This window comes from Lithobates pipiens, unplaced genomic scaffold (genome assembly GCF_037356315.1).
Source record: "Lithobates pipiens isolate NorthernLeopardFrog02 unplaced genomic scaffold, aLitPip1_a1.2 Scaffold_19, whole genome shotgun sequence".
Classification (NCBI taxonomy): Eukaryota; Metazoa; Chordata; class Amphibia; order Anura; family Ranidae; genus Lithobates; species Lithobates pipiens.
The window spans coordinates 399,606,641-399,750,819 of NW_027507764.1; positions in this window are offsets into that span (position 1 = coordinate 399,606,641).

The following is a 144,179-nucleotide window of genomic DNA, read 5'->3' on the forward strand; positions in this document are numbered from 1 at the left end:
ACAGCTGCACCACCAAGTTAAGAACGTGAGCCAAACAAGGCACATGGGTCAGTTGTCCCTGTCGGAGGGCGGATAGGAGGTTGGTGCCATTGTCGCAAACCACCATTCCAGGCTTAAGGTGGCATGGCATCAACCACCTCTCAGCCTGCCCCTGCAGAGCTGACAGAATATCTGCCCCAGTGTGGCTCCTGTCCCCCAGGCACACCAGTACAAGCACCGCATGGCATTTTTTTGCCTGCATACTTGTGTAGCCCCTTGAACGCCTACGGATAACTGCTGGTTCCAAGAACAAAGCACAGGAAGAGGCCATGCAGGAAGAAGAAGAGGAGGGGTGGAGGAAAGAGGTGTGTCAGAATCACCAATAGCAGCATTTTGGAGGCATGGTGGTATCGGAACAACTTCCAACACTACTGCACCTTGTCCTGCATCCTTCCCAGCTGCCAACAGAGTCACCCAATGCGCCGTGAAAGATAGGTAACGTCCCTGTCTATGCCTGTGTTGTTTTTCTTTTTTCCCTTTGTTGCTGTTATCTGTGTGATGTGAGGTTCTTTTAGTTTGAAGAAATAAAAGGCACTTTTTACTTTTCATCTGATCCAGAGTTCGGCTGTCCAGAGTTTGTTCATTCTTTATCCCTGTCTATGCCTGCTGGACCATGAGTCAGTGGTAATATGCACCTTACTGCTGCCGGCCCTGTCCAGCGAGGCCAAGAAAAAGTGGCGTTTGGGAACCTGCCACTGAGGAACCGCACAATCCACAAACTCACGGAAGAGGGCATAGTCTACCAACTGAAAAGGCAGCAGTTGAAGTGCTAGCAATTTAGCCAAGCAAGCATTCAACCGCTGGGCATGTGGATGGCTGGGAGTGAATGTCTTTCGCCGGTGCAGCAGCTGGGGCAGGGAAATTTGCCTGGTACAATCGAACGTTGATATACCGATAGCAAACTGCCCACAAGTACTTGGCTGTGACACACCTACAGTGGTGTGAAAAAGTGTTTGCCCCCTTCCTCATTTCCTGTTCCTTTGCATGTTTGTCACACTTAAGTGTTTCGGAACATCAAACCAATTTAAACAATAGTCAAGGACAACACAAGTAAACACAAAATGCAATTTGTAAATGAAGGTGTTTATTATTAAAGGTGAAAAAAAATCCAAACCATCATGGCCCTGTGTGAAAAAGTGATTGCCCCCTAAACCTAATAACAGGTTGGGCCACCCTTAGCAGCAACAACTGCAACCAAGCGTTTGTGATAACGTGCAATGAGGCTTTTACAGCGTCCTGGAGAAATTTTGGCCCACTCATCTTTGCAGAATTGTCCTAATTCAGTTACATTAGAGGGTTTTCGAGCATGAACGGCCTTTTTAAGGTCATACCACAACATCTCAATAGGATTCAGGTCAGGACTTTGGCTAGGCCACTCCAAAGTCTTCATTTTGTTTTTCTTCAGCCATTCGGTGGTGGACTTGCTGGTGTGTTTAGGATCATTGTCCTGCTGCAGAACCCAAGTTCCTTTCAGCTTGAGTACACGAACAGATGGTCGGACATTCTCCTTCAGGATCTCTTGGTAGACAGCAGAATTCATAGTTCCTTTTATCACGGCAAGTCTTCCAGGTCCTGAAGCAGCAAAACAGCCCCAGACCATCACACTACCACCACCATATTTTACTGTTGGTATAATGTTCTTTTTATGAAATGCAGTGTTCCTTCTACACCAGATATACTTGGACACACACCTTCCAAAGAGTTCCACTTTTGTCTCATCGGTCCACAGAATGTTGTCCCAAAAGTCTTGGGGATCATCAAGATGTGTTGTGGAGAAATTGAGACGAGCTTTGATGTTCTTTTTGCTCAGCAGTGGTTTTCTCCTTGGAACTCTGCCATGCAGGCCATTTTTGCCCAGTCTTTTCCTGATGGTGGAGGCATGAACGCTGACCTTAACTGAGGCAAGTGAGGCCTGCAGTTCCTTGGACGTTGTTGTGGGGTCTTTTGTGACCTCTTGGATGAGTCGTCGCTGCGCTCTTGGGGTAATTTTGGGCGGCCGGCCACTCCTGGGAAGGTTCACCACTGTTCCATGTCTTCGCCATTTGTGGATAATGGCTCTCACTGTGGTTCGCTGGATTTCCAAAGCTTTGGAAATGGCTTTATAACCCTTTCCAGACTGATAGATCTCAATTACTTTCTTTCTCAATTGTTCCTGAATTTCTTTGGGTCTCGGCATGATGTGTAGCTTTTAAGGATCTTCTGGTGGACCTTACTGTGTCAAGCAGCTCCTATTTAAGTGATGCCTTGATTGTGAACAGGTGTGGCAATAATCAGGCCTGGGTGTGGCTAGAGAAATTGAACTCAGGTGTGGACAACCACAGTTATAGTATGTTTTAACAAGGGGGGCAATCACTTTTTCACACAGGGCCATGATGGTTTGGATTTTTTTTCACCTTTAATAATAAACACCTTCATTTACAAATTGCATTTTGTGTTTACTTGTGTTGTCCTTGACTATTGTTTAAATTGGTTTGATGTTCTGAAACACTTAAGTGTGACAAACATGCAAAGGAACAGGAAATGAGGAAGGGGGCAAACACTTTTTCACACCACTGTAATTCTACACATTCATTCCTCTCAGTGCAGGTTTCAGAGAGGACTGAAGGTATAGTGGGGTTGGAGATCCCAGCTGGTGAGGAGCAAGGAGAGGTCCGCTTTGTTCTTTGGTGTGGGTCTTTTAGGTACGCTTACCAACGAACTGCATGGCAGGTCGACATATGTCTGGTCAAGCATGTGGTGCCCAAGCGGCTAATGTTTTGGCCATGCAAGATACGCTTGAGACATATGTTGCAAATAGCAGTGGTGTGATCTGATGCACTCATCTCAAAAAAAGGCCCTGCACATGCGGAGCTCTGCAGTGTGATGCAGTCGGAGTGCTGCCCTTAAGCTGGCCCCTGTAGGGCATACTGCCTCATTGGAGATGTGCCTCCTCCTCCTCTTTCTTATGAGGCACCCATGTGCAGTCAGTGACCTCATCATCCCCTCCCTCCTCATCACTGGAGCAAACCTGGCAGTATGCTGCAGCTGGGGGAACATGACTGCCAGATTGCTGTCCTTCTTGGGCATCCCCTCTCTCTGGGCTCACATTTACTGCCTTTCTTGAGTTGGGTCTTCAAAATGCTGGGCATCCACCTGGAGCCTGTACCCAACACTGTGCTCAAACAGTTCGGGGGACTCCTCAGGAGGACATGGTGGGACTAGGGAAGGAGTGACTGATGCCATTGAGCCGAGGGAAGAGGCCACGTTGGCAGCTGCTTTGCCAGACATAGTACCCTGAGCCTGGGTAAGAGAGGATGAGGAGGATGAGGACGGCTTGGTCATCCACTCTACCAAGTCTTTGGCATGTTGCAGCTCAACACGGCCAGCTGCCGAAAAAAGGACAAGCGTGTCCCATGGTCACGTGCCAATGAGGATGCACAGTGTCCATGACCAGCACTGTTGCCTCTAGACACAGAGCCTGCTTGCCCTCTTTTATTGGCTCATGACTGTCTGCCTCTCCTTGTTGGCCTTCCAGACATACTAATGGCCTGCAGGGAGATGTAGCTGCACAAAGCTGGGACGTATATACTGATTATACTGCAGCTAGCAGAATCAACTGCCTGCCTGTAGTATTATTAGTATGAGAACACCAGCAATTGGGGTAGCTTTATGTGCACACTGTGCAGAGTACACAGTACACCAACTGTAATTACTGCAGCTGCCTGCCTGTGGTATAGGATCAGAAGAACACCAGCAATTGGTGTAGCTTTAAGAGCACACTGTGCAGAGTACACAGTACACCAACTGTAATTACTGCAGCTGCCTGGGGTATAGGATCAGCATAACACCAGTAATTGGGGTAGCTTTAAGTGCACACTGTGCAGAGTACACAGTACACCAACTGTAATTACTGCAGCTGCCTGCCTGTGGTATAGGATCAGAATAACACCAGCAATTGGGGTAGCTTTAGGTGCACACTGTGCAGAGTACACAGTACACCAACTGTAATTACTGCAGCTGCCTGCCTGTGGTATAGGATCAGAATAACACCAGCAATTGGGGTAGCTTTAGGTGCACACCGTGCAGATGACACAATACACCACTGTAATTACTACAGCTGCCTGTGGATAGGATCAGCAGAACACCAGCAATTGGGGTAGCTTTAGGTGCACACTGTGCAGATGACACAATACACCAACCGTAATTACTACAGCTGCCTGCGGATAGGATCAGCAGAACACCAGCAATTGGGTTAGCTTTAAGTGCATACTGTGCAAAGGACACAGTACACAGGAACAAATCTAGCTAAACTGAATACAGTGTATATATATATATATATATATATATATATAACACCTAGGATGCATATATATGCACAATACACTGACTGCAGCTAACTGACTAACCTCCTGCCTGCTCTATCTAACTCAAATGAAATGACACTGTCTATCTCTCTCTCTCTCTATCACCAAGCCGGAACACACTACACAAGGGCGACTTCCAGGCGGCCTTATATAGTGTGGGGCATGTACTAAACCCCTTGAGCCCTAATTGGCGGAAGCCACCCTGACTTTGGCCAATTACGGCTTGCTAGACAGACGGCGCAGTGATTGGCCAAGCATGCGGGTCATAGTGCATGCTTGGCCAATCATCAGCCAGCAATGCACTGTGATGCCGCAGTGAATTATGGGCCATGACGCGCCACTCAAATTTGGTGCAAACGGCCCATAATGTTTGGAATGCTCTGAACGGGGGAGAACAGACGATGTTGGAGTCGAACATGGGTTCGACTCAAACACGAAGCTCATCCCTACTGAACACTAATGTGCCTGATTACCACAGCCTGCTGGCTCCTGGGTGACACCTGCTGGTGGTTACTGGAGCTTCAGCAAACAGCCCAGAACAGGATAATGCCATCCGGAAGGTGAACTCAGTGCTAACAAAGTGTGTTTGAATCTTTTTATTGTTGACTGGCTTACTATGTCTCCTGAAAGTGTATCCCAAGCATTAACTACTGTTTTAGTAAAATAATACTTTCTAAGATTCATTTTGAACTTTTTTTCCCCTGCTAGTTTAGGGTTACGTCTCTGTGTTTTTGATTGTTGGCTTCATATGGAAAATTCTGCCCTTCTGAACCTTTTTCACATCCTTAATGTATTAAAAGGTTTCAATCGTGTCTCCTCTTTCCATTCTTTCCTCTAGACTAGGGATTGAGTCCTGCAGGAACGCATGGGAACGTCGTTCCTGTACTTTTTCTACAGCAGGAATGACGTTCCCTTTGCACTGTGGCTGCAGAGGGCCGACCCTGCCCTCCCTCCTCCTCTTGAGTAAAACATGATGCCCCTGTCAGTTGCGGAGTGTAGCCCGTGTAGTACTGCAGCAAGGTTTAATAGATCATTGGGCACTCCCCAAGCTCATGCTGTTCACCGCTAGATTGTTGGGCTCGGGCTGACTGACATGGTTCTACATCACCAGGCAGCATTAAACACAGCAGGATCTCTGCCTGTAGTCCCGGCCACCCTGTCAGGCAGCACTGAGCACACTGGGAGCGGTGCCCATAGTCCAGCCCACTACTCTCTAGTGGTGAACGGGACTACGGGTGCCACTCCCACTGTGTTCAATGCTGCCTGGTGGTATAGAACCGCGTCTGGCAGTGAACAGCATGAGCTTGGCAAATGCCTAATGATCTATTAACCATTTCTGCAGTACTACACATGCTACACTGCCACTGAGAAGGACAGCATGTGTTTAGATTTTTTCAAATTCCCATTGGCTTGCAGCGCTTCCCACCTTGGGCTTGGGGGAGGCTGCAATGATGGGCACAGCGAGGATGCATTGATGGGCACAGTAAGGCTGAAATGATGGGCCCAGTGAGGCTGCATTGATGGGCACAGTAAGGATGCATTGATGGGCACAGTAAGGCCGCAATGATGGGCACAGGTGAGGCTGCAATGATGGGCACAGGTGAGGCTGCAATAATGGGCACAGGTGAGGCTGTGTTTATGGGCACAGGTGAGACTGCATTGATGGGCACAGTAAGGCTGCATTGATGGGCACAGTGAGGCTGCAATGATGGGCACAGTGAGGCTGCATTGATGGACACAGTGAGGCTGCATTGATGGGCACAGGTGAGGCTGTATGTACATGAATGAGCAAATGGGTCAACCACAGTTCACTAGTCAATATAATCACTAAGTTACAGAAGATTAGAATGGAGTTCTCTAGGGTTGAATGGATATAAACCTGGTAACCTACAAATCAACAATAAACAATGACATAGGTAAACAGTAATAGCAACTGGAATCAATATTGCAATACATTTCTTGCAACCAGTATGCTATGCTGCTTGGAGTACACTCTGTTAACAGAAAATTGCTATGCTGAGACTCAGACCTTCCTACAGAGGTACCTCTTACTTTGTTGGACAAGAAAACTTCTTATAATGCAGCTATCTGCGTTGACATCCTTTACACTAAGTCTTCAGCTGGGGCCCAGTCTTTCTGGTGGTGCACATATGTCATGTACCTGTAAAGTCTGCATGCAGTTGGTAAGGCTGCTGGATATGTGGCCAGTCCCTAAGTGCTCAGTCGCTATGAGCAGCAATAGATCAGTAACGCCACTGCCTCTCGCAAGTCCCTGTTACATAGCAGCAGTGGTCTCTCTGGTCAGGTGCCCCCTCACTTCTGGTTTACCTGGGGAAACTCCAGTCCTCAGCACAGCAAAGAATGTATCCTGACAGTGGCTCAGTCTCTTGGCACACATGTCACATCCCTGTACTATCCAATTTCTTGCACAGTAAAGGATTTCCAGTAGCTCAATCTCTCTCTGTCTTCTGATCCTCTGGTGTAGAAACTGAACAGCAGCAGCAGGCCAGCACATTATCTGATCCCTGCACATAAGACCAGCTCAAAGTCCAGAAAAATACTGTTTCTCTCTTCCTATATTCCTATATCAAAGTGTCTCCTGGTTCCTCTATTGGCAGTCCCTTTAGCCTCCATTGCACAGAGCCTGCACAGACTACAATTCCCAGTGTCCTTTGGGGCTGCAGGCACAAGTCCTCACTCCCTTAGGCTGCCATGTGGGGGGGGGGGGGTAAGTGGGGGGTTTCACACAGCCCACAGAGCAGTCACTCTGTACACACAGAGCCCAGCAGCAGGGTTTAGGAAGAGAGTGGACATGGAAGTGCACAGCCGGCTTCTCCAGGAAGAAAGCCAGCAGCCAGCTACTGGTTTAAGAAATTGTCAATACAGAGTGCACAAAAACAGTTCAAAATCACAACCCCACATTCCAGAGATGAGGCATTTTTCATCCTGAAATACAATTTAGAGTGTATTATGTCATAGACCATTCCTTAGAAAGCAAGAAACCTTTTTCTCCTGGTGCTGTCTATTACACCAAGCAGTATGTGCCAGAGAATAAAAACCAGAGGCATAATATTGTCAATCCCTGCCTTGTTTGGCTCACCAGTCTTGTCACCTTTTAGAACAGTGACAGGATGTTGCATGTGTCCCAATTGGTGAAACAACCTAAGTCCACAAAGTCTGTCATCATTCCATACTATCAAAGATACTGGTTGTTGGCCTGCTGCTGCTTGGAGTTCAGTGTTTCTAAATGTAAAATAATGCACCTAGGGAAAATTAATCTCTTGAAAGAGTACAACATTGGGGGTACAGTGTTAGCCAGCACTACATAGGAAAAAGATTTGTGGGTACTTATTTTAAATGATTGCAAAATGAGCAGTGTGACCAGGCAGTGGGACAAGTGAATGGAATTCTAGGATGCAGCACTAGAGGAATCACCAGCAGGAGAAAGGAGGTCCTGATTCCCCTATATAGATCTTTAGTAAGACCTCATTTAGAATACTGTGTCCAGTTTTGGAGACCTCAAGTACACAAAGATATTGATAAAATAGAACGAGTCAAGAGACGGGTAACAAAAATGGTGAAAGGTTTGGGGGATAAAACATATTAACAGCGACTCCAGGAACCTAATATGTACAGTCTGGAGGTAAGAAGGGAAAGGGGAGACACAAATTAAACCTGTAAATACATCAAGGGGGTGAAAAGGTTCAGGAAGGTAGTTTTTTTCAATATGAAACTAAAATCATGAACATGACCTCAAACTAACTGGAGGAAAGTTCAAAACTAATTTTAGAAAGTATTATTTTACTGAAAGGATAGTTGATGTTCGTGCAGTGGTACGCCCATGAGGGCTGCTAATAGACTCTGTACCCTACTGATTACCTTGACTCTGCAGATCCTCAATTACCTCTGACACTCTGGGTTCAGTCATCTTACCAACTGTATTAATAAGGAGAGACTCACACAGTATCTATGAAACAGTTTGTTTGTTTACTGTATTAATGAGAACACAGAAACAAGTATATCTCAATACTGTAAGATAATAAAAAAGGCATACTTACAAATACTTTATCTATACTTATGAAAAAGGTGACATAGTGATCTGAAGTTCCTTCAACTGTAAATGAACACAGATATTGACTCAATCACAGACACATATGTGAACAGGTCAGCAGGAGGGTAGAGAGCTGGCACTGTTTCTTCTATGTCAGGCTCCTCCCTTCTGTCTCCTCAACCCATAGGCCATTAAAACTTGCACAATATAAAGAAACCAATATGCAGATTATTATATTCAAAATGGTTGGCTCCCTTTAAATAAAGTCAGATGAAATTAAAGCAGATGAGGAAAAAGGATAACAAAAGGTAAAAGGGTATTCCTTGAAATCCAGATGTCTTCAGCTAGCCTTGTTGTATTGTAATTAACCACTTCAATACAGGGTACTTTCGCCCCCTTCCTTCCCAGCCCAATTTTCAGCTTTCATCGCTCTAGCGCCTTCAGTGACAATTGCGCGGTCATGCTACACTGTATCCAAATGACATTTTTATCATTTTGTTCACACAAATAGAGCTTTATTTTGGTGGTATTTATTCACGACTCAGTTTTTTATTTTTTGCGATATAAGCGCAAAAAAGCGGAAATTTGGAAAAAAAACAATATTTTCTTTTTTCTATTTTAAAAGAACTCCAATAAAATCAAATGTTGTCATAAATTTAAGCCAAAATGTATTCTGCTACATGTTTTTGGTAAAAAAAATTCAGTTAAGTGTATAATAATTGGTTTGTGTGATCACGGACATATGTACGCAAATGATCATGTACATATGTGTGCAGGTGATCACGTATATACATGTGCAGATAATCATTGGAACATGTGATTTTAGTGGGACATATGTGGGGGACATGTTTTTATTATTAGGGACATGTGTTTTTATTATTTAGGGACATGTATGTTTTGGGGACATGTATGTTTTGGGGACATATGTGGGGACTGTGTTTATACTGGGTGGTGTGTTGTGTATTACACTAGACTGGTGATCAGTGAGTAAAAAGCTGTAAAAAACAGCTCATACTCACTGATCATCAGCCGGCTGCAGCGATCTGCTCTCCTCTCCTCAGCGATGACTTCTGTGTGAGGAGAGGAGGAGCTGATTGCCTAGCAACCGGCTGTTTGTTTACATCACATGACGGCCGTGATTGGACATGGCCGTCATGTGATCAGGAGGGCCAATCAGAGAGCCCTCCTGCCGATCTGAGATGCGCCGTGTCCAGGTGACACAGGCGCTTTGGGATCGCGCCGATGCGCGGGCACGCGCGCGCGCGATCCCGCTCCTTCTGATGGACGTTCCTGAACGTCCTATCAGAAGTAGACGGCTCCCACCCGGCCGTATATGTGCATTGGCCGGGTGGGAAGTGGTTAAGGTAATCCTTGTTAATAGGATATAGGAAATCTGGCAGAACTTTAAGTTATGCTTGTTACATTGTAACTTCCTCTCATATAATCCTAATGGTGTTATCCAGTGCAGCTACAAGAATCAATAATGTGAAAAAGGCATAGATGTCTGCTTTCAGTGTTCGTTATAGCATAGGAACTGACTTCCAGTGCAACTACAAGTACCACCAAGCTGAACTGTGTGAATGATGTCTGAAAGCAGTGTCTTATAATAACAAGATGGGCTATACCCGCTCACTGCAGTGGAACTCAGAAGCAGCTGGCAACGATATAGGTGATGAAGAAAATTCTATCAGGTACTCTCTCTGTATCCTGGCTCTGGGAAATGGCGCCCGCTACACCACGCTGCAGCCTACTTCGATCTGAAGTGCAGGCATCTCTGGATGACCTGGAACACCCTGCGGTCTGCTGCAGGGAAGAAGCCATGCTGTCCACAGAGGTCCCTCTAAGTATAGATGAACAGCTCCCCGCTGTGTAGGCTGAAAAATCAACAGCAGCTCAATGTCATACAGACCTCCTCTAGCAAAGTCAAATGGCATCCCAAGAGAAAAATCTAGGCCACTCCAGCCCTTTTATATCCTTTTCCAGCAGAGTCTGTTCTGTCCACTCAACATTCTGTTAATTGTAGTTCAGATCAGTCCTGCTGGCAAGGAAACTTCACCATTCTGAACTACACATCTCATGATGCTTAGCTCAGAATTTTGTCACAAGAAAAGAAAATGACACATAGAGTCCAGCAAACACCAGAGGGAGTCAAACCCCCATTAATAACACAAAAATGTCTCTGATTGCAGGCATAATAGCCAGCGTCTGGCTACATTTGAAATAAACTACAGGCAGTCCTCGAGTTACAAACACCCAACCTACAAATGACTTGTACTTACAAACAGAGGGAGACAGCAGGAAGTGGGAGGATTTCTACCCCTAGGAAGGAAAATTCACTCCTGTAAAAGTTATCATGCAAAGAATGTGTCACCACTGAAGCTTTATCATCAATCCTTGTTTTCACAACAACCCAACATTTTTAAAATCCAATTGTCACAGGGACAGAAAGCAAGGTGAAATCTTCTGAACAGGGGCACAGACATCAAAACAAACACTACAGGGGTGTTAACAATTTCTTATGCTATCCAAAAAATTTAAAAATATTTTTTTTGGCTGGAGTTACACTTAAAAAATGTACCTGTTCCAATTTACATACAAATCCAACTTAAAGTGATTGTAAAGTCTTGTGTTTTCCCCCATAAAAATAACAAACATGTTATACTTACCTGCTCTGTGCAGTGGATATGTACAGAGATCCTTCTCTTGTTGGGTCCCTCGTCCATGATCCTGGCCTCTCAGTCCTGTTCAATGCCCCCACAACAACCAGTTTGCTATGGGGCACCCAAGCCGAGTCACAGCTCCCTGTGTCCATTCAGACACGGAGCCCCGGCCCATCTCCACCCCACCCCACTAGCTGACTTTGATTGAGAGCAGCGACAGCCAATGGGGCCACTTCTGTAACTCAGCCAATTAGGAGGGAGAGTCTTGGATGGCTGAGACACTCGCTGGACAGAGGTGGGGCTCAGGTAAGTATTAGGGGGCTGACGGGGGCTGCAGCACACAGAAGGCTTTTTATCTTAAAGCATAGAATGCATTAAGATAAAAAAAATCTTCTGCCTTTACAACCCCTTTAAGAACAAACCTACAGACCCTATCATGTTTGTAATTCAGAGAGGGATTGCCTGTACCAGCAGAGGTAGTGAGTCAGTCAACAGTAAATGACTTCAAACATTCTTGCGACAAACATAGATCTATAGTCAGACCATAAAGTTAACAAAAAAAGGGGCAGACTTGATGGATTATGTGGTAATTTTCTGCCATCGTTTTTCTATGTTAACTTTCTGTTGCAATGCTATTGATTTTGCTTGTTTTATAAAGTGATCTTTTGCAGTTTGCTTTTTTCCTGCTGTACTACTGCACTTTGTGCCATAATGTTCACTTAGACTCTATAAATCTTCATAATATTCTTGTCTCAATTTCAGATCTCTTTTGTTAGACTGCATGCTGACCCTGTCAGGTATGACTAGTTAAGGTCAGATTTCAAAAGATTCTAGAGAGCAGCTTGTAGTTTACTGAATGTGATTTAAACACCATGTTCTGAGCCCCAGATTATTTATAACTATTTAATAGGGAAGCTTGGCTCTTGTTCATGGAACAAGGTGACAAACTCATAACTTTATAACAGGCAAAAGCTAAACATACATCATTCTTCACCTGCAAATATTTTTCTGAATGTTATATATTTTAAACAACTATGACTTCCAGGGTCAGATTACTATACTGGTAAGTGAAAAAGTAAAGGAATGGTGTCCAGTGAAGTATAAAATACTGTATACTAAATTTATACTATGAGCTGATTTGAGTAAAAAAGGGCACTATTGTTAAAAAAAAAAAAAAAAAAAAAGAAGATAATTACCGCACATATTTTAGGATGAAACCCCCAACCCTCAGCTTAGACTCGAGTGCAGCCTTCCATTGTAACAAAGCCCTGCCTCCTCCTCTTCCATGATAGGCAGAACACTGATATAATGCTGGGATCAGTGTTCCGTCTATCATGGACGAGGAGGAGGCGGGGCTTTGTTACAATGGACGGCTGCCGAACAGACTGCATGACAGAGCGGGAGACACACGCTATTTTAGTTATCACAGGTACAGCTGCGGATGGGCACAGTGAGGCTGCAAATGGGCACAGTGAGGCTGAAGATGGGCACATTGAGGCTTCAGATGGGCACTGATGATACAGGTGGGCACAGTGAGGCTGCAAATGGGCACAGTAAGGCTGCAGATGGGCACAGTGAGGCTGCGGATGGGCATTGTTTACCCAGTAGCTGCTGCATTTCCCACCCTAGGCTTATACTTGAGTCAATTTGTTTTCCCAGTTTTTTGTGGTAAAATTAGGTGCCTCGGCTTATATTCGGGCCATCCTATATGCGCGTATATACGGTATATAACAACAACAAAAAGTCCTTAAAGACTCAAGCAGCGCATAAATGTAAATGATCACTTTTGCATAATAAATGATCCTATTGGTCACATTAAACCAAAGTCCGAGTACAATGTGACTGAATAGTATTAAAATAAATCCAAATGTTATACTTCAGGGAAAAATCTGGCACCAAAAGATGACACCTCCACAACACCGCAGCAAGAAAGGGGGGAGTGTGTATAGAGACCTCCTTGTGTCAAAGCCTCTTACCAGAAAATTACTTTTATCCTTGCATATCAATCTCCCTGCACTGCGCAACAATCCACTCCTCCTTTAATGGTATAAGATTACTCCAAACCAAAATAAGGTCAAGAAAAAACAGGAAGAGATGGACATAGTGTAATCCCGTTTAAAAAAGTCAGCTTTAATATTCACTTCTCATTAAAAAATTCCCTTCAGGATGTACACTTACAATGTTAAAATAATGTAACATCAATAATTGTTCACAAGTTGGTGTCCTGCCCACAGAGCTAATGGCATCTCCTACTGCTTCCTAAGTGTCTGCAGCAGAGGTCCCGGCTGTAAGCTCTATGTTAGCTGGTGTCACTATGACCGTATGGCTCCAAGCTAGCGCGTTTCGTCACACATGACATCATCTGAGGGTGGATCCTCACTCATTCATATATACCTGATCGTAGCCCATAGTCATTAACTGCTTAGTTGCGTATTGCAATACATATACAAGCGGCATTAAACATAGAACTAGAAGTTAACTGCTTTATTAGCGATTATTAATATCATTTCACCCTAAGATTTTTGAACGGGTAGGCGTATGTAGTATCCTTACGCATTTTCCAGTATTCTTTAGTTTTTATGATCATTTGCATCATCTTTAATGTTTTTTTGTTTTGTTTTTTGGTATTTTAGTACAATATGGTGTATATTATTCTATTCTATTTTTTAGTAGATTCTATTCATTCCAAGGTTCTTAATCCTTTTAATTTTTAAGAACAAAAAGGACATTTTCTAATTCTGAGAATTTTTTAGTCTACATGTGCATATGGCACTACTGACTGTATGGTACTTATATTATTATAACCTTATACCTGTGAGAAATCATTGATGTTACATTATTTTAACATTGTAAGTGTACACCCTCAAGGGGATTTTTTAATGTGAAGTGAATATTAAAGCTGACTTTTTTAAACGGGGTTACACTATGTCCATCTCTTCCTGTTTTTCTTGACCTTATTTTGGTTTGGAGTGATCTTATACCATTAAAGGAGGAGTGGATTGTTGACCAGTGCAGGGAGATTGATATGCAAGGATAAAAGTCATTTTCTGGTAAGAGGCTTTGACACAAGGGGGTCTCTATACACACTCCCCCCTTTCTTGCTGCAGTGTTGTGTACGTGTGGAGGTGTCATCTTTTGGTGCCAGCTTTTTCCCTGAAGTATAACATTTGGACTTATTTTAATATTATTCAGTCACATTGTACATGGACTTTGGTTTAATGTGACCAATAGGATCATTGATTATGCAAAAGTGACCATTTACATTTGTGTGCTGCTTTAAGGACTTTTTGTTGTTGTTATATTTCATGCAGAATTGTGGTTCATTTTAGGCAGCTGCCGAGACCATTATTTTGTAATTAGATTTGTTTTTGTATTCAATTGAGTTTTTATATGTGAATGGTATTGTTATATACAAGCATACATATCTATGCTAATATTTTCTTGTTGCTAACCCATGAGCGCTTGTGTGTTGGGAATTAGGCCTACTCTTTGACACTTTTTTCTATATACGGTATATGTTTCTGTAAACCTTGTATATTCCAAAGGTGTAGATGCTTGTAAGGAACCTGCATTGGACATCAGTTTCTACCAATCTGACCTAGGCCCCACCCCTCTTCCTATCCAGAACAAATACTTACATACCTGTCTTTTGGAGATATTCAGCCTTCTTGTATCACTTATGCCACGTACACACGTAGCCAACTATCTGGCGGACTTAGTCTGACGGACTTCCTGCCGGACTGTCCGCCGGACTTTCCGAACGTGCTACTTACCCACACACGGCACTTTTTCAGCAGACTAATGCGGCGTACTAAGTCCGCCCAACCATCCGCCGTACTTTTGAAATGAACGGACTCGCCCACACACGCGGAGGAAAGTCCGCTCATTTTGAGCGTGTCTCGAGGTAGCCGGGACCAGCGAAGGAGGCGTCGCTGGTCCCGTCACCTGGTATGGACTTAAAGGGGAATCCCTACACCGAAAAATCGTTGTGGGGTCCCCCCCTAGGTCCACATCAGACCCTTGTCCGAGCACGCTTCCTGGCCGGCCAGAAAAGGGGGTGGGGATGAGTGAGCGTCCCCCCTCCTGAGCCGTACCAGCCCGCGTGCCCTCAACATGGGGGGTGCATTGGGGAAGGGGGGGCCGCGCGGCCCCCCCACCCCAAAGCACCTTGTCCCCATGTTTATGCGGACAAGGGCCTCTTCCCGACAACCCTGGCCGTTGGTTGTCGGGGTCTGCAGGCGGGGGGCTTATCAGAAGGCGGGAGCCCCCTTTAATAAGGGGACCCCCGGATACCGGCCCCCCACCCTATGTGAATGAGTATGGGATACAATGTACAACACACAAGGGTTAAAATAGTTTATTGCACAGCTCCGGGGGTCTTCTCTCCGTCTTCGGGGGTCTTCTCACCGGACTCCTCCGCTATCTTCTGCTAGCTCTTTTACTAGCGGAGGAGCCCAGCTTTCTTCTTCGCTGCCGCCACCCTCTTCTTCCGACTTCGGGGGTCTTGTCCCCCTCTTCGGGGGTCTTGTCCCCCTCTTTGGTTCTTCTTGCCGGGCCACCGCGCCTTCTTCTAGCTCTTTTACAGGCGGTGGCCCGGTCTTCTGTCGCCGCTGTCGCCGTCTTCTGTTCTTCTGTTCTTCTCTTCAGATGTTGCCTCGTCGCATCCTCCGCTCACAATGGCAGGGACGCGGCGCGCGGCGACTTATAGAGGGACATCACCGGATGATGTCCTCGCCTATTATGATGTCACAGTCCCAGAGGATGCCCCGGACGTTTCCACCGGATTGTTTGATCGTGTGTACGCGGCATTACTCTCCTGGTTTAAGGCCTTCTTTCCTACATATTCTCAGTCTGAGGTCTGTTACATACAATAACGAATGTCTGGATAAAGGGTGCCTTTCAATGATTTGCTGCAGAACCTTTGCATAGCAATACAACAGTCCATAACCTGACTATATGAACATATGAATTTACAGCACAGAACACAATTCCTTTATTACACAATCCCTGAACAGTAGCTTTTACAGTGCAGAGCACTTGACTGTAGCCAACATGAACCCAATAAGTCCAGCCATCTCTCTCCTTACTCTTCCATGAGTCCCCCAGCAGTGGATCCTCACTAGGGATGAGCCCCCAGTTCGAGCTGAACGTAAGTTTGACTCGAACATCGGTTGTTCGTTTGTTCTAAAACAAACTGAACATATGGGGCGTTTGCGGGAAATTCAAGTGCCATGGAATACCCCATAATGCTCTGCGAGATCGCACTGCATTGCTGTATGATGATTGGCCAAAGCATGCACCTGACCTGCATGACTTGGCCAATCACAGTGTGCTCTGCTGAGAGAGGCAAGCCACAATTGACCAAAGGCAGGGTACCTTTGGCCAATCATGAAAAAGGGGGACTAAGTCCACGCCCCACACTATATATATATATATATATATATATATATATATATATATATATATATATATATATATATATATATATATATATATATATATATATATATATATATATATATATATATTTATATATTTAAAAAATCTGCATTTAGCATAGACTTTATATTCAGTGTTTAGTCTATATTCAGTTAGTTCAGGCAGTGTATTAATAAATACCTCTTAGCAAAAGTATACCGGCATATGACACACCCCTTGCCAAGCCCATTTAAAGAAGAATTGTACAACATAACTTTGGTTAAACCCACAATTGTTTTTTTTTACCACTACTTTTCCTTTATGTTGGCTTTTGGAATTTACAAATGCAGCAATTTAGAAATCAGATGAAAGGTATAGTGCTGGAAAACACTTTTTGATAGATAAAAAGTGCTTTTTATATACATCTGTATAGATCAGAGCAAAATGAGGGACAAATGAGGAGAAAAGAGGGACAGAGGAACATTGCTCAAAATCAGGGACAGTCCTTCAAAATCAGGGACAGTCTACTCTATATATATATATATATATATATATATATATATAATGTGTGTATATATATATATATATATATATATATATATATATATATATATATATATATATATATATACAGTCTAGGTATATACAGTATCTCACAAACGTGAGTTCACCCCTTACATTTTTGTAAATATTTTATTATATCTTTTCGTGTGACAACACTGAAGAAAATACACTTTGCTACAATTTGAAGTAGTGAGTGTACAGCTTGTATAACAGTGTGAATTTGCTGTCCCCTCAAAATAACACACAGCCATCAATGTATAAACCGCTGGCAAGAAAAAAGTGAGTACCCCCTAAGTGAAAATTTCCAAATTGGGCCCAAAGTGTCAGTATTTTGTGTGGCCACCATTATTTTCTAGCACTGCCTTAACCCTCTTGGGCATGGAGTACACTAGAGCTTCACAGGTTACCACTGGAGTCCTCTTCCACTCCTCCATGATGACATTATGGAGCTGGTGTTTGTTAGAGACCTTGCGCTCCTCCACCTTCTGTTTGAGGATGCACTACAGGTGCTCAAAAGGGTTTAAGTCTGGAGACATGCTTGGCAAGCCCATCACCTTTACCCACAGCTTCTTTAGCAAGGCAGTGGTCATCTTGGAGGTGTGTTTGGGATCATTATTATGTTGGATTACTGCCCTGCGGCCCATTCTCCACAGAGAAGGTATCATGCTCTGCTTCAGTATGTCACAGTACATGTTGGCATTCATGGTTTCCTCAATGAACTGTAGCTCCCCAGTGCCGGCAGCACTCATACAGCCCCAAACCACGACACTCTCACCACCATACTTGACTGTAGGCAAGACACACCTCACCTGGTTTCCGCTACACAGGCTTGACACCATCTGAACCAAATAAGTGTATCTTGGTCTCATCAGACCACAGGACATGGTTCCAGTAATCCATATCTTTAGTTTGCTTGTCTTCAGCAAACTGTTTGTGGGCTTTCTTGTGCATCATCTTTAGAAGAGGCTTCCTTTTGGGACGAAAGCCCTGCAGACCAATTTGGTGCAGTTTGCAGGATATGGTCTGGGCACTGACAGGCTGACCCCACCCCTACATAATGCTGGTTGGGGGTGTCCTGTTCCCATACCCAAACCCTTTGGCCTCACCCACAGCATCTAATAAAACATCTCACAGTGACATTACCAGGGGATGAACAGTAAATTCTACACCTGCCAAAGGCTGGTGCAATGGGCTAACCACTGACTTCTTACAATTCTCAAGAATTCCAGTGCTTAACAATATATACACAGGAGCTTGACCCTTTGCCCTCCCTTCAAGAATTCTCTCTCCTTGCCAATAGAGAAAGAATTAAAAAAGAAAAAATGTCAACAGAAAAAGAATGTCAGCAAACCCAGGACTACCGGTCTACATTCTGGCTGTATAGCAAGCACAAAAGAAACTAGGAACAATCCATTTTAAAATGTATTTTAGCCTTTACAGCCAAATTAGGATAACACCTACTTTACATGTATAGCATGTTCCCATTCACATATCCAGATTGAAATAAAAAATAATAAAAATAAATAAATTGCTGCTTACCATTTTTATTTGCTGAAAAAGCCTGTAACAATCCTACTTAGCTTTCCCCTTCTAAAGTAATGTCAAGGACAGGGTTAGGAGCTATGTTCACCATTATTAACTCTGTCTGTACTGTTCTAGAAAATCTTAATTATTGGTTGTAAATTAGACATGTGCACTGTCTATCCTAATATAAAGATATCGAGACATAGGGGGTTATTTACTAAAGACAAATCCACTTTGCACTGGAAGTGCACTTGAAAGTGCAATGAATGTGAACTTGGAAGTGCAGTCGCTGTAAATCTGAGGTGTAGATCTGAAATGAGGGGAAGCACTGCTGATTTTATCATCCAATCATGTGCAAGCTAAAATGCTGTTTTCTACTATCCTTGCATGTCCCCCTCGTATCTAAATAAACAGCACTTCCAGTGTGCACTGCAAGTGCATTTTCAAGTGCACTTGTAGTGCAAAGTGGATTTGCCTTTAGTAAATAAACCTCTTTGTCTCTAGAGTGTTTCTTGCAAGTTATAATACAAGCTGCCTATACAGAATAATGTATGGTACTTCTCTAAAGAAACTATTGGAAAAAGTAATACATTTCCTTATTTTTAGGTATACTATGGAAATGGAAACACGTAACAAACATACAGGGATTTTTTTTCCTACATCTAGCCAAAATGGTTTTATTGGCTAGAGTAGGGTGGGCTAAAACACTATAAATTTTTTTTTTCTGTGTCACACTAGGGAGATTTGGAGTCATCTCTGGTCCCAGAGACACATCAGGTGTCTTTTCAAATCCTCCTGACACTTGTCACTGGACCGTTTGTCCCCACTGAGTTATTAACTTTTATCTCTTGCTCTCTAAAATGTTTACATTTCCCATTTGTTCCTATCTGTCTGTCCGATAATATGCACATGTTCTGCAGTCCTCCAAAGAGAACTAGAAAAGCTAACAACATTGTTAGAGATTTCAAATCAGTGCACAGAAAACTACAAGGACAGGATCAACAGGTAATTGTCTGTACTTGCAGGCTATTTACTTATTCTGAAAAAAAGAAAACTGATGCAGACACCACATCCAAGCACTGGTCAGTTTCAATATATTAAATTGTCTTCTTAGGTCTAGATATACTTTAAGTTAGGTAATAATATTGCAAATTATTGCTTTCATGTCCAAACTCCTCCTATTTCCTGTCTTGTTGACCACACAGGAAGTGAGTCAACAGATCCCCATTGGGGACATATCAATAAAAAAACAGAGAAAGTTCTACACCTCTCTCATTCTACCAAAGGGTTTTTATAGTTTTGTGCCTCTGTTTCTAAGAGATTTCCTGACACATTGAGAGGATTTACTAAAACTGGAGGGTGAAAAATCGGGTGCAGTTCTGCATAGAAATCAGCTCCTAACTTCAGCTTGTTCTGTTATGCTTTGGAATTAGAACATGGAAGCTGACTGGTTTCTATGCATACCTGCACCAGATTTTGCACCCTCTGGTTTTAGTAAATTACCCCCTTTTTGTTTAGAAAACCCCATAGGAAGTAAGGCAAAATCTCCCACGGAGATTATAATCCTAAACCACATACTGGTTACTGGTTATGAACTCACCTAGAAAACATAGTGACTGTATATGACAGTCAGAAAACTTCAGCATACAGTCTTACATTAGATTTACTTTAAGTTTTACATCCTAAAAACATCCTAAAAAAAAGTAACTTAGGAAATGTTCTATTTTCAAGAAATTTTAAGTATATCTCATACAGAAGAAAGGCAGAAACTTCCATTCCAATGCAAAGTTAGAACAGCAAGGTCTATCTAGTAGTTTAATAAAGGTAAAGGAATTAAAATTTGTTCTGACTGCTCTACAAGCAATCTCCAAGGAACAAGCCACTAAATCAAAAACAGCAAGGATAGCATCCTTCAAAGTGGAACATATCTTGCTCGGAAAAAAGGAATGAAGACAGAGAGATTGCAAAAGACTCTGTCCTGACAACTGCCACAGCATCAATAAGTCAGGATTTAGAATACAAAGGCAAAAAAATCTGATGTTAACTCCGCAAGAGGCAGGTGTACAAGAGTACAAAACTGAAATTGTATATTAACCCCTCCTGGGGAATCATCAGTTACCTAGACTTTACAGGTACTAAGTAAAATAGTAAAAGTAGTAAAATAACTGGTTTTCTTTCTTTTGAATATTTGCTCCTTTAAATTTCATTAGCAGTACGATTTTCTCCTAGTGTCAGAGCTCCCTTAAATAAACCTGAGTTCTATATAGTTAAAACATTTCAGTTTTTCAGTGGGAAAGAAAGCAAAGTGCAGTCATCCACAGCATTAACACAAAATTAAACTAGGTGTTAGAACCTGTTGCAGACATTAGTTGTATCCTGGAAGATGCTGTAAAGAGGCTGGGTGACAGCTGATGATTACTGACCTTCCTGCTACAATAAATTGGAGTTTATTTAACCACTTGCCAACCACAATATATATATATACTTATACAATAGATATACAGTATATTTTATTATATCCTTTCATGTGACAATACTGAAGAAATTACACTATAATATAAAGTAGTGAGTGAACAGCTTGTATAATTATAAATTCGCTGTACCCTCAAAATAACTCAACAGACAGCCATTAATGTCTAAACTGCTGGCAACAAAAGTGAGTACACCCCTAAGTGAAAATGTCCAAATTGGGCCCAATTATCCATTTTTCTTACCAGGTGTCATGTGACTCATAACTGTTACAACGCCTACAATCAAGCATGGTGGTGGGAGTGTCATGGTCTGGGGCTGCATGAGTGCTGCCAGCACTGGGGAGCTACAGCTCATTGAGGGAACCATGAATGCCAACATGTACTGAGACATAGCGAAGCAGAGCACGATCCCCTCCCTTTGGATACTGGGCCGCAGGGCAGTATTCCAACATGATAACAACCCCAAACACACCTCCAACATGACCACTGCCTTGCTAAAGAAGCTGAGGGTAAAGGTGATGGATTGGCCAAGCATATCTCCAGATTGAAACCCTATTGAGCATCTGTGGGGCATCCTCAAAAGAAAGGTGGAGAAGAGCAAGGTCTCTAACATCCACCAGCTCCGTGATGTTGTCATGGAGGAGTGGAAGAGGACTCCAGTGGCAACCTATGAAGCTCTGGTGAACTCCATGCCCAAGAGGGTTAAGGCAGTGTTGGAAAATAATGGTGGCCACACAAAATATTGACTTTGGGCCCAATTTGGACATTCTCACTTAGGGGTGTACTCACTTTTGTTGCCAGTGGTTTAGACAATAATGGCTGTGTGTTGAGTTATTTTGAGGGGACATTTTTACACTGTTATATAAGCTGTACACTCACTGCTTTACATTGTAACAAAGTGTAATTTTTTCAGTGTTGTCAGATGTCACAAAGTGTAATTTTTTCAGTGTTGTCAGATGAAAATATATAATAAAATATTTACACAAATGTGATATGTATATATATATATTTTTTTGATCTTTTGTAGGCAAGGGTAAGTGACCTTATAGAGGTGGAGATCTACCTGAACAACATTGGAGAAGTCAAAGATCATGGGGCACAGTGTCACCATTGGATGGTTTTCCATATCAGATCAGTTTTGCATTCTCATATAAATCTACAGGAATTAAAATCTTGCTTAAAGCAGGCCAAATGCAGGTCAGAAGGAGGTCAACAGCAAGTAAATGTGAATTTGGAGTGCTTTCAGTACTATCTCAAACTGATGCCCTCAACATAAGCCCAACGCTTGTCAACACAGGCCCTTACAGTAGAGGGCCACCCTAATAATAAAAATAGCATTAATATTCTTGCCGTTCAAAAAGTTTTTTATTAACATAGGAAACATACAGCGTATAGGAAACAGAATTTTGCTTGTACACAATGGGAAAAATAATAACAAAATGTACTCTAGACCATGTCAGGTTACAATAAAGTGGACGAATTAGCAATGTGAAATGGATCAGCTTGAAACCTAACTTGTATTAGGCCTAGACACTAGAACGTATGGACAGATGTGTGTAGTATACATTGAGGCTAGGACACTATCACATAGAAAAGTGCAGAATATCTAGTTCTGTGTATACTAAAAGCTGCAGAACATTCAAACCATAACTAGTGTTACCCAGAGTCACCACTAGGGTGAGCGTATATAGCGATTGGGTACATTTAGAGGGCAGGAGTTAAAGTACAAGGCAAGAAAAGTAGGAGAAGAAAGGGAAAGGGGGGGAAAACAGGGAAGAAAAAGATAAGAAAAAGAGGGAAAGAAAGGGAGGGGGATAGGGGAGGAAAAGGGAGATGAGAAAGTGGAGAGACAAGAGTTGTGGTCGGTCGGCTCCCATTAAACATCCGAAGGCCAGCAGTCAACTGTTGACCGAGGGATGTTTGTTGCTATGGTTCTAATAAATGGTGATCAAAGTGTGGAGGTAGGTAATGGTCAACCCATGGTTGCCAGATTTTAGAATGTCGGGGGACAGTGTCTCGAACAGTCGCTTAGATTTTTCTGTGTATCATTGCCTGCGTTACCCTATTCTTGACTTCGGTCAGGCGTAGGGTGGAAGTTTTCCAGGCTTTAGCTATTGTTTGTTTGGCCGCCGTGGTGATCTGCAGAGCGAGACGCATCTGCGCTTTGGTGTACAAATTTGGGTAATAATTGAGGAGGGCCAAAGCCGGGTCAGGGTCTAATGTTTTGTTGATCAGAGTGGATAAAATCAGAAAGAGTTCAGTCCAGAAGCGTTGAACCACTGGGCAGGTCCACCAAATATGCAAGTGCGTACCCCTCTCGTCACAGCCACGGAAACAGTTTGAGGAGTAAGAGGGTAAAAATTTAGCAATTCTATCTGGCACTAAGTACCAACGCATGAGGACTTTGTAGCTCGCTTCCAGGGCCACAATATTTTGCGAGGAGAGTTTAGTGTGTAGCCAAATATCAGACCAGTCGTGTCCATCCAAATTTAGATTCAGGTCTCTAGACCAACACTGCACATATGTCGGAAAGTGTCGAAGGCTGGGAGGTAAGGTGTGCATAGATATGGGATATGCTGCCCGGGGCGTGCGGGTCAGAGTTGCATATTTTTTTCAAATACTGTGTACGTATCCATTCCCCTGGTCAAGCCTACAGTCTGCTGCACAAAATGTGAGATTTGGAGATAACGGAAATATTCATTATTTGGTAATTGTGTTTGGGCTTGCAGGGAAGAGAACGGCTTGATTGTACCACCAGCTACCAGGTCACATATTCGGGTTAAGTCTGCATGTTTCCATGCTCGGAATGAGGAAGGAGAAGTATAGGCAGGATAGAACTTAGGGTGACCTATGTAGGATAGTAAGGGGGAGTGTGGGGAAATCAAGTGAAATGATTTACAAAGCTTATCCCAAAGTTTGACAGAGTTAGAGGTCAAGGGATTGGAGATGGGGCCTCGGGCTGCAGAGGGGAGCCAAAGAAGGTTGGTTAGGGGTATAGGGTGGAGATCCACCGCCTCTAGACTCGCCCATATGGGAGCCTCAGCTTTGGCATGATAGAGTGTCATTTGGGCAAGCTGGGCCGCGTGGTAGTAATGTTGGAAATTGGGTACACCTAGACCACCGGCCCTGTGGTGACGAAGTAAGGTGGATCTAGAAATTCTGGGTTTAACGGGACCCCATATATAATTAAAGACCCGGCCTTGTATTATACGGTGGAAATAAGAGGGCACTGGAATGGGAATGACTCTGTATAGATAAAGAAGCTTAGGGAGCAGGGACATTTTGATGACGGCAATGCGCCCCATCCAAGAGATGCAAAGGGGATGCCAATCTTGTAGTAAGGACGAAAGGTGCTTCAGCATTGGGAGATAATTCGCTCGGAACAAATCTGCAGGATCACTGGTAAGTTTTATGCCTAAGTAAGGGATAGAGGAACTAGACCAGTGATGGCGAACCTTGGCACCCCAGATGTTATGGAACTACATTTCCCATGATGCTCAACCACACCGTAGAGTGCATGAGCATCATGGGAAATGTAGTTCCAAAACATCTGGGGTGCCAAGGTTCGCCATCACTGAACTAGACCATTGGAATGGGAAATTAGTCCGAAGAAGTGCCATGATGTCATCTGGCAGTGACACATTAAGGGCTTTGGATTTTGCCTGATTGACTTCTAGGCCAGAAATTTTAGAGAATTTGTCAAGGAGATTGATTAGATTAGGGATGGTAATGTGTGGGGAGGTAATGAACAGTAAAGCGTCGTCGGCAAATAAGCATAATTTATGAGCAGTAGAGGCAACCTCCAGTCCCCTGATGTCCGGGTGTGCTCTAATCAGCGCAGCCAGGGGTTCTATTGCTAAGGCGAAGAGTTGCGGCGACAGGGGACACCCCTGCCGCGTCCCTCTTCGTATTGGGAAACTTTGAGAACTAAACCCAGAGTATTTCACTGACACCGCATTAATATTCTTAAATAAAAACAATTGAAAAAAAATTGAAAAAAAAAGAAATTGTTTAACTTATCAGAAACCCCTGTTGCTAGGCAGTCTTCCTAATCTGCCTCTTCCTATTCTGCGGTGCTTCCTCCTCTTTGGTGAGCGTCCTCGTTGCTTTTTAGGACATGTGTGTGTCCCAGAACACAACGGGCGCATTCACAAAGTGCCACGTGACTCGTGCATGCGCAGTAGGAAACAAGCAGTGAAGCCGGAAGGCCCCACTGCCCGTTTCCCTTAGTGAGGTTGGCGGCACCAGGACACGATACGAGGGACGTGTCGGCCTCTGGGGGGCCAACATCGCGGGCGCTCTGGATAGGTAAGTGTCCTTATTAAATTCAGCAGCTACAGTGTTTGTAGCTGCTGACTTTTAAAAATATTTTTTTTTCAGGCTGGAACACTCCTTTAAGCTGATCCCAAAATCACTCTACTCCAAAACAACATTTAACAATAGCTAGTTGCAGTAAGCTACAGTAACTGGTTAATGCTGCTCAATAAACTGTGATCATTTCATTTATTTTCAAGAGCTAAAACAAGTTAGCTTCATTATTTTCTATCAGTAATCATGTTTAGTGGTTTTCTTGAAAAATAAAGCAGTTGTGCTTAACAATCTCATATAAACCAATACAGTAGTTAAGCCAGTAGAATCCAGCTGCTAAACTGAGAAAATAATTGGAAATGGTGATGAAACACATAATGCTTTTAGAGCGTGTTTTAACTAATAACTAATTGGAAAGAGACTAAATAAACATTAAATGCTAACACAATAAAGCAGCTTTATCGTAGAGGGTTCCATTGCTCCCCTTTGCAAATGTATAGTCAAAGTGTGCAGATAACCAATGAGTTTATTTAAAAGATTGACAACAGTGCAAGGAATTATGAAGTGAAATTCTGCATATAAATTATGGAACAAACTGCATATAAATTATTGAACAAACTCCATAATTCCATTCAAAGAAATACATATTTAAAAGTATAACTAAAAGACAAAACTTTTTTTAAAGTTTTGGATAGAGTGGAGATGTATTAGAACACCTGTCAGTTTTTATTGCTGTCTGTGTCCCCATTAGGGCGATTCACAATCTCTATTTGTCCTGTTTACCATTATCATTGAAAGTGAAAGACAGCCCTTCATGGACCCAAACGTGATGATACCATCATTTTATGTAAGTAATCAGAAGCAAGAATTGGTGGAATACGCCTCTGATTATGCAAAAGGCACCTATGAGACTAGAAGAACACAGTCTACCTAGGCAATGTCACAAGTAAGGAAGTGCTTTGTTGCTTCTAAATGGAAAATGCTTGCATAGATATTTATTTTAACTGATTACTTTATCACATTAAACTTTGTTAATGAATCTCTGTTAGCCCAACCTCAAATTTCCAGCACGGAGACACTTAAAAAGATTTAAATCCTCTTACATTTTCCTAAACTGAATGAATCTTACAGAGATTAACTAAAGTAAGTAGAGTATGGATTCAAAGAGATTCCCATACTTTAGTCCTCACATTGTCAATTATAACTACTTTATAATTCAGTAGGAAATATCTTAAAGTTAAACAACTGCATGGGGGGGTTGTGAGAGCACATACTCCATGTCAGGTTGTTTAAAAATGCTCCTAAAATAACTATCTTAAATGTTTAACCACTTCAATACCAGGCACTTAAACACCTTCCTGCCCAGACCAATTTTTAGCTTTCAGCGCTGTCGCACTTTGAATGACAATTGCTCGGTCATGCTATGCTTTAACCAAATGAATTAATTTTTCCCCACAAATAGAGCTTTCTTTTGGTGGTATTTGATCACCTCTATGGTTTTTATTTTTTGCTAAACAAATAAAAAAATACCGAAAATTTTGAAAAAAAAAATTTTTTTTTTGTTTCAGTTTCAAAACTTTGTAAATAAGTAAGTTTTCTCCTTCACTGATGGGCACTGATTGGGCTACACTGATGGGCACTGATAAGGTGGCACTGATGGGCACCAATGAGGTGGCACCAATGAAGTGGCACTGATGAGGTGGCATTGATGGACACTGATATGTGGCACTGATAGGCGGCACTCATGGGAACTGATAAGCGGCACTGCTGGGTGACACGGATGGGCACTGATAGGTTGCACAAATTGGCACTGATAGCTGGCACGGATTGGCATGGATGGGTATGGATAGGCGGTACAGATGGGCATGGATAGGTGGCACAGATGGGCATGGATAGGCGGCACAGATGGGCATGGATGGGCACTGATAGGTGGCATGGGTGGGCACTAATAGGCGGCACAGGTGGGCACTGATAGGCGACACAGGTGGGCACTGATAGGCGGCATTGTATTATATTATACTGTACTAATGGATACCAATCAGTGCCAAACAATAATGTGGGCACTGATTGGCATCCATTATGGGCACTTATTGGCATCCATTGTGGGCACTGACTGGCATCCGTGGTGGTCTAGGGAGGATTACCTTGTGCTGGGCATCCCTGGTGGTCTGGTGGCATCCCTGGTGGTCCAGTGTGGACATCCTCGGGGGGGTTGCACTGATAATCGATCAGCACAGACCCCCCTGTCAGGAGCAGCCGATCGGCTCTCATCTACTCGCATCTGACAGACGCGAGTGAGGAAAAGCCGATCACCAGCTTTTCCTATTTACACTGTGATCAGCCGTGATTGGACACGGCTGATCACGTGGTAAAGAGTCTCCTTTACCGAGATCGTAGTTGTCAGACTGACACCCCGCAACAACGATCGCCGCGATGCGCGCCCCCAGGGGTGTGCAGCGGCTCAAAATCCTGATCACGTCATATGACGTCCGGTCAGGATTTTGAAACCACTATGCCGCCGTGTATCTGCTATAGGGCGGGCGGCAAGTGGTTAAATAAAATTTCTATATCAATGTGTTTATTGTGTTAACCGAGTATCAGGGCTTTTTTTCAGCTGGAACTTGGTGGAACTCAGTTCCACCACCTCTAGCTCAGTCCCTCTGCTCACCACTATCACTTGCAATCACAGAAGTCCAGCTTCTATGTTAACAAGTGACAGCTTGTCTCCCAACGACTCCCACAGATCTGATCTCCTGTGTGGCTCCCACTGAGTGCAGGATGGGGACAAAGGAGATGCAGATGTTCGGGGTGCAGTACAGATCCTGACCCTCCCACTGGATGATCTCCCTGCAAGTGAGAGAGGCAGAGCCACCTACAATGTGCAGGGAGGTACTAGAGCAGGCTGGGTGTTTCAGCCTAATACAGAAACACAAGTATGATATGTGGAAGATGGTGAAGCTTTTAAGCAGGAAGGGTGAAGATAGGGGCAGTGTAGGTGAGGGGTTGCATGCAGAGGCCGGAGCTAAAGAGGGGTGAGATATGGATGTGGGATGCAGAGGTAAGCAGCTGTGGAAGAAGGCTGAACTCTGCACTCTGTGTACAGCGCACCCCTGAAGTCTGCACATTTAGCGCACCTCTGTATGTAACACTGCACCCCTGGTATTAATTGCCCCTCTAAGACCCTTCCACTGTTTGACGTAAAATGTATCCACACTCACTATTTGATGCAGTTTGGAGGGTGTTTGTGTGGGGAAGGGGAGGGGGGAGTTGGAGGTCATGGTTGAGTTCCTGCACCTCTTTTCTGAGAAAAAAAGCCCTGCTGAGTATACATTACATGGTGTATACATTACATGTATATGACAGTATGTCCCAGTGCTTTAACATATGAGTATTTTGCTGTTTGCAAAAAACAAAAAAAACAAAAAAGGACAGGTGAGTGCATTGCCAGTCATGAAATTCTTCAAATAAGCCATAACATATAATACAGTAGGCTCCATGGTGTGTCCAGGAAAGTTGTAAGCAGGTCCCTGAGGCAAACAGCCCTAAGCCCTTGTACACACAGTCGGAGATTCCGATGGAGTGTGACCTATCGGACCGCTTTGTCGGATAATCCGACTGTGTGTGGTCTCCATCGGGCTGTTTTAATCGGAGTATCCGACGGATCAAGTTTTCCAACTTGTCCGTAAAATTTTCCGACAAAATGCTCCGATCGGACATACTCTGATCATGTGTAGCCTACTCCGACAGACAAAGTGCCACGCATGCTCAGATCAAATTCCTAGACCAAAGCTATTGGCTACTAGCCTGAACGTAGTCCCATCGTAACGAAATAACGTCATCACGTTATGTACAATCGGATTTTCCAACAACTTTGTCTGACCGTGTATATGCAACAGTTTTGGACAAAATCCATCGGACAAAATCCGTCGGACAAAGTCCAACGGATTTGGTTGTCAGAATGTCCAACCGTGTGTACAAGGGCTTACAGGGCAAAGTGTACAGATGACCTTACAATGGGGTTCCACAGTAATGAGTGGAAGCATTTATCCACAACATGGTAGTGTCGAACTCCCGGTCATGGAAAAAATGTTAGGAGAAAAAGAATCAACATAGCAATTTCAGTCTGAGAAATATGTGCCGAGGTACTCTGATTGCCTGAGTGCTGGTGTTTGGAGCAGGTTTTCCTTTCCCATAGTGGGATTAGGCAGAGGGAGCATTGAACACCTAATTGGGAGCCAGTTGCGTCAGGATGCAGAAGCTGTACATGGTTATGTAGGTCATGAGCTTCTTCCAGGGAATTACAGGAATGTGACTAGTTGGTATTCACAACCAGAAGGGGAATCTCCACTTGTATTTGATGCCCTTATTGTGAAGTATAGTAAGGAACAGTTTAGGGCATTATGTTTTTGAAAGGTTTGTGATGCCAGATAAGCATCTATCTGATATATGTAAGACTGAAAAGTCAAATCTCTCTTATTCCAGCCTGCATGATGGATTCCTTTGTTTGTTAAAAAGTTTCACAATGATGTTATAGGGTGGCCCCTCAGAATTTTTTACACCAAGGGCTCTTTGTATCTTTACCATTCTAGCTTGTCAATTGGAATACCGGGTGGTAGCTCCTGAATAAGAGCTGTGACAGTGGATGTGAATTCCTCCACGTGCACAGGGATGCCACGGATCCTGAAATTGCTCCGTCTATTGCAGCTCTTTATAGCCTCAGTTTTGTTCAGGGGTTCTGTAGGTCTGCTTTCATTATATCAAGTTCATGTTCATGTTAATCGAACACTGTAACTGTGCCATCCATTTTTTACTTTATTAATGTAGGTCTCCAGCTCCCTAATCTCCCTGGAGAGTGTATTTGTGAGTTGTTCTGCTCTGGTTACCAAAAGTTCTCTTAATAAAAGGAGTTAAACCTTTTTCAGTAATGTTGCATCTTCAACAGCATCATCAGATGGGTTACTTACCTGTGTTCATGGCTGCTGTGCTGATGCTGGAGAAGGAGGTGGCATGGTGGTCGATGAGCTCCTATGAGGAATCCTCTGCTGCCTCTCTTAGTGCTGTTGCCATCTTGGAGTTGGAGCATGTGACAGGGGTTGCGCTGGGCGAGGTGTCTGTGTAGAGCTAGGAAGATGTTTGGCGTGATAATGCGAGCTTCTTGTACACCTGGAAGGCTTATGCCGCGTACACACGATCGGAATTCTGGCCAGAACAAGACCGATGAGAGCATTTCATCGGAAAATGCGACCATGTGTATGCTCCATCGGAATTTAGCTGTCTGAATTTCCACCAGCCAAATATTGATAGTATGTTCTCAATTTTCCTGATGGAAAAACTTCCTATCGGTAATTCCAATCGTGTGTATGCAATTCCGACACGCCAAAAATCACGCATTCTCAGACTGAACTACGAGACAGCAGCTATTGGCTACTGGCTATTGAACTTCCTTTTTCTAGTCATGTCGTACGTGTTGTTGTACGTCACCGTGTTATAAATGATCGGAATTTGATGTGACTGTGTGTAGGCAAGACAGCTTGAGCCGATCTCCATCGGAATTCCATTAGAAACCATCAGAGCTTTTTCCGACGAGAATTCCGATCGTGTGTATGCGGCATTAGAGCAAGATCAATGTGTAGTCATCTTCTTTGGCTGCTTGTAAACTCCCTAGTTTAAATACAATTTCAAATAAAGTTTATTGTCTCAAAGAAAAAAAAAACAGATAATGTGATTTTTCTACATTTTATTAGTGTTTACTGTTTGTTTTTTTTAACTATTCCTTTTGTGCATTGCTTCCTTCTTAACCCACGGTAATTTGAGTTTTCAGATTTTGTTACTAGGGTTAGAATCATCTGAAATATTAATATCTTTCTGTTTAGTCCCAAGTTAGCGAAGCTTGTTAATCTTCCGAGTGTTCAAAATATCTACACTTTAAACTGTTTAAAACAAGACTGGTGGCTGTGAAAGTTTCTGAAATCATACCTCTGACTTTCTTTTATTACAACATTTTGCACATGACATTACAAAATCGCTAGTTCAGTAAAGTTTCTTGAACTTGCACCGCATTTTCTCTTTCTACTTTAGTCTCCTATGTGATATTTTAAGATAACAGAGGCATGAAAAATAAACCATATCTGTATCTTTATTCTTTTTACTTCACTGTTTTCTTTCATTTTTTTCTTAAAAGCATATGTAGTTTTTTTTAAACTGTGACTTCTTACCACTTTTTTTATTTTGTAGACACGAGCTGAGGAAAAATGTTTTAGGTATCAACATTTAGACCAGTCAGATACTAAAAAAAAAAAAATTGGAGCAGCGACACAAGTGGAAATAATGAATAATGAAGCTGGATATGTTTAGAATTATATACGGTAGGTACTATATTTATCAATGAGCAAATAATTAGCTTGTCATTCATTCCCCACTTACTTGTTTGATGGAACCATCATATTTTTGGAAAGTGCACTGCACACCTGGATTTCCAATTATTTAAAGGAAATGCAGGTCTTGATATTATCTGCTACATTCATACATTGTAAATGTTACTAACACCATCTATTCAATTGAAGCCAGTGGCGTAGCGTGGGGGGGTGCGGAGGGGGCTGTGGCCCCTGGGCGAAACATTTAGGGGGCCGAAATTCTGTCTGCCTCCTCCTAAATTGACTTTGCTGTGTCCCCCATGCTCCGCCATGTTCAAACTCCGGGGCCCTGTGATTGAGCGTACAGGGTCATGTGCGGTGGCGGGGCTGGCCTACCCACGATCGCGGTACATCCTGGATTCCTGCCTCTGCACATGTTCAGTCTCTGGCACACTGTGATTGGGCGAATAGGGTCATGTGCGGAGGGGTGACTCCAGGAGCAAGGTTAACAGGCCAGCCCCGCCGCCGCACATGATCCCATACGCCCAATCACAGGGCGCCGGAGTTTGAACGTGGCGGAACGTGGGGGACACAAGAAATCGTGAGTGTGAGCCGCCGCTGTCTTCTCCTCCCCCTCTTCCTCCTCCTCCCCTCTGGAGCGATGGAGAACAAAGAAGAGAAGGTAAGGAGAATTGAGTACAGTATAGTGTAGTGGTCAGTATAGTGTAGTGGTCAGTGTAGTGTAGTGGCCAGTATAGTGGACAGTATAGTGTAGTGGACAGTATAGTGGCCAGTATAGTGGTCAGTGTAGTGTAGTGGACAGTATAGTGTAGTGGACAGTATAGTGGTCAGTGTAGTGTAGTGGTCAATATAGTGGACAGTATAGTATAGTGTAGTGGACAGTATAGTGTAGTGTAGGAGACAGTGTAGTGTAGAGGTCAGTATAGTGGACAGTATCGTAGACAGTATAGTGGTCAGTATAGTGGTCAGTGTAGTGTAGTGGACAGTACAATGGTCAGTGTAGTGTAGTGGACAGTATAGTGGTCAGTGTAGTATTGGGGACAGTATAGTGGACAGTATAATGTAGGGGTCAGTATAGTGGACAGTGTAGTGGTCAGTATAGTGGACAGTATAACGTAGGGGTCAGTATAGTGGACAGTATAATGTAGTGGTCAGTGTAGTGGTCAGTGTAGTGGACAGTATAGTGGATAGTAAAGTTTAGTGGACAGTATAGTGGTCAATGTAGTGTAGTGGACAGTATAGTGGATAGTGTAGTGTAGTGGTCAGTATAGTGGACAGTCAGTGTAATGTAGTGGACAGTATAGTGGTCAGTGTTGTATAGTGGTCAGTATAGTGGACAGTATAGTGCAGTGGACAGTATAGTGGTCCATGTAGTGTAGTGTAGTGGTCAGTATAGGAATCAGGTTGGTTAGTACTATTGTAGGAAGGGAAGGGACAGGACTCGGGGAGTGCTAAAAGTCCGCAAGTTAGGGGACTTGCCTAGCCACGCCCAGAGTGCTGACAACCCACGCTACGCCACTGATTGAAACATTTAATATTTTTATCCTGGTCTATCACAGTGGTGAAAATTTGATATTTCTAATGCCCAACAATTGAGAATTTACTTTATTTTTTATTTTATTTTTTTATTTTATTTTTTATTTTATTTATTTACTTTATACCGTATTTTTCCGTCTATAAGACGCCCCCATGTATAAGACGCCCCCCACTTTTGCAACCCAGAATTAAGAAATCCATATTTTAAACAGGTAAAACAGAACACAGTTTTATTTAGTAATTAACTTTTACATACCAGTATATTATGCATCATATCACTTTATTCAACCTCTGTTGCATCAATGTTCTCTTCTTCATCACTAGTTCCAGACAGAATTCTTCTTTTGCATCATTGCTGTCTTCTGAGTCAGTCAACTGTCTCTCTGCAGCTCTATTCCCATGCTCTTTTGCATAGCTAACTACACTGAGTTTAAATTTTGCAGAATAAGACAGTCTCTTACTTTTATTATTCTGTGACATCTTGGGCTCAAAACGCTCTGCTCTCTGCATCTGCGCAGTCTCCACCTCACCTCACCCAACGGGATCGTATCTGCGCACTCTCCACCTCCTCCTCTACCTCCAGCTGACGTCACTAACATATGGCTCGTGATTGGAGGAAGCCATTCACAAGCTATGACCATCTAGGCACCCGCACGGCTTTCTCCCAGGCTGACTGACCGTGTATAAGACGCTGCTCGAATTTCAGGCTAACAATTTAAGGATAAAGTAGCGTCTTATACACGGAAAAATACGGTAAGTCTTTATTTTTATATGCCAGCATTCATCACCTCTCAATTTTGCTGCTAAAAATTGTAGTTTCTGATGGATCTTACTGTACATTGAGCACAGGCATGAGTATGTGTTTAGATTCAACCTCAGTTAAAGTGTACAGGCATACCCCACTTTTAAGTCCACAATGGGGTTTGAAACCAATCAGCAGAAAATGCATGAAGGTAAAAAACGTAAAATGGTTGTAAAGGCAGAAGGTTTTTTATTGTAATGCATACTATGCATTAAGATAAAAAACCTTCTGTGTGCAGCTGCCCCCCTTGCCACCCTAATACTTATCTGAGCCCCTTCTCAATACAGCGATGTCCACGAGTGCCTCCGGGACGCTCCCTCCTGATTGGCTGAGACACAGCAGTGGCGCCATTGGCTGCTGTCAATTAAACTCAGTTAGCCAATGAGGAGAGAGGGGGCAAGAGGAAACTGTGGCTCCATGTCTGAATGGATACATGAAGCTGCAGCTCAGCTCGAGTGCCCCCATAGCAAGCTGCTTGCTGTTGGGTAACTCAATAGGAGGGAGGGACCAGAAGCTCCAGCCAGGGATGCAAGAAGAGGAGGATCTGAGCTGCCCTAAACAGAGCAGGCGAGTATAACATGTTTGTTATTTTATTAGAAAACAAAAACAAGGCGTTAAAGCCTTTTAATCTAATTTAAACCCAAAACCAAAAATGTCATATAATGCAGCTTACCAATCCCTAGATTGTTCGGCTGCCTTAGTTTTAGGCTTTTTTCAATTTTTTTGCTCAACTTGTGATCTGGCAAGTAACACACTTCCTGTTTAAACGTGGCTAAATTCCTCCACTCTGCAGAGAAACAACATAAACACCCTTAGCCCCTGTACACACGGTCGGAGATTTCCACAACCAAATCTGTCGGATTTTGTCCGTCGGATCTTGTCCGAAACTGTTGCATACACACGGTCGGACTAAGTTGTCGAAAAATCCGATCATTCAGAACGTGATGACGTAATTTCGTTACGATGGAACTACGTTCAGGCTAGTAGCCAATAGCTTTGATGTAGGAATTTGATCTGAGCATGCGTGGCACTTCCTCTGGGATTCGGTGAAATACTCCGCAGGTCTCCAACCTCCCCATCTCCCGCTCCTTCGTTTTCTACACTGCCCCCTATTCCCGCCAGGCTGTGATAACCCCGGTCAGTTAGCGTGGTGGACGGATCATGGTTTTGTAGATGTCCATTCCTTGCTCACCCCGACTAAAATTATCCCTTTTGCAGCCCTTCGGTCATCCCATGATATTCCCCTCAGGGAATTTTATACTTACCTCCAACTTAAGCACTTCCTTCACCAATTGATTGGGCCCCAATCTGCTCCCTACACACTGTCCCCTTTTGAGAGCCTTTGTAGATCTCGCCCCCACGCCTCAGGGTTGAGTTCCCTCATTTATGCAGCCATTTTATCATCTACGAAACCGCCGCTCCGACCCTATCACCTTCAATGGGAGGCTGATCTGGGCAAACAGCTTGACCCGGAGGACTGGCAGGCCATGACCAAGGCATTACCTAAATGCTCCAGAAATGTTCTCTTTCTGGAGAATGCGTACAAGGTATTCTATAGGTGGTATTACACCCCGGCGAGGCTGGCGACATTTATCCCGTCTTGCTCCCCCCTATGTTTTCGCGGATGCTCGCAGGAGGGCACAATGGCTCACATCTGGTGGACCTGCCCCAGGGTGACTAGATTATGGGTCAGAATATATGCTCTACTTCGTACACTCTTTCATGCGGATATTAGGAGAGAACCTTTTGAGGCCCTCCTATGGAAACCAATTGCAGAGCTCCTGCGTCCGGAACGTAAGCTAGCTGCACATCTCTTTACTGCAACCAAACTCACCATAGCAAGGGCCTGGAAGACTCCGGTTCTTAGCTATGAAGCAGTTAAGAACTGTATGAACGATATTATGGTGAACAAAAAACTGACGGCGATAGCATCAGATACCCATGCTAAATTTCTTCGGGTCTGGCAGCCTTTGGTGGCTTATACTCGCCCATCCAGATTTGATCCGGTACTCCTCTCCCTTTGATCGTTGGATGTCCCCCTCGCTCCAGGGACCCCCCCGCTCCCCCCTCTTCCCTCCCTTTTCTTCTCCCCCCCTTTTTACCCCATCTCTTTTCTTTTCCTCCCCCCTTTTCTCTCTTTCCTATATTTCTATCGCTATCTCTCTTCTCATTTGCTCTCTTTTTTTTTTTCTTTCCCACATCTGTCTCGCAGCGCACCCAGGCTGCCCACTGGCATTTCTGACCAGTAGCGGGTTTTTTTTTTTATTCCCCTTTTGAAAGCAGCCCAAACCCATCTGCTCGCTGTGTATGAGTTTTGTTTGCCTTTTTGCCCATTGTGTGGTTTTCCGACATTGGTACCCCATCGAATAAATGAACTCTGCCCGCCCCTGCGCCCCATTAGCTTTGCATTGTGGGGTGCGGCTGCGTGCTGAGGCCAGCCTTAGATGTTCCTATATGATTATTTTGGGCCGGACACGAGTCCAACATGGTTATGTCCATATGTAACTCTTCACAGATCTTTGTAATGTTCTTGGCAGATCTATGCTATTCTTGTATTGTCTCACTGATGTGAATTTTTTTCAATAAACCTTTTGTAAAAGAAAATACTTATAAGGGCACTCATAGGCCGCGTACACACGGGCGGACTGTTCGCCCAACTTTGTCCGCTGAACAGTGTTTGGGCGGACAGTCCGCTCGTGTGTGGGCTTTCAGCGGACAGTTTCAGCGGACAGTTTGACGAACAAGGTTTTTCGGAAATTCTGTAAAACTGTCCGCTGAAACCTTGTTTCAGCGAACAGTCCGCTCGTGTGTAGGCTTGTTCGTCAAACAAAGTTGCGCGCATGCTCAGAAAGGATTTTCACGCCGAAAGTTATAATGCAGTGTATAGGACGTCGTATTTTTCGTCCCGTCGTACGTGCCGTTCACGTCATCGCGCACGGTTTCAGCAAACTGTTCGTTCGTCGTGTGTGGCCATGTCCGTCCATGCTAATTTTGAGCGGACTGTTTGCCGAAACTGTTTGACGGACAAAGTTGGGCGAACAGTCCGCCCGTGTGTACGCGGCCATAGAAACAAAGACTGCTGTGTAAATGCTATTGACAGGCTGCATCATGTATGCCTTTTTTTTTTGGCCATAGTACTTATAAATATGCATCTAAAGACATTTTGAACCACTTCCTGTCTGCCCCATAGCAGTTTTACTGCTATACTGTATATATGGGATTCTGCACTTCTGTATGCAGCAGGCCGCTTCTGCTATGAATATTCACAGCAGAAGCCATCCTGCAGGTACCGGGCAATCAATGTCCTCTGGCACCCATTGATCATCAGTAATACACACAGAACAGGGATCTGCCTGTGTAAATGAGACAGTTCCCCATTCTGACGGGGGGAGGGATGGATTCCGTGTTCCTGAAAAACAAGGACTAGAATCCATTACCTCCCCTAGTTAAATTACCACATACGTACTGTAGCCAGTGTCTACTACATAAACACTGGCTAGGCACACTGTAAACCCTTTGCTCACCCTAGATATTTAACCCCTTCCTAGCCAGTGTCATTAGCACAGTGACAGTGTCAATTTTTAGCACTGATCACTGTATTAGTGTCACTGATTCCCACAAAGTGTCAAATGTGTCAGTTAGCATCCAATTGTTCTCCACAATATTGCAGTCCCACTATAATATGCTGATTGATGCCATTACTTGTATATTAAAAAAAAATCCATACATACTGTTTCTCAAAAAAGTAAGTACACCCCTCACATTTTTGTAAATATGTTATTTTATCTTTTCATGTGACACCACTGAAGAAATTCCATTTTGCTACAATGTAAAGTAGTGAGTGTACAGCTTGTATAACAGTGTAAATTTGAGAACGTGAGATGAAATCCAAAATATTACCATTGTAACCAGAACAGGAAAGCAGAGGACATTTTCCAATGGGTCCTCTCATATCCCATGGCAACTGTTTATTTTTAGAGATGCCCTCTAATTTTATTTTGAAGATAGCAAAAACAAAATATAATAACAGAGGTTTCAACTAGTTAAAGACTAGTAATCAATTACAACAGTAATCAATTACAACTTGACATGGATTCTAATTCTTTCCTACTCTATTCAAAACTAAAAATACATGTTCGACTTTGCATAGACACACTTTCATTTAAAGCTTGGACTAATGTTTGACTAACCATCAGCTGACCCCGCCCCCCTCTGACACAAGGGGAAACCCAGTGACGTGCGGGTGACCCCACCCCCTCTCATGTAACGGAAACCTGCGTTACATCAGTTAAGAAGTGTCAGGCTGCCGGGATTCCCGCAGTGTCTCCGGTGGAGACAGAGGATGGATGCACTGCGCTGGAGGAGAGATCACCCATTGCTGGATCAGATCACCCATCGCTGGACCCCGGAGAGATGATCAGCCATCGCTGGATAGCAACTGTGGATTACCATCGCTGGAATCTTTTTTTATTTTTTTTATTTTTAATAAAGGACTTCTGCAACGGTGTGTGTGTTTTTTAACATTTTTTTACACCTTCTTTGTGAAATGGTAGGGGTACTTTTGTACCCCCTTACCATTTCAAACAGGGGATGGCCGGGATCTGGGGGTCCCCTTGTTAAAGCAAGGATCAGAACCTTCAATGTTGAAGATGCAACTGTGTTGGGAGAAATAATAATTAGACATTTGGAAGAGATCTGGGGGGGGGGGGGGGACAAAAAAGGACAAGATAGAAGCCCCAGACCATTTTCCAGCTAAAGGACCAAGCCCCTTTTTGCGATTCGGCACTGCGTCACTTTAACTGACAATTGTGTGGTCGTGCGACATGGCTCTGAAACAAAATTGATGTCCCTTTTTTCCCACAAATAGAGCTTTCTTTTGGTGGTATTTGCTCACCCCTGCGGTTTTTATTTTTTGCGCTATAAACAAAAATAGAACAACAATTTTGAAAAAAACACATTATTTTTTACATTTTGCTATAATAAATACCCCAAAAAAATATATAAAAAAAACATATTTTTTCCTCAGTTTAGGCCGATACGTATTCTTCTACATATTTTTGGTAAAAAAATCGCAATAAGCGTTTATTGATTGGTTTGCGCAAAAGTTATAGCATCTACAAAATAGGGGATAGTTTTATGGCATTTTCATTAATAATTTTTTTTTACTAGTAATGGTGGTGATCAGCATTTTTTTATTGTGACTGCGACATTATGGCGGACACGTCGGACGATTTTGACACATTTTTGGGACCATTGGCATTAATACAGCAATCAGTGCAATTAAAAATGCACTGATTACTGTAAAAATTTCACTGGCAGTAAAGGGGTTAACCACTAGGGGGCAGTGTAGGGGGGAAGTGTGTGTGGTTTTTTTAACTGTAGGGGGCGTGACTTTGATGTCTGATGTCACTGATCGTCTTTCCCTATAACAGGGAACAGACGATCAGTGACAGCCTCAGTAGGAAGCACGAGGAGAGGTTTGTTTACACTTACCTCTCCTAGTTCTTCAGCTCTGTGAACCGATCGCTGGACACTGGCGGTGATCGGGTCCGCTGGTCCCGCGGCCACGGTCACGGAGCTCAGGACCGGGCGGCGCACTCACGACCCACGGCTGGGCACCTAAAGGGAACGTACAGGTACGTGATTGTGCCCAACCGTGCAATTCTGCCGACGTACATCGGCGTGAGGCGGTCCTTAAGCGGTTAATGGGCAAACAGAGGGAAAGGGGCAGCAAGAATTGAAAGTACTGTAGAGGATTTATGCTACTTCTTATGATCACTTTCACAACTATATTTACTATAAAGCTTTGAAAGACTACAGTTGCTTTCCAACAGAAAGCTCTAAAGAGTTATGAGAAAAAATTGACCATTTGCTTCATCCCAGAATGTACAATATATGATTCAAAAATACAAATTGTATTTCATACATTAACACTTATTGAAAAGCTAAAATCATCATGTAATTAAAAAAAAAGGAATAATGAGCACTCTTTAATTAATCACATTACAAGGAATACCATATTTAACGCTAATAAATTAATTCTATACAGATGGCAATGGTAATTAGTGCACTACATCATTCAAATAAGAATGACTTCAACTTTGAGTAAGCAATCTCCTGTTTATTGACAATATGCCTCTATATTAAGTGAGAGCCATGCAGTTCTTAATTCAGCTTGTCAATGTATTTTGTAAGGAAGGAAGCAGAAATATACTGTGTGTATATACAGTATATATACATACACACATTATATATATATATATATATATATATATATATATATATATATATACATTATATATTATATATATATATATATATATATATATATATATATATATATATATATATCAGTATCTCATAAAAGTGAGTACACCCCTCACATTTTTGTAACTATTTTATTCTATATATCAAAAAAGGGGAGCAACAGGGCGGGACTTTAAATGAGGCACACGGAAGCTAGAAAATCCAAATAGATAAAAAAAAAACTGATTTTAATCAATTCAAATGGTCATGTATTGCACCTATTATTACATATAATCATAAATTAATTCTATAGAATTTCATCAAAATGTACATTCCAACAAGGACTTGATAGTACATACATGGGAAACTTGACATTGAACATCCGGCGCTGGGGACATGACGTCGATGCGCAGTGGACCCCGCCAGCCCTACGTCAGAGCCGGGCGGAGGGGAAATCCAGTGCGCATCGCAACCCCGGGACGTAACACACAATCTATGTCTCATCCTACACATGGACCTGCCTGGGTTGCCATTCGTGCATTTTGGGTGTCGCTTTGGTCTTGCCCCCTCAACCCCGGATTGTGGCATCTTTGGCTGGCCTGATCACCGGTGTTCTGCACCATCATTGCGCAGGTATATATGCAAGTCTATGGATCAAGTGTGCATGTGGGTTTCTCCACATTGTATATTTGTCCACCCCTTTCCTTAGACATTTCCAAACATGGCTGTTCTCTCTATTTATAGGTTACCACCATGGTTTTTCTCCTGATGAGTGATAAAAAAGTCACGAAACGCGTAGAGCTGTCAACTTCCATGCTGTGTACACATCTCATAACAAAGAATGAACGTTCCATTTTGTTTTATCCCTATTTTTGTTATTATTTATTTTCAGGTGACACTTTAGAGTGCCACATATCTATAGATAACTGGTATTTATTCAATGTCAAGTTTCCCATGTATGTACTATCAAGTCCTTGTTGGAATGTACATTTTGATGAAATTCTATAGAATTAATTTATGATTATATGTAATAATAGGTGCAATACATGACCATTTGAATTTATTAAAATCTGTTTTTTTTTATCTATTTGGATTTTCTAGCTTCCGTGTGCCTCATTTAAAGTCCCGCCCTGTTGCTCCCCCTTTTTTGATATATTGAACCCGGGATGGAGGAGGGGTTTTGAACGGCTCCTACTTATACCTCATTTAAAGTCCCAAATACTGTTGCTCTCCATTTTTTAACTATGTAATTAGGGATGGAGGCACACGGACACATTAACAATCAATTATTTCTCTTTTTATTTTTTATTTCATTTTTATTTTTCCTTTTTTTTCATTATCCTCTAATATACCAATAATCTATTGGACATTATACTCCCTCTGTTTACTCTTGCTGCGTGCGCATCGGTGGTGTGGGACACTGTTTGTCTCATGGCTGTGCTGTTCTTTGTTACGTCCCGGGGTTGCGATGCGCACTGGATTTCCCCTCCGCCCGGCTCTGACGTAGGGCTGGCGGGGTCCACTGCGCATCGACGTCATGTCCCCAGCGCTGGATGTTCGGCGTCCTCGTGGCGTACTTATACCAGCTGCTTGGTTGTCCATCTCCGACGATCGGTGGACGGTTGATGCTCGCAGCTGCCAAGCCTGGCTTGCATTGTAGGCGGCTGTTGACGCTTCATTTGCCCTCCTTAGTATCGGTTACATGGCGTTGGGGGTAAGTCTATGGCGGCGCCCTCTGCATGGGTTCTCTTCCCTGAGCAGGTTCCCATACCTAGGTCCTTTCCATTCCCTTTCCTGCAGTCCTTTGCTACACTCCCCATCAACACTTACACAATGATTTTCTCACCTTCACTCACATTTTCTCATGCACTCATACATTTGCATTTTTTAATTTTATAACCAATCTTTCCTTTTGCAGTTTTTCTATATCACCTCTTGATTCCATTTTGTAATTTTTTATTACCCTAGTCTCTTCATTTCACATTTTCCATCATCCCTCTTTCCTCTAACCTTCTTTTGCACCTTGTACTTTTCACTTCCATTTTTATTCTATTTTATTTAGTTTTATTTTTCCCTTATTTCTTTTTTCCAATATCACTCATTTTCCTCACATTCCCCTGTCACATCTAGATCATTTTATTGTTTTATTTTCAGCTGTCCCTTCAGCATTCGTCACTCCACCTTCAACACACAATCTTTGTCTCATCCTACACATGGACCTGCCTGGGTTGCCATTCGTGCATTTTGGGTGTCGCTTTGACCTTGGCCCCTCAACCCCGGATTGTGGCATCTTTGGCTGGCCTGATCACTGGTGTTCTGCACCATCTTTGCGCAGGTATATATGCAAGTCTATGGATCAAGTGTGCATGTGGGTTTCTCCACATTGTATATTTGTCCACCCCTTTCCTTAGACATTTCCAAACATGGCTGTTCTCTCTATTTATAGGTTACCACCATGGTTTTGCTCCTGATGAGTGATAAAAAAGTCACAAAACGCGTAGAGCTGTCAACTTCCATGCTGTGTACACATCTCATAACAAAGAATGAACATTCCATTTTGTTTTATCCCTATTTTTGTTATTATTTATTTTCAGGTGACACTTTAGAGTGCCACATATCTATAGCTAACTGGTATTTATTCAATGTCAAGTTTCTCATGTATGTACTATCAAGTCCTTGTTGGAATGTACATTTTGATGAAATTCTATAGAATTAATTTATGATTATATGTAATAATAGGTGCAATACATGACCATTTGAATTTATTAAAATCAGTTTTTTTTTTTTTATCTATTTGGTTTTTCTAGCTTCCGTGTGCCTCATTTAAAGTCCCGCCCTGTTGCTCCCCCTTTTTTGATATATTGAACCCGGGATGGAGGAGGGGTTTTGAACGGCTCCTACTTATACCTCATTTAAAGTCCCAAATACTGTTGCTCTCCATTTTTTAACTATGTAATTAGGGATGGAGGCACACGGACACATTAACAATCAATTATTTCTCTTTTTATTTTTTATTTCATTTTTATTTTTCCTTTTTTTTCATTATCCTCTAATATACCAATAATCTATTGGACATTATACTCCCTCTGTTTACTCTTGCTGCGTGCGCATCGGTGGTGTGGGACACTGTTTGTCTCATGGCTGTGCTGTTCTTTGTTACGTCCCGGGGTTGCGATGCGCACTGGATTTCCCCTCCGCCCGGCTCTGACGTAGGGCTGGCGGGGTCCACTGCGCATCGACGTCATGTCCCCAGCGCTGGATGTTCGGCGTCCTCGAGGCGTACTTATACCAGCTGCTTGGTTGTCCATCTCCGACGATCGGTGGACGGTTGATGCTCGCAGCTGCCAAGCCTGGCTTGCATTGTAGGCGGCTGTTGACGCTTCATTTGCCCTCCTTAGTATCGGTTACATGGCGTTGGGGGTAAGTCTATGGCGGCGCCCTCTGCATGGGTTCTCTTCCCTGAGCAGGTTCCCATACCTAGGTCCTTTCCATTCCCTTTCCTGCAGTCCTTTGCTACACTCCCCATCAACACTTACACAATGATTTTCTCACCTTCACTCACATTTTCTCATGCACTCATACATTTGCATTTTTTAATTTTATAACCAATCTTTCCTTTTGCAGTTTTTCTATATCACCTCTTGATTCCATTTTGTAATTTTTTATTACCCTAGTCTCTTCATTTCACATTTTCCATCATCCCTCTTTCCTCTAACCTTCTTTTGCACCTTGTACTTTTCACTTCCATTTTTATTCTATTTTATTTAGTTTTATTTTTCCCTTATTTCTTTTTTCCAATATCACTCATTTTCCTCACATTCCCCTGTCACATCTAGATCATTTTATTGTTTTATTTTCAGCTGTCCCTTCAGCATTCGTCACTCCACCTTCAACACACAATCTTTGTCTCATCCTACACATGGACCTGCCTGGGTTGCCATTCGTGCATTTTGGGTGTCGCTTTGACCTTGGCCCCTCAACCCCGGATTGTGGCATCTTTGGCTGGCCTGATCACTGGTGTTCTGCACCATCTTTGCGCAGGTATATATGCAAGTCTATGGATCAAGTGTGCATGTGGGTTTCTCCACATTGTATATTTGTCCACCCCTTTCCTTAGACATTTCCAAACATGGCTGTTCTCTCTATTTATAGGTTACCACCATGGTTTTGCTCCTGATGAGTGATAAAAATGTCACAAAACGCGTAGAGCTGTCAACTTCCATGCTGTGTACACATCTCATAACAAAGAATGAACGTTCCATTTTGTTTTATCCCTATTTTTGTTATTATTTATTTTCAGGTGACACTTTAGAGTGCCACATATCTATAGCTAACTGGTATTTATTCAATGTCAAGTTTCTCATGTATGTACTATCAAGTCCTTGTTGGAATGTACATTTTGATGAAATTCTATAGAATTAATTTATGATTATATGTAATAATAGGTGCAATACATGACCATTTGAATTTATTAAAATCATTTTTTTTTTTTTATCTATTTGGTTTTTCTAGCTTCCGTGTGCCTCATTTAAAGTCCCGCCCTGTTGCTCCCCTTTTTTGATATATTGAACCCGGGATGGAGGAGGGGTTTTGAACGGCTCCTACTTATACCTCATTTAAAGTCCCAAATACTGTTGCTCTCCATTTTTTTATTTTATTCTATCTTTTCATGTGACAACATTGAAAAAATGACACTTCTCTACAATGTAAAGTAGTGAGTGTACATCTTTTATAACAGTGTAAATTTGCTGTCCCCTCAAAATAACTCAACACACAGTCATTAAAGTGTAAATTGTTGGCAACAAAAGTGAGTACACCCCTAAGTACAAATGTCCAAATTGGGTCCAATTAGCCATTTTCCCTCCCCAGGGTGTCATGTGACTCGTTAGTGTTACAAGGTCTCAAGTGTGAATCGGGAGCAATTTAAGTTTGGTTTTATCGCTCTAATTCTCTCATACTGGTCACTGTAAGTTTAACATGGCACCTCATGGCAAAGAACTCTCTGAGGATCTGAAAAAAATAGTCGTTGCTCTACATAAGGATGGCCTAGGCTATAAGAAGATAGCCAAAACCCTGAAACTGTGCTGCAGCACGGTGGCCAAAACCATAAAGCTGTTTACTGGACAGGCTCCACTCAGAATAGTCCTCGCCATGGTCGACCAAAGAAGTTGAGTGCATGTGCTCAGTGTCATATCCAGAAGTTGTCTTTGGGAAATGGACATATGAGTGCTGCCAGCATTTCTGCAGAGGTTGAAGGGGTGGGAGGTCAGCCTGTCATTGCTCAGACCCAACTCCGCACACTGCATCAAATTGGTCTGCATGGCTGTCATTCCAGTACGAAGATGATGCACTGATGCACTCAAAGGGACACATAAAAAGACCCCCCTATGTTCATTATGTTTTGCAATTTAAGACTCAACTTCTTTAAGTTTATAATTTCTGCTGATCAAGTAAATATATATTGTTGTTTAAGAAGTTAGCTTGTGTTGAAATAAAAACCATAAATAAGGAACTTACGTGTTGGTCATGAGTTTTAGTTTTAGGTGACATAATATAATGTGACATAATGAATTTGTTTAGATACAGAAATGTAAAGAGTTAATATATATGACTATGATTGGCTGAATGCATTTAAAAGGAAATTTTCCATTTGAACCCCTTATTGGTGGAAGATGGTTGGCGACACCCATCTTTCATTTCTACTTAACACTCTGTCTGAGCCATAATAAATCAGAACAGTATATAAAGCAACGTGTGTTGTGTCAATTATTTATATACGCTGTCCCCTATGCATAAGGTATTTGGGTATAAGAGCAACTGAATCGGATGATTATAAAGTAATTATTATTTGATAATTAGATAATAGTCAGAACTAGTGGTTGAAGGTGAAGGCCACCTTTCAGTGTCAGAATTGTAAATACTCTGGTAATTATATAATATTTTAATATAGATTAAATTTGATAGGGACTTAGATTAAAAGAGGAGAATTGTTTTTTTTTTTGAGTATTTTTTTTGAGGAGGGTGCAGGCTGCTTTGGTGACAGATTTGGATAATTCTTAAGTTTCACTTGGGTTGCCTACCCTTATAGGGCAAACATCTCAGGTCAGGTGCTTTGAAAATACTTGAAGCGTATGCATATACTTAGTATTACTTTACTGTTAGCATTGTAGAAACTTATGATTATTGGTTGTTAGAGATTACTTGCATACTGTTTTTTGTAGAGCAGTTCTATGATGTTCTGCCCAGGTTGGCTTTAAGCGTTTCGGGAACGTTGTGGAAAAGTGTACACGCCCATTGGTAGCTTTTGAAGCTTTTAGTAGGGTTTTTAGTCAGAAATAGGGCTAAAATTTAATATTTTCCTTGCTCACACCCAAATATCATGAGTAGGGATGAGCTTCGAGTTCGAGTCAAACTCATGTTCGACTCGAACATTGCCTGTTCATCTGTTTGGCGAACAGTGAACAATTTGGGGCGTTCGCGGCAAATTCGAAAAGGCGTGGAACACCCTGTACAAGTCTATGGGAGAAATCGAAAGTGCTAATTTTAAAGGATAATATGCAAGTTATTATCCTAAAAAGTGTTGCATCAGGGGGGGATGGGGTCACGAGATGGGTGGCCCCGTCCTCAGTTAAGAGACCTGTCAGGCTTCCGGGATTCCCACAGCGTCTCCGGTGGAGACAGGATGCGCTGCGCTGGACATCATCGTTGGACTCTGGACCTGGAGAGGAGAGATCATCCATCACTGGACCCCAAGAGGAGATCACCCATTGCAGCATACCGAGAGTGGATTACCACCACTGGAATCTTTTTTTTTTTATTTTATTTTTTTTAATAAAGGACCCAACAGTGTCTGTGTGTTTTTTATTTTTTTTTACACTTTCACAAGTCTATGGGAGAAATCGAAAGTGCTAATTTTAAAGGCTAATATGCAAGTTATGGTTCTAAAAAGTGTTTGGGGACCAGGGTCCTGCCCCAGGGGACATGTATCAATGCAAAAAAAAAAGTTTTAAAAACGGCCGTTTTTTCGGGAGCAGTGATTTTAATAATTCTTAAAGTGAAACAATAAAAGTGAAATATTCCTTTAAATTTCATACCTAGGTTTCGTTTCGCAGGTTTCCGTTACATCAGAAGGGGGCGGGGCACTTTACTTTTTTTTTTACTTTTTTATTGTTCATTTTACTTTATTTATTTTAGTTTGACATTTTTTCCCCAAAAATATTTTTTTTTATCACTTTTATTCCTATTACAAGGAATGTAAACATCCCTTGTAATAGGAATAGGCATCACAGGTCCTCTTTACAATGAGATATGGGGTCAATAAGAGCCCACATCTCACCTCTAGGCTGGGAAGCCTGAAATAAAAAAATAAATTAAAAAAATGGCAGGGTATTGCAGAGTATTGGCAGGGTATTGGGTATTGCAGAGTATTGGCAGGGTATTGACAGGGTATGGCAGAGTATTGGCAGGGTATTGGCAGGGTATTGCAGAGTATTGGCAGGGTATTGGGTATTGCAGAGTATTGGCAGGGTATTGCAGGGTATTGCAGAGTATTGGCAGGGTATTGCAGAGTATTGGTGTGTATTGGGTATTGCAGGGTATTGCAGAGTATTGGCAGGGTATTGGGTATTGCAGAGTATTGCAGAGTATTGGCAGGGTATTGCAGAGTATTGGCTGGTATTGCAGAGTATTGGCAGGGTATGGCAGAGTATTGCAGAGTATTGACAGGGTATTGCAGAGTATTGGCAGGGTATTGGGTATTGCAGAGTATTGGCAGGGTATTGCAGAGTATTGGCAGGGAATTGAGGGGTTACATTTCGGTGAGCAGCGATGTGGGCACTGCAGATGCAGCCCACGGCGCTGCTGACACCGATCTCTTCCCCCTCCACTGTACCGATCATTTGACGGAGCGATCACGTGGTAACTGGCCGCAATGAGCGGCCATTTACTGTGATCCGTGATGCGCCGGGTCCCGTGGACCCGGCGGTCATGGATGCTCTCGAGTGCGCGCCCCAGGGGGTGCACGAGAGTGGAATTCTGGGAGGCTGTTAATTAACGGCCTCTCAGAGTTAAACAACCGCCCTGTAGCCATTAATCGGTTGTTAAGTGGTTAAACTTTCTTCTATTTTCATCTGATGAGCCAGCCAGCAAGTCTGTTTTTTCAAAAGCACAAGCTCTCCAGCAGAATGTATCTATTTACATGGGTGAGACAAACCACTTAACACTGGCAGGGGTGAATAAACGGATCAGCTTTTATTTATTCATGCAAAACCTTTATCACAAAAGGAAACAAAACTGTATGCTCATAAGGTGTGATCTGGAGTTTGGCTTCAATGTGTTAGTGTATCTAAATCTAATACATTTAACAATACCCCTCCCCCTCCCAGACTGACAATGCTGCTGTCTGCTTTGCTTCCTGTTCTCATTCCTCCAGAGGTGTATCTCACTAATACCGGAGGTGTGTTACTGGCTAGACATGTGCATTCGTTTTCGTCCGAATGCATTTTCGTCCGAATTTCAGCTATTTTCGTTTTCGTTTTGACAAACGATAACGAAAGCACAAAATCCGAAAAACGAAAGATCCGACATAAATAAATGCTTTATTTTCGTTTTCATTGTTACAACAGTTCGATATAGAATAGGAGATTCGACATGACTCTGACAACAATCTGTGTCTATAGAACCTGTGTTCGAATGTGCCTAACCTTACCTCTATTAGTCCAAGATTATATAGAGAAAATATTCGACAGAGAAAAAAGATTTGACAGAGAGAAAAGATTCTGCAAGATACTGTCCTAAAAAGTGTTTGGGGACCCGGGTCCTGCCCCAGGGGACATGTATCAATGCAAAAAAAAGTTTTAAAAACGGCCGTTTTTTCGGGAGCAGTGATTTTAATAATGATTAAAGTGAAACAATAAAAGTGTAATATTCCTTTAAATTTCGTAGGGGGGGGGGGTTGTCTATAGTATGCCTGTGAAGGGGCGCATGTTTCCCGTGCTTAGAATTGTCCCTGCACAAAGTGTCATTTATGCAGGAAAAAAAGTCCTTTAAAATCACTCGCAGCTATAATGAATTGTCGGCTCCGTAATACAGAGAACACTCATTGAAAGTCATTGATAAAAAAATAAATAAATAAATAAAAAAAAAAAAAGCGTGGGGGTCCCCCAAATTCAATTACCAGGCCCTTCAGGTCTGGTATGGATATTAAGGGGAACCCTGCCTCAAATTTAAGAAAAAATTTGACGTGGGGTTCCCCCTAAATATCCATAACCAGACCCTTCAGGTCTGGTATGGATATTAAGGGGAACCCCGCGTCAAATTTAAAAAAAAATTGACGTGGGGTTCCCCCTAAAAATCCATACCAGACCCTTTATCCGAGCACGCAACCTGGCAGGCCGCAGGAAAAGAGGGGGGGACGAGAGAGCGGCCCCCCCTCCCTCCTGAACCGTACCAGGCCACATGCCCTCAACATTGGGAGGATGCTTTGGGGGTCTGTGACCCCTCAAAGCACCTTGTCCCCATGTTGATGAGGACAAGGGCCTCATCCCCACAACCCTGGCCGGTGGTTGTGGAGGTCTGCGGGCGGGGGGCTTATCAGAATCTGGAAGCCCCCTTTAACAAGGGGACCCCCAGATCCCGGCCCCCCCCCCTGTTTGAAATGGTAAGGGGGTACAAAAGTACCCCTACCATTTCACAAAGAAAGTGTAAAAAATGTTTAAATAAAACAAACACACTTTTGAAAAATTCCTTTATTAAAAATAAAAAAATAAAAAAAAAAGATTCCAGCGGCGGTAATCCACTCTTGCTATCCAGCGACGGACGGTCATATCTCCAGCGATGTCTAATGTCATCCAGCGCAGCTCAGCATCCTTCTTCTGTCTCCGTGTAGGAGACATTGCAGGCATTCCGGCGGCTGACGTTTGTTATATACGGAGGGCGGGGCCACCCGTCACCTGACCCCGCCCCCCTCTGACGCAAGGGGAAACCCGGGGTTCCCTGTGACGTAGGGGTGACCCGCACCCCTCTGATGTAACACAGGCAGGTTTCCGTTACATCAGAGGGGGGCGGGGTCACCTATACGTCACGGGGAACCCCGGGTTTCCCCTTGCGTCAGAGGGGGGCGGGGTCAGGTGACGGGTGGCCCCGCCCTCCGTATATAACAAACGTCAGCCGCCGGAATGCCTGCAATGTCTCCTACACGGAGACAGAAGAAGGATGCTGCGCTGCGCTGGATGACATTAGACATCGCTGGAGATATGACCGTCCGTCGCTGGATAGCAAGAGTGGATTACCGCCGCTGGAATCTTTTTTTTATTTTTTTATTTTTAATAAAGGAATTTTTCAAAAGTGTGTTTGTTTTATTTAAACATTTTTTACACTTTCTTTGTGAAATGGTAGGGGTACTTTTGTACCCCCTTACCATTTCAAACAGGGGGGGGGCCGGGATCTGGGGGTCCCCTTGTTAAAGGGGGCTTCCAGATTCTGATAAGCCCCCCGCCCGCAGACCTCCACAACCACCGGCCAGGGTTGTGGGGATGAGGCCCTTGTCCTCATCAACATGGGGACAAGGTGCTTTGAGGGGTCACAGACCCCCAAAGCATCCTCCCAATGTTGAGGGCATGTGGCCTGGTACGGTTCAGGAGGGAGGGGGGGGCCGCTCTCTCGTCCCCCCCTCTTTTCCTGCGGCCTGCCAGGTTGCGTGCTCGGATAAAGGGTCTGGTATGGATTTTTAGGGGGAACCCCACGTCAATTTTTTTTTAAATTTGACGCGGGGTTCCCCTTAATATCCATACCAGACCTGAAGGGTCTGGTTATGGATATTTAGGGGGAACCCCACGTCAAATTTTTTCTTAAATTTGAGGCAGGGTTCCCCTTAATATCCATACCAGACCTGAAGGGCCTGGTAATTGAATTTGGGGGACCCCCACGCTTTTTTTTTATTTATTTATTTATTTTTTTATCAATGACTTTCAATGAGTGTTCTCTGTATTACGGGAGCCGACAATTCATAATAGCTGCGAGTGATTTTAAAGGACTTTTTTTCCTGCATAAATGACACTTTGTGCAGGGACAATTCTAAGCACGGGAAACATGCGCCCCTTCACAGGCATACTATAGACAACCCCCCCCTACGAAATTTAAAGGAATATTACACTTTTATTGTTTCACTTTAATCATTATTAAAATCACTGCTCCCGAAAAAACGGCCGTTTTTAAAACTTTTTTTTGCATTGATACATGTCCCCTGGGGCAGGACCCAGGTCCCCAAACACTTTTTAGGATAATAACTTGCATATTATCCTTTAAAATTAGCACTTTCGATTTCTCCCATAGACTTGTACAGGGTGTTCCACGCCTTTTCGAATTTGCCGCGAACGCAGTAACTTGCAAATTAGCCTTTAAAATGAGCACTTTAGATTTTGAACGTTGGAGTCCCATAGACTTTAATAGGGTTCTAAAGTATGCTATATACTAGCTCCGTCGAATCTTCTTTATACATTCGACAGACACCATAAGCCTTCAAAGACAGATTCGACCGTGATTCATGTGGATTTTCGGACGAATGCAATTTTTGAACGAAAAACGAAATAAATAAAAACGAATTTCGGGAGTAACTAAATAAATTAAGTTTTCAGACGAAAACGAAATTCCGAAACGAAATATTTTACTCTGCACATGTCTATTACTGGCCAGATTACCAGGTGATAACAGGGGGGGAAAAAGCCAAAGAAAAGAAAACGGCAGTAGCCACCACATTCAATGTATATTAAACTGCAATATATTACACTTTTTGTTTTGAGTTTAATATTGCTTTAAGTTCATACTTTTTCAAATATGACCAATGCACTTTGTTCTGTTCAATAAGAAGAAAAAAAAAAAGTATATTTAAAAAAATAACAAATAGTTACATAGTTAGTAAGGTTGAATAAAGATACCAGTCCAACCTGAGTGGGTGTCTACAATTGTCCCTATCTCTGTATATTGCACACTCACATCAGTCCCTACCCCCAAGGAGCCCACAATCCAAGGTCCCCGTTCATATACTAAGGCCAATTTTGGACAGACGCCAATTAACCTACCTGCATGTCTTTGGAGTGTGGGAGGAAACCGGAGTACCCAGAGGAAACCCACGCAGGCACAGGGAGAAAATGCAAACTCCAGGCAGGTAGTGTCGTGGTTGGGATTTGAACCATCTTATTGCTAGGTGAGAGTGCTAACCACTACACCACTGTGCTTCCTCTACATGACCCATTGACACATTTTAATAAAAATAAAAATATGCTCTTTGTGGCTTCTATTTTTATTATATAAGAGGTTTACTTTATAGCAAAACATTAGAGAGTAGGGATGAGCTTCGAGTTCAAATCGAACTCATGTTCGACTCGAACATTGCCTGTTCGCCCATTTGCTGAACAGCAAACAATTTGGGCTGTTCATAGCAAATTCGAAAAACCGCAGAACACCCTGTAAAAGTCTATGGGAGAAATATAAAGTGGTCATTTTAAAGGCTTATATGCAAGTTATTGTCATAAAAAGTGTTTGGGGACCTGGGTCCTGCCCCAGGGGACATGTATCAATGCAATTTTTTTTTAAATGCCTGTTTTTGGGAGCAGTGATTTTAATAATGCTTAAAGTGAAACAATAAAAGTGAAATATTCCTTTAAATTTCATACCTAGGTTTCCTAGGTTTCGTTTTGCAGGTTTCCATTACATCAGAGGGGGGTGGGGTCACCTGCATGTCACTGTGGATGCCTGGGTTTCTCCTTGCGTCAGAGGGGGATGGGGTCACGAGACGGGTGGCCCCGTCCTCAGCTAAGAGACCTGTCAGGCTTCCGTGATTCCCGCAGCGTCTCCGGTGGAGACAGGATGTGCTGCGCTGGACATCATCGTTGGACTCTGGACCTGGAGAGGAGAGATCATCTATCGCTGGATCCCGAGAGGAGATAACCCATTGCAGGATACCGAGAGTGGATTACCACCGCTGGAATCTTTTTTAAATTTTTTTATTTTTATTAAAGGACTTATCCCAATGGTGTCTGTGTTCTTTGTGAAATGGTAGGGGTACAATGAACCTGTTACCATTTCAAACAGGATGGGGGCGGGATCTGGGGGTCCCCTTGTTAAAGGGAGCTTCCGGATTCCGATAAGCCCCCCCGCCCGCAGACCCCCACAACCACCAGGCAAGGGACCCCCAAAGCATCCTCCCCATGTTGAGGGCATGTGGCCTGATACAGTTCAGGAGGGGGGGGGGGCGCTCTCGTTTCCCCCTCTTTTCCTGCGGCCTTCCAGGTTGCATGCTCGGATAAAGGATCTGATATAGATTTTTGGGGGGGAACTCCACGCCATTTTTAAAAAAATGTGGTGTGGAGTTCCCCTTAATATCCATAACAGACCTGAAGCATCTGGTATGGATATTTGGGGGGAACCCCACGTAACTTTTTTTTACATTTGACACAGGGTTCCCCTTAATATCCATACCAGAGCTGAAGGGCCTGGTAATTATATTTGGGGGGACCCCAACACATTTTTATTTTTTTTATCAATGACTGTTCTCTGTATTACCGGGAGCTGACAATTCATTATAGTCGCGAGGGCTTTTAAATTACTTTTTTTCCATCAGAAATTACACTTTGTACAGGGACAGTTCTAAGCACAGGAAACAAGCGCTACTTTACAGGCATACTATACACATCCCCTAGGTACGAAATTTAAAGGAATATTTCATTTTTTTTGTTTCACTTTAACCATTATTAAAATCACTGCTCCCGAAAAAAAGGCAGTTTTTAAAACTTTTGTTTGATACATGTCCCCTGGGGCAGGACCTGGGTTCCCAAACACTTTTTATGACAATAATTTGCATATAAGCCTTTAAAATTAGCACTTTCGATTTTTCATGTTCGAGTCCCATAGACTTTAATGGTGTTCGGATACTCGAACAAATTTATTGCCTGTTCGCATGTTCTGATGCAAACCAAACTGGATGGTGTTTGGCTCATCCCTATTAGAGAGAGACAGTAGACAGAGATACCTTGTATCTCTCTCTCTCTTTGCAGAGATAAAAAAATAAAATAAAAAAAACTGTGTGTAAAACACAAAACAAAAATAATAACAACAATAAAGAAAAAAATAAAGAAAAAATACCTAGATCAAGGTTTGATCTACGTCAGACCCAGTGTTTGGGTCAAGTAAAGGTCACAGGTCAAGGTTAGGGTCAAAGATCAGAGTCAAAGGTCACAGTCAGTATATTTTGGGCAGGTTTTTATTTTTTTAAAGCTTTTTTTAATTAATATCAGTGTCATTTATGCTGCGTACACACAATCGGACTATCCGGCATACTTAATCCGGTGGACAAACTGCCGGACTTTGCAGCTGAGGTCCGCTAGACTTTCCGAACGAGCGGACCTGCCCACGCACGACCAACTTTTCCAGCAAGCTAGGTCCGGTGGACAACCCGGCAGACTCCCGTCATAGACTTTTGAAATGAACGGACTTGCCCACACACGGAGAAAAGTCTGTTCATTTTGAACGTGGCTCCAGGTAGCCAGGACTAGCGAAGGAAGTCAATGTCGCCGCCTCCATCGGCGAGATTCACATCTCGCTGGCCCCGTCACCTGGTATGGATTTAAAAAGGAACCCCTATGCTGAAAAAACTGCGTGGGGTCCCCCGAAAGTCCCCCCAAAGTCCATAGCAGACCCTTATCCGAGCACGCAGCCCGGCCGGTCAGGAAAGGGGGTGGGGATGACCCGTACCAGGTCACGTGCCCTCAACATGGGGGGGTGCTTTGGTGAAGGGGTGCCCTGTGGGCCCCAACAAAGTTACAATATGACAAAATGCTTTAGAACTTTGTCTACTTCTGAGGGAAAAGATTCTCCAAACATCTAAACACACTTTCCATATGAAGGCTAATAAACCTGATACAGTTTGTAAGGGCGCTTTGAACTTCAGGACCAAGCAAAACCAGATGTCTTTATGAACCAGAAAGTCTATGATAGGGTATCTTCCCCACTTAGGGCTGCACTTATGGAGAGAAGCAATCTCTGAATAGGAAACAGAAAAACAAAGAAAAAGCGCCTCTAAGTGTAGAATTAAAAGCTGTTTAATTTCCCCAAAAAGGGTTAAAAACACTTACAAGATATGTAGACTGGCAGAGCATATCATTAATATTCATGTAGGTGGTCCGGCATGAAGGCAGTGGTCACTGGCATATACAAGTTCTTTAGGCTGTGTGTGTCCAGTAGTGGGGGGTCCAGGGGATGCCAACAGGAAAACCAGCAGGGAGCTCCAAGAGAACTGACAGGCCAGCCCGCAATCACAGTCTCAAAACACAAGGATCCCGGAAGTGACGTCAGCATCAGGAGACAATAACCAGCAACCAGCGTGGACCACAAACAGGAAGCAAAACAGGAAGCAGTCATCAAAGAGGGACGCGTTTCAGAACTTCTCATTGGTTCCTTTGTCAACCTGATGACTGTCTATGTATGGGACTAATTTATACTACCTGGGCGAACCTTAGGGGCGGGGAACATAACATACGTCGAGCTGCAATATTAGCCCACATAGCCCGTACTCGAAACATCCCAACTTACTTCCTCTCACTAGCTATTAAAAAGGCATTTGATTCCTTGTCCTGGCCCTATTTAAATTCAATTCTCCATAAATGGGGATTTGGTACACACTTCCTAAGATGGATTTCAGCCTTATATCAACATCCAAAGGCCTTTATATCATATTCTGGATTCTGCTCAGACTCTTTTAATATTGAAAAAGGAACACATCAGGGATGTCCCTTATCCCACTCCTTTTCACTTTAGCAATAAAACCCCTAGCCCAACTTATCAGATCTAATACTGATATCAGAGGTTTGGAACTTGGAAGCAATCATCATAAAATATGTCTATTCGCAGACAATGTCCTAATTTTCCTCACTAATCACCTTTTATCAGCACCGATTCTTCTTAAAACCCTGGCCGAATTTGGACAGCTATCTGGCCTCAAAGTTAATTCACAAAAATCCAAGACACTAAACATATCATTATCACCTGAACTTCAATTACAACTATACAGCTCTCTCCCATTTACCTGGTCAATGACTCATATCACCTATTTAGGTATTAATCTAACAGCTAATCCAAGTGATCTTTATATGTCTAACTATCCACCAATGTTAACACAACTATCCAAATAACTTTCCACATGGTCATCCATACCTCTAGCATGGATGGGTCAGATAACTGTTATGAAAATGTCCATTCTCCCAAAGATTCTTTACCTCTTCAGAGTACTTCCTATAACAGTTCCCTCACACTTCTTACGCATCCTCCAATGCAAAACCATCCAATATATCTGGAATAAACTTTGACCGCGCTTACCTAAACAAACTCTATATGCTCCCAAAATAAAAGGAGGACTTAAGGTACCAGATTTTACGAAATATTTTTATGCAGCACAATTAGCTCAATTGACAAAATACCATGCCACTAAAGAAATACCTTTATGGTTAGCATTAGAATCAGTGGACTGTGATCCCCTTTCCACTGCAAATCTCCTCTGGCTTACCCCCACTCAACGGAAATCTATCACTAATCCTTACACTAAACATAGTCACTCCATATGGGATAGGTTAAAAACTTGATTTGGTTTTCAATCTAAACAAAACCCTCTACTCTCTTTCCTTCATAATCCTTCCTTCTATCCGCCCTGGTCCTCCCCAAAATCTTTTTCAGCATGGACTAAAGCAGGTCTGCTACAAATCCACCAATTCTTTCAATCCTCAAATATAATACCTTTCATTTTATGTGAGCAACATAATATACCACAAACAGAAATCTTCAGATACCTGCAAATTAAAAAATTTCCGACCCCACACAAACCAACAGCCACTACACCTCATAAATTTTCTATTTTTTTCTATTTTTTAACAAAGTTGTATATCAGGCCCACACAGAAGAGGACTGATTTCAGATTTATATGCCCAATTAAGTTCATATACTCCATCCTACACACAAAAATGGGAGAATGATCTCCACCTCCATGTAGATGAACAAGATTGGACTCAAATCTGGCAAGCAACCAAATCAGCTGCTCCTAATATTGTAGCCCTTGAGACTAATTACAAAGTCCTTACTAGATGGTATTTAGTTCCAGCACGATTAGCCAAATTCAACCATCAATACCCTGCCAACTGCTTCAGAGAATATACAACACTGGGCACACACACACACACACACACACATTTGGTGGGAGTGCCCCATAGCCAACTCATTCTGGAAGAAAGCATTCAAAATTCTTTCAACAATATTTAATATTTCTTTAATGCCTGATCCAACTGTAGCACTATTAAATTTTAGACCCCAAAACTCGAACCTTCGCCAATTTAAACTATTGCTATTTATAACAACAGCAGCTAAACAAGCCATAGCGAAAGCATGGAAAACTGACTCTCTTTGCATACAAACTGTCAAACAAAGAGTGACACAAGCAATGGTACATGCAAAGACTGAAGCGATTTATCTAGACAAAATCCTCAAATTTGAATCCATATGGAAACCATGGAGAAATCATTATCTTCCACCAGGTACAAATATATAATTGATATAGGCACAAAGAAATATGATAAATTCTGCACTCCCTTTGATATGTTATTTCTACTATACCACAAAATATTACCCTCTGGAAAGTTTTTTCTTCCTCCCCTTTCCCTACTCCTTTTTATAGTACAAATAGGGGTAGAAAATATGTTCACTTACTTTTTCAGGGAATACCAAGCCATATAGACGGACCTTGGCCCTGATTGTAGTTTATAATCCATTATTGTTTCATAATAACTTATATTATTATTTAATCATTACCCCCTTTTTAGAATTTATCATCCATAATTATACCTGACTATTGATTTTATAATTGTAATTTAATATCTATTTTGTATATTTTATAATTTTTTTATTTTTTTTATATGAATATTCTAACACACTACATTATTTATTATTGAATCTCTCATTATATAATATAATTTATTGTTATTTTACTAGCTTTTATTTACACAAGAAGTTTTATTGTATGCTTTGACTTTATCTTACAATACTGACGTATTGTAATTTATTATAATCTATAAAATAAAATGATTCAACAAGAAAAATACATTTAAAATTGACCACATTCTTCTAATACAACTGATAGTATCCACTAATTATCACTGCTAAGCAATTGCAAGGCAATATTTTTGGCCCAACATTTGAATTGATGGCAGTTGCGGGGACAGTAAAACTATTTTGCCTTTTTTTGTGTTTCTCTGGACCATAATAACAGTTGGTGTTTGAGATTAAGATGTGTTGTTTCTCAGGCTAATTAACCATGTCAATATAAGGATTTTCTCTTTACCAGAGACAAATATTTTAGAAGTATAAAATAAAATTATAAAATGGTATGTACAGTATATAGAAGGGTAATTCAAATGTTTCCATACTTTCTTTTAAACTCTATTACATATTGTATGACCCCTCATATTATGTAATCATGCCAAGAATCTTTGTGAATCTAATTACAAACCAATAATGAATTAGGGATTTTTCAGAGAAAGTAAAATGTTACAAATATAGGAATTAATAAATGCAAGTGTCACGTTGGGTAAAATGTGTATAATCATGTGACAACACTGAAGAAATTACACTTTGGAGTGTCATGTTTTCCTTGTGGATTTCCAGACCATACACAAAATCCTCCTTTTAGAAAGACATCTTGAGGTCAGTAAATGTTATTTTATATAGAGGGCATTAGATGGTCCTGTTATGTCTTTTTGAGAAATTGCTGTATGTTGCTGTATTGCTGTATTGCTATATTGCTGTATGTGGTGAAAGCCTTGTACACACGGTTCGATTGTTGGCAGGGGATTGTCTGTTGACAGACTGTTGTCCTAAAATCTTATCATTAGTACGCTACTTTTCACAATTATTGTCCTATTTTTGGCCAACAAATGTTGGATGACAGGCTAGTAAATTTTCAGTGGACAGCGGCTTGACGTCTGATTTTTATATGGTAAGTACACTAATCCGTCACACAAAACTCGAAAGTACAAACACGCATGCTCGCAATCAATGCTCACAAAACATGAAATTAGCAGAAGGGGCCCAAAGAGTGGTGCTCAAGAGCTGAAATTCCTTGTACTACGTCACTACGTTTGCGTTTGTGGCACAACAATTGTGTACTGTTAGTATGCAAGACAAGATCCTGCCACACGCCCTTTTGACAAAAATCAGGCGCTCGGTTGGCCAACAATCATACCGTGTGTACGAGGCTCAAGGCTGCATTATCAATCACGGAGATTGTGTAAAAACATGAACGTTGGTTAATTGCTTATTATTATTGCCAACCCAATTATGTTTGCATGGTTATATTACTTAATCTGAAAGGTTTAGGGCTCAGTGTGATGTATTGCACTTTATAAAACATAACCCAAATAAATAAAAGTGTAATGTTTGCTTTTTTTACATTCTGAAAATTAGAATGTGTTATTTTAATTTCTGTGGTTATTGCTAATACAGTTTTAAACATTAACATGTTTTCTTTCTTAACTAGTAGCACAGTAATTGTAATATAAACCACATGTGATCCTGCTATCCAAGCCGCAGGTAATTAATTCACCTTTGAACAGCTCTTCCTAAAGTTCTACCCATGAAATCTGTCCTCTTGGCAGAGATCCCTTTGCTCTTTTTCTGTCAAAAGCTATTGAATCCCCTTTTACATTATTTTCTGTGATATTCCATTTTTTCAGCTCTTGAGTAACTATACATTTCATGACCTGTAAAAACCTCAACATAGAAAATGTTTTCTCTGATGTAAATAAAAATGAGGAAACATATTAAAATCCAACCTGCTAATGACTTGCCTAGTTCACCAGCATGATTGAGTTTTGATGTTCAGAGTAAAGTATTTTAGGTAATAAGGCCTTCACTAAAAGCATTCCAACATTACTTTTACATTTTTTGCAGCATCATCAGTTAGCAGCATGAGAACATCAATCAAGCATATTGAGCTAGGTATGAAGTTGGGTGAGAATGGCTGAGAGTGAAGAATGAAAAATAACATTGTATACATTTTTAGATATAAAACAGCTGTCCATCAAAATAGCATCAACATTATTGTTCAGGTAGGAGGTTGATTATGATATTTGATTTTATGATGAAAGCAGCACTGGCAGTAGCAGCGGTAGCACCAGTCAAAGCAATCTAAAGTGGAATTTGCTCTCTTATAGGGAACATCTAGAAAAATTCATTGTGTCTAAGAAATACCCAGAAAAACCTATTTTTTTTCATGAATTCCTCCTGAAATATAGCAATAGATTTCCTGTAACTAGGCCCATTACTGAATATCAGTGAGATCATATAAGGCACTACTGCCTTTAATACTACTCTCATGAGATTTGGCGTGAGATTTGGTGACTTCATTACTGTGCTGCTCGCTGTTTACCTTGCTGGAGAGAAAGCTGCAGTGCATGGAACTCCCTGCGTCTGCTTCATACATTCTGGTAATCTGTGATTTCTATATCTCTCATGCTGCTTCTTTTTTGTTACCCCATCAGTTATCAGATCACCAGTCTTCAGAGGGCATTTCTGACATGAGGAAGCAAAGCACCAGTTTTTTTTTTCTAATATGGCCACATTCACATAGAGACACAGCATGGAACAAGGCACAGTAAGGCTACAATGGAGAAAATATACACTTGCCTTTTGGGTCTAGCTTCTACAATTTAGGTCCTCTTTACCAGGCATAATAGGAATTTGTGTCCATCTATATCTTTCTATGACATACTTTTCCCCAATGTTTTTGTTTCTATAAGATTTTATTAGGGTTATTTGAAGTTGGGATACAGAGAGGGAAGAGCATAGAAAACCAGAAGTTACAGGGGCCCAACAGCCTAAAGATATACATGTATATCATAACCATAACAGTGGTTTATCATTTAATCCAAGTATAATGACAAAACGTTATATAGCAACACTATATAATGTGCTAAAGGAAATGCAAATGAGTAGCAAGGTTTATATGATGAGTATGAATGTTGTGTCTCGGAGGCCGTAAAGGGCCCTGTTTTTAGAGAAGTCAAGTGCGTTTAGGAGATGACTATGTTGTGGGGAAATCTTTGTATGGTAGTGGATGAGGGTAATCTTCTGGGTGGCAAATTGTATAAGGTGGCATTTACATACGTCTAAGGGGATTTCCACGGTTGGCAGACCTGCTAGCAGTCACGGTTAGGTACATTAGTTAAATTGGTATGATAATAAGGTGCGGTAAGGCGGGTGGTAAGAAGGAAGAGGAAAGAGAAGGGATTGGAGAGAGGGGTGGGAGATGGGGAATAGCAAGGATGTGAGCATGATCAGGGTTAAGTGTGGAGTAGGCCAAAACAGGGGGCTCATGCCTCCTACCTGACCCCTCTGACCTCAACTATCCCCAAATCTTTTTGTATGATAGGTCAGTGTGGGGTCACCTAATAAAGAAAGAAGGGATATCTGAGGAATTGTCTCTATTAATTTGGGTTAGAGGTCCATTGTTTGAATGTCCATTATTTTAAATGTTGTCATGGGAAATGGCTATGAATTCTTCCATTTTGGTGATTTTATCAATTCTCTGAAACCATTCTTTGATTGAGGGGGCATGGGTTTTGCCCCATAAGGTTGGCACACAAAGCTCAGCAGCGTTTAGCATTTGCATAGCTAGGGATTTAAAGTAAGAGCATCTGGGTGTTGAGGTGCGATGTAAGAGGAATTGGGAGGGGCCGGTCATATAATGCCAGTGCTCGGCTGGCTGACCTTCAAAGGGAATCCAACCTGCCCAAGAACCGCCTCATTTGTAACATGCCCACCAGGTGGAACTCAACATTGGCAATGCTGCAGCGGCCACACAAGCAGCAGAGGGCCATCAATGAGTACCTGTGTGAGTATGGCACTAGGACAGGGTCAGGGGAGCTTGACTTTTTTTGGCACACCAGTGGCTATTGATCAAGGACGCATGCACTGTCCTCTCACCATTTGAGGAGGCCACGAGGATGGTGAGCAGTGACAGTGCATGTATCAGTGATACTGTCCCACTTGTCTTGCTGTTGGAGCACATGCTTCATGGAATAATGGACAGGGCACTTGAGGCAGAACAGCGGGCGAAAGAGGAGGACTTCCTTACCTCTCAAGGCCCCCTTTGTCCAGATAGGATTCCTGCAGGCCCACCAATCACACAGGAAGAAGATGACAAGGAGGAGGATTGTGTCAGCATGGAGGTGGAGGATAACACTCAGCATCAGCAGCAGTCTTCAAGGGATCGTTTTCAGTCCCCAGAAACCCATGGAGTTGTACGTGGCTGGGAGGAGGGGATTGCAGATCATGTAATCCTTAGTGACCAAGAGGACTCAAGATCGAATGCCTCTGCAAACTTACGCTGCATGGCCTCCCTGATTCTGCAAAGCTTGTGAAAGGACCCTAGGATTTGTGGTATCAAGGAGAGGGATCATTACTGGCTGACAACCCTTCTTGATCTACATTACAAGGGTAAGGTTGCAGAACTTATCCAGCCTTCGCAGAGGGAGAAGAGGATGAAATATGATGCAAAAATGTTTGTGCAATGCATTTCCAGAGCCTGGGAGGTTACAATTTCCTGGTGCTGGACAAGGTGTTGCTGAGGCTGGACAACGTGTTGCTGAGGCTTCGTCTAGTCACAGAAAGAGTGGTGGAGAAGGTGGCCGGCTGACCGATGTCTTCAGACAATTCTTCCGTCCTCTGCACCAAGGTCTGATCGGTTCCAGTAACCATCGCCAGCATCTGATTTACATGGTGCAGGAATATCTAGGGGCAAAATCAGACTTGGAGACCTTTCCAACAGAACATATAGTAGGATAGTAGGACAAACCCCCAAAAATTCTTCAAATATATTAATAGTAAAAAAGTAAAGTCTGAGCATGTAGGCCCTTTACAAAATAATCTGGAGTGGGTGACTGGGGACAAAGAGAAGGCTAATTTATTAAATACTTTCTTCAGCTCTGTTCATACAAAGGAGCATGGGGGAGCTTATGTCCATAATGGGGGCAGTAGTGACACAGCCCCAAATCCACAATGGCTCAAAATTGATATGGTCCAGAAATACTTGGACAGAATAAAGCACCTGGACCTAATGGCATCCACCCACGGATCCTAAAAGAATTGAGCTCTGTAATTTCAAAGCCGTTGTATCTAATTTTTAGGGACTCATTAATGACAGGAATAGTACCACTGGACTGGTGCAGGGCCAATGTGGTACCTATATTTAAAAAGGGAACAAAGTCTTTACCAAGTAACTATAGACCTGTTAGTTTAACTTCTTGTCAGGTTACCTGAGACCAGGTGACAGATGCACTCCACAGGAGTCGGAAGTGCACCGCTAGGTAGTGGACCTTAGGACTGACTGCTGCAGATTGTACCCAGGGAGATTCAGGACACAGGTCTACAGGATCACTAACACAGATCCCAATAGGAGCTGGAGCATAGATTCCCCAGGGCACGGTGTCTAAGAGCCAGCGGGTGTTCGCCAGAGCCTCCAGTGGTGAGGATGGACTTCGCTGCAGTCTGGCTCCAGGTAGCGGCCCCTAGGGTCTCACAGCTCACGCTCACAGTAGACTACAGGAGAAGGAAGCAGCAGGCTGGAACGACAAGGATAGTAAGGGGATACGGCAGAGGTCAGGGCAACTAGCAGACAGGAACAACAGAGTACACGCCAAAGGTTCAGGATCACAGGCAGACAGGGATGGTCAGGGACATGCAAAAGGTCAAGGTCACAAGCAGACAGGAATCATTGAGAACATGCCAAGGTCGGTAACAGAGTCAAACATAAAGCACACAGCAAGCAGGAACCCGGAAGCCAAACACACAATGAATACACAATGGTTGATCAGCACTGCTCGCTTGCAGTGAACAGGTTAATATAGAGTTCCCTGATAGGGCCTTGGGTGGAGCCATGCTTAGAGGAGAGGTTATAAAAACCACCAGGTGGAAGTGGCTGACCTCTTAGTCAGAAGACATTAGGGGAGGTAAGCAACCAGAGGAAGATCACTGCATAACCACGACACTTCTATAGTTGGGAAAATACTGGAGAGATTAATAAAAGACCACATAGATGGGTTTTTGCAGGAAAAAAAATATTTTAAGCAACAGACAGCATGGATTCCTGAAAGACAGAAGTTGTCAGACAAACCTGATTTCCTTTTATGAGGAGGTAAGTAAATCCTTGGACAGCGGGGTGGCGGTGGACATGGTATACTTGGATTTTGCAAAAGCGTTCGATACAGTTCCACACACGGCTCATGTGTAAGGTAAAGTCTACAGGTTTGGAAATATCAGTTTCTAAATGGATAGAAAACTGGCCAAAAGACAGAATTCAGAGAGTAGTGGTTAATGATTGTAATGCCGCGTACACACGCCCCCCCACCCCAAAGCACCTTGTCCCCATGGACAAGGGCCTCTTCCCGACAACCCTGGCCTTTGGTTGTCGGGGTCTGTGGGAGGGGGCTTATCGGAATCCGGGAGCCCCCTTTAATAAGGGGTCCCCCAGATCCCGGCCCCCCAACCTATGTGAATGAGTATGGGGTACAACGTACCCCTACCCATTCACCTGTGAAAAAAATGTAAATAAAACACAACACACAAGGGTTTAAAATTATTTATTGCACAGGCGGTGGCGGCGATAGAAGACCGGGCCACCGCTTGTAAAAGAGTTGGAAGAGGGTGCGGAGGCCCGGCAAGAAGAAGCGAAGAGGGGGACAAGATCACCGAAGAGGGGGACAAGACCCCCGAAGTCGGAAGAAGACCCCCGGGCGGCGGCGACGAAGAAGAAAGCAGGGCTCCTCCGCTAGTAAAAGAGCTAGTAAAAGAGCAGAAGATAGTGGCGGAGTCCGGCAAGAAGACCCCCAAGACGGAAGAAGACCCCCGGAGCTGTGCAATAAATTATTTTAAACCCTTGTGTGTTGTGTTTTATTTACATATTTTTTCACAGGTGAATACGGGGGCTCCCGGATTCCGATAAGCCCCCCGCCCGCAGACCCCGACAACCAACGGCCAGGGTTGTCGGGAAGAAGCCCTTTCCCCAAAGCACCCCCCATGTTGAGGGCACGCAGCCTGGTACGGCTCAGGAGAGGGGACGCTCGCTCGTCCCCACCCCCTTTCCTGACCGACCCTGCTGCGTGCTCGGATAAGGGTCTTATATGGACCTGGGGGGGGACCCCCACGCCGTTCTTTCAGCATAGGGCTTCCCCTTTAAGTCCATACCAGGTGATGGGGCCAGCGACCTGTCAATCAACATTGATTTCCTTCGCTAGTCCCGGCTACCTGGAGCCGCGTTCAAAATTAACGGACTTTCCTCTGTGTGTGGGCAAGTCCGTTCATTTCAAAAGTACGGTGTGTGGGCAGGTCCGCTCGTTCGGAAATTTGGCGGACTTTCGTGTGTACGCGGCATTACTCTGAATGGTCTAAGGTTATCAGTGGTGTATCCAAAGGTTCAGTGCTGGGACCCTTACTTTTTAATATCTTTATAAATGATATTGGGTCTGGGATCAAAAGTAAAATTTCCATCTTTGCAGATGACACCAAGCTATGCAGTGGAATAACGTCCTTACAGGATGTCTCCAATTTACAAGCCGATCTCAATGCACTGTCTAATTGGGGACTATGTGGCAGATGAGGTTTAATGTTGATAAATGTAAAGTTATGCACTTGGGGGCTAAGAATATGTATGCATCATACATTCTAGGGGGAGTACAACTGGGAGAATCCGTAGTGGAGAAGGATCTGGGGGTTTTGGTAGATCATAAGCTCAATAATAGCATGCAATGCCAAGCTGCGATTTCCAAAGCGAGCAAAGTACTTTCTTGTATTAGGAGAGGAATGGACTCCAGAGAGAGAGATATCATTTTGCCCCTGTTCAAATCATTAGTAAGGCCTCATCTTGAATATGCAGTTTAGTTTTGGGCACCAGTTATTAAAGGGATATTGGGGAACTGGAGAAAGTGCAGAGAAGGGCAACCAAACTGATAAGAGGCATGGAGGAGCTCAGCTATGAGGAAAGATTAGAGGAACTAAATGTATTCACTATTGATAAGAGGAGATTAAGGGGGATATGATCAACATGTACAAATATATAAGGGGTCCATATAGTGAACTTTGTGTTGAGTTATTCACTTTACAGTCAACAAAGAGGACAAGGGGACACTCTTTACATCTATAGGAAAAGAGATTTCATCTCTTCATACGGAAAGGTTTCTTCACAGTAAGAGCTGAAACTGTGGAAACGACTCCCCGCAGAGGTGGTTCTGGCCAGCTCAGTAGATTGCTTTAAGAAAGGCCTGGATTATTTCCTAAGTGTAAATAATATAACTGGATACTAACATTTATAGGTAAAGTTGATCCAGGGAAAATCTGATTGCCTCTCGGGGGGATCAGGAAGGAATTTTTTCCCTGCTTCAGCAAATTGAATGATGCTCTGCTGGGGTTTTTTCGCCTTCCTCTGGATCAACTGTGGGTATAGATGGCTACTATGCCCCTTGACCCTTGTCATCACTTCTGGGTGGAGCCAGCCTTAAAGTGACAGTACATGTGGAACCCTTCATGTATAACAGTATGATACTATTATTATTTTTTTTGTGGTTGAACTGGATGGACGTGTGTCTTTTTTCAACCTGACTAACTATGTAACATCCACTGGGTCTTGAGGATGGACCACTGGCTAGAGCTTGCTCGATATGCAGTTGAGCTACTGGCCTGTCCTGCATTCAGCGTTCTTTCTGAATGCACATTCAGTGTTGCTGCTGGAGGCTTTCTAACTGATCAGAGAGTGCGCCTGTCCACAGACTCTTTTGATCGGCTCCCATTCATAAAAATTAATCAGTCTTGGATCACCAGCTACCAAGCACCTGATGCCGATGTATGGATGAGGGATCCCTTGAAGACTGCCTATGCTGAGTGACTATCCTATTATGCTGAGTGACTATCCTATTCCTCCTCAATCTTCTTGATGATAGCTTCTAAGAATATTTTTGGTTCAGGGCACCACCACTGCCTAAGGCTCAGTTTTTTTGCCCCTGTTTAACAGGGGTGTGTAATTACAATTATTGATCAAATAGTTCACATCAGGGCTTGTTCCTGCATTCAACAAGAGTATCTGTGAGGGGTTGCAGTATTGTGGCACCACCACCACTGCCTAAGTCCCAATTGTTCTGCCTCTGTTTAACAGGGGGGCGTAATTACAATTTTTGATCTAATATTTCACAGCAGGGCTCGTTCCTGTGCTCAACAAGAAACACTGTGAGGGGTTATAGTGTTGTGGCACCACCATCACTGCCTAATGCCCAATTTTTCTGCCATTGTTTAACAGGGGCATGTAATTATAATTTTGCTCTAATATTTCACAGCAGGGCTCATTTCTCCACTTAACAAAAGAATCTGTGAGGGGTTACAGTGTTGTGGCACCACCACCACCACCTAAGGCCCATTTTTTCTGCCCGTTTTACAGAGGGGGTGTAATTAAAATTTTTGATCTAATATTTCACAGCAGGGCTCATTCCTGCGCTCAACAAGAGAATCTGTGAGGGGTTACAATGTTGTGGCACCACCACCACTGCCTAAGACCCAATTTTTCTGCCCCTGTTTAACCACTTCCCGACGGTGCACGCCGATGTACTTCGGCAGAATGGCACGGGCAGGCAAATGGACATACATGTACGTCCCTTTAAATTTTCCTCCCTGCCATTGCGAGCGCACCGCCGACGGCATGCTCGCATGCCGGTCGAGACCCCCGTGAGTCTGGTCGCGGGTCCCGCAGACTCGATCGCCACGGGCATACCCGCGATCGTCTCACAGGGCGGCTGAATTAGGAGTTGCCGTTATAAACAGCATCTCGCAGTTCTGCCTAGCAACAAGTGACGCTGATCTCTGCTCCATGTGATTGGAGCAGAGATCAGTGTTCGCTAAATGAAAGCCCAGCCCCCAACAGTTAGTAACACACCCCTAGGAACACTTAACCCCTACACTGCCACCCACTGGTTAACCCCTTCACTGCCAGTGTCATTTACACAGGAATCACTGCATTTGTATAGCAGTGATTGCTGTATAAATGACAATGGTCCCAAAAATGTGTCAAAAATGTCCGATGTGTCCACTATAATGTCGCAGTCACAATAAAAATCGCTGATTGCCGCCATTACTAGTAAAAAAAAAATTATTAATAAAAATGCCATAAAACTGTCCCCTATTTTGTAAACGCTATAACTTTTGCGCAAACCAATCAATAATCGCTTATTGCGATTTTTTTCACCAACAATATGTAGAAGAATATGTATCGGCCTAAACTGAGGGAAAAAAATGTTTTTTTATATATTTTTGGGGGATATTTATTATAACAAAAAGTCGCTCTATTTTTGTTTATAGCGCAAAAAATTAAAACCGCAGGGGTGATCAAATACCACCAAAGGAAAGCTCTATTTGTGGGAAAAAAGGACGTCAATTTTGTTTGAGAGCCACGTCGCACGACCGCGCAATTGTCAGTTAAAGCGACGCAGTGCCGAATCGCAAAAAGTGGTCTGGTCTTAAGCCAGCAAAATGGTCCGGGGATGAAGTGGTTAACAGGGGCGTTTAATTACAATGTTTGATCTAATAATTTACAGCAGGGCCCATTTCTGCTCTCAACACGAGTATCTGTGAGGCTTTACAGTGTTGAACCACCACCACCACCACCATTTAAGGCCCAATTTTTCTGCCCCTGTTTAACAAAGGCATGTAATTACAATTACAACAGTGCGAACTGATGTGTCTGTCAGCAGCTCCGTGTCAGGAGCTCCGGCCGTATGAGCCTCCCAGCCATCCAGGACGCCTCTGTGACTCCTCAGACCCCCACCGCATCGGGTACCGGATCGGAGACTCGTCCCCACCCCCACCGGACCCTACACTGGACCCCACACCTCCAGGACAGCCCCCTCTTATCGCGCTGCCAGCGGACAACACGGTTAGCCCGCCCGCCAGCCGCATTAGGAAACACCGCGGCTCTGGCCTAGTGCAGGCCAGAGCCGCCAGAGCTTGCTCCCACTCTCCTTTTCCGGGCCCCAGGGGGCCCGCGGACCCCCCTCTGATCCCGGTCTTGCCCCCAGCATTACCAGACAGCTCTACAGCCGCAAGGGGAGTTTCTGACACCCGGGTTGCCTCGGATCAGGCCTAGCATGACGGTCATCTTGGTACACCTGTGGCCGCAATCACCTTACCTGCTAGCCACCCTCAGTCTTGGACCCCCTGCTCATCACTCCGGGCTCCCTGCACCTCCAGCCACTCCTCCCTCCGCCTCCGATTGGTCCAGCTCCTCACGAGCCGGACATCTTCACAGCACTGACCGAGACAATCGCCACAGGAACCGCCTAGCACTCACCCTCATCCCTCCCTTCTCATCTGTCATAGGGTGGGCAACACCTCAGCCACCATTGGTCACCTCTAATGCTCTAGTTAGCTAGACTAGGCAGACAGGTGGCTGTGGCTGAGCCCCAGCTCACGCAAACACACCTCCTGGCTTACCCTACCTCCATCCTCCCAACAGGCCGAAGGGCCCCTCCAGACCAAGAACTCTGCTGCATGTAGCAACTGGACCGGTCCCCAGAGGCACCAGGTGATACAACAAGCCAGGACCACCACAACCAGACCACCTCACAGCTAACCAGGACCACCACAATCAGGTAAGCTCACAGACCCCCCCCCCAGTGGTTTGATCCAGGGTCTGTTGTCCGACTGCCTCAGGGGGCCAGGAAGGAATTTTTTCCCCACTGGTGCGATTGGCCGGCCCAGCTAGGGGTTTTTCACCTTCCTCTGGATCAACGTGAGGGCAGTAGGTTTAGCAGGCCCACCCCCCTCTACCACCCCCTCTGGGACTATTTCATATCCTCTTTAGCACAACCATTCAGCTTCACCAGCAGGTTCTCTTCTGGGCGGGGATCTTCGCCTCAAGCAAAGGTAGCTGGAACAGCCAGTAACTCACGACCCAAATATAAAAACTCCTTCTGCACAGGCGACCCAAGATCAACTTGCGCGCTTACTAATAGCCATAGCACGGCGGCAAGTCTGATAACTATCTCGACATCAAGTCTACTAAAGCAAGAACGCAGAAGAGCTGAAAGAACATGGAGAAGAAATTCCACAGAGGAAAACCACTCAAACTACAAAGGACTCACGGAGAATTATCACAAAGCAATCTTCAAAGCTAAAAAGGATAATTTCTCATATACGAATTCAACGGCCTTAAACCGCCCTTGGGAACTTTTTAAAATAGTCACTCAATCAATAAACCCGGTATGCCTAGATCCCCCAGCAAACGAAATCCAAGATTACTGCAACAAACTGTCTGACTTTTTCATCAACAAAATCAAAATCAGGAAAACAATTTATCAGAAGAAAACAGCAAACCTCAGCCAACAAAAGCAAAAAGATGATATCTACACCAACATCCCACAACCGCCGAAGTTTTCGCTGACCCCAATTACCGCGGACACCACTAAAAACATCATCAAAAAATTCCCTGACAGTACATCACCAATTTACATCATCCCCACAAAACTCCTGAATGTTCCGACATCGTGGCTCCCACTATAACGCACCTCATAAACCGGTCATTCCAAGAAGGGATCGTTCCTGGCGCCCTCAAACAAGGCATCGTCAAACCCCTGCTAAAGAAACCTAACCTCGACCCTCAGGACCCAATCAACCATAGGCCAATAACAAGCCTCAACACCATTTCCAAGATCATGGAGAAAACTGTAGTACAACAGTTACAACTCCACCTGGATACACACAAACTCCTGGACCCGCTGCAATCATCAGGCTTCCGCCCAGGCCATGGAACAGAAACAGCTCTCCTCAAGATATGGGAAAATGCCCTCGAAGCAGCGGATGATGGAGAATCATGTCTCCTGGTACTGTTAGACCTCAGTGCAGCGTTTGATACAGTAGACCACAATACTCTACTCATCCACCTCACAGAAGTTGCAGGAGTCAAAGGCTCAGATCTTCAATGGTTCGCCTCCTTCCTAGGAAATCGTTCACAGACAGTAAAACTAGGAGAATTCACCTCTGAATCCCGGGCAGTCGCTTGCGGAGTCCCTCAAGGATTGCCCCTGTCGCCAGTCCTCTTCAAAATATACATCCGCCCACTCCTCCAAATCATCAGATTTTCGGACCTCTGCTTCCACACATACGCTGGCGACACGCAACTTTACCTCTGTATCACCGAACAAAGAGACTATCAACAACAACTAGAAAATTGCCTCAATTTAATAGAAGACTGGATGACCACTAACTCCCTCAAACTCAACGAATCAAAAACAGAGCTTCTTATCCTACATGCAAACCATAATTCCCAAACCAAGACCTCCTGGACACCCCCCACCATCTTTAGGCAGACTATCTCTCCAAAGACCAAGGCCAAGAGTCTCTGGGTCATCTTTGACTCACAAATGTCAATGGATGCATAAATAGGAGCAGTAGTCAGTGGTTCTCACCATCTGCTACGCCTGCTAAGCAGACTCATCCCTTTTATCACAAAGAATGACAAAGCAGTGGTAGTTGGAACAGTCATTAATTCACGACTTGACTACACAAACTCACTTTACATAGGATTATCCCAAAATCAACTTGCGCGATTACAACTTATCCAAAACGCGGCGGCAAAGCTGATAACAGGAAAAAAACCCTGGGAATCAATCTCATCTTCCCTGAGGAACCTACATTGGCTAACCGTTAAGAATCAGATCACATTCAAGACCCTCTGCCTCAACCACAAATGCATGCATAGAGACGCTCCTCACTACCTAATTGAGAAGATAAAACACTACACACCAAACCGCAGTCTTCGATCATCTAACAAAAACCTCCTCCTCGTTCTCAAATCCCGGTACAAATCAAAGGGGGAACGGAGATTCACTGTCCAAGGACCACGGCTATGGAACGCTCTACCAACCAACATCCGCCTGGAAGAAAACCACCAGGCCTTTAGGAAAAAACTCAAGACCTTCCTCTTCTAGAAGATGGACAACTAAGCTCTTCGCAGAGCCTTGAGGCAATTCAGTTTGCGTTGTGTGCTATACAAATATTTCACTCACTCACTCATTTTTGCTCTAATATTTCACAGCAAGGCTCATTCCCACTCAACAAGAGAATCTGTGAGGGGTTATAGTGTTGTGGCACCACCCCCAACACGTAAGGCCCATTTTTTCTGCCCATTTTACAGAGGGGTGTAATTACAATTTTTCATCTAATATTTCACAGCAGGGCTCATTCCTGCACTCAACAAACATTTTGTCAGTACGCATGTTCTGCTGCGTGGGGGTGTTTGGCTCATCCCTAATCCCATCTAATATCCCTGTCTGGTCCTATGAACACTCCATATGAATAACAGAAATAAGAAGGGCACATATTATCAAGCATCAAAATGCCACTCTTTCGAACTTTCGATTGTCTTTGGGAAAGTTAGAGAAATGGTGGTGTGGGATGGGATGATGGTCAGATAGGAACATGGGTTCCATTGTGACTTTGATTAAAAGAGTTAAGTTCTGTTGGGTTAAGAAGAAGTAATCAGTTCTGGAGTATATATTAGACATGTGCATTCGTTTTCGTCCGAATGCATTTTCGTCCGAATTTCAGCTATTTTCGTTTTTGTTTTGACAAACGATAACGAAAGCACAGAATCCGAAAAACGAAAGATCCGACATAAATAAATGCTTTATTTTCGTTTTCATTGTTACAACAGTTCGATATAGAATAGGAGATTCGATGTGACTCTGACAATAACAATCTGTCTATAGAACCTGTGGTCGAATGTGCCTAACCTTACCTCTATTAGTCCAAGATTATCTAGAGAAAATATTCGACAGAGAAAAAAGATTTGACAGAGAGAAAAGATTCTGCAAGTTACTGTCCTAAAAAGTGTTTGGGGACCCGGGTCCTGCCCCAGGGGACATGTATCAATGCAAAAAAAAGTTTTAAAAACTGCAGTTTTTTCGGGAGCAGTGATTTTAATAATGATTAAAGTGAAACAATAAAAGTGTAATATTCCTTTAAATTTCGTAGGGGGGGGGGGGGGGTGTCTATAGTATGCCTGTGAAGGGACTCATGTTTCTGGTGCTTAGAACTGTCCCTGCACAAAGTGTCATTTATGCAGGAAAAAAAGTGCTTTAAAATCACTCGCAGCTATTATGAATTGTCGGCTCCGTAATACAGAGAACACTCATTGAAAGTTATTGATAAAAAAAATAAATATAAAATAAATAAAAAAGCGTGGGGGTCCCCCAAATTCAATTACCAGGCCCTTCAGGTCTGGTATGGATATTAAGGGGAACCCTGCCTCAAATTTAAGAAAAAATTTGACGTGGGGTTCCCCCTAAATATCCATAACCAGACCCTTCAGGTCTAGTATGGATATTAAGGGGAACCCCGCGTCAAATTTAAAAATAAATTGACGTGGGGGTCCCCCTAAAAATCCATACCAGACCCTTTATCCGAGCACGAAACCTGGCAGGCCGCAGGAAAAGAGGGGGGGACGAGAGAGCGGCCCCCCCTCCCTCCTGAACCGTACCAGGCCACATGCCCTCAACATTGGGAGGATGCTTTGGGGGTCTGCCGGTGGTTGTGGGGGTCTGCGGGCGTGGGGCTTATCAGAATCTGGAAGCCCCCTTTAACAAGGGGACCCCCAGATCCCGGCCCCCCCTGTTTGAAATGGTAAGGGGGTACAAAAGTACCCCTACCATTTCACAAAGAAAGTGTAAAAAATAGTTAAATAAGACAAACACACTTTTGAAAAATTCCTTTATTAAAAATAAAAAAAAATAAAAAAAAGATTCCAGCGGTGGTAATCCACTCTTGCTATCCAGAAATTTAAAGGAATATTATACTTTTATTGTTTTACTTTAATCATTATTAAAATCACTGCTCCCGAAAAAACGTCCGTTTTTAAAACTTTTTTTTGCATTGATACATGTCCCCTGGGGCAGGACCCAGGTCCCCAAACACTTTTTAGGACAGTAACTTGCAAATTAGTCTTTAAAATTAGCACTTTAGATTTTGAACGTTGGAGTCTCATAGACTTTAATAGGGTTCTAAAGTATGCTATATACTAGCTCCGTCGAATCTTCTTTATACATTCGACAGACACCATAAGCCTTCAAAGACAGATTCAACCGTAATTCATGTGGATTTTCGGACGAATGCAATTTTTGAACGAAAAATGAAATAAATAAAAACGAATTTCGGGAGTAACTAAATAAAGTTTTCGGACGAAAACGAAATTCCAAAACGAAATATTTTACTCTGCAGTCTGCACATGTCTAGTATATATTGTGTTTGGCTCAAAAATAAGTGTAATCTTTATCTCTTGGATGAAGGGTGCGCCACGTGTCATGTAATAGGAGGTCATGAAATTGAGAGTGTAACTGACATAGAACTTGGAAGGCAAGCGAAGAGGAGTGTGTAGAGGAGTCTAACAGGGGGTTGAGGGGAACGTTGAAGCCGCCCCTCTAGGATCAGTATCCCTGGTTGGAAAGAGGAGAAAAGGGAGGTGATTCAAGGGGACTTGTTTCACGTTTGGGAGTAGATGTTGGCCAGGGTAATCGGTCTTTTCCATAGACTGCCTTTAAGAAATAAATAGTGGCCTTCAGGATTTGCCATAGAGTCTGTTATCTCTAAGGGACAATGTTTTGCTATTAAAATGGAAACTCCTTTTGATTTTGAGAGGGGGTTTGAGGTGTGAAAAGCTTTAGAGTAGTGAGCGTTGCTAAGTTTAGATTGCAAGTTAGTTCTGAAATGAGTTTCTTGCAGATAGATGATGTCTGCTTTAGGGCTTTTCATTGATGCAAATACCTGTGAGTGTTTTTCAGGGACGTTTATGCCTTTAGCGTTTAGGGAGAGGAGTTTCAACGTGAGAGGGGCTGTTGAGGTTTTGGGAGGCATTTTGGGTTTTGGATGGGGTGAAACCTCCTGGTAAATAGAAGGGGTTGTGGTTAGAGCTTATGTGTGGGGGGTGGGAGTAAGGAAAAATTAAAAAATGGGGGGGGTGGGAGAGAGCAAGGGTGGGAAGAGGAAAGGGGAAAGGGGGTAGATTGGGGTGGAAAGGGGTAGAGGTAAATTGGGTAGATGAGGGGAGGTACAACTGGAGGTGAGGATAGACCAACTACCTTACCTAGAGAGAAGAGGTGAGTCCGGTTATTGTCAGTGAGTATTGAAGGAATCCTCTGGGGAGGTAGGAGGGCCAGTTGAGAGTAACATAGTCCCGCTGTGGAGGACCGAGGATCTTATGGCAGGGGAGAAAAACAAGTCTCTATGAGGCAATTGGTATGACAGGTTGGTCAGTGTTTGGCACTACTGTTACAAGAAAGCAGCTCAAGAGACATAATCTCAATATAACCAATATACATATCTACATTTAAGAAAAACGTTAACGAGTATTTGATCATCATATCACAGAATACTGTTCTGAGCCAGTGAGAGTGATGTGTGTGAGCATCTAAAACCCCTTTGTGCAGAGCCTTGAGTTATGAGGTGCGGGCATAGTAAGTAGTTAGTGACTCCAAGATGGAATGTGGAGAATCAAAGGAAGGATAGGTGTTGGGAGTTATAGGCCATTATGGGGTTTTGTCGGAGAAGTGGTGTAGTGTGTCAGCAGAGAAGTTTATGAGAGTTGAACCTCTTTCCTATATGATGGATCACCGATTTCCAGCTAAGACTGGAAGTGTGAAAATGGGCAAGGTCTTGCCGCTTGGTTGATTGGGGGAGTATAGGATCATGTACCATAAGAGCATTGAGCATTTGCAAAGGTGGGGTGGTATAGAGTACTACATGATAGTATAGTATAACACTGAACAGGATAGTAGGATATGAGGGATATATGAGAGGGTATGGGATTCTGGAGGAATTGTGGGGGCATGTAGCCCTACGAGTTATTTGTTGAGGTAATCATAGTGACTGGGGAGACCCCACCCCCTATCTGATCATTATACGGGTGTGTATGTATTTAACTCTTGGGTCAGAAACATAAAACAAATCACGTTGAATTATTTGCTTATTTGGGATCTATTCCCGGAGCTTTCCCTCATATCCTGTTTGAGCAAGCATTTGAGATTTCTAAATATTAGTTAATATATTGAGATGTGTGGATTAGCATATCTGTTCAACCCCAACGGCTTCAATACCTGCAAAGCTATTACAATTTCAATCGAACTTGATCTGGAATTTCTCCCATCATCAGCAATGTCAATAATAACAATGACAATAAAAAACAAAAGAATTGGTTAACCTGAGGATTCAAATATAACCACTAACAGCGCTGATACCACATCTCCATATACAACAAACAATTTGTCTATGTTAAGCATGTAGTACTTTTTTTTTAAAAACCAGCAAGTCTTTTATCAAAATTGGTGTCCAAACACCAAGTATTAAAGAACCAGCAAGACTTTTGTCAGGAATTAATGTCCATACACCAAGAGATCACACTCTATTCCTCATCAATGAGTGCAGTCCTTCATATTCATATTCATACAATCTTCTCAGATATCTGGGTGTGTATGGGTATGGTCCTACACCTTCACCATGTGCTGTTCCACCTCCGTGAATATGTATATAGATGGCTGCTTACCAGATTCCAATCACTTTAGAGCCTATCTCCACTATGTGGAACTTCTCTGTCTGGTTCTGTGTGTCCCGCTGATTGCTCTCACATTGGTAGTAGACATGCAAAAGATTCAAGGGGTCTCATATAGTGTGATACCTTTTATTTAGGATTGAAAAAATTCCTTTCCCCCCTTTACATAATATGCTTACATTTAAAACAACTTAAAACCAGCGTATAACATATGTGGTGTAAGTGCTGCCGCACGATCGTCTCACCGGTAGGCTGCAGATCTCATCCAACACAGTCTCCGTGTGTGGACCCGGGTCCTTGTCGGCTAACACTCACCCTCTTGCTCGTGTGATCACCGCACTGACGCGTTTCGTGTTTTCACGTCTTCAGAGAGCGTGATCACACGATATACTAAGCAATCTTATATAGTTATGTGTATTTAAAAACAGGGCGTCGCTAACCTGCACAGGTGCGTCTGTCCCTCCCACCATTTTCAGCAGCTGTCAGCAGAGAGTGATCTCCCTGACTTCCCCTTAGGCCTTTCTACTTCCGGTTCAACTGCAACCAGGAAGTGACATCTATTTCCGGTTCAGATGTCACTGGGAGTTTATGTCTACATCGCTGTGTGTGGGTAAACACTAACCATCTATCCTGCTGAGCTACAATTGTAGTTCAAGTTGGATAAGAATCAAATGGCCTCATTCAAATAATTACGTTTCTCACATCTGTTCCATACATTGTTACACTACTGCATGATCTATAATAGATCATTACACTGCTGTGCGTTTTTTCTCCTTGTTTGATACAATATGCATGTCAGTGGCTGTGTATTCATTTGTCACTGACCATGATTTAACATGCAATAAGAGTATAGGAGCGATATATAACTCATAATGCACATCAGTAACATGTAGGGAGTGTCTTATAAACCTTATCTGTATGGGTGAATGATACAGAATTGTATATAAAGCCATATATCAATGATATCTGGTATCTTATACTATGTGAGTATAGCGGAACTGTTTGGCAAAGATACCTATTACATTATATATACAAAACACAGTAGAATCTGTCAGTATAAAATACGAAAAAAAAAAAAAAATTATATAAATATAAAAATAAATATAAAAATGAAAATAAAATAAAAATAAAATAAAAATAAAAATAAAAAATAAAAAAAATAAAATAAAAATAAAAATATATATACTAATAAGGATAAGGATGAGTCTGAATAAACATAAATGAAAATAATGAAAAAATCTACACAAATACATATACGATAGGTGAATAAATATCAGTACAGATAAACATGTACATCAACACCAAAGTAAGAATAACCATACTGTACTGTATACCTGTCCTGACTCCTTATTATACTTTTGCTCTTTGTTTTATTTTAGGGCTTTTCTATACTTTACTTCTACTTCCCAGGATCCCTTAATGCTGAATTTCTAAGATATGAGTGATTATGTCTCTCCATATGGAATTGTTGCTATTGGTTACCAGAATTCTACGGGCCTCTAATACAGTGGTGTGAAAAAGTGTTTGCCCCCTTCCTCATTTCCTGTTCCTTTGCATGTTTGTCACACTTAAGTGTTTCGGAACATCAAACCAATTTAAACAATAGTCAAGGACAACACAAGTAAACACAAAATGCAATTTGTAAATGAAGGTGTTTATTATTAAAGGTGAAAAAAAATCCAAACCATCATGGCCCTGTGTGAAAAAGTGATTGCCCCCCCTTGTTAAAACATACTACAACTGTGGTTGTCCACACCTGAGTTCAATTTCTCTAGCCACACCCAGGCCTGATTATTGCCACACCTGTTCACAATCAAGGCATCACTTAAAGAGGAGCTGCTTGACACAGTAAGGTCCACCAGAAGATCCTTAAAAGCTACACATCATGCCGAGACCCAAAGAAATTCAGGAACAATTGAGAAAGAAAGTAATTGAGATCTATCAGTCTGGAAAGGGTTATAAAGCCATTTCCAAAGCTTTGGGAATCCAGCAAACCACAGTGAGAGCCATTATCCACAAATGGCGAAGACATGGAACAGTGGTGAACCTTCCCAGGAGTGGCCGGCCGCCCAAAATTACCGCAAGAGCGCAGCGACGACTCATTCAAGAGGTCACAAAAGACCCCACAACAACGTTCAAGGAACTGCAGGCCTCACTTGCCTCAGTTAAGGTCAGCGTTCATGCCTCCACCATCAGGAAAAGACTGGGCAAAAATGGCCTGCATGGCAGAGTTCCAAGGAGAAAACCACTGCTGAGCAAAAAGAACATCAAAGCTCGTCTCAATTTCTCCACAACACATCTTGATGATCCCCAAGACTTTTGGGACAACATTCTGTGGACCGATGAGACAAAAGTGGAACTCTTTGGAAGGTGTGTGTCCAAGTATATCTGGCATAGAAGGAACACTGCATTTCATAAAAAGAACATTATACCAACAGTAAAATATGGTGGTGGTAGTGTGATGGTCTGGGGCTGTTTTGCTGCTTCAGGACCTGGAAGACTTGCCGTGATAAAAGGAACTATGAATTCTGCTGTCTACCAAGAGATCCTGAAGAAGAATGTCCGACTATCTGTTCGTGTACTCAAGCTGAAACGAACTTGGGTTCTGCAGCAGGACAATGATCCTAAACACACCAGCAAGTCCACCACTGAATGGCTGAAGAAAAACAAAATGAAGACTTTGGAGTGGCCTAGCCAAAGTCCTGACCTGAATCCTATTGAGATGTTGTGGTATGACCTTAAAAAGGCAGTTCATGCTCGAAAACCCTCTAATGTAACTGAATTAGGACAATTCTGCAAAGATGAGTGGGCCAAAATTCCTCCAGGACGCTGTAAAAGCCTCATTGCACGTTATCGCAAACGCTTGGTTGCAGTTGTTGCTGCTAAGGGTGGCCCAACCAGTTATTAGATTTAGGGGGCAATCACTTTTTCACACAGGGCCATGATGGTTTTGATTTTTTTTCACCTTTAATAATAAACACCTTCATTTACAAATTGCATTTTGTGTTTACTTGTGTTGTCCTTGACTATTGTTTAAATTGGTTTGATGTTCCGAAACACTTAAGTGTGACAAACATGCAAAGGAACAGGAAATGAGGAAGGGGGCAAACACTTTTTCACACCACTGTATATGCTAATAATTGCTAATGTAGCAGTTGATATCAAGTTCAATGTTGAGGCCTTTGGGGCTAAGTGTATCTGTGAGGAAGATCCATTCGGTTTCACGGCGAGAGATCTCCCTCACCATGTTAGAACCTCTCCAGTTTGGATGTATTTTGTCTATACCCCAAAATTTGAGGCCCTTAGGGTCTCTCTTATGTTTTTTCCTAAAATGTAGTGACACACTATGTTCTTTGTACCCTATAGTAATATTATAGATGTGCTCTGCAACTCGTGTGGATAACATGCGTTTAGTGCGGCCTATGTACATGAGGCCACATGGACACTCTAGAGCATACACCACATGTGTAGATCTACATGTAATACACTCCTTAATTGGAAACGTGGAATTGTTTGCTGTTGATGTGAAGTGGGTCAACGCTCTAAAATGGGTAGTCACCTGTCTGCAGGCTTTACATCTCCTGCAGGCATGAAAGCCTGTCTGTTCCCAGAACATTTTCAATCTTTTCGGTGGGTCTAGTACTTTTTTAACGACCTGATCCCCAAACGTAGGGTTTTTTCTATAAATAAAGGGTGGCTTTACTGGTAAATTTTGACCTATCACCCGATCCAACTGCAGAATATGCCAATGTCTGGTAATGATGGTCTCAACATCTTTGTATTGTTTATGATAATTAGAAATGAACCCCCATTCATGCGTATTATTATCTCGCTTGATTTTTGGTAACAAGTACTCATCCTGAGTTTTTTGGCTAATGTTCACTATTAATTTCTCCAATATTTCTGGTTGGTATCCTTTCTCCACAAATTGGAGTTTAAGTGAATTTGCCTGCCTTATATAATCCTCATCCCAAGTGCAGTTGCGTCTAATTCTGGTGAACTGGCCTTTCGGGATATTGGACAACCACCTTGGGTGGTGACCACTGCGCACTGGTATATAGCTATTTCTGTCGGTGTCTTTAAAGTATGCTTTGGTGCGGAGACTATTCCCTTCCCTAATGACTTCTACATCCAAGTACTGTATTTGGGTTGTATTCCAATTATATTCAAGTTTGATGTTACTCTTATTACTGTTTAGATGTTCCATAAAACTTTTTAGGGATGCCTCCGTACCCTCCCAAATGAGGAAAACATCATCAATGTATCGACTGTAAAAGGTCAATTCCTTACGTCTATTGGGGTATATCCAGTTGTCCTCCCATTGGCTCATGAAAAGATTCGCTATGCTGGGAGCAAATTTAGCTCCCATGGCGACTCCTGTTTTCTGGTTGTAGAAGTCGCCATTATACCAGAAATAATTGTGCGTTAAGCAATAGTCCAGTATCATGCCTAGGAATCTCCTCTGCTCAAATGGGATGTCTTCCCTATCGCATAAGGCCCAATTTAATGCTAACAGTGCATCCTCATGCTGTATTATGGTATACAACGAAGCCACGTCGGCCATCACCAGATAGATATTCTCATCTGTTGTAAAGTTGATTTGCTTGATCTTTTGTATAAAGGATGTGGTATCCCTCAAGTATGCCTTGGTGGTCTGAACACTTGTTTGTAAGAAGACATCTAAATATTCCCCCAATCGTGATGTTACCGATTCTATACCGTTTACTATTGGTCTGGCTGGTGGTTTAACAGCATTTTTGTGTATTTTAGGTACCGTATATATCGTGGGGATTCTGTTATAACTGGGACATAAGTATTGTTTTTCCTTCTTAGTGATTATTCTTCTATAAAATCCATGATCTACCAGATTAAATAGGGACTCACGATATTGTTTTGTAGGGTCTCCTTTCAGTCGCTTATAGGTCTCTGTGTCCTCCAGCATAGTCTGCAGTTGGGTGTGGTAGTAAGCCTTATCCAGAACCACCACACCTCCCCCTTTGTCTGCTGGTCTCACCACTATGTTTTTCCTTTTTTCCAGTGCTTTTATGCCTTCTTCTATATGCCTTGGATTAACCTGTTTGCGTGTTTGTAGAGATTCCAAATCTTTTAATACTAGTTGTTTGAATACCTCTACCTGATGGTTTGAAGGTTGAGGGGGATTGAATAGTGACTTATTTCTAAGTCCACTATCAACTCCTGCAATTCCATTAACTCTATTGGCCCAGGCTGTCGTATCGTTAGACATCACATATTTTTTAATGTTTAGTTTTCTGACATATTTGTGTATGTCCATGTAGACATTGAACTTGTTCATTGGCTTAGTGGCAGTACATTTAAGGCCTGCATTTAAAATATTAGTCCCTTTTTTTGTTAATGTTACACTGGACAGGTTATAAATTCCACTCACTCTCTTTCTCTGGGCCTTTTTCTGCTGGACTCTGTGTCCTGCCCTGACGCCTCTCCGTGCGTAGTTCTTATAGGGCCTGGGGTGTTGTATAGTGTGCCCTCCTGTGAGGGTTGCCTCCATTGTTGTTGATAATTGTAGTCCACCACTCGTCCCCTCCAGGGTCGTGTGGCTCGTGCTCTGCCCCTGTATTGTCCCCTCCTGCCTCTCCCTAAAAAAGGGGGGTTGTGTTTTGGAGTGTGTGTTTGATATGGGGGTCCCTCATATAGGGGTGCATATCGGTTCTGAGTGTCTATAGTATAATGGTTATTTCCCCTTGGTGTGCCTGGGGTAGGTTCCCTTCCTCTCCCCCTCCTATTACCTTTCTGTGTTGGATATGTAGGTCTTGTGGGGGAATTATTTTGTGTACTATGTTGTGTATTATGTACTCTATGTGTTCCTACCTGAAGGTTGTGGTATGGAATCCTTATTATTTCCCACCATAGTTGTAGGGTCCTGCCATGTATATATTTTATTTGTTTTAAAATCAATGATATCTCTCCTGAATTTTTTGGCCTTCTTCTTTTGCACTTCTTTGTCTACTTTTTCTAATCGTTTTTTCATGTTCTCATCAAAACTTATTAGTTGCGGTGTACCTCTAATTGTCTGTATCTTACTTTGCAATTCCGCTATCCTCACTTTTAGTATATCCATTTTCCTCTTTTTGCGTTTTAGTACTAGGTGTTGCAATTTCATGCCTACTTCATTGAAAAAGTCTAGCCATTCTGTATTAGACTTTAGGTCATCCAGACCATCCTGTGGGCTGACCTCCCATCTCATACTACGCATTATGATCTGTTCTTTTATATAATGCTCAAATGCGTTTATGTCCCACCATGTGCGGATTTGTTTTTCTAAAATATTTGCTAAGGTGTTTAATGTAGCATTCATATCATCATCTTCCTCCCAATCTCCTTCTGCAGAAAAAATGGTGTTCAAATCTATATTGCGATTATCCAAAAAATTAACCGCATCCATGTTCGCTTTGGGTAAAACAATAGCCAATCTAATAGATAGGTTCACAGTATGTAGTCTAATCTGGCAGAGGTATGCACTCAAAACAATTGATATGCTCACCTCTACTCCCAGCGCTCAAAGGGTGCAGTCAACTTACTCCCACCTGGGGATGGTTCTTAATACTTAGCTGCCATTATAAAATAAAACTTATCATGCATAAAAAACAAAAGAATTGGTTAACCTGAGGATTCAAATATAACCACTAACAGCGCTGATACCACATCTCCATATACAACAAACAATTTGTCTATGTTAAGCATGTAGTACTTTTTTTTTAAAAACCAGCAAGTCTTTTATCAAAATTGGTGTCCAAACACCAAGTATTAAAGAACCAGCAAGACTTTTGTCAGGAATTAATGTCCATACACCAAGAGATCACACTCTATTCCTCATCAATGAGTGCAGTCCTTCATATTCATATTCATACAATCTTCTCAGATATCTGGGTGTGTATGGGTATGGTCCTACACCTTCACCATGTGCTGTTCCACCTCCGTGAATATGTATATAGATGGCTGCTTACCAGATTCCAATCACTTTAGAGCCTATCCCCACTATGTGGAACTTCTCTGTCTGGTTCTGTGTGTCCCGCTGATTGCTCTCACATTGGTAGTAGACATGCAAAAGATTCAAGGGGTCTCATATAGTGTGATACCTTTTATTTAGGATTGAAAAAATTCCTTTCCCCCCTTTACATAATATGCTTACATTTAAAACAACTTAAAACCAGCGTATAACATATGTGGTGTAAGTGCTGCCGCACGATCGTCTCACCGGTAGGCTGCAGATCTCATCCAACACAGTCTCCGTGTGTGGACCTGGGTCCTTGTCGGCTAACACTCACCCTCTTGCTCGTGTGATCACCGCACTGACGCGTTTCGTGTTTTCACGTCTTCAGAGAGCGTGATCACACGATATACTAAGCAATCTTATATAGTTATGTGTATTTAAAAACAGGGCGTCGCTAACCTGCACAGGTGCGTCTGTCCCTCCCACCATTTTCAGCAGCTGTCAGCAGAGAGGGATCTCCCTGACTTCCCCTTAGGCCTTTCTACTTCCGGTTCAACTGCAACCAGGAAGTGACATCTATTTCCGGTTCAGATGTCACTGGGAGTTTATGTCTACATCGCTGTGTGTGGGTAAACACTAACCATCCATCCTGCTGAGCTACAATTGTAGTTCAAGTTGGATAAGAATCAAATGGCCTCATTCAAATAATTACGTTTCTCACATCTGTTCCATACATTGTTACACTACTGCATGATGTATAATAAATCATTACACTGCTGTGCGTTTTTTCTCCTTGTTTGATACAATATGCATGTCAGTGGCTGTGTATTCATTTGTCACTGACCATGATTTAACATGCAATAAGAGTATAGGAGCGATATATAACTCATAATGCACATCAGTAACATGTAGGGAGTGTCTTATAAACCTTATCTGTATGGGTGAATGATACAGAATTGTATATAAAGCCATATATCAATGATATCTGGTATCTTATACTATGTGAGTATAGCGGAACTGTTTGGCAAAGATACCTATTACATTATATATACAAAACACAGTAGAATCTGTCAGTATAAAATACGAAAAAAAAAAAAAATTATATAAATATAAAAATAAATATAAAAATGAAAAAAAAAAATATATATATATATATATATATATATATATATATATATATATATATATATACTAATAAGGATAAGGATGAGTCTGAATAAACATAAATGAAAATAATGAAAAAAATCTACACAAATACATATACGATAGGTGAATATCAGTACAGATAAACATGTAAATCAACACCAAAGTAAGAATAACCATACTGTACTGTATACCTGTCCTGACTCCTTATTATACTTTTGCTCTTTGTTTTATTTTAGGGCTTTTCTATACTTTACTTCTATACAATGACAATAGTTCACCTTCTTGCTGCATGTGGTAAGGTGTGTCCAGTAGTAGATTCTAAACCAGGGGATGGGAGGGTATATGAGGCCTATAGAGTATGAGGGCCTATAGAGATTTGGGTGATTGTTCCAGACGGCCAACAATGAAACATGAGGACGTGTTGTCGTCCTTCATATGGTCAGGTGAAATGGCGTTGTAAAGTAAATGGGTAGTAATCCATGGGGCTTAGGATAGGCAGTTTGTGTGGCCTGTAATGGCCTCATATGATGAGTGGTAGTATGTGGGTAGGGTGAACACCCGTCCAGGCCAAACCAGGTGTAAGTTTAGGTGGGGGGGCTTCTAGGCTCATGTTCATGGGGACCCAGTTGGGGCCAGGTGATGCAAGAATAGTTTTATAGTGTCCTCCATGGGAACAGGATAGGTATCAATGTAGCATCTCGGCTGGGTGGTTGATGGCATTGATGAGGATGTGACACCTGACAAGATGATATTCTCGAGAACTAGTGGTAGGGTTTTCTTTTTGTCATCAGGGCGGTCATTACCCTTAAACAGCTCCCCATGCTCTTTGGACGCACCAAGGTTGCGAGCTGGAGCAGTATAATATTGGGATTCGCTCCCATAGAGGTGATTGTGTCAAAGCGAGGGGTACATGAGGTATAAGTTATACATGACATATACCTTTCAGAGAGCCACAGTGACATGGGGTAAGTTTCCAAATAAAAGTGTAGCGTATTCCTGTGCTACTAGTGTAAGAAATAATTAAACTAAAAGATGGTTGCAGCAAAGCACCGACAGGGGTACAACCCCCCCCCCCCCCTCAATAAAGTGAAAAAAAAATCAATAAGTGGTGTTGCGCTCCAAAGTATTAAATACTATAGTAAAGTGACACACAAAATAGAAATAAACTGAATTCCAATGGTGGAAAACAACTAGATCACATACATATCATCTTTAAAGTCATATAAATAAACAAAGTGCATCAGTGCAGAGCAAAAGCAATGACGGGTGCAAACCCCTCTTAAATAAAATAAGAGAAATCAATAACTAAAGTTCCTCTTCACAGTGCTATATCCACAAAAAATAAAATTCATATCAATATATATAGTGCATGTATAAAAGATGTGCAAATATACAAAGTGTGCAAAATGTGCAAATATAAAAAAAAATACTAGCTAAGAAATTGTAAATCATCACACTAAATAGAGACACACAATAGTGAAGGGCGTATAAAATCACATAGATATTATCTAAAGAACCGTATAAATGAATAAAGTGCATCAGTGCCAGTTACACCATATAGCCAGAAAAAACTGCTAAGGTTTATAGGTGCCTTACACGTGAATGAAGAAAATATTCAAGCCAAATCACATATAGAATAGCATGAACAAACCCACTGCCAATAGCAAAATAAAAGTCTGTGAATGAAATTCAGGCAAGGTGACTTGGGTGAATGGTTAGGATAGTCCTGCGCTTCTCAGTGCCCACAAACATCAGGTGCAGTGACTCCTTACCTTACTGCTGTAAGGCAAACAGCATATCATAAACCAGTGCACTGTACTCTGTAAGGTTTTTTTTGGGGTTCTGTAAGCCTGCAGGAAAATTCTTTCCTCAGTGCTCCAGCAATATAGTTCGAAGTACCATAGAGAGAACAAAGGGGCTCCGATAGTGATGTATGTCACATTTATTAAACATATAATCAGGGTACTCACATAAGGCAATAAAATAACATGTAAAACAAAACGAGCACCACGCTCATGCTCTAGACCTCACTTCCGGTGTCCAAATGTTGTTTTGTATTCCGAGGTTTCCAAATAAGTCAATTATGGTGTGGCATGTTGTCGTAAAAGTCACTGTAGGTAATGTGGATTGGTAATATAGGGAAGGGAAGCGTGGGGCTCTGAATATAATCTTTTCCAGGGTTTGGTTGAAGCGTGTACCATCCTAGCTAAACCAGTTTGTCAGTTAGGTCTTAGTAATGGGGGGGGGGGGGGGGGGGGGTTGCCAGAGGAGATATTTGTTGTCTGGGCCTCTGAACATTCCATTCCATTGGGTCTTCTCGTGGTCTGCATTCCATGGTGCCAAGATGCGGTGGTCACTGTACCAGTCAGACAAAGCTGGTAGTTGGATCTCCATGGTAGTACAGAACTGTGGCAGGTCTTCCGGGACCTGGAGCATAGCATGTCCCATTGCTGAGGCTGAGATACAGAAAGGAAATTTCCACATGTAACAAATGTTGCATGAGCGGAGAAGGTCTAGGAGAGGGTGAAGATCTTTCCTTTGCTGTAGAGTGATGGGTGATAGGTCTTGAAACAGCTTAATTTTGGTTCCCTAGTGGAGAACCTGACATCTCTTTCTGGGACGTTTGAGGATATCTTCTTTCAAGGGCTTTGAAAAGAAAAAAGTGGAAAGTTCCCCACGGGGCTTTTTAGCAGCAAATAGGAGTCAAATATTTTGTAAAAAGCACAGATTTTTTTATTTCAAAAGATGGTTAGACACAAAACATATAAAAAAAATTATTAAAATATAAGCTCTGGTATATACAAGGCGAGACAAGTTAGGCTGGGAAAGGTTATACATCAAAGGTGATACATTGGTACATTTGGAATTGCACTGATGTATGGAAATGCCCCAATACATTTCGAACCTCAAAAGTTACGGTCTTCTTCAGGGGTCCTCACATTTCTATAAATACATCAAGAGGACAGATTTCAATATTCTAATTGCCATATAATTTAATATCCAATACAGTCTCATTTATTATGTATACATTGTCTCGTGTTTGATTTATGTAATCACAGTGTATTTACCCTTTCCGTTAAGAAGGCTCGCTTAACCAGAGACTTCTTTAAAACCAGATAATACTGGACCCACTGAGAGCCTTTCTACGCCCTCAGTCCAAGGGGGCGACCTCGATCTGTGAGGCTTACAAGTGGTCACATGTTTAACGGCCCCCCAAAGGAGAATCAAATGGGCAGGAGCACCTGAAAATTGTAACTGTACATAATTAGCATACCAAAGAGGTAAGGGTAGGTTTTTATAACATTGTGAGAGGACGAGAATCTTAATGAAAGTCACCCTTCTCCGTGCGCTGTCGGAGTTGTTTCAATGTTAACTTGGTATATAATCTAGGTTTTTTTCTCAATAGAGGGGTTGGGCAGTTTATATACAATCCCTATATAAGAGAAACCATGTCACTAAGTGACGCCGTACACGGTGTATCATTTTCTAGTTAGTTGCTATGGTGAATTGTGCGTTGTTCTCACAATCATCTTAGTATTTGGCATACAACAGATGATCTGGGTATGTTATAAATGTAGCGCTGGTACTCCTGACGAGTACGCGCTATGTATGTAAATTTAGTTTTTGCCCAAAACTGTAGTTGAGTTTTGGGGTTAATTGTGTGAAATTATGCTTTGGCATCTGGATGGCTGGGCTGTTTCAGTGTTCTGCCCTGGTCATAGGTGAGGTTTTCACCTGTGAGTGTCATCAGAACGCAGTCTGGTTGGACGCATTGGGTACCGATCTCTCTCTCTGAGCCTATCAGTGTGTGCATTGGTTCCGCTGTGTATTCCGGGAGAGGATACTTAAAGTGCTGAAGTCATGTGGTTCTGGGTTTCCGGTCCAGAAGTTGTTGCTGACACCGTGGTCCTGGTCCTCCTGACCAACCCCCAGAGGCCCTCATGGCCTGGGGTGCAGATCCATCCGTTTTCGAGTCTCGGAACTGGTTAATCCGAAGCACAGTAACTGGAAGGAGGATTCTAAGGTGTTCAGATGCCGTCTCGGGTTTGGAAAGGCCCAGCAACTTTACATTCAACCAGGGGAGGACTCTTCAGTAAGAGGGCCATGCACAAGGCTGGCTGCTCGATTAGAGCCTGGAAACTGAGCTGTTAAGGACACTAATTGAATCTGCATTTCTTACGGTATCACCGGACCGGCTGCAAGATACTGGTACAGTAAGACAAATTCTACCTCTATCCTTTCGTTTGCAACAGTTCCTGTGAGCATTTAAGTTTTCAACCAAGTCTGTGGCAGACACTTTGCTGAGCTAAAATTACTTGTTGGCTGCTAGTATCCATAAACAAGGAATGATCCAACAGTTAAAGAATCAATTTGCGAGTGGCTATTCCCTGGATTATGTAAAGAGAGACTTTTATTAAAGTCAGCAGTTCCAAAGTACCTGATCTAAACTTCATCCTTATACCCTCTATTTCCAACTGAGTGACTGAGCTTTGTTTAACTGTTTTATGCAAATAAAAACCCTAAAAAGGAATGCAAGTGTTGGTCTCTGCAGTTATTGGGCCATCAACCCTGGGAACCGACGAGTTATGAGCTGGAGGAGGTAATTGGTAAGCTCAGAGAAAATCAGCCGCTCCTTCGGGGGTCAGTGCTACATAAACAGTAAGGAGTGACACAATGATATTGTGTCAGCAAGATGAAGAGAGGAAATAGGTGCATGTGTGTGTGTGTATGGTTATAGCTTATGGCTGCAGAATGAGTATAATCCATTTGAAAAGATGCATGTCATAAAAAAGTGTAATATGGAAAATATATGTGTATTAAATCAAATATATGTTGAGGGTGCACATGTAAGAAATTCATGCCCAAACCACAAAAGAGGCAAACAAAAGTGAAAAATAAAAATAAATAAAATAGGAATGTTAAAAGGTGATAAAAACGTACAAGTGTCTTCTTTCAAGGAAAAACTCACCAGGCAGCAGATGACGTCACTTGGAGGGTCAGAGTCTCTTGCCCCTTGTGCATGCGTTCTATATTCAATAGGGGAGTCGTGGGGTCTGTCTAGCAGGCTATTGAGTATAGACTGGACGTATTGATGAAGATTACCAGGTTCCACAACTTCAGTGAGCCTTCTCACTCTTATGTTGTGCCTGTGTCCCCTATTGTCTAAATCTTCCAGGCGACTGTGCATCTCTCTTAGTTGGAAGGAATGTGTGTCAGTTACCTGCTGGATTTGATTATTGATGGTCTCATGCCTACTTGTAGTGGCTTCCACTCCCTCCAGCCGACCAACCATGGACTGTATGTCAAATCAGAGGTCAGCTATGGCAGCTGACAGGATGTTTTTACTTTCAAAAGATTTTTATTTTCTCGAAAAGCAAAGAAAATAAACTCTTTTACATAGAAGAGTAGATCATCAAATGTATGGTTAGGATGTGTGGAATACAAGTCATGGTATAACAATGCAAATACAAGAGACTGATCTAAATGTATAAACCTAAGAATGAACATTATTGATTGCCATTCTCTGAAGATCTGAAATAGACTTGTAGACAAACCGCCTCCGGCGGAAGCCATTGCTATAGGTTAGAGGTAGTGATGGCCGAACGGTTCGCCCGGCGGTCGTTTCGCGGCGAATTTCCGACTTTCGCCGTCCGCGGGTTCGAACGCCTTTTTCCGTCGTTCGCCCCGGCGGACTTACGTGTTTAATGTATACAAGAACTTTAACCTTTCGTGACACGTTTATCATGTGTTACAGGACAACCAATTGAGACATGACAGCTCATGGACACTTGGACATTCCCCCTAACCTATAAATACACCCGATCCGGTGGCCATTTTACATTCTTTCTTCTGTCACTGTAGGGAAAGGATCCTGTGTGGAGTAGGGACAGAGAAAACGCTAGCTATTTGGTACACAAAAGTTCTTTTCAGGACTGGTATAGGTGTTAGGTCAGCAGCCTGAGTTTCTTTTGTCAGTTTAGATAAAGGGACAGAGCGCTGTATGCTGCTATTTTAGGGACAGCTCAGCCAGATTAGTCTTTCTTCATCATCATCATCATCATCATCATTAGCTGTTACTATCAGGTCCACAAAAGAGCTGTTCCAGCTAATCGTTCCAGCCTACTCTTTTTTGCCAATTTGTATAGGGACAGGCAGGAAGCAGTGTGTCAGGCAGTGAGGATAATTTTAAAGACTTGCTGTTACTATTAGTTCCACAAAGGTTCTTTTCAGGACTGGTATCAGTGGTACGGTAATAGGCTTGTACACGTATAATATTCTTTCTTCCAAATATAGAAAGAATATTATACTTGACTGCTGCCCTTCTGCTGCAGTCTGCTAATCATTCACAACTCACTTGTTCCACAAAGCTCTTTATCAGGACTGGTAACTTGGTCTGTCTAGGGTGCTACGGTACATAGGCTTGGGTGCGGTACAGTCTGCTGTTCTGTAAGGACCGCTATCGGTCCACAATACATAGGGTTGCCGTGCACTACTGCTGACCGCTGCCCTATACTGCAGCAGTCCTTCATTGGTATAGGGACTGACGTACAGTCTGCTAATCACTAACACACAACCTGCTTGGTCCACAAAAGTTCTTATAAGGACTGGTAACTTGGTATAGGGTGCTACGGTACATAGGCCTGAGTGCGTTACAGTCTGCTGTTCTGTAAGGACCGCTATCGGTCCACAATACATAGGGTTGCCGTGCACTACTGCTGACCGCTGCCCTATACTGCAGCAGTCCTTCATTGGTATAGGGACTGACGTACAGTCTGCTAATCACTAACACACAACCTGCTTGGTCCACAAAAGTTCTTATAAGGACTGGTAACTTGGTATAGGGTGCTACGGTACATAGGCCTGAGTGCGTTACAGTCTGCTGTTCTGTAAGGACCGCTATCGGTCCACAATACATAGGGTTGCCGTGCACTACTGCTGACCGCTGCCCTATACTGCAGCAGTCCTTCATTGGTATAGGGACTGACGTACAGTCTGCTAATCACTAACACACAACCTGCTTGGTCCACAAAAGTTCTTATAAGGACTGGTAACTTGGTATAGGGTGCTACGGTACATAGGCCTGAGTGCGTTACAGTCTGCTGTTCTGTAAGGACCGCTATCGGTCCACAATACATAGGGTTGCCGTGCACTACTGCTGACCGCTGCCCTATACTGCAGCAGTCCTTCAGCGGTATAGGGACTGACGCACAGTCTGCTAAACACTAACACACAACCTGCTTGGTCCACAAAAGTTTTTATAAGGACTGGTAACTTGGTATAGGGTGCTACGGTACATAGGCCTGAGTGCAGTACAGTCTGCTGTTCTGTAAGGACCGCTATCGGTCCACAATACATAGGGTTGCCGTGCACTACTGCTGACCGCTGCCCTATACTGCAGCAGTCCTTCATTGGTATAGGGACTGACGTACAGTCTGCTAATCACTAACACACAACCTGCTTGGTCCACAAAAGTTCTTATAAGGACTGGTAACTTGGTATAGGGTGCTACGGTACATAGGCCTGAGTGCGTTACAGTCTGCTGTTCTGTAAGGACCGCTATCGGTCCACAATACATAGGGTTGCCGTGCACTACTGCTGACCGCTGCCCTATACTGCAGCAGTCCTTCATTGGTATAGGGACTGACGTACAGTCTGCTAATCACTAACACACAACCTGCTTGGTCCACAAAAGTTCTTATAAGGACTGGTAACTTGGTATAGGGTGCTACGGTACATAGGCCTGAGTGCGTTACAGTCTGCTGTTCTGTAAGGACCGCTATCGGTCCACAATACATAGGGTTGCCGTGCACTACTGCTGACCGCTGCCCTATACTGCAGCAGTCCTTCATTGGTATAGGGACTGACGTACAGTCTGCTAATCACTAACACACAACCTGCTTGGTCCACAAAAGTTCTTATAAGGACTGGTAACTTGGTATAGGGTGCTACGGTACATAGGCCTGAGTGCGTTACAGTCTGCTGTTCTGTAAGGACCGCTATCGGTCCACAATACATAGGGTTGCCGTGCACTACTGCTGACCGCTGCCCTATACTGCAGCAGTCCTTCATTGGTATAGGGACTGACGTACAGTCTGCTAATCACTAACACACAACCTGCTTGGTCCACAAAAGTTCTTATAAGGACTGGTAACTTGGTATAGGGTGCTACGGTACATAGGCCTGAGTGCGTTACAGTCTGCTGTTCTGTAAGGACCGCTATCGGTCCACAATACATAGGGTTGCCGTGCACTACTGCTGACCGCTGCCCTATACTGCAGCAGTCCTTCAGCGGTATAGGGACTGACGCACAGTCTGCTAAACACTAACACACAACCTGCTTGGTCCACAAAAGTTTTTATAAGGACTGGTAACTTGGTATAGGGTGCTACGGTACATAGGCCTGAGTGCAGTACAGTCTGCTGTTCTGTAAGGACCGCTATCGGTCCACAATACATAGGGTTGCCGTGCACTACTGCTGACCGCTGCCCTATACTGCAGCAGTCCTTCATTGGTATAGGGACTGACGTACAGTCTGCTAATCACTAACACACAACCTGCTTGGTCCACAAAAGTTCTTATAAGGACTGGTAACTTGGTATAGGGTGCTACGGTACATAGGCCTGAGTGCGTTACAGTCTGCTGTTCTGTAAGGACCGCTATCGGTCCACAATACATAGGGTTGCCGTGCACTACTGCTGACCGCTGCCCTATACTGCAGCAGTCCTTCATTGGTATAGGGACTGACGTACAGTCTGCTAATCACTAACACACAACCTGCTTGGTCCACAAAAGTTCTTATAAGGACTGGTAACTTGGTATAGGGTGCTACGGTACATAGGCCTGAGTGCGTTACAGTCTGCTGTTCTGTAAGGACCGCTATCGGTCCACAATACATAGGGTTGCCGTGCACTACTGCTGACCGCTGCCCTATACTGCAGCAGTCCTTCATTGGTATAGGGACTGACGTACAGTCTGCTAATCACTAACACACAACCTGCTTGTTCCACAAAAGTTCTTATAAGGACTGGTAACTTGGTATAGGGTGCTACGGTACATAGGCTTGAGTGCGGTACAGTCTGCTGTTCTGTAAGGACCGCTATCGGTCCACAATAGATAGGGTTGACGTGCACCACTGCTGACCGCTGCCCTATACTGCAGCAGTCCTTCAGCGGTATAGGGACTGACGTACAGTCTGCTAAACACTAATACACAACCTGCTTGGTCCACAAAAGTTCTTATAAGGACTGGTAACTTGGTATAGGGTGCTACGGTACATAGGCTTGAGTGCGGTACAGTCTGCTGTTCTGTAAGGACCGCTATAGGTCCACAATAGATAGGGTTGACGTGCACCACTGCTGACCGCTGCCCTATACTGCAGCAGTCCTTCAGCGGTATAGGGACTGACGTACAGTCTGCTAAACACTAATACACAACCTGCTTGGTCCACAAAAGTTCTTATAAGGACTGGTAACTTGGTATAGGGTGCTACGGTACATAGGCTTGAGTGCGGTACAGTCTGCTGTTCTGTAAGGACCGCTATAGGTCCACAATAGATAGGGTTGACGTGCACCACTGCTGACCGCTCACCTATACTGCAGCAGTCCTTCAGCGGTATAGGGACTAAGAGTTTTGTCACAGGGTCATTTAAAAAATGACATGCAGAGGAAGAGGCAGGCCCTTCCGCAGGGGTGGTAGGGGTAGGGCAGGAGCAACAGGCTTGAGCCAAAGTGGGAAGTTGCAGAAGGTGCGTTCAATTACTTTAAAGGATGCACCAGACTTGGTTGAGTGGCTCGCTCAGCCTTACTCTTCTGCACCCTCCTCATCCTCTCGATCTGCACCCTCTTCTTCACTCTCTGCTATGTGCACCCCCAAAGACACTACCACCAACAACACGACCACCACCACCACCACCACATACCTTCCGCTTGAGTCACTGGAATTATTTTCCGATCCATATCAAGAGGACATTTCTGATGCGCAGCCACTCTTGGTATTGGATCAGGAAGAGGAGGTAGCAACAAGCGCTACTCAGCAGTCTGACGCCAGTACCCAGATCAGCCCAAGGAGGAGGTTGGTCCCCGGTGTTGCTGCCTACTCTACTTATAGCGGTGGGGAAGGTGACGTTGATGATGACGTGTCTAGTGATGTCACGTGGGTGCCCACAAGAGAGGAAGAGGAGGGGAGTTCAGAGGGAGATATGGACCAGCAGATAGGGAGGAGAAGCAGCAATGACTTACATTGCACAGCAGGGACAAAGCAGACTGCAAATGTATCAGGAGCGAGTCATCGACCATGTACGGTCACATCTGGCGCTCCCAGGACACCGGCACATGGCTCCGCAGTGTGGGCTTTTTTTAACGTGTCCGCTGCTGACAATAGCGTTGCCATCTGCAATCTTTGCAGTCAACGCGTTAGTCGCGGTAAGCCCAATACTCACCTAGGGACGACCGCCTTAAGAAGGCACATGAGCAGCCATCACCGAGCCCAGTGGGAGCAACGGAACACACAAAGCCACACTGCAGGCTCTCACCGTCCAGCCTCGTCTTCTACTTCTCCTTCTCCTCTCTCCTCACAATTGTCCTCCACTCCACCTTCCATCACGCCAAGCTCACATTTTTCTGCAAAAAGGCAGGCTTCCGTGGGCCTAATGTTTGAGCGTAAAAAAATGATGACGCCGGATAACCCTCTTGCCCAACGGTTGGCGGCTGGCTTGTCAGAACTCATAGCCCGCCAACTACTGCCATATAAACTGGTGGACTCGGAGGCCTTTCGCAAATTTGTGGCCATTGGAACACCACAATGGAAGGTCCCAGGAAGGAAGTATTTCTCAGAGAAGGGCATCCCAGAGCTATATGGCCATGTTCAGCGGCAAGTGAATGTATCTCTGGCACACAGTGTCGGTGCCAAGATACATCTGACCACAGACACGTGGTCTAGCAAACACGGGCAGGGAAGGTATATCAGTTTTACTGCCCACTGGGTGAACCTTCTGACGGCCGTCAAGCATGTAACCCGTGGCACCCGTGTAGATTTGGTTTTACCGCCACGGATTGCATGCAGGCCTGACTCTTCTTCTCCTCCTCCTACTCCATCCTCCTCCCTCTCCTCCTCAGCTGCCTCCTCCTTTTCCGCTGCTAGCGTCTCTTCCACTGCACCGCCCAAGCTCCCCAGAACCTATTCCACATGCCAGGTGAGACGTTGCCATGCCGTGCTGCGTCTGTTGTGCCTGGAAGCAAAGAGCCACACTGGCCCGGCACTCCTTTCAGCTTTGCGTTCACAGGCAGATGAGTGGCTAACACCGCTCAATTTGACAGTTGGTAAAGTGGTGTGTGACAACGGTGCCAATCTGCTTAGCGCATTGAAACAGGGCAAAATCACGCACGTGCCGTGCATGGCACACGTCTTAAACTTGGTCGTGCAGCGATTCCTTGTCAAATACCCTGGGGTCCAGGACATCTTGCGGCAGGCAAGGAAAATCTCGGCCCATTTCAGAAGATCTTACACGGCCATGGCTCGCCTTGCTGACATTCAGCGGCGACACCATCTGCCGGTCAGACGTCTTATTTGCGATTGCCCGACGCGATGGAACTCAACCTTCTATATGCTTGATAGGCTGCTCCAGCAGAAACGTGCAGTTAACGTCTACCTGTATGAACTCTGCGAAAGAAACGGTTCTGGGGAGCTGGGTTTTTTTTCACCGCGCCAGTGGCTGCTCATGCGCGACACATGCAGACTTCTGCGGCCATTTGAGGAGATCACCAAACTGGTCAGTCGCAGCCATGGCGCCATCAGTGACATGGTACCTTATGCCTTCTTTCTGGAGCGTGCATTGCGTCGTGTCATTGATCAGGCTGTGGAGGAGCAGGAGCGGGAAGATGAGGAAGTCGCAATGCTGGATGAATTCCCAGGGGGGGCTACTCTATCTGAGACAAGTCAACAACAGGAGTCTGATGAGGAGTCAGAGGAGGATGGTGCCGGGGCGGATGAGCAGGAGCAAGAAGAGCATGCTTTAAACCTTTCTGGGATCCCTGTTGTGCGAGGATGGGGAGAGGAGAATGAAGAGGACGACATTATCCTGGATGATGAGCAGGAGCCAGGCCACCACACCGCTTCCACTTTAGTGCAAATGGGGGCCTTCATGCTCCAGTGTTTTAATAGGGACCCCCGTATAAAAAGCATGAGGGTCAAGGACCAGTACTGGGTGGCAACGTACTTAGACCCCCGGTACAAACACAAAATGGCGGAAATGTTACCGCCGTCGCAGAGGGCTGTCAGAATGCAGCACTTCCAGGCCTTGCTTCGAGAAATGCTGCATTCTGCTTTTGCGTGCGCTGGCAGAGGAGCAATTCCCACTCCCAGAGAAGGATTTGCGGGTACCAATCCAACAGCGCCTGCAAGAAGAGGCCGGTTTGAAGATGTGTTGGTGACTTCGGATATGAGGTCATTCTTTCAGCCGACCCATCGACAGGTGTCATCCGGATCCAGCATCAGGGAACGCCTAGACCGTCAGGTGTCCGACTACATTGGGTTAACGGCCGATGTGGACGCTCTGAGGAGTGATGAACCCCTAGACTACTGGGTGGGCAGGCTTGACCTCTGGCCAGAGCTTGCCCAATTTGCAATCGAACTGTTGGCTTGCCCCTCATCCAGTGTCCTGTCCGAAAGGACGTTCAGCGCAGCAGGGGGGATTGTGACCGATAAGCGTACTCGCCTAGCTCACCACAGTGTTAACTACCTCACATTTCTAAAAATGAATGAGGCATGGATCTCGGAGGAATTCAACACATGTGATCAGTAGACCATGTATATGTCTATAAACAATTTTTGGAATCAAGCACACAGACCTTCTTAATTCATTTGGCTCACTTCCCTGACCCAAAAAAGCACACCGTACTATATGCCCCTACCCTCCTCTTTGAAGAGGTTGAGCGGTGTCATATTTCTACTGGGGCTGCTTATTATGAGGGGTTCCCACCATCCCTGTGCTGTGCTGACTTCCTCCTGGGTGTTCTTATTATGAGGGGCTCCCACCATCCCTGTGCTGTGCTGACTTCCTCCTGGGGGTTCTTATTATGAGGGGATCACACCATCCCTGTGCTGTGCTGACTTCCTCCTGGGGCTGCTTACGGTGCTGCTGTCAGCGCTGTATGTCACGGAGCTGCTGTCAGCGCTGTATGTCACGGAGCTGCTGTCAGCGCTGTATGTCACGGAGCTGCTGTCAGCGCTGTATGTCACGGAGCTGCTGTCAGCGCTGTATGTCACGGAGCTGCTGTCAGCGCTGTATGTCACGGAGCTGCTGTCAGCGCTGTATGTCACGGAGCTGCTGTCAGCGCTGTATGTCACGGAGCTGCTGTCAGCGCTGTATGTCACGGAGCTGCTGTCAGCGCTGTATGTCACGGAGCTGCTGTCAGCGCTGTATGTCACGGAGCTGCTGTCAGCGCTGTATGTCACGGAGCTGCTGTCAGCGCTGTATGTCACGGTGCTGCTGTCAGCGCTGTATGTCACGGAGCTGCTGTCAGCGCTGTATGTCACGGAGCTGCTGTCAGCGCTGTATGTCACGGAGCTGCTGTCAGCGCTGTATGTCACGGAGCTGCTGTCAGCGCTGTATGTCACGGAGCTGCTGTCAGCGCTGTATGTCACGGTGCTGCTGTCAGCGCTGTATGTCACGGAGCTGCTGTCAGCGCTGTATGTCACGGAGCTGCTGTCAGCGCTGTATGTCACGGAGCTGCTGTCAGCGCTGTATGTCACGGAGCTGCTGTCAGCGCTGTATGTCACGGAGCTGCTGTCAGCGCTGTATGTCACGGTGCTGATGTCAGTGCTCTGTATTACGGTGCTGCTGTCAGTGCTCTGTATCTCCTGCACCCTCTTGTTTGCCTACCCTGGTCCCTGACCTTCCCTCTCCTCCATTGCCTTCATTAGCTCCATAGTCCTGAATTGTCAGAACAATTTCCCAAATAAAAAAAAAATGCTTGTAGTTATCGATCCCAAATTCACCTCATACATGTATTATGCTATTGTCCAGGTGGTGGGACTACGTGCTACCCCCTAATAATTACCCCGTGGCCGCAAATTCGACCTAAAGGTTTGCGAAATTCGCCTCCCATTGAAGTCAATGGAGCCCGCGGCGAACGGTCGTTTTCGCGAACGTTTGTGCCCGTTCGCGTTTCGCGTTCGCGAAACGTCCCGTCGGAAGTTCGTCCATCACTAGTTAGAGGCTCTAAATCTTGGAGGTGTGGGCAACCTCAGGGAGCGCGGAAGGCGCAGAGGGGCTACCGCCCCCCCCGGCACCCCCATTGGGAACTTACTGTGTTGGATAGTGGGACACCCGATATAAGGGATCCACTGAGGGATAAATTGTAGCTAGTTTGGCGGGGGTCATGTACCACCTAGCCATGACCTTTATATTTGCTTCCATTAGGGATGTGTTGAGAATGCCCTTAAATCAAGTGGACAGAGCAGAGTGCCAGGTCCCCAGGTTCCACTGAAATTAAAAGTCTTCCAGGCTAAAATATACAGGGATTTGCTCGAAGGCTGGGAAAGTGATTCATAGATGACTGAAATCTCTCCCCTCTGCTTCATAGCTTGACCACACCAAAGCTCATAGGCTATGAATTTGGGGGGTTCGGGTCTTTCTTTCCAAATTGTGTGTAAAAAGTGGTAAATTTGGCTGTTTTGGAAACGTTCTGATTGCGAGAGATCTAGTTTGCTGACACAATGGGCTAAGGAGATGGGACCCCTTGAAGTAAAATATTGTCCTATACGGTACAGCCCATTGTCCAGCCACCACTGGAATGCCTTTATATCCAGCCCTGAAGGAAAGTTAGGGTTTACGAAACAGATGTGCCAGGGGATTAATTTCTGAGATAAGATGCGGTTCCTGTCTTAATTTGTCCCACAGAGCAAAGGAGTGAGAGAGTGTGGGGACTAGGATTGGCGGGCAGTTTCTAGGGGGTTCCAGAGGAGAAAGTCTAAAGTATATTGTGGAACAGCCTGGTGTTCTATCTGAACCCAATCTGTGTTTTCCCTGTAAGTATAGATTGTGGAGAGAGGGCAAATCTAGAAGCTTGGTGATATCTGTATAAGTGAGGGAGACCCATCCCACCTTGTTTACGGGAGAGGTATAGGGTCTGTCGTTGTAACCTATATCTGGAGCTTCCCCAGATAAACTTAAGTATTTTACTCTAAAAAGACCTAAGGTGGTCCCTCCTTAGTGGGGACGGGGAGGGAACGGAAAAGGAAAAGTATTCTAGGAGCAGTGTCATTTTGATGGCAATTATTCTCCTTATTCATGAGAGGTTTTGTTTGGACCAGAACTTTAAGTCTTGTTCCAGTTTGTGGTACATAGGAGGATAATTTCTGGCGTGTAACGTGTCAAATTTAGAGATAAAGGAAATACCTAAATATCTGATGAAGGGTGATACCATCTCGGGGGCGAGAGAGATGTTTAGGGCTTGAGATTTGTTATAGTTGACATGGATTCCAGAGATGTTTGCAAAGGAAGTAAGCATGCTATATAGGTTGGGGGGGGGGGGGGGTTAAAGGCGAGGTAATGAATAAAATTAGGTTGTCAGCGAAGAGACCGCATTTGTGGACCTGAGCATCACAAGAGACCCCTTTGATGTTGGGATTTTCACGTATTGCTATTGCTAGAGTCTCTATGGTGATGACAAAAATCAGTGGTGATAAAGGGCAGCCTTGTCTTGTACCTCTAACGATATGGATGGGGGAGGGGGGGGGGGGTAATAGCCATCTAAACGTATTGGGAGCGGAATATAGGACTCTCATGATACCTAGGAAACGGTGACCAAAACCCCAGTGCTCCAACAGGGTTAAGACATATGGCCAGGAGTTCACAATGGAGGGAGGTGGAGCTACAGAAGATGGCGCCACTCACTAGCTGAACGCCGCAGCCGAAGGCGCACCTCCCCGGCGAGCTGAAAAGCATGCTGTACTAACTATTGATACTACCTATGCCTATGCCTATGCCTAAGCCTATGCCTATGTCTATACATATGCTTAGCCATTGAGTAACTAAAGCAACGATCGCGGGGAGCTCAAGTATCCAACCGTCGGTGGAGCTTGATACAGAAATCTACGTACCCCCTCACGATAAGGAGCTTGCTAGACCCGGACGAGTGGGGAGAAGGAGCAAAGGAGATCAGCGGAAGTCCGCCCCTGGAGCCTTAGACCCAGAACGTGGTTCACTGACTGCGGAGGTGATTGTTTGCAGAGACCTCCTCCTAGAGAGAGAGTGGAGTGTGGAGATTCTGAGACACCGAGAGGACGCCGATGCGGCTGACGGTGAGGGGGCTCTGGAGGGGGTAAGAAAGAGAGAGCGGCTGTAATCTCGTGGCTAATGCAGAGTGATAGACTATTAAACTGAAATTTCTCTCCCCCCTGTCCCCCCATGCCCCGCGGGCTGCTTTGAGAGGACTGTTGTATTGGACTGTCCCTTCAGGAACTGCCTTGGGTCTTTGATGGATATAGAAACCAGTTTATGCCTAGGTTTATATAACTAGCCCCTTTAAATATCAAACTGGACGAAAGACCTATGATCTGGCTGATGCACGGGGGCTGAGAGGAGAATCCGATCGGATGGTTGAAGTGGAGTGGATTGCCCCAAACAAAATATTTATCTCAATAGACTGAACGAAGGATTTGGATGATATGATATTTGAGAAAACACGATAGAGTTTTGGGGGAACCTGAAATATGGACTTTATATGAACTATAAAAAAAATAATACTATCAAATTAACTATAAATAGAGAAAGTGTGACCCTGGAGGAGTTTTTGGACTGTCTCTTGTAATTCCCCCTCCCCCCCTTTTTTCTCTTGGTTTTTTTATTTTTTTTTTCGGATATTTTACTTTGGATATTGAGTTGAATGGATATCAAGATATATGTGCTGGAATCCCCTTTGTCTTTCTGATACGGCTGAAGTCAAAAGTTATTGGACATCACTTCTCCTCCTGTGCAGAGATTAAGAAACTAGGATTAGAGCATACATTTAGTATACCTAACACAACAATTTGCCTCTTTTCCCCCCTCCCATATTGTTATCTGCTCCCCTCCCCCTTTTTTTTTTTTTTTTGTTGTCCTTTTTTTTTTTGATGGGGGGGTAAATAAAAAGGATATAGGGTTTGGACTAAAAAAAAAATCCTGGTAAAAAAAAAAAAAGTAGACAAACTAAGAAATAATAAGTACCCCCCCCCCCCCTATCCCTGCCCTTGGGAGTATTACATTTCCCCCTCTTTTGTAATTTTGGCACTTTATGCACTTTTTGACAATCTTGCACTCTCTGCACTTTTTGCAGTCGGACTCCCCCCCCCTTCCCTCCTTTTTTTTTTTTTTTGTATAAGGGAAGAGAAAGAAAAGGGAGGGAAGGAAAAGAAAAAAAAGAAGGAAAAAAAAAAACTTTCCTCTTTTTTTTTTTTTAGGCACCTGGTGCATTAACTGCACTTATTTATTTATTACCAAATTTTTTTTTTTTTTTTTTTTTTTTTTTTAGCAACGTTACACTTTGCGCTTTTTGCACCTTTTTTGCAAATTTCACTACCTTTAACACTTTTTGCACTGTGTACATCTTTTTTTTTTTTTGTACTTTATGCACTTTTTGCATTTAACTCAAAGGGAGAAAAGAAAAGGGGGAAGGAAAACCCTTTTCTATCCCCCCTTTTTTTTTTTTTTTTTTTAAAGAGTGAGGATACATAATATATATAAAATATAGTTTTGGAAAAATTATATAAAAATTGCATAATACTGAGGATGTATTGTAATTGAAGATGGATTTGTACACAAATATATTGGGGGAAGTGGAGAGGGAAGGGGAAAAGAAGAAGGGAATAAACAAGGAAAGAGTGTCTGCTCCCCAGGAGGAGCTATAATCTGGGGAAGATTAGGCTGGTAATAGAGTTAAATAATATTAATGCTTAGTTGCATAAACTTGAAAGATTAAACCGAAGGGGAGGGGGGCAAGAAAGGATCATGGTAAGGAGGGGAGCCAAAGCAGGACAAACAGAAAGCGGGAAAGGGAACTCTATAAAAACTTATATGGCCCAGGGCAGAGTAAATCAGAGGGAAGAAAGGGAGGTTGAAAGGGGAGAAGGAACATCACCTTCCTGTGAAGAACAGATGAATAAAAAACCTAATACAGAGGAAGGTACAACTCCACAGAAAAGCTTGAAAGAACGACATCAACAAAAAGAATCAGGAAAAATGTGGGAACCAGAAAAAGAAGGAATTAATCCCCAATCACTCCCTACTAAACAGGACATGGCAGAAATGATGTCACATCTGGAAGGGATGATTAAGGGAGAATTAAAGGCAACCCGTGCAGATATTCAAAACGTATTAAAAAGGGTAGAAGAATCGGAAATACAATTAGAAGAGCATAAAAAAGCTATTTCGGAATTACAAAAAAGAGCGGATAAGGACTGGATAGAAATGAGAAATATTAGATATAAATTAGAAGACCAGGAAAACAGAAACAGGCGTAATAACTTAAGAATTTGTGGCCTACCAGAATCCGTGAAAAACACTGAGTTGGAGACTGTGCTTCGAGAAGTCTTTAATAAAATAATGAAAAAAGAAGTAACATCCCATATAGCTTTTGATAGAATACATAGAATTCAAACAAAAGAGAAGCCAAGACCTGAGATAGAGAGAGATGTGATTGTGAGGTTTACTCAATACGAAACAAAACAACAAATTCAGCAAGATGCAAGAAGCTCTGAAACTATTAAATATGAGGGAGCTACGTTGCTTTTCTTTTCTGACCTCTCACAAGAGACACTGAGCCGGAGAAGGGCACTGAAACCCCTAATAAATCAACTACAAGAGAAGAAGATCACTTACAGATGGGGCTTCCCTGCATGTCTGATAGCTAAAAACCAAGGGATATCAGCCATTCTAAGATTCCCAGAGGACTTGAAGGAATTTTGCAATAAACTGAATATACCAGGTGTTAATTTAGAAAACTGGGAGAAAAAACCCCTAGACTGGACGAAATTAAGAGAACAACCTTGGAACAGAGTGTAGGGCCTCTTCTCCTATCCCTCCTCTCTCTTTCTCCTTTGCTGGATTAGGGAGGAGGAGAGGGGGGTGGAAGAGGCAAAATTAGGGTAAATAAATATTGACAAGTTGTTGGGAAGGAATAGGGGAAATAAGGGGGAAAGAGAGGGGAGGAGAAGGGAAGGAGGTAGGGAAGAAGGGAAGAGGAGGAAAGGAAGGGAAAAGAGAAGAAGAAGAAGGAAAGAAAGAAAAGGGAAAAATAAAGGTTATAGGCAAGGATGATTTTGAGTAGGCTTGCATGGAGGGGAGGTATGCGCCGGGGGCGGGGCGGTGCCCGCGTGCCCCCCCGAGACCACCTCCAAGAGGGGGTGAGGCTCGGGGGCTCACGCGGGCACTTATACTCCCTTAAGGAAGGTCCAACCAGGGCTGGGGTCTGGTAAATAGGCACTAGCCTGGAGGACGGTAACATTGATATTCAATGTGTAAAGGGCGGGGGGTGGGAAGGGAGGGAGGAAAATATTGGGAGGGGAAAATATGTTGTTTCACATTTTTCAATGAAGGGCGCACCGACTGGATTGATCTAGGTAAAAAATATATGTTTATTTCTGTTTCTGATTTTATGATGGAATGTTTATGGCGGGCTATAATCGATCTCTATGAAAGATGGCCCCGTTGAAGATTGTTACATATAATGTTCGAGGGTTAAATAGTCCCAATAAGAGGTATCAGATTTTGCAGGAGCTGAAAAAATGGTCATCAAATATTGTTTTCCTACAGGAAACTCATCTTAAATGGTCCCATAATATCGGCCTGAAGTCTAAAAATCACCCAACTTGGTTTCACGGATACTCCTCTAGTAAAAGGGCAAGAGGAATTGCTATTGGGTTTGATAGAAATACTCCATTTACTTTAAAGGCTATGGAATCGGATTCTGAAGGGAGGTATCTATTTATCAAAGGTTTACTTTTTAATAAAATGTATACGCTGGTTGGTGTCTACTGCCCTAATTATCTCCCCTGTCCCTTCTTTGGGAAAGTGTTGAATAAATTAGAATGTTTTAAGGAAGGGGGGGTGATTATGGCAGGGGACCTTAACTTTGCATTCGATCCAACCCTGGATGCCCAACCCCCATCCCTACGCTCAGAAGGTAAATACCTAAAGATAATTAAACAAAAACTACATCGACAGCAACTAGTGGAGGTGTGGAGAATTGCGCATCCAGGGGGAAAGGACTTTACCTATTATTCCCAGGTACATCACTCTTATTCAAGAATCGATTATATCCTCTTAGACCATCAGCTTCTAGAGGGGTTAAAGGAAGCAGAAGTAAAATCAATAACCCTCTCAGATCATGCCCCCGTTATGGCTGTTCTGGACTTGGAGGATATACCGATCAGACAGAGAGTATGGAGGCTGGATGAATCCCTCTTGCGTGACCATAAAATATTTGAGGCTTTGGAAAGAGATATGAATTTATTTTTTAAAGAAAATAATGTAGAGAATATTACACCAGCTTTGTTGTGGGAGACCCACAAGGTATATATGAGAGGGAGATTGATAGCAGAAGCAGCTAAGAGGAGGAAAATAAGGTCAATGCGAAAATCACTGATCTTACAGGAAATCCAGGAGTTGGAACAGTTACATAAAGGCTTAAATGACCATAAAATAATGGATGAACTTATGGGAAAAAGGGAGGCACTGAGAGATATACTGGAACAGGAAACCAGGCAGGCCTTTTTAAAGTCCGCTAAAAGACAATATGAATTTGGAAATAAACCGGGGAGAATCCTGGCAGGGGTAATTAAACCTAGAAGAAATTTTAATTATATTGCAAAAATTAAAGATAGGAAGGGGGTAATGAAATACGCAACAAGAGACATCAGTAACATCTTCTCAGAATATTACCAACTACTGTATAAAGTAAATGGCAACCAGGACCCTAAGGATAAACAAAAGAGAAGGGAAAAAATTGAACAATATCTCCGAAAGGTAGATCTACCGAGGATAGCAGAGGAGGATGCTGATATGCTCGATAGGGATATCTCTAAGGAGGAAATAGAGAGAGCAATTAAGGATAGTAAGAATGGGAAGAGCCCAGGGCCCGATGGATACACGTCATTATACTTTAAAAAGTTTTTGGGACCATTGACACCTTATTTCCATCAGTACATGAACTCAATTGGGGAAGGAAGGGAGATACGGAAGGAAGCTTTGGGGGCCTTTATAACTATATTAGCAAAGGAAGGGAAAGATCCAACATTATGCTCTAGCTTTAGACCTATTTCTCTGATTAATGAGGATGTAAAAATGTATGCAAGGATTTTAGCCGAGAGGCTGAAACAACATATGCCAGATTGTATAGAAGGAGATCAGGCAGGTTTTGTACCTGGAAGGGAGGCGAGGGATAATATACTGAGGACAACCCTCTTAATGCAGGAAGTTAAGAAGAAGAAGAAGCAGTCTTCCCTTTTCCTATCGGTCGATGCGGAAAAGGCATTTGATAGGTTAGAATGGGAATATATGCTGCAGACATTATATAAATTTGGTTTAGGCCCAAGAATGCTGCGGTGGATAGAGGCCTTAAACTCTAACCCTACAGCTCAGATTCAGGTGAATGGGACCCTATCAAACTCTTTTGGGCTTTATAATGGTACACGTCAGGGATGCCCACTATCTCCCTTACTTTTTGTATTCTCTCTAGAACCTCTCTTGGCTTCTATAAGAGCGAACCAAGGCATTGAGGGAATAAAAGTCTCAGAGAATGAGCATAAGATATCTGCATTTGCAGATGATATTATGCTCTATATAACGAACCCCAAACAGTCCCTTCCTAGGATTCTGCAGGAGCTGGAGGAATACGGGAATGTCTCGAACTTTAAGATCAATAGAGAGAAAACTGAGATATTAAATGTCTATTCTTCCCCAAAGGAGAGAAGAGAACTTAGAGCTCTTTTCCCCTTTGTGTGGAAAGAGAGGGGCCTGAAATACTTAGGAGTATACTTATCGACATCAGTTACAGATTTATATCAAGATAATTATCTCCCTCTTTTAAATAAAATTAAACAAGATCTTAAAGGTTACCCTGCACATAGACTGTCATGGTTTGGCAGGATAAACGTAATTAAAATGATGATTCTTCCAAAGGCTCTATATATCTTTCAGAGCCTCCCGATAAATATCCCAGGGGCCTACTTTAAAATGATTAAATCCCTGATTCAGAAATTTATATGGAACAAAAGAGGAAGTCGCGTCTCTTATAAGGTAATGAATAGGCCTAAGGATAAGGGAGGGGTATCTCTCCCAGATTTTCAAAAATACCATTCAGCAGCGGTAATGAGGAGGATTTTGGATTGGGTTTATAATGCTCCATATAAAAAGTGGGTATCACTGGAAGACAATATGAGTAATGTTGCCCTGAGTCAGACCATTTGGATTCCAATGAAGTTTAGGGGTCTCTCTAGAGGAATATCCCCGATTACAATGGAAACATTAAGAACATGGGATGGGGTACTTAAAGGTACAGAAGGACAAAATAATAATAGCCCTCTAATGCCCCTGTCAGGAAATAACTATTTTCCCCCGGGGAAAGAAAACAAAATGTTCCTGAAGTGGACTCATAGGGACATATTAAGGTTAAGGGATGTGATAAAAGTAAATAGCTTATGCTCATTAGAGGAGATACGAGAGAAATATGGAAGAACACCATGGGATGGATGGAGATACAGACAACTCCAACATTTTGTTGAGTCCCTTCCAAAACCTCTCCGCTCTGGTGACAATTTAAATCCTTGGGAGAAATTGATTGACCGAGGAGGAGTGGGCAGACAGGGGATCTCTAAAATATATAGGACCTTAATATCTTTAATGGAGGATGAGGCGATACCTGCTTTTGGGAGATGGGAAGGGGAATTGAATCAATCATTCCCAGAAAAACTGAAAGGGAAAGTTATAGACTATACCCACTCCACTTCAATAGATACAAAGATCCAAGAAATGAACTATAAATTATTGGTTAGATGGTATTATGTTCCATCGAAAATGCATAAGATTAACAAAGATTTATCACCCCTTTGTTGGAGAGAATGTGGGAGGGAGGGAACTCACGCCCATATATGGTGGCAATGCAGTGCAATCCAGTTATATTGGGAAAAAGTGGTGGGCTTAATTAAAGAGATCGATGGGAAGGAAATAGAACTGGATCCCTGGAAATGTTTGTTTCACGCGGCCGAGGGCCCCAGGGAAAAATATAGAAGAGCATTAACTCCATTTTTGCTAAACGCAGCGAAAGTACTGATCCCGAGATACTGGAAAGTAAAGGAAACACCAGGGATAAGAGATTGGTTTAGGGAAATAGATAGATTGAGGATTATGGAAGAATTAATATACCTTCAACGGGGAGCCGAAATGAGATTCCAGGCGACTTGGAGGAACTGGATGGAATTTAGAAAATCCTCAATATATCTTGGAATTATGGGGGATGGAGTGGGCGTCTAGGGGAGGGAGGTTGGATGCATATACTTCATAACCCCTTATATTTTTTTTTCTACAAAGGAAGGAAGAAGAGAGGGGGGAGGAAGGAAAGGAAAAGGAAAAGATCCTCCTTTTATTTTATTTTTTTTATTTTTTTGTGGGGGGAGGAGATGGGGGGACCCCTTGTTTTAGGGTCCTTTAGGGGGTTTGTCTGGGGTTTTTTTTTGTGGTAGAAGGGAGTGGGGATGGAAGGAGAGGAATCCCCACCTTACACAAATCACAAATTGGAATTAAGAAAAAGTGTCACGTGGGAGGGGTAACAATATGGACAAGATAAAATCACAAAAGGACAATTCTGAACACATGAGGAGAGGAGGAGGGGGTGTGTGTTTGTTTGTTTTTTTTTTTTTTTCTTCTTCTTCTTCTTCTTCCCTCTCGGGATATTTAAGATCGATCCGGTCGGGCACCCAATGTGTACTTTTTTTTACTGTCTGTTTTTATGTGAATGCGGAAATACTGAAATAACATGAATGTTAAACAAAGTGATTTCTAAAAGTATGTATAAGGAATATTTTTTACTGTCTTTTTGTAAATGTGGAAAACGAAATAAACAATATTTAAAACAAGACATATGGCCAGGATACTGAGTCAAACGCTTTCTGTATATAGAGGAAAAACAATAATCCCTGTTGTTTAGAGCCAATTAGATTGAAGGATGGATATTATATCTATGGCCCTTCTGGTTTGGTCAGGGCCTTGTCTCCCTGAAATGAAACCCACCTGATCCTTCTGGCTATAGGAACTTATGAAAGAGGCTAGTCGGTTCGCTAGGATTTTCAGATCATTATTTATGAGTGATATTGGTCAGTAACTACCTACCTCTTCAGGGTTCTTATGCGGTTTGGAGTTGACGCCTGTTTGGGGAGTAATAGGAGATAAAGGAGAATAAATGGCCTTCTATGAACCCTTTAAAACAAATCTTTATAATCTGCCTGCCAAGTGAAGTTCCAAGTTTTGTTGAACAATATAGCGACCCCTTTAGACTTTCCCTCTGCTTTCGCCAAGCAGAACAAGGGGTACTGATGGTGGATAAATTTGGGGCTGTACCATTGAGGGAAATGGGTTCCCTGTATCATAATATCTAGCTTGAGGGAGTTGTAATTATCGAAGATCTCTCTTCAAGCCCTGAGCATTATGTGTAGCTAAATAGAGAATGGGTCTGGTAGCTTTAGCCATGGAGCAGATGTAGGAGGATGTTGTCACACACTATGTGGGTTATTTACAAAAGGCAAATTCATTTTGCACTACAAGTGCAAAGTGCACTTGAAATTGCATTGAAAGTGCACTTGGAAGTGTAGTCGCTGTAGATCCGAGAGGGACATGCAAGGAAAATTAAAAAAACAGCATTTTAGCATGATTGGATGATAAATTCAGCAGAGCTTCCCTTCATTTCAGCTCTACCCCTAAGATTTACAGCGACTGCACTTCCAAGTGCACTTTCAGTGCAATTTCAATGCACTTTGCACTTGTAGTTTGCACTTGTAGGGCAAAGTGGATTTGCCTTTCGTAAAAAAAAAAACCATTGTCACTTAGCTTAGGAGGGACCTTGTGCCAATTGCTAGTAGAGGGGAACCGACAAAGCAGGACCATCAAAAATATGGGAATCTTAAATTAAACCTGGTGAATGACTGAAAACAAGACGTGTTCATTTCCCCGGGGCATAAAGGAGGACAGAAGAGAGGGACACAGGAAAGAAAAACAGAATGAAAATGAAGGTGAGGATTGATGAGGAGGCTAAAAAAAGCATCTTCAGTTTGTTTAGACCAGAGCCCTGGGGGATAACCAACCCCAAGGAACCGCACCAAACAGGTAGTAGCTGATCCACTAGGAGCAGCCAACCTATCCAGCCCATTCCCAGCTCCCAGAGCTAAGGCACCCTTTATAACATTAAAGAAAACTGAAAAACATTTTATAGAAAGAGTCATTTCTGTAGATAGGAATTATTTCATACCCATGGAAGTTCCTATGAATCGGATCCTTTCCTTCCTCTACAGTGAGGAGGGGGGGGGGGGGGGGGGATCCAGAGGCATTACTTAGCTTATTTTTACTTATGGTCTAAGTTTTGATCAGTGGCTACCACAGTCATATCCAGTTTGTTCTCAATGGCTTCCATCCTGGATCCCAGGTTTTGGAAGTCTGCTTTGATTTCCCCTGTTATCTTTGCTGCTGTGGAGGCCAGGCCCCTCTCCAGTAATTCAGAGAGCTTCAGGTATAGGTCTCCTGGCTGGAAGTACATGTCCTGAGCAGGGGTGGTAGGGAAGGCGACCCCCTGGTGTATTGTGAACAAAGGCCTGGCCAGAGAAAGGGCACTGTCCCCGAAGCCACAGCCAAGTAATAATTCAGTGGAGTTCGGGGATGGTGTCATCTGCTGATGGTTGCAGTTTAGACCTGAAGGGGTTATGTGAGGGATGCTGGAGCATTCACTTGCCTGGGTTCTGCCTGTCATTCTGTGCCTGGAGCATGCTGCTGGGCAGTGACAGCCATCTTGGTAAACTCTGCCAGGGCTGCCAACTCAAATTGCGGCCCGAGGTTCCTGGCTGGTTTAATAGTGGTGCAAAGTCCTCAGTTAGCGGGAGCTGGAGGATCTGGCAGCCATTCTCATCCAATGCCAGGCCATGCCCAATAATGTTTTCATCAGGAAACCTTTATAGATGTATATTCAGATTGTGATTTTTTTTTCATTTAATTTTCCACAAACACACCAATTGTAAGTCCAAATGAAAACCAAAAGAGAAAATATATACATTGTTAGTATACTTAAATTTTCTTTCAGCTGAAAAATATATTTTTAAAGGCTTGAAACTGGGAATCATTGGTAGAATTTAGAACATCTAGATTTTCTATTATTATTATTATTCTATTTTAAAGAGTATAACAATACATTTTGGGATTAAATCGATCTTTCAAATGTCATAGCCAAATACTCATAGCTCCCCAATGTCTAAAACATTACTTCTTGGTCAAATACATTGTAACTCCAAGAGAATCTTATACATTCACAGGGTATCACTACGATAACTTATCAGCATTAAAGTGATGCTTTGAACAGGAGATAGTTCATCTCATTGCTCTCCCCCTGAGGCTGGGTTCACACTTATGCGAATTGGATGCAGGTATTCCTGCATCTAATTCGCACAGCAGGAGAATGTGACGGCTCTCTGGAGCCAGTTCTCACATCTCCACAGCAGCTCTGGTGCAAATTTCACAGGAGCGCTGTGCATATTTTGGTCCATTTCAGGTCTGAATTCAGCCACGGACTCCTGCTGGGAGTCTCTGCATGTTCTTGTGTGAACCCAGCCTTAATCTATTTGCCTAATTTGTTTGAGTAGATGTTGCTCAAAGCTCTAACTTTCCAGAAATGATCTTTATGTGCAATCAATATAAATTCCCTCCAGGTGAAATCTGGTTAGTTCCTAAGCCAGTCTGTAGCACTTTGTGAACCATTTGGGGCACTATTTTATACACTCTGTGCACCAAAAGTATAGAAAGGGTTCTACACTTTTGTTTATGAATTTTATGATTGAGTAAAATGTTACTTCTAATGATATTATATGATGCAAAAATTAAGAATTACTATATGAATGGTGTACGTTTCAGGCTGTCAATTGTATTTAAAGGCTAAGTTCACCTTAAAAAAAAAAAAAAAATTCACAGGAGCCTGCAAAGCATTGCATTCACATCATTGGATTATAGGTGCAATGTCAGGCTCCTGAAAACTGTTCCTCTAGCCCTGCCTGTACCTTTGTATGTACTTTCCATTAGAGAGCTGGAGAAAGCATCAATGGACTACGAGTGCACTGATTACTGCACTTGTGTTATATTTTGCAATGCAACCCTGCCTGCCATAGTGGCAGATAAGACTTGTAGTTTATTCATTCACAGGCCTCTGCTAATGAATGATGTGGCCATGAGGATGAAACCCCACAGCCACAATGATTTTTAAAGAGACAGCACGGTGGGAGAGAACAATTCCAACCCTACCAACATTTTATACCTGAACAACAAATTCAGGTGTAACATACTTGTAGGGTTGGAGTATGTCTTTAAAGTGGTTGTAAACCTCTAACATGAAAAAGGATGCATATACCTCTATAGTGTGTACTTGCCTTAGTCCAAAGCAAGTGTAATTTCTCTCTGCTATCTGTAGGACTCACTGCTAATAGGTTAAGCTGGCAAAACAGAATCTCGGGTTCCAGCCCTCCCCCCAGCACACAAGTGACTGACTGTCTCAACTGTGTATGTTTAAGCCTGTGTACATGGGTGGGGTTGTCCCTTCCCTCCACTCAGCTCTCAGATTACAGGAAGCACTGTGCTCTAGTTGTGCAGTGTGTGTAATGTCAGATCCCTGCCCCCTGCCTTCTGCTACTCAGAAAAGATCTGTGCACTTTGACCTGATGTAGAAGAGAGAGGGTTTCAGATAACCAGGTAAAACTTCTGTAGGAGTAATTGTTATTATTGTGGGGCCAATGATTCGGAATGAGAAAGAGTTTGGCCTCAATATTGCCCATGTGCCCATTTGGGGGACACCCAAATTTACAGGGTGCTCTGTGAGATGTTAACCTGCCAAGCAGAGTGCATTCTAAGCCCTGATTGAGCAAAGCTTGGGCTCAGTGAAAGCTGGTTGTTAAGGAGTAGGGCCTCCCACCTGGCTGACAGCTAAATAAAAAAACAAACATAGGCAGCAATATAAAAAAGTAAAAAAAAAACATGGGGGGGCAGGATCTGGGGGCCCCTTGTTAAAGGGGGCTTCCAGATTTCGATAAGCTCACTGACCGCATACCCCCACAACCACCTCCCAGAGTTGTCAGGAAGAGGCCCTTGTCCCCATCAACATGGGGACAAGGTGCGCTGGATTGGGTGGGGGGACCCAATGTAAGTTTTTTTCAGCCTTTTCTATTGCCGGCAATGGTATTGTATTGTCGGAAATGAATATGTAACTTTTTTCTTTATAAATTTCAGTTTTGCTGCAGTAGGTTCTATATATGGTACAGATGCACCACTTTAGAGGCAGACTAAGTGGACCCCCCAGACACTATATTTAAGGGAATTATTCATTTTTATTGTTTCACTTTAAGCATCATTAAAATCACTGCTCCTTTAAAAACAATATTTTCTAAAACTTATTTTTGGCATTGGTACATGTTAACCATGACCCCATACCCTTTTTATGGCCAATAACTTGCATATAAGCCTTCAAAATGGGGACTGTTGATTCTTCAAGTTGGGGTCCTATAGACATCAATGGGGTTCAGAGTTTGTGTCCGAACTTTTGCTGTGTTCGGGAGTTCTAGTGTGAACTGAACTGGGGGGGGGGGGGGTGTTCGGCCCATCTCTATTTGTTATATCGCTGCCTTACTCAAAGCTAGTCACTTCAGTGGGTATGTGTAAGGTTTTACCACTTTATGTACTTGAGCACAGGAAATTACTAGCAATCTAGCATATTTGCCCCAGAGAGACTAACATGAGTGAGTATTTGAATGTGTATGGTTGTGATCACATTAACCACTTCAGCCCCGGAAGAATTTACCCCCTTCCTGACCAGAGCACTTTTTTTGCGATTCGGCACTACGTCGCTGTAACTGACAATTGTGCAGTCGTGTGATGCGGCTCCCAAACAAAATTGATGTCCTTAATTTCCCACAAATAGAGGTTTCCTTTGGTGGTATTTGATCATCTCTGCGGTTTTTATTTTTTGCTCTTTAAACAAAAAAATAGCGACAATTTTTAAAAAACATATATTTTTTACTTTTTGCTATAATATCTGCAAAAAGTATATAATTTTTTTTTCCTGAGTTTAGGCTGATACATATTCTTCTACATATTGTTGGTAAAACAAAACAAAACGCAATAAGCTTTTATTGATTTGTTTGCGCAAAAGTTATAGTGTCTACAAAATAGTGGACAGTTTTATGGCATTTTTATTGATCTTTTTTTGTGACTGCGACACTATGGCGAACACATCAGACAATTTTGACACATTTTTGGGACCATTGGCATTAATACAGCGATCATTGCTAAAAAATTGCATTGATTACTGTAAAAATGTCGCTGCCAGTGAAGGGGTTAACCATTAGGTGGCACTGTATGGGGTTAAGTGTGTCCTAGGGAATGATTCTAACTGTGGGAGGGAGGGGCTGTGTGTGACACGTCACTGATCACCGCACCCGAAAACAGGGAGAGCTGATCAGTGACAGTGTCACTAGGCAGAACGGGGAGATGCTAGTTTACATAAGCATCTCCCCGTTCTTCCTCTCCGTGAGGCGATCACGGGCATGCCCCCGTCTGTGCCTGCAAGCCGCCTCTTAAAGGGCAACGTACAGGTACGTTAATCTGCCTGTACATGCCCTTCTGCCGACGTATATCTGCGTGAGGCTGTCGGGAAGCGGTTTTAAAGTAGTACTAAGGGAATAAAGTAAGGGATGGTTATTAAACCCTGTCAGTTTATTTATTTATTTATTTTTATTTTAAATCTTTTATTGCAAAGCAGTACATTACAACTTAAGGCCACCATTTCACTTTGAGACATATCTTATGATTAACAAAAATATTAACAATAAAAACATTTGGTAATCCTAACATTACGGACTCTTCCTGAGTGTCAGCTGAACAGGGGTACAAAAGGTAAGTGCACTAGTTTTGGACGTCGGGCCTGACACCCCAAAAGGGTTTTTATTTTTTTTGCCATCTATGTCTCAAATCAGGAAGTGAGAGGAAATCCCTCTAAAATGAGGGAATCCCTGGTTGTCACTAGAGCTAGTGTCCCCATTATAAGATGCCCCCACTATCACTACTATGGGGACAACACAAGTTTTGGGATGTTATTTTAATTTCGCTCTCTCGTATGAGAGCCCACACAGCAAATCGGACAAGTGTTCTAAATTTCTCTCTAATCTGTCCCAAGCAACAAAAAAAAAAATGTTGCCTTTAGTTATGCTTTAAGAACAATATTTGTTCATATTTCATAACCACTAATGAATTTGAGCACTGTTTAACATTTTTATGTCAGCTTCTTGAATACACACAGTGACATGAAAAGAAGTATCCAGACTAAGTAAATATGACACTGTAAACGTTCGATTCTTCTACTTGTCATTTCTCTAGCTGTTCTCTAAAAGGGTATTCATGAAGTGGCATAAAATTGAAAATTTAATTAGATGTTTTCTGCCAAGAATTAATGTTACCCTATAACCATTTTAAAGTTAATAGTTGATGGGTATAAAAATAATTTAAAAAAACACGCATTATATCTACGAGAGAATATGTATAGAGAGAACAAAGGTAATTGTTAAAACATATTATTTCATTATGGTCTGTCTTGTAACCTTGAAATAACTAAAAGTGATTGTAATAAAAAAAAAAAAAAGGCTCTTACTTTTGTCAAAGAATTACTACCCAGCCCTTAAAACTGTGAAGACCTAAGTTTTTAAAAGTTTAAAGTTTATGTTTAAATAGTGATAGCATAACACAGAGGGGTGCATTGAGTTATATACAGTACTGTTCTCTTCCGTTATTCCCAAAACATGCCAATTGCTGTCTAAAGTCTGCAACCAACTCAATCATTATTGATCACTATATATTTCAGTAACATAAATACACATACACATATTACTGCCTCAGGAGCTCTTTAGGTGTCAGTCTGTTTTTACTTGTGAGAAATCTGTTTCTAACCTTCACAACACAAAAGAGAAGATTTTGTAAAGAAATAAAAAATATTCATGTTGGCAAAAGAAAGTTTGTGTTGCAAATAAATCAATGTTCCCTATGATAACCTGGTGTTGTGCTAAGGAATTCAAATGCAGCAGGATTTTGCTTTGTATATGACTGGATGATTTTAAGTAAAGACAATGAGGGTTGTCACCACAGGGGAGACCTTTTTCTTTTTTTCTTTGCAATTAGGGGTGAATGGCACTCTCCAAACCTTTGGTGCCATGTTATTTTTCTTTGTTTTTTCAACAATGAGGGTTATTTACTAATTTACTAAAGGCAAATCCACTTTGCACTGAAAGTGCACTTGGAAGTAAAGTCACTGTAGATCCGAGGGGGATATGCAAGGAAAATAAAAAACAGCATTTTAGCTTGCACATGATTGGATGATAAAATCAGCAGAGCTTCCACTCATTTCAGATCTACCCCTTAGATTTAGAGCGACTGTACTTCCAAGTGCACATTAAAGTGCAAAGTGGATTTGCCTTTCGTAAATAACCCCCAATGAGTACTCATTTAGTAAATCAAACCCATTGGCTACAACTGAACGTACAGGTATCTAAATCAAGTGCTTGTAATAAGGCTTACCTGTAGGTACTGTAAATATCTCCTAAACGTGCACTGTTTAGGAGATATTTACTGTACATGCAACCGGTAATGTCACTGGTGCATGCGCGGTGAAGGCTGTTCCTTCAGAGTCTTGTCACAATGCATGGGAGTGACATCATTGTGGCTCCGGCCTCTCACACAACCGGAGCCTGCAAACCTAGAAGGAAGACTGGGTGAAGATGGAAGACTTGTCAGCGGTGACAGCTGGAAGGCTTCGTTCTGAAGTATGTTTCACATAATGTGCTAGTATGCAATGCATACTAGCACATTATGGCTTTACCTTACAGGTTAAAAAATGTTTAAAACACACACACAACGGCTTACTACTGCTTATCAGGAATATAAAATGCTGTATTTACATAGTCTTTAATGAAGTTATTAGAAAAAGTACGGTAAGTCTCAAACGTTCTCTTCTGTCTGTATGATTGTGGTGATTAGAGCCATATTAATGTACTTGTAACAAATTCAACTGAATATTGTCTGTAATATTTTTTTATTTACATGAGCATTTAAATTTTAGGGTGTTTCCTTCTTTTTAGTCCAAGGGAACTGCTTGGACCAAGAAAAAGAAAACGGACTGAAACTTGTCCTGGATATTTAAATATTAATGCAAAAATAGTATCACAGACAGTTGTTTTTTTATTTTATTTTTTATTTTTTTACTTTCAAAAGATTTTATTTTATGACAAAGGCACTTGCGAGAACATACCATTAAAACAAACAATCTTCAGCAGGGCAAGCCTGCTGTCACAGTGCAAGTTATAATAAAAGAAGACAGTTGTGGAAATCAGAAAATGGCAAATAGGTGCAAATATCCTGCCCCGCCACAGCGAGGGGCCATACAATAAAACAAAGGGTCACCCCCCGTGAGGAGCCCATCCAGAACATCTGCGAGGGGGAGCAACCAGGAGCCCCCCCCCCCCCGACACCCCTAAGAGGGAGTTTGCTGTGTCAGGGTGGGGGCGTACTCTCCCGGGTCCCCCCCTCTCAAAGGGAGAAAGTATTCAATGAGCCATCCACAGGGGGCACCTCTGCAATCAATTTGTCTGTACAGTGAACCTGTCAATTATAGCTCTGTTGAGCAAACCATAAAAACAAGAAATCAAGAAGGACAGAAGAGAGGAGAGAGGAAAAAAGGAGGAGAACAGAGGGGTAAGGGGGTAAGCTATTTCCGAAAAGGGTGGTGGGGTACGGTGTCAGAATGCTTAGCACTCAATAAGAGAGGGAGAGCTTTAAGGATGAGATTGGGTCGCTAAGGGAGAGCCTGGGGGCATTCCCGGCAGGAGAGATATTCCCATGTATCGGGCCCAAGGATCCCACACCTTTCTAAATTTAGGCGTGGTATCCGACAGAATGCCTGACAGTTTTTCTTGGGACATTATCCAGGATATCTTCCTCTTTACTGCGAGGAAGGAGGGTCTGGGTTGCTTCCAGGCGGAGGCAATCGCAATTTTGGCTCCTAAGAGGATAAAATGGGTTCGTTTCTGAGAGTAACCAGGCAACAAAAGAGCCGGGGCATTGAGCAGCGCAACCTCAGGAGTTTTTGGAACCCGGCAGCCTGTGACCCTGTGAATCAAGTTAAAGATTTTGGTCCAGAACGATCGAAGCCTAGGGCATTCCCACCAGATGTGGATCATGGTGCCACGAAGTTGGCACCCCCTAAAGCATAAGGGGTTTGCCGTGGGATAAATTTTGGCTAGCCTGGCTGGAGTGAGGTACCACCTGGTTATCAATTTGATGCTAGCTTCCATGAGAGATGTGTTTTGGATCCCACGAAAGGATCTGGCTAGGGCCAGCTGCCAGGTTTCAAGACTGCCAGAGGTCTGAAGGTCAGACTCCCATGCCTTCATGTAGGGGGATTTGCCCATTGGGGCAGTGGGAGCCGCATAGATTACTGAAATACCGCCCCTCTGCTCCCCGATCCCACCACACCAGGCTTCGTAATCAGTAAAGGGGGGAGGAAGGGGCTTGTTCTTCCAAAGTGAGTGTAAGAAATGAGATATTTGTTGGAAGCGGAACCTCTCTGAGTCTGGTAGCTCTAAGTGTTCGATACAATAGGCAAGGGAAATTGGACCCCTTGAAGTGAAATAATGACCTATCCGGTATAGTCCCTTGTCCAGCCACCACCTGAAGGCCTCAATATTCAGGCCAGGGGGAAAATCGTGATTTCGGAAGATGTGAGCAAGGGGTCTTAAAGTGGAGACCAGGGAAGGCTCTCCGCGGAGTCCGTCCCATAGGGCACAGGAGTGAGAGAGGGATGGAGACATGATGGGCGGCCTGGCTTTGGGTGGACACCACAACAGATAATCCAGTGTAAAAGAGGGTACGGAGCAGCGTTCAATGGACAGCCAATCCGGCTTCTCGTATTTAGAGTAGAGCGTGGAGAGTTGGGCCAGGCGAGCTGCAAGGTAATATTTGTGGAGGTTAGGCAGACCCAACCCACCCCTGCGTCTGTGCAGGAATAGCGTGTTTTGCGATATACGGTACCCTTTGTTGCCCCAGATATATTTCAATATTTTGCTTTGCAGAGAGCAAAGATGGTCCTTCCGGACCGGTATGGGGAGGGCTCGGAAATAGTATAGGATTTTGGGAAGAAGGGTCATTTTTATGGAGTTAATCCGGCCAAGCCAGGACAATTCGTGTTTAGACCATGAACAGAGATCAGTTTCCAACTGTCTGTATAGTTTGGGGTAATTGTGGGCATACAACATTTCCGTCTTGGGTGTAAGGGAGACACCCAAATATTTGATGGCAGTGTCACTCCATTGGAACGGAAAGGATTGTTTGAGTGAGAAAACTTGGTGGGTGGGAAGAGAAATATTCAGTGCCACAGACTTAGAGTAGTTAACTTGTAAGCCTGAGACCTTGGCAAAGTCGTCTAGTACTCGAGATAAATTGGGCAAGGTAGTGAGGGGGGAAGTAAGGAATAACAATATGTCGTCTGCAAAGAGTCCGCATTTGTGCGTTTGGCTGCCACACTGGACACCCCCAATGTCTATATTGTGGCGGACTGCTATCGCTAGCGTTTCAATGGCTATTGCGAATATGAGGGGTGAAAGGGGGCACCCTTGTCTAGTCCCTCTAGTAATGGGAATGGGAGTGGATAGGTATCCCTGAAGTCGAATTTGGGCCCTCGGCTGAGAGTATAAGGCTCGCAGTAAGCCAAGGAAGCGAGCCCCAAATCCCCACCTGTCAAAGAGCTGGAAGATGTACTGCCATGAGACCGAATCAAAAGCCTTCTGGATATCTAAGGAGAGGAGAAAGCCCGATTGTTTGGTTCCCCCTTCCCAATTAGACTGCAGAATGGAGATAATGTCAACCGCCCTCTGTATTTGGTCAGGTCCCTGCCTGCCAGGGATAAATCCGACTTGGTCCTTGTGGACATAGCGTCCGATAAAGGAGGCCAGCCTATTGGCCATGACTTTCGTAAGAATTTTGAGGTCATTATTAATGAGGGATATCGGCCTGTAGTTACTGACATCTTCCAAGTTCTTATCAGGTTTGGGTATGACCGTGATGTATGCCATATTAAGGTGGGGATCTAGGGGGCTTCCATTAGCTTTATGATTGCCGAGATTGGCCAGGTGGGGGGCAAGCGTGTTGGCAAAGGCTTTATAATAAGGGATCGAAAGACCGTCAGGGCCAGGGGCAGAGCTTTTTTTGAGTTCCTTTATGACTCCCAAAATCTCCTCCTCCTGAAAGGGGTATTCCATGATTTGTTTGTGAGCGTCTGACAAGACAGGGATGGGGAGTCCCTCCAAAAACTGTGGAAGGAGGTTTGCGTTGGGAGATGGGGGACTGCTGTAAAGAGAGGTGTAAAAGTCCTGAAAGGCATTCAGAACTGTGACCGGGTTAGACGTGGGCGGGCGTCCTGCACTTCTGATTCGGGGGAGGGTGCTTAGCTTGGTTCTAGGGGAGAGTCTATTAGCCAGGAGTGTGCCTATTGAATAAAATTTGTGGCCAGACCACCTAACCGATTTTTATGCTTTCGTGGTAAGAGCGAGATTGAGTTCTAAACTAGTCTTGTCAAGCAAGGTGGTGGGGGTGCGGAGGGGGTCCCGTTTGTGAAGAGCCCTGAGTCTAGAGTATTCCTCTTCTAGCTTAAGAATGGTTGAATGCCTTTCCCGTTTTATTTGAGTTCCTAGTTGGATGAGTTTTCCCCTAATAAATGCTTTGTGCGCCGCCCACAGGGTTTCGGGGGAGACATCAGGTGTTGCATTAATAGAAAAATATTCCTGTAGTGCTTTGTCAAGATCCATAATTTGTGATGGCTCTGACAGGAGAGATTCGTTTAACCTCCAATGTCTGGGGTGTCTCCCACTCGAACCCCCGAGGGCCGTCACAATTACCAAAGAGTGATCCGAGACCACCGTATCAGTGATGGAGGCTTTGAGCACCCGGGGTAGGAGCGAAGAGGCAACAAGGATGTGGTCAATCCTTGCATAGGATTGGTGTGGTGCTGAGAAGTGGGTATAGTCTCTCCTTGTGGGGTTTAATTCCCGCCAAGCATCGGATAAACCATAAGCGTGGAGCAATTTGGCGATCCGCAGGCTTGCCTTCGTGGGCCGGGTTAATCGGGCATGAGAGGAGGAGGATTTGTTGAGTCCTTGATCAAAGGCGACGTTAGAGTCCCCACCGAGAATAACCGTCCCTTCTAAAAGAGGCGCCAGGGTGCGCAACAGGGATTCAAAGAATTTAACCTGACCTGTGTTCGGGGCATAGTAGGAGACCAGGGAGTAAAGGTGGTCTCCCACAGTGCCCTTTACAAGTAAAAACCTGCCCTCCGGATCCGCCTTTTCAAAACTTTTGTTGAATTTGCACGTTTTGGCTATCAGGATGGCCACCCCCTTGGTTTTGGATTCTGCGTTGGCTAGGTAGAACTGAGGGAAGTGGGCCTGAAGGAACTTGGGACTATACCGGACAGGAAGGTGCGTTTCCTGAAGTAGGATTATATCCAGTTTCAGGGATTTATAGTAATCAAGAGCTTTTCTGCGTTTGACGGGGGAATTAAGGCCCTGTATATTGTGGGTAGCTATCTTAAGCCTAACAGCTTGTTGGTCAGCCATGGAGCAGAGGGGGAGCCCAGCATCTGAAGACGACCTCACTTACCCAGTCAGTGGCGGAGTTCCCGGCAGCAGTGTTGGGATTGACGACCAGTGATTTTCTCGTGGAATACATTGCCGGCAGGGTTAGCTCAGCCATACCTGAAACAAACAATAGTGTCATGCAAACATTCAATAGGAGTAGCTTACCATCTAGTGGGGAGACAGAAAGAGATAGGGCAAGGAGAGAAAGTGTTCCTGGGAAAGGAAAGAGGAGATCAGGGCAGGACACACCCCCCGAAATCCCGAGAAAGAACAGTGTTCTGTATGCATAGGGTCAGATGTCCCGACCCTCAGGCACCCAAGAGAGACCGAGGGAGGGGGAGTTGCGCAAGTGGTCCCTCGCGGAACTGGGGACCCCTAGTCGGGAAACAACCCGAACTGTGGATTCAACAGCATACAGTAATAGAAGTTAAACAAAAATAACAAACTTAAGGCACGGCCAAACTTAATGTTTAGGAGACACTGGGGCTGATCAGTAAAAGCTGGTCATCAACCATAAAGTGAGGTTACATATCCGGGGAAAGTGCTGGGGACTGCAGCCCTCTATAGTGTCCGTTGAAAACCCCGGAGGGCCTATCTCGAGGGGGCGCAGACAATGAGCGGGGTTGTGGACATTCCAGAAGGTGTATGGAAGACTGCATAGCGTCCAGGGCTAATAAAGGCAAAGGGGAAAGGGGTAGCACAGGTCTAAGGAAGGGGGAGTGCAAAAAAGGTGGAGGACCAAACTTCCAATGGTTGGGGGAAGTCCTCTGGCCCTCTCCAGGACCTCGGACGGTCAGACACACAATGGAGAGTAGAAGTGGAGGCCTGAATGTTACTCAGGTGGGTGCATTGTCCTTGACCTTCTTGGCTCTTCCAGAGGTCCACAACGGGGATTGTGGGCTGTTAGGTGTGGGCCGTTTGTGTGAGCCCTGACCATAGTTAGAAGTGTCCATGTCAGCTTCTTGAGAAATAATTTTCAGCCTGGTCAGGAGCTTTTCCCCCTCGGGGAATGTGGAGAAAGCATATGTTTTCCCTTTATCTGTGAACCTGACCGCAAACGGGAATGCCCACTTGTATTTTATGTATCTTTGTGACAGTGCAAGCAAGAGGGGTTTCAGGGCTCTCCGTCTCTGTATGGTGGAGGGGGAGAGGTCCACAAAGATCTGAACCTGGTGGCCCTGGTATGTGACGTGTTGCAGGGATCTGGCTCTCTTCATAACTTCTTCTTTCACCGAAAAATGGTGTGGCTTGGCCAGTACATCACGTGGAGTGCCATCCTTCCTAGGGGGGCCAAGGGTTCTGTGGACCCTGTCAAGTTCTAGCTTTGGAGCCGGGATGTCAGGGATTAGCTGAGTAATGAGACCATGCACTGCCTTGGACACATCAGTCATCGATTCTGGAAGCCCTCGGATTCTGATGTTGTATCTGCGTGACCTATTTTCAAGGTCGTCAATACGAGCCATGGCTAGGTCTAGTTGCTCCTGCACTGAATAAATGTGCCTGGAGTTTTGGATGGATCTGGCAATTGTGTCCTCCATTTTATGCTCGATCGTTTCGATCCGGGAGCCCAGGTTAATAAAGTCTGCTTTTAATTCCCCTGTGATTTTCATGGCAGTTTGGGAGAGACCCCTTTCCAATAGTTCCGAGAATTTGTCAAACAGGGCATCCATGTGGGAGACTGGGTCTGCATGAGTAGCCTCATGTGAGGCCATGGCGGCCTGGGCGGCCCTGTGTGTCCCCGCGGGGGGATGGGGAGAATTCCTGGAGGGTGCGTTCCAGCAGGGAGACCGTGGAGGCCGGGGACGGCGTGGCCTCCTTGGGTGGGCCCCTGAGGTGGCCTGTGGTGGCGTGGAGAGGAGGAAAGTCTGTATCTGACCTGAAATCCGCCAAGCCTGTGGATCTGTGTTCCTGGGATAGGAGCTGTGCTGCGGTGGCCATCTTGGATTTCTCCCACACGTCCAATGATGCGAACAGCGGGCCCAGGCTGCATTTAGCCAGTCCCCCGGTCATTCGATTGTGTGCCCCAACTCTCTGGGAGTCTGTCCCTACAGCTCGGTAAGCGGAAGGGTGGCCGTGTCGTGCGGTAGGGGTTCCGTCGTTCCGCGAGGCAGCGGAGCTTTAGATGATCGCGGCCATCTTGGAAGCCTCGCGCATGCGCACTCCACAGACAGTTGTTTTTATGTTTTATATAATGTACACAGTTCACAATGCAGTTATCCTTAGCATGAAGTTTCGAAAGAACTGGTTCCAAAGTACCTCTGAAAAGGAAGCTTCAATTTTTTTCTTGTGGGGTATGCATTTTCAAGATTTGGCATAAACATGGTTCTCCCCTCAGTGGCATCCTTGTTTCCCTAGTTATACAGGAGCAAGAAGGGAAATGTGTCACCTAAACTCCTACCACAGCATAGGACTGGGCAACTTTCAGACTCTTCTTTACTATTCAAGTAGTTACACAAGGGACTTGGCTTCCATTCACAATTCTATAAATATCTATCCTTCACAAGCAGACATAATCAATGAATAAAAAATCCCAAAGGCTTAAGTGTTTGGGCAGCAAACTAAATAGGCTTCCAAAACCAAGAATATATTAAAACTTTCAATACTTTGTTAGATTTTTTTTTTAGGAAATACATATGATAAGTGAGCAAAACAGCCATGGATGAATAATTCATGGTCATGAATGTGCATATACTATTCCTGAAAGTAGACTGTCTACCACTGACATTTGCAGAGTAGCCAGCATTAAACTTTCCTTAACAAGCAATGTCATTTGCTAAGGCTACAATATGCTACAAACTGAATATTATGGGCTCAGTTTTGGAAATACTGAGTTTTAGGAAGTGTGGTGTCAGGCATACTGATATGTCATTTAATGTAATGATGCCTGAGAAAACTGAAAGGGTGAATTGAGAAATAGAGGGATAGATTTGGGTATCATCAGCATAGATATGGTATTGGAAGCCATTGGTGGTTAACAACTGACCAAGGTAGGAAGTATAGATAAAAGAGGTCAGAGGACAAAGCCTTAGGGGACCTTTATGGAAAGAGGAGAGGAGAAGATAGAGTTGTAGGTGACACTTAAGTATTTCCTTAATGTACAAAGCTTTACAGTATTCCTTCAAAACTTTCTCAAGACTTGTCTATGACGCCTTTGACAATCAATGAGGCTCAAAACATAATTTGGTGTCTAAAACACTGACTATGTGAAACCAATACTGAATTATGAACTTTGGGATTTCCTCTGCACAAGTATTTCTTTACAACTCATGCCATAGTTCAGGTTTTCATTATGGGGATTTGAGCCTCCTCAGTGTTTAGGCATCTGCTTTTGCAGTGATAAGGGGTTATTGCCTGCAGAGCTATGGAGGATTTTAAATGCCACCTGATCCTGGCAGGCTCTGCCTTTGCTAACCCCCTTATAAACGAACCCATTGGTTAATCGCCCCCAATGACTGGATCCATTTAGATGTTGAAAATTTAAACCATATCTATATAGGGACCATTACTAATAAAATAATTAAATGCTTCTTTGTACTGTATCTTTGGGTGCATGAAAGGGGTGACACTTACTAGCCCCTGTCCCCCATTCTACCCTACTATCCACAATTGAGGTACATTTTTGCCTGATTTATTGATTACTCAACATGTATCGGTAATCATATTCTGAATCAATTTGCTGTTTTTTTATCCTCTCTCTGGTTACCAAAGGTCTTCCCACTCTGTAAACTCTGGCTTCAATCTAGGAATCAAAAATCTATATTTCATGAACACAAGCATCCGGTAGGCATTCATATTCAGTTCACCATTATTCTGTATAAAATGTACTCTGTATAATGTTTAAATATTTTTCTCCAAAATGTATATAGGTATGTCTTATTGACATGCCATGCGATTTTATTCATGGCAATTTTCAAGCATAATCATTTACAATTGTTGTTTTTCTTGTAGTGTATATTACTTCATGCAACACTCTCAAAACCTCCTGAAGAAGCTCCATTGAGCAAAACGTGTAGCATAAGTGGTTGTACATGTCAAAAGAAATGTTACATGGTTCTTGTAAATGTTTATTTTTTAAAGACATTTTGTTTAAATAAAATGTATATATTTTTCTACTTTAATTGACTACAGGCATACCCCACTTTTAAGTACACTATTTACTAAAGCTGGAAAGTGCAAAATCAGGCTCACTTCTACATAGAAGCCAATGAGCTTCTAACATCAGCTTGTTCAATTAAGCTTTGGTAATAAAATCTGAAATCTGATTGGTTTCTATGCAGAAGTGAGCCTGATTTTGCACTTTCCAGCTTTAGTAAATAAACCCCATTGTGTACGTAAAAGTGGCGTATGCCTGTATCATATCCTTTGGTACCTTAAAATTCCCACTTGTCCTTTTCATGTTTACTTTGTTGTTCTAATGGGATGCGGTACCGAACCCTGATCTCTCATTATCCAGTTCCCAAATACTGGCAGTAAACTCAGTTTTATTTTTATTTTTACCTATAGGTAAGCTTATAATTTACCTGCAGGTAAAATGAATACCTTCTAAAAGTGCTCCGATTAGGAGATATTCTAGTGAGCAGCATTTGGTGACCTCATGCTCTCTGAAGGAATAGCATATCCATGCCGTTCCTTCAGAGCTGTGTATCATGGCTGAGTGACGTCATTGCGGCTTGGCAAGACAGAGGGCAACCCAGAAACAAAACCGAGTGTAGATGGAAGCTTCTAAGAAATTGTGTTTATATAAAATGTATATATTTTTCTACTTTAATTGACTATCATATCCTTTGGTACCTTACAAGTCCCGCTTGTCCTTTCCCTGTTTACTGCATTTACTGCCACTTACCTCGCAAGGTGCCTGGCCATCTATGGTTTCAATACTTTGAATCACAGAATAACCATGTTATATATGTAATTATAATATCATCTGCGCTTCTTACCTGTACTTGTTCCAGATCATTGATCCAAGAAGTATACAAACCAGAGAATTAACATGACAGCCAGGCAGCTAGCTTTTTTATAAAAGCCAAAGCATCTTTTGTATTTCTCTAATCACACATATACTTTAATGCTCTGTAATGCATTGAGGACTTTTTTTTTCCTGACCTTTTTCTTCATAATCTTTCTAAATTGTGTTTCAGCTAGAAATTCAAGACCAAAGTTGATTCTGCTAGCTATATAATCAAATTGTTTTCTGGCTTGCTTTGTCACCTCATATTAATAAATCTTTATTTTTTATCACATGCTGTGCTGATCTTTGTCAACATTCTGCCACAAAGCTTAATAGATTTCAACAGTTAAATAATTTCCTCTACCAAATCATGCCATTGGAGTGACTCTTCTTGGCATATGGCTTAAATGTTCATTTGAGCACATTCAGAAATTCTGTAGCTCCACAGTGCCATCTTGTTGTATTCTGTCATACTCTAATGGTAAACTCCAGACAGAAATAAATAATAATAATAATAATAAATAACTATTTATTGATGAATACATCCACTTTTAAATGCAAATAATGTAAGTATATGAATCTGCCATGATTTCAGCCTCTTTCAATACCCTGTACAGTAGCACTCAGAGAAGGACGGCCATTACTGGCAGCCAAACAAAGAAAGAGAGAGAGAAAACCTCATTAATCTGCCACTACTCCTTCAATGTCCAATGAACAGGCTGAAATTGCGGTGATGTAATGTAATCCTTAGTTGTTGCAGAGAAAGTGGTGCCATCCACCTGCTTGTGCTGTGTGGCAGAAATGTGAACATATTTTGAGAATAATTGCATGACCATGCAAATCCTTTGGCAGGTATAACAGTATATATATATATATATATATATATATATATATATATATATATATATATATATATATATATGTATATATATGTATATATATATATATATGAGATCTTGCTCTCAATTTTTTCCGTCTGAATTTCTGATGGAAAAAGTCTGACAGAGTCCACATGATCGCATTTTCCAACAATATAATCTGATCGTACCTTTTCCGTCTGAATTTCCGACAGTCTGTACAAGGCAAAAGTCTAACTTAAAATAGTAGATCAACCCAACTTAATAGCTGACGCTTACCATTCAAATCCATATGCTTAAAGGGGGGTTCCACTGCTTACAAGGTTTGGGACAATGACAAAGATTCTGTGATTTAAATATCTAACTCACCTGTTCCGTTTTTCTTGCTTTAAGATGTCTGTTTTCTCTTAAAAAAATCAACCTCTAAAACTTCAGACAGATGGTTCTCATCTTGCCTGTGGGCATGTGAAGCCCACAGGTATCCTCTTCCGGGATACTGTGCTGCTGATCGACCAGCATGCACCATCTGTTGTATCCCCGATCGCCATCAACAGCTCAGGTTGCCATCACAACGGGCGGCTTGGCTCTATAAAATCCCACGAGAACTAGGAGCAGGCCTCCACAATGACCTCTGGGAATAATAAAAGAAGCTACCAGGAGACATTGCAGGTAAAATGGAAATTGCATAATAGCCGCAGTTGACCCATCCATATCCACAGTTAAGAGAGACAGGAAGCAGAGAAGGACATTGCAAAACAAAGGTACAGGAGAAAAAAAATATATATATATCCGTTTGTAACTAAATACATTCATGGCATTTGATTGAGCAAAACATCTAAAATAGGGTGGAGCTCCACTTTAAAGAGGAAGTAAACCCTGATGAGTTTACTTCCTCTTTGATTCCCTGCAAAGGTAAAGCATAATGGACTACTATGCATCACATAGTAGCCCATTATGTGTCACTTACCTGACACAGGAGCCAGCGATGTCACCACTGTCCCCTGTAGTTCCGAGCGTCCATCTTCTTGGTGGGTCTCCGTGAGTCTCGCTGCTCCGGCGCTGTGATTCTCTGGAGCAGGGATGACGTCACTCCCGTGTATGTGCACGGGAGCCGACACTCGCAGCATATCACCGCGATCTGCAGCATATCGCCGCGATCTGCGGCTTACCCAGTGTGCCTGCATGCTGTCTGCGCGTGTAGACAGCGGTGGCTGTCTTCAGGTAAATATCTCCTAAACCATATAGGTTTAGGAGATATTTCTTGGACCTACAGGTAAGCCTTAATCTAGGCTTACCTGTAGGTCAAAGTGGTTTAAAGTGCTTAGTACTTAAAAATCCAATGTTTCCTTGTGTCTTAAAGTAGGACACCCAATATTTACATATCAAAAAACATGTTGCAAGTCCATGAATATTTTCTTTATAGAAACAGTCCTTCAAACATTCCTTGTGATTGTGCTGTTTCCCTTCACCGATAATTGTGACAATCCAAGATATGGATGACTAAATCTTTCTTCCCGTGTCACCTCTGTGCTCTCCAGCCTCTCACCTTAGGCATGTTAAAAGTCAGCCTAGAACGTAATTCAGTGGACAGTGTATGGTCACCTCTCGCGTTTCTCTGTGGGAATATCCAATGCTCTGCTCTCTCATGTGCTGAATCTCTATTCCTCCCGTTGGATTCCCTCTAGTATCCTCTCAATGGGGGTATATAGAGAAAGGAGAATGCTCTTGTAGCGTAGTACCGTTGCAAATAATTTTATTAAAATAAATAGTGTATTACACTCATATTAAAAAGTTTGAACAGCAGTGAAAATCCACAAGTGTCAAGCTCGTTCCTAAACGGCGTCACTTCCGGTATGCCTCCACTCTCGCCCTGTGCGTTACGTCCCAGTCACGTGACTTCATCAGGGGATAATGGAGGCTAAGGGAAGCCTGTTTAATTAGTGTGTTAAAGTCATTGTGGCAGCCATTATTCAATAGATCCCTGCTAAATTATAATGACGTCTTCCTGTTATTGACTTATTTCCTCTGTCCTCCATTTTATTGAAGGGTAAACAGGACATACTTTATTATAATGGATAACCACAGAAATCTAAGAATGATTGGGTACTTGAGTGCAGGGACACCGGAATCGACATCTGAGTACAACAATCTTATACAACATAAACAAGGTCATATGTCCATACTAGGGTACAATTAAAATAATCCCACTTATTAAAGTAAATATTAATTACTGTAAAATTAATCATATAAAGTAACAAAAATTAAGATTGTTTAAAACGGTTTTGCTCTAGCTTTAATAATATTGATTTTTAGAAGATGCAAGTGAAGTAATCAAATTGTAAAGATATAACATTGATACTATGTCCTGGGTCAGATGTAGTAAATACGTATGAATATGATATTACTGTATTTTTCAATAAAGTACAGATCTCATAGATTAAAAATCTTTTGAAATTCTGCTCTATCATTGATAATTTGTTTCTTAAAAAATGTGGCGAAGTGTTCATATTATAGAGATATAAAATGAATACAATGTGTCCTGAGTCGGATGCAATATATAGGTAAAGATGTACAATATTCCTATATTCTTCAATAACGTGCAAATGTTTAGTTTAAAATACATAATGTGGAAATCCTTTGCCCTCTGCTTGACTTGCCTTTTTTGGCTACAGGTTCCAAAACTCAGGTCCTCTTTAAGTCTTGAATTTTGAGCCCAACTGACACAATGTTTCTATTTCTGAAATCAAAACAGGCTGCATAACAAGTCAGATGTGCATGAACTTTAATGGCATCCCAGTCTTTGTACATAGGGTTCAATATTGAGTTGGCCCACCTTTTGAAACTATAAAAGGCTGAAGTCTTCTGGCAAGGCTGTCCACAAGGTTTAGGAGTGTGCCTATGGGAATGTTTGACCATTCTTCCAGAAACGCATTTGTGAAGTCAGGCACTGATGTGGACGAGAAGGCCTGTCTTGCAGTCTCCACTTGAATTCATACCAAAGGTGTTCTTCAGGCCAGTCAAGTTCCTCCACCCCAAACTCACTCATCCATGTCTTCATGGACCTTGCTTTGTTTACTGGTCCAAATCATTTGGTGGAGGGGGGATTATGGTTTGGGGTTGTTTTTCAGGGGTTGGGCTTGGCCCCTTAGTTCCAGTGAAGGGAGCTCTTAATGCATCAGCATACCAAGACGCTTTAAGGCTGGTTCACATTTCCTGAACAGTAAAATGCAGTGTATTACCATGCAGGAAGTGTAGGTCCAGGCTGGCTTTTTGGCAGGTGATACCTTGCACTTTTAAAGCAGAGATCAATGTTTTTATTTATTTTTTATTTTTAAATTGTCACAGTGTGATGTTTCAATGAGTTCTCTGCACTGCTTCTCAGCTATGGGTGAGCTGTGAGGGATGGAAAAATGCAGACATGTTGCAGAATTCTGCAGAGCACAACAGCACATCTAAATTATTCTTAGCCCTTGTACACACGGTCGGAGATTCCGACAACCAAATCCGTCGGATTTTGTCCGACGGATCTTGTCCAAAACTGTTGCATACACACGGTCGGACAAAGTTGTCGGAAAATCCGATCTTTCAGAACGTGATGACGTTATTTCGTTACGACGGGACTATGTTCAGGCTAGTAGCCAATAGCTTTGATGTAGGAATTTGATCTGAGCATGCGTGGCACTTTGTCCGATCGGAATTCTCTACACATGATCGGAGAATGTCCGATCAGAGCAGTTTGTCGGAAAATATTTCCAGCAAGTTGGAAAATTTGGTCCGACGGAAACAGTCCAATGCATACCACACACAGTCGGAATATCCGACAAACCGCTCCGATCGGACACATTCCGACGGAATCTCTGACCGTGTGTACAAGGGCTTAAAGTGATTGATTTTTTTTTTAATATAACAAACATGTTATACTTACATGTTTGTGCAATGGTTTTGCACACAACAGTCCCGATCATCCCTTTTTTGTGTCCCCTGCCAGCAGTCCTGCCCCCCCCCCCCCGACCAAATGACCTCAATAGCAAGCCTCTTGCTATGGGGGGAATTAAGCAGGCTCACACCTTAACCATGCTCCTGTGAATGGACATTGTCCACTCACACACAGAGCATGTCTCAGCCCTGCCCCTGCTCTCTCCTTATTGGATCACTGGCTGCTGCTGTGTGAGCAAATGAGGAGAGAGAAACTTGGGAGAGCTGCTGCTCTTGTGCACATCGCTGGATCTAGATAGGGCTCAGGTAAGAATAAGGGGGAGCTGAGGGGGGGGTGTACCCAGAAGGTTTTTTTTACCTAAACGCATTGAATGGTAAAAGAAAAGAAAAAAACCTTGGGCCTTTACAACCACTTTAAATAAGATTTCCAGATATGGCACTTTTATACAGTTACATTGGATGTCAAAGCTGGATCAATGTAACTTTGTTAAAAAAATGGCATACATGAAATTATTTTTTAATTGTGAACAGGACACAAAGATAACAACTGTTTTCTATGTGCCTTTGCAGATATTTGTGTTTTCCTAGTGCCAAAAAGCCCAGGTCTCCACACAAGTGTGAACAAGCGTTATGTCCTTATCCAACCTATACAAAATATATCTAAAAAAAAAAAAAAACCTGAAAAACACTGTGGGGGTTATTTACGAAAGGCAAATCCACCTTTCGTAAGTCGCTGTAAATCTAATCTAAAACAAACGATCTGACTTTCCGGCAGAAAAAGTCAGACGGAATCATTTCATCGGATATTCCGTCTGTGTGTGGGCTTCAGCTGAATTTTTTTTTTTAAATTCTGATGGACCTAGAAATAGAATATGTTTTAAATCTTTCCGAATTCTATCAGGAAAACTGTTTGTCTGTATGCTGTTCTGAGGGCAGCTATTGGCTAACGGCTATTGAACTTATTTTCTAGTCCCGTCATACATGTTGTGCATCACCACATTCGAAACGATCGGACTTTGGTGTGATCATATGTAGGCAAGCCTGTTTCAGAGGAACTTTTCGGAACTCCATCGGAAAAACTGTCAGAGTTTATTCTGATGGAAAAACCGGTCGTGTGTATGCGGCATAAGGGGTAGATCTGAAATGAATGGAAGCTCTGCTGATTTTATCATCCAATCATGTGCAAGCTAAAATTATGTTTTTTATTTTTCTCGCATGTCACCCTCGGATCTACAGTGACTTTACTTCCAAGAGCACTTTCAGTGCAAAGTCGATTTTCCTTTAGTAAATAACCCCGTGTGTGCTCTCTTTTTATATTGAATGAGAAATAGTCATGACTACAACTCATCTTACCACATGACCTGTATGGCCCCTTTCACACTGGGGCACTTTGCAGGCGTTACATCGCTAAAAATAGCGCCTGCAAAGCTCCCTGAAACAGCTGCTGCTGTGTCTCCAGTGTGAAAGCACAGAGGACTTTCACACTGGAGCGGTGTGCTGGCAGGACATTAAAAAAAACTCCTGCAAGCTGCATCTTTGGAGCGGTGAAGGAGCGGTGCATACACCGCACCTTCACCGCTCCTGCCCATTGAAATCAATGGGGCAGCACGGCTATACTGCCAGCAAAGCACTGATGCAGCGGTGATTTGCTGGCGGTTTTAACCCTTTTTCGGCCACTAGCAGGCGTTAAAACGATATTGACCGAATACCGTTGCTAAAACTTCGGTAAAGTGGCACTAAAAATAGCGCCATTTTACCGCCGCCCCAGTGTGAAAGGGGCCTAAGAGAGAGTGCCTTTAACTGTTTGACTTTTTGCATATCTCAACAAAGGTGCATTATACTTATGCACACAAGGCTACATACTTATGTGCATTTCAAATAACATTGTATAGTTTAAATTGCTTTCCAAAAATGTTTTACTAAAACATGAGATAATAAAAAAAAAAATATATATATATATATATATATATATATATATATATATATATATATATATATATATATATATATATATATATATATATATATATATATATATATATATATATATATATATATATATATATATATATATATATATATGTATATAAAGAAGGAAACCTCTTCCAAGAAAATATATAATGTGGGTCATTCAAATACTAATATAATAATAAAGTTTTCCTCTCCTTGTATATTGCCAAACCAGCCTAGCTAGCATGTTAACAAGATCTTTACACCTAAGCAACCAGTTCAGTCACTTCCATGTCCATTACAGTGTGTTTGACTCTGATGGATCACTATTTTTACACAATAGAGAAGGTACCATTTAAAGTCAAACTTCCTTAATTGGCTTGAAAGAGCTATGTCAAGAGGCAGATCTGAGAACTATTTCTGGAAGATGCTGCTACTGACTTTTCCTAAGATTTAAGAGGGCAGCGGTTCATTAATCCATTGGCATCTACCCAGAAATGACATCTCAGGCTTTAAGTGTACCTTCACACTTATGATATTCTTTAATATGTGTTCCTTACACTTTCTGCCAGACTGTGGAGTTATTTATTCACACAGCATTAGCGATGTACTGACTGAGCATAGACTTTGCTTTTGTTATAGGATGTTGCTACCATCTAGTGACAAAATCTCATAACAGCTGCTTAGAGTTGTTTCTTTCTTGACAATGGTGTGGGACAGTTCAGAATGTGATTTTTGCCTGTTGATTGTTGGATTTGAAGCAGTCTATGATACGGTTTGTGGCTGATGGAATTAATTAATTCATTCAGTGAGAATTACGGAAAATCTCACAGTAATGCCCCGTACACACAAGCGGATTTTCCGTCGGAAAAAACTTGGATGGTTTTTCCCACGGAATTCCGCTCAAGCTTGGCTTGCACACACACGGTCACACAAAAGTTCTATGAACTTTCGACCGTCAAGAACGCGGTGGCGTACAACACTACGAGAAAATTAAGTTCAATGCTTCCGAGCATGCGTCAAATTGTTTCCGAGCATGCATAGGAATTTTGCGCGTTGGAATTTGTACAGACGATCGGAATTTCAGATCGGAACTTTTTCCAGAGCGAAAAAAATTGAGAACCTGCTCTCAATCTTTTGCTGGCGGAAATGCCGCCAGCAAAAGTGCAATGGAGCATACACACGGTTGCATTTTCCGACCAAAATATAACATCTGTTTTTTGCTGGCGGCATTTCCGATCCTGTGTAAGACATTGCAGAATTATTCCCCTAATTATTAACCGCTTCAGCCATGGAAGATTTTACCTTCTTCCTGACCAGAGCACTTTTTGCAATTTGGCACTGTGTCGCTTTAACTGATAATTGCGTGGTCGTGCGACGTGGCTCCCAAACAAGATTGATGTAACTTTGTAATTATGTAACTATGACTCCCTTTTTTTCCCACAAATAGAGCTTTCTTTTGGTGGTATTTGATCACCCCTGCGGTTTTTATTTTTTGCGCTATAAACAAAAAAATGCGTCAATTTTGAAAAAAAAACGCATTCTTTTTTACATTTTGCTATAATATCCCCCAAAAATATATATAAAACAATTTTTCTTCAGTTTAGGCCGATACGTATTCTTCTACATATTTTTGGTAAAAAATAAATAAAAAAAAAACGCAATAAGTGTTTATTCATTGGTTTGCGCAAAAGTTATAGCGTTTACAAAATAGGGGATAGTTTTATAGCATTTTTATTAATATATTTTTTTCACTAGCAATGACAGCGATTTGCAATTTTTATTGGGACTGCGACATTAAGGCGGACACTTTTGACACATTTTTGGGACCATTGTCATTTATGCAGCAATCAGTGCTATACAAATGCACGGATTCCTGTGTAAATGTCACTGGCAGTGAAGGGGTTAACCCCTAGGGGGCAGGGTAAGGATTAAGTGTGTCCTGGGGCGTGTTTCTAACTGTGGGGGACGTGGCTACATGTGACACGTCATTGATCTCTGCTCCCAATCACAGTGACACTGTGATTGTGTTCCTACGCGTATCGTCATGTGACTTCATCAGGGAATGATGAAGTCACATGACGATATGCGTAGGAACACAATTGGCCAGTGAGGACACCGGAAGTGACGTCCGGAAGCACGAACGTGGCGCGCGTTCGTTTAGTTGTGCTTATTTTTATCTGTTTTAAATGTGAGTACCAATACCTTCGTTTTATATCCAATAAATTGTGAATACGTACTTCACCATTGGAGTGTTCCCCTTGCTTTCTCTGCATGTTACAACGTGCCTACGGTGAACGAGTGCCTAGGACTACATCACCTATTGAACTTACAACATTGGACAACAAGTGCCACTTTGGAAGTGCTGTTTACCTTACAGCAGTAAGGTAAGGTAATTACTGCACCTAGTGTGAGGATACAATACGCACAGGAACACTGGTGGAATTCACCTCCCGCTTTTCCTTTTTTGGGCACGCAGGATACTGTGTTTTTTTGACCACTGAACGGACATGTTTTTTGCATTATTATAGTTTACTTTATTTCTGTTTTGGAGCCTCTGTTCAAACACATGTTTCACTGTGCATGGACCATTAACATTATGTGCATTTATTGATTTTTTATTGCACTCGTATAACGACACCCAGCATTTAATTATATATATATATAATTATTTTTTTTTTTTCTTCTTATCAATGTAGATTATTTACATTGTTTTTTTGTTTCTTGCACTTTATTACTTATGAATTTGCGTGCACTGAACACTGCTTCACTGCCATTCTGTATTATATATAGAAGACCCGCCATACCTAGTTTTTATGCTAAGTGCACAATTTGATTTGGTGTGTTGCACTTTAGAATTTATGCACATTGTCTGAGTTTATTCAAACACATAGTCCCACATTTATTCTGTATTTATTTTTGGCTGTTACCTAGGTACATGCTAGTTGATTTTAGTTTAATTAGATTTATTTAGCTGGAGCGCAACACCATTTCTTAATCACTACCACTTATTCTGGGGAGGGTTTACACCCCTGCCGGTGTTTTGCTGCAACCACACTAGTTTTAGGACACATAGGTAGGCGCGAGAATACCTTCACTCCCATAAAGTGTAAGTAAACCTTTCCAAAAAACTGTGAAAATGGGTCGCTATGAGCTTTTAGCTAGCATGTTAGCACATTACGGCAGACTTGATTGCCAAACGATTCCGTCCAGCACTGGAGTGTCAATTCTCCTGTTGATCACAGGTGCTTCAATCTTTTCTCAGTCTTCATTCCGGGTTCTGATGCGTTATCCACTTGATTGACCAGGTCTTGATGATGTAATTCCCACAAATGCTCATGGGAGTCACATAGCTTGAATGCATTAAGGTGAAAAACCTTGAAGGTTTATAACCGCTTTAAAGTAAATAAATCACCAGGACCAGATGGCTTACACCTGAGAGTACTTAAAGAGTTTAGGAAGGTTATAGCAAGATCGTTATTTCTAATTTTTATGGCCAGCTTAGTGACTGGAATGGTACTAATATTTAAAAAAGGGCCAAAATATATGGTATAGCTGGTAACTACAGAACAGTCAGTCTAACATTAACTGTATGTAAGCTATTTCAGGGGATAAGGGACTATATCCAAGAATTTGCTTTTGAAAACAATATCATTAGTAGTAGACGACATGGATTCATTAAAGATTGTTCTTGCCAGACCAATCTGTTAACACTCTATGAGGGAGTGAGCTGACATTTAGATAAAGGAAGGCCTGTTGACATGGTGTATCTTAATTTTGCAAAAGCATTTGATACAATTTCTCATAAATGCTTAATTAACAAACTGAGGTCTGTTGACATGGATGATAATGTATGTACCTGGATAGAAAACTGTTTATAGGGGAGCGTTCAATGAATGGTGATATATAGCATGTACTCAGAATGGTCTGGTGTGGTAAGTAGGCACCTCAAGGTTCCGTCCTGGGACCAATTCCCAGGTTGGTATAAATGGCTCAATCTCAGTGTTTGTTGATGATACAAAGCTCTTCACAGCAGGCTATAGAAACTTTATAGTAAAACCTCAATAATATAAAGGGATTGCCAACTACAATGCTAATGAGGTTTACTATTGAAAAATGTAAAGTATATTACTTGAGGGCTAAAAATAAGAATGCAAGTTGCTCGCTGAGGGAGAACCTTTAGGCTGGGTTCACACCGCTGCGGGGGGAGAACCGGATGTGATTCGCACAGCAAATCACATCCGATCTCCGTAGCACTGCGAGTTCAGCCATACAGATAGTATGGCTGAACTCGCAGCTGTCCCGCAGCAAACTCGCACAGGACCCTTTTTTGGGTCCGCAACGGAATCGGATCGCATGGGGGTTCACACCATGCGATCCGATTCCTGTGCGAGTCGGCAGATCGCACTGCGATATGCCGACGGATCTGGGGGTGTCATTAACATAACATTGACACCCCCAGCCGTCCGCATAGGGCAGTGTGAACTGCCGGCGGGAGGTGAGCGATGCGGGAAAACGCTGCGGATTCGCGGCGTTCCCGCATCGCAATAGTGTGAACCTAGCCTTAAGGGAATCCAGGAGAAAAAAAAAAGATCTGTGGGTCCTAGAAAATTACAATATCAGCATTGACATGCAATGCCAAGCTGTAGCAAACAAAGCTAGCAGAATATTAGCAGGCATTAAAAAGAGTATCTACTCACTTATACAAAACTCTGGCCATCCAGTTCTGGTCACCAGTCATCAGGAAGAATGTGCTAAAACTGGAAAGGGTCCAGAGAAGGGCAACATAACTAATAAGGGGGATGGAGGATGTCAGTTACGAGAAACGACTACAGCCATTAAGCTTATTCTCCCTGGAGAAGAGATGCTTAACCACTTCCCGACCAGCTGCCACAGTTTTACTGCAGCAGAATGGCATGGGTGGGCGAAACTACGCAGCTGTACGTCGGCCGCGACAATCGGATTCGTTTCAGAACCAATCAGTCTCCATGTCCAGGCCAATGATTGCTGGCCTGGACCTGCTGATTGGCCTTGACGAATGAAATGCTTCCCTTGTCTGTAAGTGTAAACTCAGACAGGGGAAGTGATTTCATCTCCCTCTCTGGAATTCTTTTCCATTCCAGAGAGAGGAGAGAGAACATCCGCACTTGAGTTGCACCAACACTACACTGACACAGGCCATGAAATGTCAAGATAGCACAAAACCCCGACAAATGACCCCATTTTGGAAAGTAGACACTTCAATCTATTTGCTGAGAGACATGTTGTGTCCATGGAATATTTTATATTTTGCCACAAGTTTCGGGAAAAATATATATATATATATATATATATATATATGTGTATATATATATATATATATATATATATATATATATATATATATATTACACAAAGTTGTCACTAAATGATATATTGTTCAAACATGGCATGGTTATATGTGGAATTACACCCCGAAATGGGGTCATTTGAGGGGGGTTTGTGCTATCTTGACATTTCATGGCCTCTGAAACCGTGATAGGTAGTGAGGAAGTTAAATCACCATTTTACGCCCTTAGAAAGCCTGAAGGCGGTGATTGGTTTTCAGGCTCCTGTACACGGCTAGGCTGCCAAAAAAGCCCCACACATGTGGTATCCCCATAATCAGGAAAAGCAGCAGAATGTATTTTGGGGTGTAATTTCATATATGCCCATGGCATGTTTGAGCAATATATTATTTAGTGCCAACTTTGTACAAAAAAAAAGTTTGTAATTTTCCTGCAACATCCTCATTGGATAGTTTGCTAGTAGCAGGGGCCATTGACTCCCTGCTGTCTATGTCAATAGGCGCAGCAGCAGGACTCATGAGCTTGCCCACACAGGTGCTCCCAGGGAAAGTGGCTCTAAGTGGGGGCATCCGATGAAGAGGAGAAGACAGAAGCACTGCCGGGGCACCCCAGTAGGGGAGGATCGGGTCTGCTGTGTGAAAAACCCTTACACAGAGAAGGTAAGTATAACATGTTTGTTTGTTTGTTTTTTAATCACTTTAAACTGCATAAGAGGCTGTTTACTATCAGAATGGTAAGCATGAGGAACTTCCTTTCACAATCGGTGGTGTCAGTAGGAAGTGTTGATAATTTAAAAAAAACATTATTTAGACATCTTAACAAACGCATTATACAGGTATATGGGAAATACTTTTGACATAAATACACCCACACAGGTTGAACTGATGGATTGGTGTCTTTATTCAACCTCAGTACCCAAAATTGTTGAAACTTTAAAAGCTCTCATAGGACTTAGTTTATAGTTGACTGTGAATAATGGCCCTCTTACTCAGGCATACATGACAATAATTAATATATATCTATATAGCATAAGCAATGTTTTTTTTTAAGTGCTTGGATATACCTTTAGTTTTTTACAGTTTTGTTTTTACTTAAATTTATTGCTATCACAAGGGGGACCAAAAGGAAATTTTCAGTGACAAGTTCTCCTTAATGAAACATCAGGGGTCTATTAGACCCCCTGATGTCTCCTCTGCACTCCTGCGCATGTTCCAGTGTGATCCAATGGCTTGCTCCCACCTGAAAGCCTACAGTGAAACTTACATGCATTCCTGGCTTCTGTAGCAGCATGCCTCAGTGGTGGGTTAAATGAAGACTAGTGTCCTTCACAACAGTCATACCCATGAAGAAGTATATCCAGAGCAGTTGGTGTAGCAAGTGAGTCTCTGTTGCCTTCCATTACAAAGAGTTTTATTGTTTTTTCTGCATCTACACACAATACAGAAAAACAGCTCACATTATATTTGTATCTTCTGGCTTCTGCTGTGGCTTACACAAGCACTGTAACCTATGGTCTGGCAGCCCACATCACAAACCCCTCACCTGAAATCTGCCACTGACTGGGAGTACTGTATCTGGAGGTACAGCTGACAGCTCCACAAGGAGGCACCACTTATCGCCATATTTGAAATCACCACTATGCCACCCCCTTTCCATCACCATTGTGTCTGCATCCTCCTTTCCCCACAACTACACTCTGTCACTCGAACCAACATGACATTACACCTGCACACCTGCACACCAACTCACACACATGCCCGACTTTCACTCACAACTGCACAAACTCCTGCCTCTATGCTTGCCACAGCTGTACCAATTTGCTCTATTCCATGAATTGGCACACTATCTGTGTTATGGTGGAAAGTTCATTTAATTTTCTTTGTTTTGTCATTGCTTTTATTAAACACTATTTTATTAAATTAAAAATAACAAACAAACAAACAACGTAGTTCACTTCCTTCCAGCCTGGCACAATGGGTGAACATTTATAAAACAGTGAATGTGACATTCACCAACCATTCTAACCAGGTATTTCTTCATTGTGCATGTGTTTTTATAATGATGTGTTAAGTCACCTGCAGTGAATGTTTGGTGAATGTCACATTCAATTCTTTTGTCATGCTGGTTCATGGTGTTGCCTATCCATAGCCATCTGGACCAGTCTGTGACTGTTTACACAGCCAACCACACAGGGACATCCCAGCTGTAGCAGCTGTCATCTCTCCCTGCCATGCAGTGGATGTGCAATATCTTCCTCCCTGGCCGTGGAGGTGCAGAGAAGCAGCATAGGGAGGGAAGAGAAATCCAGCCAGAGATTGCAGTCATGGTTGAAGAAGAGCCTTCCCACTAACCAGATTTATAGAGATATTGTGATTGGCAGCAGTGCAGCCTGGGAAAGGAAGAACCCACACAGGGAACTGTAAAGGACTGCTTCGGTACTATGGGGGATGTAGTTCCCAGAAGACAACATCCATTAAGCAAAGTACTGTATAGGACTAAAAGTCCCAGAAGGGGTGGTATGATATGAGGGGAGCAAAAAGGAAGGAGAAGGCTTGACTGGGAGAAGCTTAATTGGGGAGTGAGAGGTGACAGTTAGAGTGTGCTGCTGAGTCAGGGATGCTGATTATCACCAGAGTTCACCATAGAGTTATGCCCTGTACATACGGTCTGGCTTTTCCAACGACAAAATCCGTCTGATTTTTTCCGACGGATTTTGGCCCAAACTTGTCTAACATACACAAGGTTGCACAAAGTTGTCAGAAAATCCGATCGTTCTGAACGTGGTGACGTAGAACACATACGACGGGACTATAAACGGGCAGTAGCCAATAGCTTTCATCTTCTTTAGATCCAGCTTTAAAAAATTTTGTGTGTCGGAAATTCTGATGGAAAAAGTCAGATGGAGCGCCCACACACGATCGGATTTTCCAACAACACGATCCGATCGCACATTTTCCGTCGGAAAGTCCGACCTTGTGTACAGGGCATTAGAGTAAGAATGTGCTGCCACAGAGGCCATTGCTGTAGGAGAGATTTAGCAAGCTGGAGGAGAGGGGCCTCAATGTCTTTATAGGAGATTGTTGCTACAGCCCCAGAGTTGCCACCAATGCCATTGGTTCCACAGAAAGCACCCCTTGAACTTCCAGGGTTCCAGAAATTAGAGGTGAGAGGTCCATGGTCACAACCTAATTACCCGGGCTTAAAGGGACAGCACCGCCCCAACAAGGGACTTAGTTTGGGGACATGCACCTTTTACAGTGGTATTGTATATTTACTTAAATACTCTAACTCAGGACTCTGGGCCACAACGCCTAGTACCACACTGGCCAGTGGGAAGGGTTTTGGAGATACTCTAGGTATGTATAAACCTTTTATACAAGACCCCCTAGATTTGGGTTTCATTTATCACTAGGGGATAGGGTTCAGAAATATTTGGTCCTTGCATTGTACAATACAATATATTGTACAAATGATTTCTGTTGCTGTTTTTTTGTTACCTCTTTGGGTATGTAGCCTGAATAAACCCCCCTTCTTCAGCATTGGTGTGCCAGAGAGTATAACAATACTAGAAGGGTGCTCTGCATAGGGGCTGGAAGAACTTGTGTATTTCACATATTGATATCCAGTGTTCATTAGGGGGTGCCAGAATGTAGTGACCGATGAGGGAGGGAAGGGTTTTTGGGGAAGAACGTGCCTGGAATCTACTTGTCAGGGAGCAACCACTTTTCATTTTTTATGGAAATACCTTGTGGAGACATCACTTTGATCTATAGAGTTACAAAAAAAAAATCGCTCTAAATGCTGAACCAGAGTGAAAAAGAGCAAGTTCACCAGCCTCACCTCATTGCTTGAAAGTAAGTATTTTAAGTCTAAATCTTCATTGAGTTCAATATTCTCTAAAACCACAAATGAGGCCATATAAACGCTAGTTAAAATGCTAGTGAAAAAATTTACATTTGACAGCATCTTGTAAATATAACACCGTGATCAATAATTAGCAAAGCATGAACATTTTATTAATGTTTTTTTTTTCATTTTCACACCATAGCTAAGCATATACAGGTATAAAGAAGACATCGAAAGCTAAAATAGTATACTTGAATTACAGTTGTGTTATTTATTATGTTCCTTTAATTAGCACCAGTACATTCTATCTCTACTTTTACACGGCAGTACTTTTATGACCTCATATCCATATGTCTGCATCTACAAAAAGTGAAATGTGGGGAAAAAAATAGTGCTATGCTGCCATCTTGTGGTTAATTTATACATTACCAAGTAAGTATAGTTTAAAAAAAGGAGTCTAATAGATTTAAAATAATCATCGATTGAGGAATACTGAAGCTTCCACTGTTGGCAGCTTCAGAAAATATTAGTTTCTGGGCTGTCATGCTGATCCTATGCTTTCAGTATTTTCTAAATCACTGACCTAGAATCAAAATGCAAATTAACAGTTTGGGCTTAATTCGGGTTTTCTTGGTCTGTATACTTGGTCTAGGTCAGTGACTCAGAAAGTCAAACACAACCAGGCAACTAGATTAAAAAAATAAAAAATAAAATAGTAATTGTAAAGGAAACTTGCACTGAGAACAAAGTGTGTGTTGCCATTACTAACCTTCTGAAAATGCTAGGTTTGGAGAGCTTTGGGAGATAGGGGATGACATTACAAGAAGGCATGAAAAAAACAGTAAAAAATTAAAATAAAAATGTAATTAAAAATAGATTACAGGGCCATTAAGTAGCAGACGTGTATGGATGATATTTTGGAGAATAAGGATGCTGTTTAATGTCACATTTCATCAAATTGAGCCCCTCCCAGATGCACAATAAGAATCCCACGTCTCTTAAACTTTTTTTAATAGAAAGTCACTCTTGTCTCTCTTTTTAACCCTTTTAGTCCCACCAATATCAGTAATGTTCATTTTTAATTATGTAAGGGAGTTAATTTTGGGACAAGGCTTACAAATGGCTACAAATCCATCCACTGTGGCAATAAAAAGTTACATGAGAATATTGTGATACCTTGATGACATGTTGCCATATAATTTTAACTATGAGCTGTACTGGTGTTTAGCAATGTGAGAGAGCGGTACTGTCACTTAG